The 144,179-nt window shown below is 41.5% G+C and overlaps 1 protein-coding gene across 1 annotated transcript; it reads right to left on the bottom strand.

The window, feature by feature from the left end:
* Nucleotides 1-73,217: 73,217 nt before the first annotated feature.
* On the bottom strand, nt 73,218-137,117 carry SYT10 (synaptotagmin 10). The gene is made up of 7 exons (XM_058191503.1): nt 136,731-137,117; nt 119,571-119,931; nt 96,269-96,833; nt 81,898-82,018; nt 81,196-81,367; nt 75,074-75,203; nt 73,218-73,349 (listed from the first exon to the last, which is right to left on the bottom strand). The coding sequence occupies exons 1-7, from the start codon at nt 136,879-136,881 to the stop codon at nt 73,278-73,280; spliced, it is 1,572 nt and encodes a 523-aa protein (XP_058047486.1). The 5' UTR covers nt 136,882-137,117; the 3' UTR covers nt 73,218-73,277.
* Nucleotides 137,118-144,179: the final 7,062 nt, after the last annotated feature.

Raw genomic sequence — 144,179 nt, 5'->3', positions numbered from 1 at the left:
CATTTTTTACCATAGTTAAGCCAAACGTGCAGTTGTTAAGCAAATTCAGCTTGCTCAATTGGTGGCTTTTGTCAGAACCTGTGGTGGGGAAGATTGCAAACCATGATCACCCGAACGTACGGCTGCAATTGGCCATAAATGTGAACTGGTTTACCGAGCACCCAAATTGTGATCAGGTAACTACAGAGGTGGTGCGACGGTCGTAAGTGCAAGGACTGGTAGTAAATTTACTTCTCCCGTTGTAACTTTGAACCATCATTACACAAGCCACTGTAAGTTGAGCGCTACCTGCATGTAATTTATTTCTCTATTGTTGCATTTGTGTTATGTTTTCTAACCTTGTTAGCAGCCCAGGCTTTGCAAGTGGGTGGCCACATAAACTCAATGAATAAAAAGCCTCAACAGAAAGGGCACTGAGCATAAAGAAAGCATATGCCTGCACAGAAATTCATAAAGCAGAGATTTGAAAGCTTGTTGAGATTATTTGGTTATAAACAGGAAAAGGAAAACAAGTGTTATTGTCTTGGGAGCTTATTGTAAACTACTTAGAATGTACAGACAGAAGTTATGGAGGAAGGCCTCCTCTATTAGATGATCAATTCTTCAAAGAGGCATGTGACACGGACAATGGGAAATTCAACTAGATTGACTTCTGATAGAAATGTAAATCTGCCAGTAGTCAAAGATCTAAGAAATTCAGTAACTGGAACAAGGAACAAAAGGAACAAAAGGCCACTCTTATCCTGCATTTAAATTTTTCAGTCTGTGGGTTTCTTTTAATTTTTTTGAAAGACTATTGTAACGTTTATTTTATGTTACACCCCAAGGTTCTGAAGGAACTGGCAGACGTGATCTCAGAACCACTGAACTATATCTTTCAAAGATCCTGGAGCACAGGGGAGCTGCCAGAGGACTGGAAAAGAGCTGATGTAGTTCCCATCTTCAAAAAAGGAAAAAAAACAGATCCAGGAAACTACAGACCTATCAGTCTGACCTCAATACCGGGGAAGATTCTGGAAAAGATAATCAAGCAACGAATCACCGAACACCTAGAAGCAAACAAAGTAATAACCAAAAGCCAACATGGGTTTCTCAGAAACAGATCATGCCAGACTAATCTTATCGCATTCTTTGACAAAATGACAAAATTAGTAGACCAGAGGAATGCTGTCGATATAATTTACTTGGACTTCAGTAAAGCATTTGATAAAGTAGACCATAACCTACTACTAGATAAAGTAGAAAAATGTGGGTTAGACAGCACCACCACCAGATGGATTCGTAACTGGCTGACCAACCGCACTCAACGTGTAGTCCTCAACGGAACTACATCCACATGGAGAGAAGTATGCAGTGGAGTACCCCAAGGCTCTGTTTTAGGCCCAGTACTCTTCAACATCTTCATCAATGACTTGGACGAGGGGATAGATGGGGAACTCATCAAATTTGCAGATGACACCAAGCTGGCAGGAATAGCCAACACTCCAGAAGATAGGCTCAAGTTACAGAAAGATCTTGACAGACTTGAACATTGGGCGCTATCTAACAAAATGAAATTCAACAGTGAAAAAGTAAGGTTCTACATTTAGGCCAAAAACAAAATGCACCAGTACCGTATATGTGGTACCTTGCTCAATAGTAGTACCTGTGAGAGGGATCTTGGAGTCCTAGTGGATAACCATTTAGATATGAGCCAGCAGTGTGCAGCAGCTGTTAAAAAAGCCAACACAGTTCTGGGCTGCATAAACAGAGGGATAGAATCAAGATCACGTGAAGTGTTAGTACCACTTTATAATGCCTTGGTAAGGCCACACTTGGAATATTGCATCCAGTTTTGGTCGCCACGATGTAAAAAAGATGTTGAGACTCTAGAAAGAGTGCAGAGAAGAGCAACAAAGATGATTAGGGGACTGGAGGATAAAACATATGAAGAACGGTTGCAGGAACTGGGTATGTCTAGTTTAACAAAAAGAAGGACTAGGGGAGACATGATAGCTGTGTTCCAATATCTTAGGGGCTGCCACAAAGAAGAGGGAGTCAGGCTGTTCACCAAAGCACCTGAGGGTAGAACAAGAAGCAATGGGTGGAAACTGGTCAAGGAGAGAAGCAACTTAGAACTAAGGAGAAATTTCCTGACAGTTAGAACAATTAATAAGTGGAACGACTTGCCTGCAGAAGTTGTGAATGCTCCAACACTGGAAATTTTTAAGAAAATGTTGGATAACCATCTGACTGAGATGGTGTAGGGTTTCCTGCCTGGGCAGGGGGTTGGACTAGAAGGCCTCCAAGGTCCCTTACAACTCTAATTTATGTTATGTTATGTTATGTTTGTTGCCATATTCAACTTGTATTTTTTACTTTTCACTTTTTTTTTAGCATCATGGACTTTAAAGTTGTGATAGGTAAGAACAAGCCTCAGTGTTTTACATAATTAAATTTTAGGGGGATTTTTTGGTCTATGATCTAGGAATGCCAATATTTTTATTTACAAAATTATATATTTTTATTTAAATGATGTAATTATTGTATCATAGAATATTAAAGAGCTGGGAGGTATATGTAAGAGAAGAAACTTTTCAAGTGTTTGAAGAAAAATTATCTCCTGAAAGAAACTCCACTTCTTGCTGGTGAAAAATATATTTTACTTAGAAAGAGGGTGGAAGCGATCTAAATGGAAATTCAAAAATGGCTTGAAGAATGAAGTATTAACAAAATGTTAAACTTCATAGAGGAGGAAGACGCTGTCAAAATAGCAATGTGCATGTTGATGCATATTATATAATTTTGGTGATTAATAGTGCCTATAATTGTCTGGCTTAGATAAATGTTTATGGTTTAACTAGTTATATTGTTTATAGTGGATTTGCAAATCTTTTTGATTTACAGGGGCACAAATTAATTGTAACTGGGGATTTTAATTCATTTTTGGATCTAATGAATGGAAATATCTATTACATATTTAAATATATGTCAACACACCTACTTATGCAGTCACCTATGTAGCAATAAAGCAGCAATGACAAATAAATAAATTGCCAGTTTGCAGGCAATAACAAAATATCAATCTCATCTTATGTCCAAAGAAACAATAAAACCATACTGGTAGTCCTTGGCTTACATCCTTAAAGGCACCTGCCCATGTCATGGACTCAATTTTGTGATCTTCTTTGTGGTGCTCTTTAAGCAAATCCCTGCAGCCATTAAGCAAACCCATTGTTAGCTATATTAGCATTTTTGGAACGCAAATGTCGGCTTTTAGCAAAAAACATAAATCATGATCACATGACCACAGGATGTGGAGAGAGACAGCTATTAGAACTTCAGAACTGAGTTGAAAATTCCTTGGGAGCTGGCAGTTTGGCATAGTAATAGCAATAGCAATAATAACAACACTTAGATCATATATGCCCCATAACGCTTTATAGTACTTTCTGGGCAGTTTATAATGTCAGTATATTGCCCACAACAGTCTGGGTCCTCATTTTACTGACTTTGGAAGACTGGAAGGCCGAGTCAACTTTGATCAAGCATCAGAATTGAACTGCTGGTTGTGGGCAGAGTCAGCCTGCAATTACTGCATTCTAACCACTATACCACAATTCGGTCATAACTTTGACTGGTTGCTAAAATCCTCCGACTCCCAACTACCTTTAAGGAGGCTCCCGCCAACCGGAGCTGCCCATTTTGTTCTTGTACCCAATTTTATCAAACAAATTTAAGTGAAAAATGAAACACATTGCGGCAACTGCTCCTCCACGTCTACGTTGATGAACGTAGCACTTCTACTGAACTGCAAGTGAAAGAGGCCTGCACAGACAGTAGCTTGTTTAACCTTGACAAAGACAAGTGTCTTAACAATTTAAAATATTCATACTTTTGGCATGATGTGAATACTTCTGTCAAATGTTTTGCACAATCTCCAAATGGATAGGCCTAACAATAAATTTTTTTTAAAAAGAGGCATGCTGATTGTGGAGGTGTCAGATGGTCCTGTTGAAGACTCTAAACATTTCAATTGTGGCAAGATGACAGAGTGAGAATTAAATATTTGGAATGTGGTTGAAGGATTCTAGACAGTATCTATAACGTTGCCGAACCCTGCAGAACATTTGAAAGAGGTCATTCTTTAAAATTAAATTATTCAGGTACACATTATACAACATTTATAGTGCTAGCAACTCTTCCTTTTTTTTTGCTTTGGTTAAAGGCATTCTATCTGAAATATTTGTTGCTAACATTTTTTAAGAGTGACGAAGTTGAAAGACTCCATTAATATGCACGGTTCCAAGGACATTGTAAATTGGTTGTATGTGAGAGTGAATTTCTAATCAACAAAATTCATCAAAATGATAGATATTCCCACATTTTCTCCTCCCTAATCTTTCAGTGACCCAGCATACACCGGTTTCTAATGAAGCTGGAGATAGCCAACTCTAAACATTTAGATGTAATTAAAAAAGAAGATATATTGGATAATTATTCAAGGTTTAGCCAACACACAGCCAATATAATCAAAATAAATTGATTTAACATTTTTCTTTTCAGGTTTTGCAGTACTTCAAGTAAAAAGTTCTACCCTAAGTTAGAAAAAATGATCAAGTTAAATATACGAGAATAAACATTGTCAGTATATTCATTATTCATTGTTTAGGGAAATTTTGAGTACGCATATTTTCTTCAGCAACACTGGTGTACATTTAGTATTGAGTCTAGGTATAAATTCTTGGGATTATATGTTGTATTCAGAAAGGATTAACTTTCAATGTGAATATTTTTTGGAGGCACCATTTCTGTTTATCAAACCTTCTGCTATTGTATGCTATTCTGCAACATATCCAGTCAGCAAATGGACAGCTGTTTTTTCTACTAAAGACCTTCAGCCAGCAAATGGTCAGCTAACGGACAGCTGTAGTTTCCAAACAGCCTTCAAGATCAGCCCCATATATCAGCATTTCCCAATTTAGCAAGTTTAAGATGTGTGGGCTTTAATTCCCATACTTCTCCAACCAGCAGAAACATTGCCATATATGTCACTGCAAATTTCAGATAATAAAGGCTCTGGATCACTTTTGTAAAATCTTATGGCCAGAAAAGATCATAATTCACAGTGGCACACCAACCAATGCTTCCACCTTTGAAAAAGGTCATAGTCTTCCTCTCTTTAAGAGGTCAGTCCCTTGACCCAGTCCCAGACCTTATGGACAACTTTTGGTTGTCTTCTTCCTCACCTTTCAGCTCAAAAATTCCTTTGGGGATGATAAAGTCATGTTTAGTTAGAATAACTATATTATATAGGGAGCTCACATCCATTTATATGGTGCTAATGTGTCAGAAAATGAAAATTGGATTTCAGGAGTGGATTGAGTGTCTTGACCTAGAAATAAACAATGCTAATTTATTCCCGTTATACTACAGGTTTGTAACATTTTTAGTCACTCTTCATTACTAAATGAGGTTTCATCTTTGTTCTGAAATTATCAAATGGTATTTCAAATTTAAGTCATTATTAGTGGAAACTGAGAAATATTTTATTTCTTTAAGTTCTTGTTGAATCTTGGAGATAATATTTTCTTTCTAATATATTGTTGTTGGTGCTACTGGTATTATGACCTTTTTTTTTTTTTAAATGGCTCTTAATTATACATTTATGTACTTCTGTAAATAAATAAGTAAATAAATAAACTGATTACAGATAAAGAAATTTGTAATTTCTGTACAACTTTAATAGCTATATCCTTTCCTGTTTTTTTTCCTCCCTCTCTCCATTTTTCATTTCTCTTTAATTTGATCTTTATTAAAGATGATCCCCTTTTTAAAAAAGCACAAAGAAACCTTCTTTCCATTTCCTTCATGCTGGAATTAGATGGAGAACCTATTTTTAATAATTAAAGCACTTTAATGCAACTAACTCAGTAGTCATGCTCTAGATCTAGATGAAATAAACCCAGATCAGGTTTTTTTCCCATCACTGAAATTATATTATTAGGTTCGTGATACTTTGCTGATTACATGTGTGAATTTAATCCAGCGGTGAAATGCTACTGGTTCCCTCTAGTTTGGGAGAACTGGTAGTGATAAAAATTACCGGTTCAGGTGAACCGGTAGTTAAAAAAAGCTACCGGTTCCTCCAAACTGATATTCCCGACGATCAGCTGTGCTGTGCGGTTTAGCTTTGCTAGAAAGCAGGAAATTCTGCTTTCTAGTGAAGCTAAATCACACGGTATAGCTGATCCCCCTCTCGCTGTTCTACTTACCTTCCCAGGCCTCCTTTTGGTGCTTACTGTGCATGCGCCTGCACATGTAGTGCACATTTGGTGCGCAGCGAGCATGCGCAGCCAGCGAACCGGTAGCAGACCAGTTCAGATTTCACCACTGATTTAATCCTATAAATTTAATTTAAAGTAATCCTTCTATTTAGCCTATTGTCAATCCTCCTCAGTGCAAACATTTCTTATATAGAAATTTCTTTTAGCTAGATTATATCCTGATTTTCTCATTCGCTGGTTTCTAAGTGGTATAGCTGCTGTTATAATTTCTGATCATGCTCATGGAAGTTTATTAATGTGTATGTGATGAAAACTGACAATAGATTTTTAAGTGGTTCCAGAATGCTAAAGGTTTAGTTCAATAGGAAATGTTACAGCTTTTGTTAGTATTAACAGGGGCTCATCATTTTCTTTAATAGGGGACATCATAAAAGCATTTATTTGAGTGCTTGTTAATATTTTCTCAACTGGCTAAAGTTAAATTTTAGAGGAGATAATTAAAATCAGTATTATTGTATGCACCCTATCTGTCTATGAACTGACAGACATCTTCAGTTATCAATAAAGGAGAATGTTTGTAGCTCAAGGTTGAAATGATGGATCCTTGGTACTCTCTGAGCTGGGCTGTTTTCTTGCAGACATTTTGTAACCAAACTAGGTAACATCTGCAGTGCTAGTAAGGAGTGAGGTTTGCTGTCAGTTTATATTGTGTTCTTACTAACACTGATGATGTTATCTAATTAGGGTAATAAAACGTCTGCACAAAAACAAGCAAGCTCAGAGAACACCAAGGACTCTCATCTTTAGTTATTTCTAAATTCAGACTCAACATCCCTTATTCTTCCCAAAAGAATTTTTACTGCATGGGACAAGATAATTTTGAGGTGGGGGTAGGTGGAAATCTAATGTTATTGACTTATATACTTATGATTTATATACAGGTTAAGCTACATCATATTGTACCACCTTTTAAAAATGACTCAAAGAACAATAACAATTTGACAAGTGGTGTGAGCTCTCTTTATTTTGTGACAGGGCTACTATAGCGATTTATTGTTAGACCTTCTCTGTGAAGTCCTTTCTCCATTGAACTGGGTCCACAACTATGCACTTTGCACAAGAACCTTCTCTGGTTCTCCTACAATGATGATGCTCACTTAATGACAACTCATTCAGTGACTATTCAAATTGTGACAGCGCTGAATGAATGGTACTGATAACCAGTTCTGAAAGTTTTGGCTGTTCTAATGCCCTTGCAGTCACATGATAATGATTTGAAATGTCATCTCCAGCTTCCACAAACAAAGTCAATGATGAAGCTGTCAGGAAGCCAGAAGTTGCAGTCACAACTTGAAGTCCTCCCTTAGTGACCCACTGTGATTCAATTAATGATGGACTACAACTCAAAGAAGTAGTGCAAAATTGGAAGACATGAAGAGATGTGGCCCAAAGAATTGCCAACAGTTGGACACAACTGATTGGATAATGTCATCAACAAGAGGGGACTGCAGAAACTGCTGTCACTGAGCAGCATAATCATGTGATAACACACTATACAATGGCAGCACTTAGGGCAGGGGTAGTCAACCTTTTTATACCTACCACCCACTTTTGTATCTCTGTTAGTAGTAAAATTTTCTAACCGCCCACTGGTTCCACAGTATTGCGCCGTGTATCATCGTCTGCACATGCCTCTTGCGCATCGTGGATTGGATTTGGGGGGGGGGCCGCCGGCTACCAGCTCTGCTTGCCTGTTACAGCTAGGTGGTGCGGGGGGAGATGTGCGAGCTATTCTGGGACGAGTCTCTTTTGTTTGTGGTCACACTATAGCACCATTTAGTTTCACTTACGTAACGTGGACTAAACTTATGCGCGGGCAGTACAAATAGTATATTTTCAGAAATTTAAATTTTCACAGGGAATTTTCTGAAAACCTAATGAAAATGTTTTTAAATAATGCTATGAAATTTTTTTAAAAAGTCAATTAAATAAAAAAAAAGAAAGTGCTTCAATATCAGACAAAATCCCTACCACCCACCATGAAAGCTGGAACGCCCACTAGTGGGCGGTAGGGACCAGATTGACTACCACTGATTTAGGGTATTCCAATCCCAATGATCATAATTAAGGAAGGGCTATCTGTACAGTAGCTCCATTCACTGAAGGACCCTTCATTTCTTCCACATAAGAAAAAGGGTCTTACACAAACATTTGAGTTTGGTCTTTAGAGCTTTATGGGACAATACTCCAGCTTTTGTTTCTTCTCTTATTTCTTGCATATACATCCTGGGTGATTCATACAGCCTTATTTTAAATTTGTTGTTTTTCCCATCAGCTTTTTTCCAGTTAAGTACTTTTCAGGATCTGTCTCCTGAAGTCCAGCATCAATATTAGGATCACACCCAATTTAAAAGGGCAAAGAAAGGGTTAGCAAACATATTTATTTCAGTTGTAGTTGACTATGGCTTGTGCGATACTGCAAAACCTGATCCTTTTACCAGTTAGGTACCACACTGATATTTATATTTTATTATTTATGGATTTTTTTATTTAGTTGATTTTTTAAAAAAACTGATAATTTTGGTAGGTATAATACTACATATTTAATTGGTTTTGTAGTTTTATTGATTGTGGACTTAGTTGTCTTTATTATGTTTTATAACATCATTGTGTAAAGATCTATATTTACTGCATGTCTTTGACATTTTGATGTTTTTATTATTTTGAATTGATTGGTTTTATGTGCCGTATGGAAAGCCAAATTGTAAATTAATATTTATACGTTGTGGATTGAAAACTTAATTAGAAGTGATTGAGGGATCTGGATATGTTTATCTTTTAGAAAAGATATCTGAAAGGAGATTTGATAGAACATTACAAGGTCTAGATCATTTCTTTATTGAGTCAGAATTCAGAAATCGGATGAGTCCAACTTCTTGCCACTGGTTTGTACTCAAACCTGCTTTTTGGAGAATCAGATATGATTAGTTTCAATTTTATGGAAGTTAATTGTATAAAGACTGTACGGCATGGGGGCCTAGAGATGGAGCTCTCACCCCATAATCAGGAGGTCCTGAGTTCAATCCTAGGTAGCGGTAGATATTTCTCTCTCTGGGCACAAAGAAAAAATATCTACTATGCCTCCACATAGGCATCAGGAAGAGCATCCGGCCAGTAAATGCTCAGCCCCATTCAGTCACTGTGACTCCGCTCTGATGCAAGGGATTATAGGATTGTTAAAGGAAAAAAAAATGTATAAAGACTTAATGCCTCATAAGAATGTTCTCAAATTCAATTCTATAACAAGAAATGGATATTTGAAGTTCTTCGTGGACCAGAAATCATTATATACTTACTAGCCTGAATCAGGGGAAGTTCAGCCATAGTTAGAACAGATTTGAACCTACAACTTCAAGGAGTTTGTTCAAACCAAAAGCCATTATGAAAGGCTTTTATTTCAAAGTGTGTATTGTGGAAGGCAGTGAAAAAAGTACTTTTCAGCAGGGGGATGTCTTCATGAGCACATGCTCACAATTCAACAAAGAAGACTGTTGCTATATAATTAAAATGAGTGAACAGCTCATTTTATTCATTGCAAATGCACTTACCCCAGATATTATGGGCTGGAATGTACACAGTTACAATAAAAGTAGGTCAAGAAACAATGCTTTGAATTCTATCCAATGGAGTGGGGAACAAATTGTACTGGCCTTCTTTTATAATTACTTATCTTGCTAGTGAGAATTATTTGTTCATTTTAACCAACTTCTTGTAAGCTAAGTTATCGTTTGAAAAATGCCATGGATAACAGTATATATAAAAAAAGCAAGACAGAATCCAGATTCACCAAAGGAGTGGACAAAGAGAAGAGTTTAAATAATAATTATTGAATAACAGAGCTGGAAGGGACCTTGTAGGTCATGTAGTCCAACCCCCTGCCCAAGCAGGAGACCCTACACCATTTCTGACAGATGGCTGTCCAGTCTCTTCTTGAAAGCTTCCAGTGATGAAGCTCCTACAACTTCTGAAGGCAAGCACTACCAGTGATTGTTCTCACTGTCAGAAAATCTCTCCTTCTTTTTAGGTTGAATCTCTCTTTGATCAGTTTCCATCCATGATTCCTCATCTGGCCTTCGGGTGCTTTGGAAAATAGGTTGACCCCCTCCGCTCTGAGACAGCCCCTCAAATATTGAATTCTCTTCACTAGACTAGCCATGTCCAGTTCCTGCAACTGTTCTTCATAGGTTTTAGCCTCCAATCCCCTAATCATCTTTGTTGCTCTTCTCTGCACTTTTTCTAGAGTTTCAATATCTTTTTTATAGTGTGGTGACTAAAACCGGATGCAGTATTCTAGGTGTAGTCTTACTAAGGCTTTATAGAGTGGTATAGAATCACATAAAATAGGGGACAAATTAAGTAGAGTCAGAAGAAACTAAATGGAAGTGTCTTGAAACAAAGTGAGATCTTGTGATAGATTTTATAAAGCCATAAAGGGGGTTACAAAGAATTTAATGATCTTTATACGATGAAAATGATATGAAAATGGAAATAGAACTGGTTAACCACCATAAGTAGTGATTTTGCATTAAGCTGAAGTGAAGGGTTGAGTGAGATACTCAGGGTTCTCACTCGGCCCAGTGTTGTTCATTATTTATAAATGTCTTGGGTGAGGACGTATAAAAGAGGATTATCAGATGTCCATATGATACAAAGGAGGCTTGGGATGGATGGAAGGCAGAAAATAATTTCAACAAAAACGAATGCAAAGTCATACACTCGGATAGGCCAAAAATCAAAGCTGCTGTTACTGGGATGATGGTTACAAATTGAGGTAGGCCACAGAGGCAATTCTTTTGGAACTTAAATTCTCTAAGTTATAAAGTCAGACTTATGTATTCAAGAAGTACAAAAATGAAACTCTAAATAATACCCGATCAATACGATTTGTTAACTTGTTATTTGAGATGAATATGTATGGATTACCAATTAATAAGCATCTGACAATTTATGAGGAACAAATATATAGCACAAATAGCGCAAATATTGAAAGCTTCTATTTAAATTGAGGTAAGAAAAATCTGCTCCCTCAAGCATAGATAGATAGATAGATAGAAAGAAAGAAAGAAAGAAAGAAAGAAAGAAAGAAAGAAAGAAAGAAAGACGATCCTAGGAAGGAATGATGGCAGATAATGCATAAGGATTAAAGTATTTGTCTGGCTCATGAAAACCCATTTTCAAGTTCAGACATGTAGTTTTCAACGTACAACTGCTCATTCAGCGACCATTCAAAATTGCAGTGGTGTGGAATGATTTATTGCTGGTTTGCAAAGTTGTACCCCTTGCAGTGTCCTTGTGGTCATGTGATCGTCATTTGCAACCTTCCCTGCTGTCTTCCTACAAGTCAAATCAACGGGGAAACAAATTCAGGCAAAGTTGCAAATTGCTCCTATGAGTCACCCCTGCTGCTGTTTTTTCTCCTGAGGATCCCCACTCGGCAGCACTCCTTGCCCACCCACATTCCATAGGGAGTGCCCACCTGCAGCACTCTTCACTTTCCCACATTTCCTAGTTGTCCCAAAGATGCTTTTTCCAAAAGGCAACTGGACTTTCTTGATTTTTTTTTCTTTTGAAAACGTTTTGCTGCTTATCCAAAAAGTCTCTTTAGCTACATTCCATAGCAATAGCACTTAGACTTATATACTATTTCACAGTACTTTACAGCCCTTATATACCACTTCTTAACAGTGGTGAAATCTGAACTGGTTTGCTACCAATTTGCTGGCCGTGCATGCGCGCTGTGCGTCAAGCGTGCGCTGCATATGCATGTGCACTTTGCACCAAATGTACGCTGTGCGCGCATGCGCAGCACACACCAAAAAGAGGCTTGGGAAGGTAAGTAGAACAGCGGGGGGAGGGGAAATCAGCTGTGATGCGCGATCTTGGGAACCTCTTTTTTACCTTTTTTAAAGCATTTTTTTATTACCGGTTCAGGAGAATAGGTAGTAAAAAATGTGTTTAAAAAAAAAAAAGGCTCAGACGATCACAGCTGTGCCATGCGATCGTCCAAGCCTTTCTTTTTAAAACCTTTTTAAAGCATTTTTTTACTACCTATTTGCTTGACCTGATAATAAAAAATACTTAAAAAGTTAAAAAAAAAAAAGAAGTCCTGACATTTATTTATTTATTTATTTATTTAATCATATTTATATACCGCCCTATCTCCCGAACGACTCGGGGCGGTTAACAGGCACTTAAAAAAACATATAAATACATAAATACAACATAAAAACAATTAAAAAACTTATTCTAAAAGCCCGATAGTTAAAATTATGATTAAAAATATAAAACTAAAACCCAATTTAAAACCCATAAATTTAAAATCTAACTCAGTCCCGCGCAAATAAATAAGTGTGTTTTAAGCTCGCGGCGGAAGGTCCGAAGGTCTGGAAGCTGACGAAGTCCTGGGGGCAGTTCGTTCCAGAGGGTGGGAGCCCCCACAGAGAAGGCCCTTCCCCTGGGCGCCGCCAGACGACATTGCCTCGCTGACGGCACCCTGAGGAGTCACTCTCTATGAGAGCACACGGGTCGGTGAGAGGTATTCGGTCGCAGTAGGCTGAGGTCGCAATCAGCTGAGCGATGCCTGATCGTCAAAACTTTTTTTTTTTTACTTTTTTAGCATTTTTAACTTCCGGTTCTGGTATTACTGAGAACCGGTAGTAAAAAAAAAGCTTAAAAAGTTTTTTTAAAAAAAGTTCCAACGATCTTGTGTTTCTCAGCTGATCATCGGAACTTTTTTTTTTTACATTTTTAAACTACCAGTTCGGCGAACCAGTAGCATTTTTTACTACCAGTTCGGGCGAACCGGCCCAAACCAGTAGCATTTCACCCCTGCTTCATAGTACTCTACAGCTGTCTCTAAGTAGTTTACAAAGTCAGCATATTGCCCCCAACAATCTGGGTCTTCACTCATTGTACCAAGCTCAGAAGGATGGAAGGCTGAGTCAACTTTGAGCTGGTCGAGATCGGATTCTTAGCAGTGAGCTGATAGTTGGCATCCAATACTACACTCTAACCACTGTGCCACCACAGCTCCATAGTGTCTGCCTGCAACACTTATCACACTCCATGCCTGGGATTCTAGACTTTTCTTAATTAATGATCCAATCCTGGGGACTTTTGGGATTGTCATTGTAACCTAAGGACCACCTTTATTTGACTTGGACTTCACCATGTGACAATAAATTGAGGGAATTATCTTACCTAGGCAGTTTCCATTCAAGATCTATGATGTTTTTTAAAAATTATTATTTTGTTCCACAAGTCAACAGTGATGTTTTCCTCACACAAATGATAACGAATGTGCCTCTCTTGAAGAGTATTCCTCAAACAAAACAATTTTCAATGCATGTTTATTAACACCCCAACAGTGTCAACATATTTTAGAATTTTAGAATAGAATTTTATTGGCCAAGTGTGATTGGACACACAAGAAATTTGTCTTGGTGCATATGCTCTCAGTGTACATAAAAGAAAAGATACGTTCATCAAGGTACAACATTTACAACACAATTGATGGTCAATATATCAATATAAATCATAAGGATTGCCAGCAACAAGTTATAGTCATACAGTCATAAGTGGAAAGAGATTGGTGATGGGAACTATGAAACGATTAATAGTAGTGCAGATTCAGTAAACAGTCTGACAGTGTTGAGGGAATTATTTGTTTAGCAGAGTGATGGCCTTCGGGAAAAAACTGTTCTTGTGTCTAGTTGTTCTGGTGTGCAGTGCTCTATAGCATCGTTTTGAGGGTAGGAGTTGAAACAGTTTATGTCCAGGATGCGAGGGATCTGCAAATATTTTCACGGCCCTCTTCTTGATTCGTGCAGTATACAGGTCCTCAATGGAAGGCAGGTTGGTAGCAATTATTTTTTCTGCAGTATCAAGCACAAGTGATACCAAACAAATAAATAATTGCAGCTAGCCCAAACTGCAATAGCTGTTTCTATGGTGAAGCAACTTAATGGATTGTGAATTATTTTTGAAGCCAAAGACAAAATGCTCGGTGTTCAGTGTGGTATACACTGGCGCAATGTGGCATAAAGTCATTAGCAGGCAGCTTTAACAGGCTTTGCTATAGATGTACATTAGCTACTGTTTCTTTTTTTCTTGCCAAAGGTAATTACCTGCCTCCTGCTAATCATAATTAAGAAGGATGCTTGAAGTAATCTGTTTATTACTTACAACTTTTATTTCTATGTCCATGAGCTTGAATATTAACTTTTTAGAGTTAATTTAGAGCAGAAAAAACAATTGCTACCAACCTGCCTTTCATTGAGGACCTTTGAAAATATTTACAGACCCCTCACATCCTGGACATAAATTGTTTCAACTCCTACCCTCAAAACGACGCTATAGAGTATTGCACAGCAGAACAACTATACACAAGGACAGTTTTTTCCGGAACGCCATCACTCTGCTAAACAAATAATTCCCTCAACACTGTCAAACTATTCACTAAGTCTGCACTACTATTAATCTTCTCGTTCTTCCCACCACCCATCTCCTTCCACTTATGTCTGTATGTCTGTAACTTTGTTGCTTGTATCCTTATGATTTATATTGATATTGATTGTTTCCTGATTGCTTATTCGTACCCTATGACTATCAATAAATGGTGTACCTTAGGATTCTTGATGAACGTTCCTTTTATTTTATGTACACTAAGATCATATGCACCAAGGCAAATTCCTTGTGTGTCCAATCACACTTGGCCAATAAAAAAATTCTATTTTATTTTAAAAAAGAAGATGCATTCATGATTACTCTGGTAGAGCATCTTCAGCTGAGACTATGGAGATGGAGATGGGTAGAGTATCTTTTCCCTCTTCCCATTGCCAGCAGAACTCCTCCTGGGGCAAATGTCTACAGAGATTCTCAGTCATCCAGGGCATGGTTGTCCCAGAGGTGCTTTTTCCAAATGGCAACTGAACTTTCTTGATTTTTTTTTTCCTTTTGAAAACATTTTGCTACTCACCCAAGAAGCCTCTTTAGTTCCTGGGGCTTCTACATGTCCAGTGGCCATCACAGGAGTCTCTTCCAGATGGGAAAAAGTATCTGAAAATAAAATAGTTGGTCCGGTAATGGTTTTTCATCATGCTCATTCACTACATTGCCAGACAGTTGTGCCACCACTGCTGCACTTGATTTGATTGAGGAAGCAGTGGGTTTTGTATACTCAATATTACAGGGAGATGTTGCTAAATGGCAGCATTTGATGGTGTCCTGTTTAGAGAAAGCAGCAGCTGATAGTGTTCATGTGAAACATTACAGGAGTGAGAGAAGGACTTGGCAATGGAACGAAATGCTGCCCACTTTGTACAATCCATCTTCAACATTGGCCATCCAGGGCAAACCCTCTTAATATCATAAAGGAAGCAAAGAATTTCTGGTGGTCTGACCTGTTTTTATGGGTTTACAGGGTGATGGGTAGGATACATGGTGGCTCAGTGGTTAAGATGCTGAGCTTGTCAATCGAAAGGTCGGCAGTTCAACAGTTCGAATCCCTAGTGCTGCCGCGTAATGGGGTGAGCTCCCATTACTTGTCCCAGCTTCTGCCAACCTAGCAGTTCGAAAGCACATAAAAAAATGCAAGTAGAAAAATAGGGACCACCTTTGGTGGGAAGGTAACAGTGTTCCGTGTGCCTTTGGCGTTTAGTCATGCTTGCCACATGACCATGGAGACATCTTTGGACAGCGCTGGCTCTTGGGCTTTGAAACAGAGATGAGCACCGCCCCCTAGAGTCGGGAACAACTAGCAGATATGTGCGAGGGGAACCTTTATTTTTAGGGTGATGGGTAAGCAGGCATTGGCCTTGTGCTCTAACAACATGTTGGATTGTTTCTTCAGAACGTTATTAAGAACATTTCCTGCTGACTAGTCCAATTAGATTTTACACTCATGAGTGATATGAGAGGATCACCAATGGCTTGAAAATGAGAGCTGTGGACACCGGGTGTAGCCTGTGTGCCCTTCACACATTCCTGTGAATTAGAATTAGATAGAGAATTAGAAACAAAGTGAAAAGTAGGTGGGGGGGAAATAAAATATTATAAGAAATAGTAGAAAGGAGTAAATAGGATTCGAATAGATATGAAGGGAATATGTATGAAACTGGAGTGAGTGATTGAATGTACAAAAAAGTATATACGGAATAAGCATGATGTTATATTGTAATCTACACAAAAGAAAAAGTGTTAGAAATGTATGTACCAGACTAGTCGCACCATGTCTAATGTTTTTAAATTGTATATTTAATAAAACTTTAATTTAAAAAAAGAAAAGAAAAGAAAATGAGAGCTGTGGACACCAGGTGAAGCCTGTGTGCCCTTCACACATTCCTGGGACCAAAGTCTGTTCAATAAGGCTTCTGGGATTAATTTTCATGAAATCTCACCATGGAATGAGCGGCCAGTTTTAATTTCTATGCCTGGCCATTGAACTCTACCTTTCCTGTCAGATTTACTCCTAGCACGGGAGAGGACCAGGGGTAAAATCTATTCACCTTCCTTACTGGCTCAGAAGTGCGCGCTTGCACATGCGCCATCATCATATCCAATGTTAGACCCTCTGCGCATGCGCAAAGCCTTCTGTTAAAACCAGGAAGTAACGACATCCGGGCAGGCAGATGGAGCCTTGTGCTGCCACCGCTACTGCTTCACTGAACCACACGCCGCCGCTACCTGTTCGGCCAAACTGGAGCAAACCGGTAGCATTTCACCCCTGGAGAGGACCATCCTTAAACATATCAGCAAAAATGATGACCAATAGTGAAAATGACAGCAGATGGCAGTTTAGGAGTGGGGGCAACTATTTATGGGTCTTTTATGCAATCTTGCAATTTCGGTTGATCTTGTTGTGTCTTGCCTGCTCTCACCGCAGCCGGGATCTTCTTATCTGCTTCCGAACGCTGAGGAATGTCCTAGTTTGCCTCCCGGCCCCAGCCCTGGCTCCATGCCCAGACAGGCTGAGGAGGAGGGGGCACCTCCCGGCCCCAGACCTGGCTCCATGCCCAGACAGGCTGCGGAGGAGGGAGCACCTCCCGGCCCCAGCCCTGGCTCCATGCCCAGGCAAACAGAGCAATTAGACCCCTCCCCCTCCCCCACAGCATGTGAGCCTGAGGGAGGTCAATTACCAACAGCTGCCGATTGGAGTGACCCTCGCTTCAGAAGAATTGATAGGCGGCGGCGTCAGAAGGAAGGGAGGGGCAGGCCTGGATAAGTGCTGAGTCATGGAGCCACACCCCATGGCCTATATAAAGGATCTGCTTTCTGGCAGTCTCTGAGTCAGGCAAAGTCGAACATATCTTGCTGAAGTCACTTTCTGGTCTCCTGCCTGCCTTGAGGACTTTGCTAGGACTTTGGCAGAGCTGCAGAGGCACGCCTGATTCGGATTTCCCTGACCCGGCCGTCAGCGGAGGAGTGGGACACGACAGATCTGATAGGACTTTTGGCTTTGAAGAAGCCTTACCACAAATTGATTGGTGGTAATAGCTGACAATTTTAACATTCATGCATAGACATTACACTGTCACCATCACCTATGGAAGGTGCCAATCTTGATCATATGGATTATAGACAGGCATCTGCTGACACCATGGTTGGCTTCTTTTTTTGACAAACTCAGCCCCTTGACTCCTGAAAGCAGTAGAATGCAGAATTGAGGACACGTGCTGAGCATTCTATGGTGGATTAGAACCTTGGAAATGGATGTCCTGGGATCTTTCAAAATGCAGATGATATCCACTTGTGAGATGCAAGGATCACTCAAGTCCTCATCACATTTGCAGTCATGATAAGACTGTGGTGAGCATGGCGCCAAGGGCCACAGTGGTTTCATGGCAACTGTGGTTATGTATCAGGGGTGCTATTCAGTAGGTTCTGACAGGTTCTGGAGAACCGGTAGCGGAAATTTTGAGTAGTTTGGACAACCGGCAAATACCACCTCTGGCTGGCCCCAGAGTGGGATGGGAATGGAAATTTTACACTATCCTTCCCCCAGGAGTAGGGAAGGAATGGGGATTTTGCAGTATCCTTCCCCTGGCCACACCACACCCAGCAAGCTACGTCCACAGAACCAGTAGTAAAAAAAAAATTGAATTCTAGTGTCATGTAGGTTTATTTTTTATTGGTCCTATACTATAAGCAATCACCAACATCTCGTTCATCCTCAGGTTAGAGCCGACCAACTCTGTCTGATTTTATGTCATTCCCTCTATGAAATGACATTTTAATGCTTTTCTCATGCTGTTTGATGATATTGCATTATTGAGATCTCAGAAGTAGTAAGAAAAAAAGAATACCTGAGAAACATGGATGGAAACCAGGATTTTGAAAACTGATTTTTGAATCATTCTCCACTTTAAATAATAAGTATGACTTGTGCAGTATGGCGCAGTGGCAATATTTACAACCACAACATTTGTTGACATCCCAATTTGGACGTATGGCATTTTCAGCTTTGGAAATACCTAATTTACTACAGGTGATAATTAAATACTATGACAGCAAAACCTGCAATTACACTTTATAAACTGCTGCTGCTAATGAGTCAAGTTGATACATCAATTTTACAGGTTGAGTGCAATAAAAAATTAGAGATTCCTAATTTGCCTAGACAAGGGGAAAAAGAGTTAAAGCCAATTACAAGAACTTCAATAGATTCAAGATTGCATCTTATGCAATAAAAAAGGATATTTGTATTTAATGAACTCCTTTGCATGCTATTAGTTTTATAGACTGCTACCTTTCTATTTTTTCCCTTGATTTTATGGCCTATTTATTGTTATCTCTAGGTCACATTGCTTTATATGGCTTTTCTCAAGATTTTAATAAGAGTGTGAATGATTTAACTTTTTTAATATTCCATATAAATCACTGAGAATCAGTTGACTGTAGTGGGCTAAACATCCCTGAGAAATAAATAAATAGCATGTATACAGAAAAAGATTGAAGAAATCATGATGATGTTTGAGAGGCAGTGAGATTAATGTTCCTTTTAAATGATATTTGTAGAATCTCCTATAATCATTCTATCTGGGGGAGGAAGTTATTACATACATTGGCTCAACTTTGATAAGACTTAACATTCATATTCATTTGAACTATATTCCTCTTCCATGGAAATTGACACTTGATAGATTCTTCCTAAACTATTTGTAGCTACTCTACAGCAAAAGAAAAAATGCTTTTAAAAGGCTCTGATGATCCCAGCAGAGCCGCACGATCATCAGAGGCTTTTTTTTACTTTTAAAAGCATTTTTTCGGCTGAAGAAAAAATGGTTTTAAAAGTAAAAAACAAACAAATCTCTGATGATTGCACAGCTCAGCTGGGCATAGTGGGGAGGGCAGGGATTTTTGCTACCAGTTCTCCGAACCACCTGCCACCATCGCTACCAGATCGGGCAATCTGGTCCAAACCGGGAGCATTTCACCTCTGAATAGCACTTAGCCTTATATACCACTTCACAGTGCTTTACAGCCCTCTCTAAGTAGTTTACAGAGTCAGCATATTATCCCCAACAATCTGGGTCCTCATTTTACTGACCTTGGAAGGATGGAAGGCTGAGTCAACCTTAAACCTGGTGAGATTCAATCTGCCAAATTGCAGGCAGTCGGCAGTCAGCAGAAGTAGCCTGCAGTACTGCATTCTAACCACTGCGCCACCACAGAGATTAATATTTTTCTTCTGTAGTTCACTTCAGTTTTTTTATTTCTTCATCAAACCATTTTTTCCTATTGCTTGTATTCAATTATTAAAAGGGGAAAAAAAAAGATGTTTGGTCAAAACATATTGGGTTTTTTGGTAAAACAAAATACACCTTCCTGCTCCCTCATACAAAGTTTTCTTTCATTTTTTTTGCCTATTTGGTTGATGGTTTCATCTGTTTGGTTGATGTTGTTTTGTGGCTCCTATCTAGATCCAAAAAGAACTAGAGATTGTGCTACATAACACATGACAATAGCATTAGAAGACTTGAAGATCCAAAACCAACCTTCACTAAAATGGGCAGAGGAAGGGTGATTCAAAAATTTCCTCAAATTTGCCACCTTATGCCACCAAACTTGAAATCCTGGGTTTAGAAAATTTAGAACTCTGCCCCCTTTGACATGACCTGAGTTTAACTCATAGAATCATCTATTACAATGTCCTTCCTGTCAAAGACTACTTCAGCTTCAATTGCAACAATACATGAGCACACAATAGATTTAAGCTTAATGTGAACCGCTCCAATCTTGATTGCAGAAAATATGACTTCAGAAACAGAGTTGTTAATGCCTGGAATGCACTACCAGACTCTGTGATCTCTTTCCAAAATCCCCAAAGCTTTAACCAAAAACTATCTAGTATTGACCTCACCCCATTCCTAAGAGGTCTGTAAAGGGCGTGCATAAGAGCACAAACATGCCTACCGTTCCTGTCCTAATGTTCCCTTTGATTGTATACAATTTCATATAGTTATTACATACTTATGACTATATATATGCTTATATATCGTATAGTTATTTCATGCTTATGGTTATATATAATGTTGTGACAAACAAACAAACAAACAAACAAACAAATAAATAAATAAATAAAATATCTATGCTGTCCTGCACATACAGTTCCCTTATTCTCCTCATGTAATATGTATGCCTTACCTTGAAGGTGGAAGAACACACATGAGGAGGTGAAGGACTGAAAAAGTAGCCTGGCTGGCTGATGTTGGTTGGCATACATAGGCATATCCTAAGGCCCCAGGCACAGCAGGTGAAAATTCCTACTCAGCAATGCTGGGATTCGATGGTGATGAAGAAAAGAACTAAAGCATGAAGCAAAAGCAGAAGCTGCCAACCCAAATAATTTGGCTGGCAAATCAGCCAGCAGAGGTTAGTGAAATATCCAGTCAGAGAAAGTCTAGGCAGGCTTCGATCAGTGAGTCTACAGGTGGTGTTCTGGAGTTTGACCAACACAGTTGGCTGGCAGAGGAACAATCAGCAGGAGGAGCCAATGACTGAGTTAGCTGAGCTGGCAAGAGCCCTTCCGGGAACAGCTGAATACAAACGGGAAGCTGCAGAGGACATCGCCTTAGCTAACTGCTTGGAAAGACTCTGGCACAGCTTCAGCCAAGGGTAGCAGCAAAAGTTTATAAGGGTAAAGAAGGAACCTCAATCAGGGCAGAAGCCAAGTTACTTAGAGGCAGCAGAAACAAAATAATTGTGAAAATAAGGCAAAAGAGATCGTTCCATTAATTTATGTATCTATCAGATTCTATGGAGATAAAAGGATCTAACGGCAAAGAATATAATGATGAAACAGTTGAAGCAAACCTCTTTAACACATTCTTCGGCTCAGTATTTGTTAACAGTAATGGCTCATACCCATCATTCCCCAATCGTACCAACAATGAGTACAATGACCCAACACAAATAGATTTCACAGAAGATAATGTCGAAAAGGCCCTCCACAAACTGAAACCATCCCTATCTATTGGACCTGATGGACTATGTGCATACTTCTTAAAAAAGCTTTCTACTAACTTAGCAGAATCCCTAAGCATAATCTTTGAAAAAGCTTTCATGACCAACTCCCTTCCCAAACTTTGGTCACTAGCCACAGTCATCCCTGTCTTCAAAAAAGGAGACCTCAGCCTAGTTGAAAATTACAGACCAATCTCTCTATGCTGCGTTACCTGTAAAGTTATGGAATCAATCATCAACCAATCCATTACCCTCCACCTAGAAACAAACAACCTACTCTCTAATAAACAATTTGGTTTCAGAAAAAAAATATCCTGTAATTTACAACTTCTACACTGCAAAAACATATGGACTACAAATCTTGATCAGGGCAAAGCAATAGATGCAATTTACATAGACTTCTGTAAAGCTTTTGACTCTGTGGTACATGACAAACTTCTCCTTAAACTAAAATCCTATGGCATCTCTGGACCCCTCCACAATTGGATAACAGCATTCCTGTCAAACAGACAACAAGTGGTCAAAATAGGCAATGCCCTATCAAATCCTGTTCCTGTCAATAGCAGCGTTCCCCAAGGCAGCGTTCTTGGACCTACACTCTTAATATTATACATTAATGATCTCTGTGACCGTATTATAACAATTGTGTTCTCTTCGCTGCCAATGTTAAACTATTTAACAGCTACCCTTCAAAAAGACCTTGACTTTGTGTCGGAATGGTCAAAAACTTGGCAACTCCAAATCTCAACCAACAAATGCTCTCTGTCTTGCACGTTGGAAAAAAGAATCTGAACAGTAAATACATGCTTGATGGACACTACCTTATAGATGACCCCAACCCCGTTAAAGACCTTGGAGTTTTCATATCAAATGATCTAAGTGCCAAAGCCCACTGCAACTGCATAGCAAAAAAGGCTCTAAGAGTTGTAAACTTAATCTTGTGTAGCTTCTTCTCCAAAAACACTACACTACTAACCAGAGCATATAAAACATTTGCTAGACCAATTCTTGAATACAGCTTGCCTGTCTGGAACCCTCACCACATTTCTGACATCAATACAATTGAACATATCCAGAAACATTTTACAAGAAGAGTATCCACTCCTCTGAATACAACAAAATACCTTATGACACCAGACTTGAAATCCTGGGTTTAGAAAATTTAGAACTACACCGCCTTCGACATGACCTGAGTTTAACTCATAGAATCATCTATTACAATGTCCTTCCTGTCGAAGACTACTTCAGCTTCAATTGCAACAATACACAAGCACACAATAGATTTAAGCTTAATATTAACCGCTCCAATCTTGATTGCAGAAAATATGACTTCAGTAACAGAGTTGTTAATGCTTGGAATAAACTACCAGACTCTGTGGTCTCTTCCCAAAATCCTCAAAGCTTTAACCAAAAACTATCTACTATTGACCTCACCCCATTTCTAAGAGGTCTGTAAGGGGCATGCATAAGAGTACCAGCATACCTACCGTTCCTGTCCTAATTTGATTGTATCCAGTTTCATATAGTTATTACATATTTATGATTATATGTATGCTTATATATCGTATAGTTATTTCATGCTTATGCTTATATATACTGTAACAAATAAAAAAAAATAGATTCTCAATCATGCAGAATGATCATAGTTAACCCAAAGGTGCTTTTTCAACTGGACTTCCATTTGTTTTTTTTTTAAATGTTTGGAATCTTATCCAGAGGTGGGTTTCAGCAGGTTCTGACCAGTTCTGGAGAACCGGTAGCTGAAATTTTGAGTAGTTCGGAGAACCGGTCATAAAAATTCTGACTGGCCCGCCCCCATCTATTCTTTGCCTCCCAAGTCCCAGCTGATGGGGAGGAAATGTGGACTTTGCAGTAACCTTCCCCTGGAGTGGAGTGGGAATGGAGATTTTACAGTATCCTTTCCCTGCCATGCCCACCAAGGCACGCCCACCAAGCCATGCCACACCCACCATGCCACACCCACAGAACCGGTAGCAAAAATTTCTGAAACCCACCACTGATCTCATCCAAGAAGCTTTTTCAGTTCTCTGAAGAAGAGACATCAGAATATTTTGTTAAGTAATGTTTATGCTAATCCCTTTAAGGTTAATTTTTTGAAGTGGCTTGCAGGGGTGGTATTCACTTACCTTCACTACCAGTTTGCAAATGTGAGCACGCTCGCGCTCACTTTGCTCACATGCACCACCTCCGCACATGTGCAGAACCTTCTGCACTTGCGCAGAGGGTCAAAAATGGGATGTGATGATGTCCGGGTGTGTGGGTGGAGCCTCCCACAGCTGCCGCTACTGGTTCACCCGAATCAGATAGAACTGGCTGAATACCACCACTGGTGGCTTGGATCTGAAGGTATCCTGATGGATGAACAGATCTGGTTTAGATAGGTCCAGATAGATGGGTTTAGATCAGGCTCTTCAGATCACGCTCTGGTGCTGCAGCATTAGTAAAAACCCAACATCTGGCTTGCTCCTTGCTGCCACTTTTGTTGGTTTTAGGCTTGCATTTGGAACAGGCTCTAGAGCTAATCAATTGTGGGAACACCCCCCCCCCCCATCCTAGAAGATTGAAATATTTTGGGAAATATTAAAAAGACAGAATATTATATTTCCCCAAAGGGAGAAATGGAGAAACATAAAGAAAGAAAGCAGACTCAGTTTTTCTTAATAGCCCCCCCACCCAGCAGATATTTTGTGCCCATTAAGAAAGATTGGGCCAGCCTATCTACAAAACAAAAGACCTTCAGCTCCAGGGTGATGGGATTAAGAAGAACAGGACATGAGCCTTCAGGACATAATAGGATTAATCCACTACCATTTAGCAGAAGACAGGGAGCTCACTACATTGCACAATGTCTTAAGGGCATTTTCAGATATTGCACAACCCCCCTAGCAGCTTCTCTGAAACTGATAAAAATCCATGTGCTCATCAAACCAATTGTTCAGCTGACCCAGGACTGCTGTTGATTTTGTTCATTATTAAACTTTCTTTTCCATCAGCCTCCATGTTTCCAGTGTCTTTGTTCCAGATTGGAACTGAACAAGATGGATTTTTCTTCCTACATAGTGATACAAGTTCTTTGATCCAACCAAACACAGCCCGGCCCACCTGCCCAAAGACCTAGTCATGTCACTTACCAACTCCAAGAAGACAACAGTGTGGGTTGAATGTGTGTGGCTCCTAGGTGTGGATAGAAAGCAGGAGTGAAATCTAAAAAATTTCCCTACTGGTTCTGTGGGTGTGGCTTAATTGGTGGGCATGGCTTGATGATCAGATGACTGGATGGGCGTGGCCAATAGCAATAAATAATAAAAATAATTTAAAAAGTATAAAAAACAATAAGAGGTATCAAAAACCAACTTTCACATTTTACACACACACACAACACAACACAACTGACTCACACACAATATAAAAGCAGCTGCACTTCACACTTCACACAGCCACAAAAAGCTCAAAAACCAACTTTCATACTTTACACACACACAACTCACACACACACACGCACACACAATGCCACATACAGCTTTCTGAGATTTTGTGTGTTTGTGTAGTTAGAGTGAAACACTATAGAAACACACCAAATCTCAGAAAGCTGCACAAATATTTTATTTTATTATTTTATTTTATTTTATTTTATTTTATTTTATTTTATTTTATTTTATTTTATTTTATTTTATTTTATTTTATTTTATTTTATTGTGGACTTCAAATCCCAGAGTTCCTCAGCCAGCAAAGCAGGAAGTCAAAGCAAGGTGTTTTTTTCCTTCAGTAGCTGAAGAAAGCATGGCATTGCCAGCCCTAAAGAGCAGTAATTATAGGTAAATGAGGAGGGGGAATTGGCTGGGCATGGGTGGGGGCTCTTGTAAGTGGGGGCTGTTAAAAAGTGAGTTTAAAAGCCTGTGAGGATCAGGAAACTCCTCTGGGATCTCCAGAGGAGGCTTTTAAAACCTCGGCTTTTTTTCTTGTTTTTTTTCCCCTTCGGCTGAAGAGGGTTTTTTTAAAAAAACTTTTAAAGGTGCTTCATTCAAAGAATGAAGAAGGAATGGAGGCTTGACGGTTAGCAAAAATCCTTTATTAACAACAAACTAACAGCGAGTAAAAATAGGGCAATATTCCCGAACAAACCAACTTCACACACAGCTGCTACTTATATAGCAGCTATCACCTGTTGGCCAATGATGGCCACTCATTTATAAGCCAATAGGCAACGATTCTCTAGCCTCATACGCTGCACTCCTCCCCCCATGGATGGCACATGCATAATCCTGCAAGTATGCAGGGCGCCGACGCAATCGTCCCGATCGACGCAGTTCAGGGCTTCCAGCAGGTTGAACAGAAGGAGGTAGCTCTGGAACCGCAGGAACAACCGGGACCGATGAAGGAGATACCGCAGGAGGGCTGGAAGGCGGCACTGCAGGAGGACTGGAGGGCGGCACCCCAGAAGGGCTAGCCGACGGAGGTGTTGAACCATCCGATAAAGTAGCCATCGGAAACTTTGGTTGTAGTGAGACATCGAAATTGCTGACCGGCTGAAGAGTAGGAACCGAAAGTAATCCATCAGGAGTCCTGCCAGGCGAATCTTGGGGAATTGCAGGGGCAATAAATTTTTTTCCCCGAATCTGGTCCACATGACGCCGCCAAATCCGCCCATCCTCGAGCTCCACCCTATAAGAACGAGGCCCCGTCACTTGGACAATTCGGCCCGGCAACCACAAGGGATAACCCCCATGGTTCTGGACAAAAACCTGTTCCCCCTCAGTAAAGGTCCTGATACGGCTAGTCGAGGCCAATGGGGTATCAGAGACATAATTGGGATGTAATCTGTCTAGGGTCGTTCGCAGGCGCCGGCCCATAAGAAGCTCGGCTGGGCTGCGATTGGTCATCGGACATGGGGTAGTATGTTGCGCCAAGAGATATTTTGTTAATTTCTCCTGCCATGTTCCCGATCCAAACCGGGTCAGGGCATCCTTAACAGACCGGACAGCTTGTTCAGCCCGGCCATTACTGGCTGGATGGTAGGGCGCAACCTGGGCATGCCTAATGCCCAAACTAGCCATGAACATCTGAAAAACGGCCGAGGTGAACTGTGGCCCGTTATCTGAAACTACGACATCAGGCAAACCGTGGGTGGCAAACAATTTGCTCAGCGCCCGTTTGATAGCCTCAGACGTGGTTGATGCCATAAGAACTGCCTCCACCCAATTAGAGTATGCATCAACCACTATCAGAAAATTGTGCCCATGGACCGGGCCAGCCAGGTCGATATGAACCCGGGACCAAGGGCTTCCAGGGACCTCCCACCTCGTAGGCATGGCGCGGGCGGCACAGCCGGGACAGTTGGCAACTCCGGCAATTCTCTACCCATTCTGAGATGGCCTGATCCACTTTAGGCCACCAAACATAACTGCGGCCTAAAGCTTTCATCCTGGCAATGCCGGATGACCTTCGTGTAGGTATTGCAATACAGAGGTGCGTAAGGATGAGGACCACTAGCCGACTGCCCCACAGTAAACAGCCCCTCAAGACAGACAGCTCACATTGCCTAGTCTTGTAGGGTTGGAACTCCCCCGGCAGGCGGTCTTGTGGCCACCCCCGTCGTACCCAATCCAGAACCTGTGCCAGAATAGGGTCACGCTTGGAATGATATGCAATATCATCTGCAGTCATCAAGGCAGGAAGCTCATCCACAAAAAAAACGGACGAGGCAGGGGCTGGGTCCTCGACCCCCAAAGGGAGAGGACAACGGCTAAGGCCATCTGCATTGGAAAGCTCTTTCCCAGGGCGATAAATCAACCAATAATTGTACGCTGCCAAAAAAATAGACCACCTTAATAGGCGAGGAGACATGATCTGAGGGGTCTGTTTGTCACCAGCCAACAACCCCAAAAGAGGCTTATGATCAGTGATCAATTGAAAAAAACGGCCATAAATGTAATCATGAAACCGTTTAACGGCAGCTACAATGGCCAGAGCCTCCTTATCTAGTTGACTATAATTCCTCTCTGCCGACGACAGAGTCCGAGAAAAATAAGCAATTGGAGCCTCAGATCCATTTGGTAGTAGGTGGCTTAGAACAGCCCCTACGCCATATGGAGAGGCATCACAAGCTAAAGTAAGGGGGACACTGTCGCTATATTGGACCAACACGGCATCCGAGGTAAGGAGAGCCTTGACAGCAGCAAAAGCAGAGGCCTGGGCTTTGCCCCATGACCAAGGAGTCCTACCATCGAGTAACCTATGAAGAGGCTCCGCCACAGAAGCCTTATGGGGCAGGAACATGCTATAAAAGTTAAGGAGGCCCAAGAACGACTGCAAGTCTGCTTTGCAGGTAGGAGTAGGGGCATTTTTTATCGCCTCCACCTTTGACGGGGTTGGATGCAACCCATCAGCATCAATTAGGAACCCCAGGAACTCAACCCTAGGCACCCGAATGTACACTTAGACTTTTTAAGCTTAAGGCCGTCTGTTGGAAGCAGGTAAGAACCTGTCGAGGCGGCTAAGGAGGGCATCCTGGCTGGTGGCAGAGACCAACACATCATCAAAATATGGAGCGACTCCAGGTATGCCCTGCAAGAGCCGCTCCATAAGACTCTGAAACAACCCAGGGCCACACTAATCCCAAACTGCAGGCGGCGGCATTTAAAAGCGCCCTGTGAGTGACAATGGTTTGTGCAGCCGCCGTGGCATCATCCACAGGAAGCTGCTGATATGCTTGTGCCATATCTAACTTAGCAAAGATAGACCCTGGCCCAAAGAGTGGAGAAGGTGTTGGACTACAGGAACTGGATAAGGGTGTGCCTGCAAAGCACGGTTCAATGTGCATTTAAAATCACCACAGATGCGTGCGAACCATCCGGCTTAATGGGGTGACAACAGGAGTCTCCCACTTAGAGTGGTCGGTGGGCTCCAGCACCTGCGCAATCAACTTATCCAGTTCCTTGTCCACCTTTGGACGCAGCGCAAAGGCACCCGTCGAGGCTTAAGCCTAATAGGAGACACCTGGGGATCAAGGTTTAGAGATATAGGGTTGCCCTTATATTGACCCAGGGAATCAGCAAATACCTCAGCAAACTCAGACATCAGAGCCTCGAACCCATCTGTGGTGGTAGAATGAATGCCTGTGATGTTAAGGCCCAATGCTGAGAACCAATCCAACCCCAATAAGCTGGGTAGGTCACCCTTAACTACAAGCAATGGGAGGCGACCGGAGAAAACACCTTTCTCCACCCGAAGGCGGGCACCTCCAAGAATGGGAATATCGTTCCCCTGATAGTCCTTCAGTCTGGTGGTAAAGGCAGTCAACCGACTTTCAGTGAAGCTTGGAGCTATCTTCTGTAAGGTGTTCCAGGCAATAATAGATTTAGAAGAGCCTGTGTCCACCTCCATTTTACAGGGCACCCCCTCCAACTTGATAGTAAGAAAAATTTTCTTGTTGGAGCCAGTCGAAGCCTGGCTGATCGACACTGCAGGGTTGGTGTTTCCTCGGTTCACGGTGAAGCAATCATCTTGGGACACAGGAGGACCTCTCTGGAACCATCTAGCCGGACGAGGACCTGATGGAATATTGTCCAGTGGGGTAGAATGACAAATCCTAGCCAGATGTCCCCGTTTGCCACATTTGCAGCAAACTGCAGTTTTGAAACGACACAACGAGCGAGGGTGATTCTCTCCGCATCCCAGGCAAGGCGCTGTCTGTGGTTTCCGCTCTGTTGGCCGCTTGGCTCCCGGAGCTACTCGGAGGTGACCCACCTCGTCTTCCTCACCCTCGAATTCCTCGGAGAGAACATCGTCATGGTGAATGGAAGCAGAGTGGGCCACCGTATGCGTGGCCTAAACCCTATGCATCTCTGCCGATGACTTCTCTGACATTTCATAAGCACATGCCTCATCCAAGGCAGACTGGAGGGTAATGTCCATTCTAGATAAAAGATGGCGTTGCAATCTCAAACTCCTCACGCCGCACACCAGCTGCTCAAGAAGGGAGTCATCCAAGTTAGGGAACTCACACTCTATAGCAGCGGTCCGGAGAGAAGCCATATACAAGTTGATGGACTCCCCGTCCTTTTGGACCCTCTGGCGAAAGGCAAACCGTCTGGAAATGCGCGAAGGAGCTGGCGCATAATGAGCTCGCAATGTGCCCATCAAGGTGGCCCAAGGCACCGCAGAAACTGATTGAGGAGCCAACAGAGCTCTGGCCGTTGCAAACATTTGTGGGCCACAGGCATTCAGGAAATGGGCGCGTTTCCTATCTCCTGAGAGCTCGGTGAAATCGTTGGCTAGGAGATAACAGTCAAAACGCTCAACATACGCATCCCACGTCTCGTAGGCCGGGTCATAGGGAGCGAAAGAGATCTTAGCCGCCATGGAGCAATGTGGATTGACAAGGATAGAGGATAAATAAACTCCCCTACCGTAACCAGTACTCAACCGTCGCCTCAGGGATCCCACCTTCGTCGCCAGTGCTTCATTCAAAGAATGAAGAAGGAATGGAGGCTTGACGGTTAGCAAAAATCCTTTATTAACAACAAACTAACAGCGAGTAAAAATAGGGCAATATTCCCGAACAAACCAACTTCACACACAGCTGCTACTTATATAGCAGCTATCACCTGTTGGCCAATGATGGCCACTCATTTATAAGCCAATAGGCAACGATTTTCTAGCCTCATACGCTGCAAAAGGGTTTTGATGTTCTCTGCTCAGCCCTGCGATCATCTGAGGGTTTTTTTTTTTACTTTTCAAGGCATGTTTTGGCTGAAGAAAAACTTTTAAAAGTAAAAAAACCAAACCTCTGCTGATGGTGCGGTTCAGCAGAGGCGGGTGGGGGGAGCGGGGCCAGGGATTTTTGCTACCGGTCCTCCGAACCAGCAGCTGCCATCGCTATCTAATTGGGTGAGTTGGTGCGAACCGGGAGCATTTCACCCCTGATAGAAAGACACCCCCCTGGGTTATAGGCCATAAGGCCATATCAAATCCAGCCCCAGACCATCAGCAAGGCAAGGGACTTAAGGATCAAAGTTTGTTTTCTGTATTAGGAAAAGTCAAACCAGATCTCTTGTGATGCCCAGGAAAGATGTAGCATTACAGACCCCCACAAACCAGTTCCCTATCCAACCTATGGTCACTAGCCACAGTCATCCCTATCTTCAAAAAAGGAGACCCCAGCCTAGTTGAAAATTAAAAAACAATCTATGCTGTGTCACGTGCAAAATAATGGAATCAATCATTAACCAATCCATTACCCTCCACCTAATAAACAATTTGGTTTCAGAAAAAAATTATCCTGTAATCTACAACTTCTATACTGCAAAAACAAATTTTTTTTACTACTGGTTCTGTGGGTGTGGCTTGGTGGGCGTAGCAGGGGAAGGATACTGCAAAATCCCTATTCCTATTCCACTCTGGGACCAGCCAGATGTGGTATTTGCTAGTTCTCCGAACTACTAAAAATTTCCGCTACGGGTTCGCCGAACTGCTCAAAGTTTCTGCTGCTGGTTCTCCAGAACCTGTCAGAACCTGCTGTATTTCACCCCAACTGAGACTCTAGAAAGAGTGCAGACAACAGAAACAAAGATAATTAGGGGATTGGAGGCTAAAACATATGAAGAATAGTTGCAGAAATTGGTTATGCCTAGTTTATTTTTTTTTATTTTTTTTTTGTCACAACAATATATATAAGTATCATACAAAAAAGATTATATAGTATATAAACATATATATGAGTAAATATTAGGAGGAATAAGCATATATATATATAAGAAGAAGAAAAAGAAAAACAATAGGACAGGAACGGTAGGCACGTTTGTGCTCTTATGCACACCCCTTATGGTCCTCTTAGGAATGGGGTGAGGTCAATATTAGAAAGTTTTTGGTTAAAGCTTTTGGGATTATGGGAAGAGACCACAGAGTCAGGTAAAGTATTCCAAGCACTGATGATTCTGTTACAGAAGTAATATTTTCTGCAATCTAGATTAAAGTGGTTAACATTAAGTTTAAATCTATTGGTTGCTCTTGTATTATTGCAATTAAAGCTGAAGTAGTCTTTAACAGGAAGGACATTACAATAGATGATTCTATGAGTTAAACTTAGGTCTTGTTGAAAGCGACTGAGTTCCAAGTTTTCTATGCCTAGGATTTCAAGTCTGGTTGCATAAGGTATTTTGTTGTTTCCAGAGGAATGAAGAACTCTTCTTGTAAAATATTTCTGGATATGTTTAATTGTATTGATGTCAGAAATGTGGTGAGGGTTCCAGACAGGCGAGCTGTATTGGTCTAGCAAATGTTTTATATGCTCTGGTTAGTAGTGTAGTGTTTTTGGAAAAGAAGCTACGCAGGATTAGGTTTACAACTCTTAGAGCCTTTTTTGCTATATAGTTGCAGTGGGCTTTGGCACTTAGATCATTTGATATGAAAACTCCAAGGTCTTTAACAGGGTGGAGGTCATCTGTAAGGTAGTGTCCATCAAGTATGTACTTAGTGTTTGGGTTCTTTTTTTCAATATGTAAGACTGATCATTTGCTGGTTGAGATTTGGAGTTGCCAAGTTTTAGACCAAGCGGTTAGATGATCAAGGTCTTTTTGAATGGTAGATGTATTGTCTGTGGTGTTCAATAGTTTGACATCGTCAGCAAAGAGAACACAATTACTTGAGATATGGTCACAAAGATCATTTATGTATAGTAAGAAGAGTGTTGGTCCAAGAACGCTGCCTTGAGGAACGCCACTCTTGACAGGAACAGGATTTGATAGAGCATTGCCAATTTTGACTATTTGTTGTCTGTTAGACAGAAAAGCAGATATCCATTTGTGAAGGGGTCCTGAAATGCCATAGAATTTTAGTTTTAGGAGAAGTTTATCCTGTACTACTGAGTCAAAAGCTTTGCAGAAGTCTATGTAGATTGCATCTATTGTTTTGCCTTGATCAAGATTTGTAGTCCATATGTTTTTACAGTGGAGAAGTTGTAAGTTGCATGATAATTTTTTCTGAAACCAAATTGTTTATTAGAGAGTAGGTTGTTTGTTTCTAAGTGTGAGGTAATGGATTGGTTGATGATTGATTCCATGACTTTGCAGGTGATGCAGCACAGAGAGATTGGTCTGTAATTTTCAACTAAGCTGGGATCTCCTTTTTTGAAGATTGGGATGCCTGTGGCTAGTGACCAAAGGAAGGGAACTGATAGTGAAAGCTTTATCAAAGATTATGCTTAGGGGTTCTGCTATATTAGTGGAAAGTTTTTTTAAGAACTATGCACATAGTCCATCAGGTCCAATAGATAGCGATGGTTTCAAGTTATGAAGAGCTTTTCCAACATTATTTTCTGTGAGATCTATATGTGTTAAGTCGTCATACTCATTGCTGGTATGTTTTGGGAATGTCGGATATGAATCATCGCTGTTAACAAAAACTGAGCCAAAGAATATGTTGAAGAGGTTGGCTTTATCTGTTTCGTCATTGCATTCTTTGCTGTTAGAATGTTTTAGTGGTGGGATGGATCTTGAGTCTTTAAGTTTATTGTTAAAAAAATTATAAAAGGCACGATTGGAATTTGTTTGCAGAAGGTCCTCTTCTTGCTTGGTGTGGTAATTTGTGCATTCAGTTTTTATTTGGTTGCATATATTCCTGTAGCGGTTTTTGAAATTTGTTTTATTTTTATTTATTTATTTATTTATTTTGTCACAACAATATATGTAAGTATCATACAAAAAGATTATATAGTATATAAACATATATATGAGTAAATATTAGGAGGTATAAGCATATATATATATATATATATATATATATATATATATATATATATATATATATATATATATATATGAAGAAGAAAAGAAAAACAATAGGACAGGAACGGTAGGCACGTTTGTGCGCTTATGCATGCCCCTTATGGTCCTCTTAGGAATGGGGTGAGGTCAATAGTAGAAAGTTTTTGGTTAAAGTTTTTAGGATTATGGGAAGAGACCACAGAGTCAGGTAAAGTATTCCAAGCACTGATGATTCTGTTACAGAAGTCATATTTTCTGCAATCTAGATTAAAGCGGTTAACATTAAGTTTAAATCTATTGGTTGCTCTTGTATTATTACAATTAAAGCTGAAGTAGTCTTTAACAGGAAGGACATTACAACTTGGAACTCAGTCGCCTTCGACAAGACCTAAGTCATAGAATAATTCTATGAGTTAAACTTAGGTCTTGTCAAGGGCGACGGAGTTCCAAGTTTTCTAAGCCTAGGATTTCAAGTCTGGTTGGATAAGGTATTTTGTTGTTTTCAGAGGAATGGAGAACTCTTCTTGTAAAATATTTCTGGACACATTCAATTGTATTGATGTCAGAGATGTGGTGAGGGTTCCAAACAGGCAAGCTGTATTCTAGAATTGGTATTTGCTACATAGTATTTGCTACATAGCCTTTTTTGTTTCTTCTCTAGAGGGATTTTTTTTTTGATTGAAGCTTTTTTATTGATATGGGTAGTTTGCTTTTCCTGATCTTGGTGAAAAAAAGGACTACGGGTGTCATGATAGTAATTATCATGAAAGTAATCTTCCAATATCTAAGGGGCTGCCACAAAAAAGAAGGGGTCAAGCTATCTCAAAGCACCTGAAGACAGGACAAGAAGCAATGGATAGAATCAACCAGCCTAGAACTAAGGAGAAATTTCCTGACAGTTAGAACAATTAATCAATGGAACAATTTGCCTTCAGAAGCTGTGGGGGCTCCAACACTGGAGGTTTTTAAGAAAAAATTGGTCAACCATTTGTTTGAAATGGTTTGGGTTTCCTGCTGGGGGTGGTGGTGGTTGGACTATAAGATCTCTAAGGTCCCTTCCAACTGTTATTCTGTGATAATTTCAAGAAAAAGTTTTGTCTGTGTTTCTTCAGAGGTTGTCTGTCAACTATGCTTACACTTACTTATAGAACTCATAAGACAACAAATGGGGATAACATTTAGATGAGGAAAATAAGTCAAGTTGGTAAACTCCATAAATATTCTAACCACTATTCTCTAAATATTTGGAACCAAAGTTTTTTCTTACAGCTTTCTAATAATTTGAGATGGAGTTTAAAATGGCCTTCATGCAAAGTTCATTTTTATATTTGGTATAAGCCTAGCTAAATAAAAGCAGTTTCATTTAAATGTATGCAATAGAGTTCTCATCTTACACACCCATATTTATTTATTACATATCAACATTTTCTTTTTTCCATTTTACTTAGCATTCTATATTGTTAAAGTATTCAAAGAAACCCCTAACCTTGTCTACTTCTGTGACCTAGTTAACCAACATTAATCTCTTTCCTCAAGTAGTCTGGCTTGGTAAAACCATAAATTTGATCTCGACATGTCTGCCAATGGAGATGAAGTCATCTGTTCTTTTTATAAACACTTGTTTTCTCTTTTAGAGTTTACTGTCCCAAAAAATGCAGCTGTTTCCTAGGTAACTAGTCATTACATTCTCCCATTCCCTGAAACCATCTGAAATTTAGGAAAAAGACCTTATAGTATTCAGACTATTGCATCTAGAAAAACACCTAACCACGAGGGCTTGCTAAAGACTCTAAATAGAAGATTATGCCTTTTTTCTTTATAAAAAAGAATTTAAGACCCTAAAAGGTTCTCTTTTCTCATATCAAACTCTTGGCAGGCTAACCTCTCTCTGTTCATTACAGCCCAAAAGCTAACTGAAGAAATAGAAAGAAATAGAAAACTGTCAAGCAGACCTCACTGCCTTGAATCAAATCAACAATTATCTAACATCCTCTACAACTTTCATAAGCTAGTCTCCTGAAATGCTCTTTAGAAGAGCCATCACCTTGCTCTGTCTTTTTGGTTTTGTAATGCCCATCCCTTCCTCCTTGGTTTGATGAAAATTTTGCAGTGCATCTGCCTTTTAAAAACTGAGTTGTTCTGTAGCCTCTTGCCTTCAGCAGGCATCCAAACAGTTTCTTATGTTTTATCGTTATGAAAGAATGGAAGGCCAACCAACTCAGGCTTATGTTGTAGAGGCTAGGAGGAAGGTAGAAGAGAGAAGTCATTACAGGGGTGAAATCCAGCAGGTTCGGACAGGTTCTGGAGAACTGGTAGCGGAACTTTTGAGTAGTTTGGAGAACCAGCAAATGCCACCTCTGGCTGGCCCCAGAGTGGGGTGGGAATGGAGTTTTTGCAATATCCTTTCCCCAGGAGTGGGGTGGGAATGGGGATTTTGCAGTATCCTTCCCTTGGAGTGGGGTAGGAATGGGGATTTTGCAGTATCCTTCCCCTGCCACACCCACCAAGCCACACCACGCCCACCAAGCCACACCCACAGAACAGGTAGTATAAAAATTTGGATTTCACCACTGAGTTATCATTATAATGCTTTATACTTCTGCATGTTTTACATGCATAGCCACATGTAAGACTAACTAAATTCAAACCTATTTAATGGGATTTCTTTCAGAGGTCATGGACCGGTGACTCCCAAAATTCCACAGCCTGAGGAAGATCAGCCTAATTCATGAAAGATATGGAATAACTTCCTGATAATTTAATAAACCAAGCTTTCTCTTGATGCATTTTATTTTTTCCAATCTAAAGGCTTATTGTGGCAAGCTTCTCTTAGAATAACAGAGTTGGAAGGGACCTTGGAGGTCTTCTAGTCCAACCCCCTGCCCAGGCAGGAAATGCTACACCACATCAGACAAATGTTTATCCAACATCTTCTTAAAAACTTCCAGTGTTGGAGCATTCACAACTTCTAGAGGCAAGTTGTTCCACTGATTAATTGTTCTGTCAGGAAATGTCTCCTTAGTTCTAAGTTGCTACTCTCCTTGATTAGTTTCCACCCATTGCTTCTTGTTCTACCCTCATGTGCTTTGGAGAATAGCTTGACTCCCTCTTCCTTGGAACACTGTTATCATGTCTCCACTAGTCCTTCTTTTCATTAAACTAGACATTCCCAGTTCCTGCAAATGTTCTTCATATGTTTTAGCACCTGTCCGCTAATCATCTTTGTTGTTCTTCTCTGCACTCTTTCTAGAGTCTCCACATCTTTTTTACATCGTTGTGACCAAAACTGGATGCAGTACTCCAAGTGTGGTCTTACCAAGGCATTATAAAGTGGTATTAACTCTTCATGTGATCTTGATTCTATGCCTCTGTTTATGCAGCCTAGAACTGTGTTGGCTTTTTTGGCAGCTGCAGCACACTGCTGGCTCATATTTAAATGATTTTCCACTTGGATTCCAAGAGCCCTCTCACAGTCATGTGATTAAGCAATTATGGAATTAAGCAATTATGGAAAGGGGCTTGGTTCACTCACCAGCCTGACAATAACACATAATTTACATTGACAAAACACTAATATCACACGTGTGATATTAGTGTGATATTGTTTCCTGCCATTTGTCTCCTTATATGCCAAGAAGAGGACAAAATGAAGAAATGTGCATTCTGATATCATACACAAGAATGCAAATCACAGGGTTGGCATCATGATGTTACGATGCAAGTTTTGTCACGTGTCTGATCTCCCCACTGCTGCTTCTGATATTCCCTTCAAGGAACACATTGTGGCCCATTAGGTTATTCTTCAGTGATATGGTGTTCATAGCAATCCTGTAAGATGAATATACAACTGGACCCTTCTCCTGCTCAGTTTTATGGATGAGGTACAGCTGTCCATTAAAAGGAAGTTCTATCTTCCTTTTCTTTCTAGATTTTATCATTTTGGAAATGATAATATGAAATTTATTACCTCATTTCTCAAATGTTCCATAATAACAAAGAATATCCGTTATTAATAACCTTGACTATCCTCTTCCAAATGGTGCCCCATGATGTAACCCTGCCCGTGAAACCCTCTATCCTTCCACTGCAAGCATACAGTCCTGCTTCTCATATCCATATATTGTAACTCCTCCCTTGATGCTCTTTCCAATGCTAAAAAGCTGGAGAAGCTTCTTGGATGAGAAGTGAAATATCTTCAAAGAAAACCAGAAAGTCCAGTTGCCTCTTGAAAAAGCACCTTCGGGCAACCATGACCTGGATGACTGAGAATCTCCATAGACATTCATGCCATTGGTTCAGCTTTGACAGGATAGTGGGGAATGGAAGGATTTATATTCCTTGCAGACAGCTGGTCATTTGCATCCTTTAAAAGGTCCAGTTGCCTCCTGAAAAAGCACGTTTGGGGCAACCATGACCTGGATGACTATGGAGAATATCCATAGACATTCACACTAAGAACTTACAGAAGTCTGTCCAATATATTTTGTGCAATAGCTTTTGTTTTCTCTGATTTCTGAGGTCATGCTCCTGTTGACTCATGGGTTTGCTTGGCAACCCTAGGCAAAGTATTGTCCTTTGCTGCATGACTTTCTCCTCTGTTTAACACATATAATAATGCCCTATCTCCCTGGATGCTGTATTAATCAGAGATAATGATGCTAAATTGCTGTATACACCAAATAACTATTTTATTAGAGTCCCGATTGGAACATTTCTAGGCAATTGTTTGTTCTTGGAAGGCAGTAAATGTTGCTAGGCAGAGGCAGAGTTACTTTAGGACATGGAGGTGAGACCAAGTAGCAGGGTAGAGATGATATAGCTTCAGGCACCCAATAAGTTGGAGGGACATGGAGAGCTTATCCGATCTGCAGATGACACCAAACTGGATAGATAGCTTATGTTCTAAAAAACATAAACAACAGTCAAAAGGATTCTGATAAGGTAGAGAAGTAGATGGAAAGTAACAGAATGACATTTAGGAGAATGCAAAATTATGCAAAATAACAACAATCAAAGGCAAAGGTGAAGGATGGGGTGGTGGTGGTAGAAATGCCTGGCTTAACAATAATATGTATGAAAAGGCTCTTGGAATTGTAGCTAGTTAGAAACTAAATAGAAGCCAGCAGAATTGCTAAGTGTTCTCACTCTGTAATAATCTGTAAATAAAGTCTGCCCTTCCCAGAGGTGGTATTCAGCAGGTTCTGACCAGTTCTGGAGAACCGGTAGTGGCAATTTTGAGTAGTTCGGAGAACTGGAAAATATCTCCTCTGATTGGCCCCACACCCATCTATTCTCTGCCTCCTGAGTCCCAGATGATTGGGAAGAAATGGGGATTTTGCAGTATCCTTCCCCTGGAGGGGGGAGGGAATGAAGATTTTACAGTATCCTTCCCCTGCCATGCCTACCAAGCCATGCCCACTAAGCCATTTAATAAATAATAATTGAGCCCAGTTTCTTAAAATAGTAACAATGGTTTAGGGTTTAATGAAGTGTATGAACCAATCCAATTATGGTTTATCCATTTAACTCTTATTTAGCATGGTGTGCAGTCCTGGTCTAAGAGCTTCTTGAATTTCAGGCCTAGAGGAAAATAGGTTATCATTGGAAGAATAACCAAATTATAATTATCAATCAGCTATATATTTGGTGAGATGATTGGACAATAGTGCATTGCCTACATCAAATTAATTCTAGCTTATATGACAAACCATGCACATATAATAAAGGCGATGTATCTGTCAAGTCTATAGGTTCTGCCTCTAAGAAACTGTAAAATATTTTGTGTATGAAATACCAATGTACTGACAGATATTTATGGCATTTTCCCTCTTACCTAGATTGAAGCATATATCGGAAAGGTTAGGGATGGGAAACTGAATTGTTTTTAAAACAAATGAAGTTCAGTTTCTTCTGCTTATAAGTAATAATATAATGGATGCTAATGCAAAAATGAGGGAATCTTCAAAACTATGGTTTCAATGTGGCATTTGATATATGGTATAACTTTTTCAGATGTCATGGGATAGAATGAACGTGTAACAATGAGTCAGGACAGCAAAGACCTTAGTTGCCTTATTTATTCACAAAAGTGTTCATTAGTCAGATAAATTTAGATACAAATCAGTATGCAATTATTCACAACTTCCTGAAGCGCTGGAGTGCCAGGCCATTGCTATGCCATGCACTTTTTTCATTTTCTGTTGCCTTTATTTTAAGCAAGATTGGTAGGAGTGAGGTGGGGGACAACCCATACATGTCCCTTCACTTAGCAACACTTCATCTAGGCTCCTCAACTGAGATCCATAGATAGCGGTTATGAGTCCCACTATGCAGAGTGTGGCGGCTTTGTGCAAGGTGGCCATGTAAGCACTGATTGGCTCTCCCTTTCGCTACAATCTCTGCCGGAACTCATACCGCTGAACAAATTTGGAGGGAACCGGGGCGTAATATGCCGTAGTGTGGTCTGCAAGACCTGCCATGGCAGCAATTGCACTGGAATCGGCTCTGATAGCGACTCAGCCACGTCAAAGACTTCAGAGCCACAATGGCTCAGGAAGTAGACTCTCTTCCGATTATCAGATAGGCCTTGAAGATCATTAGCTTCGAGGAAGCATTCAAACCGCGCCATGTACAATCCCCACTTTTCTTTCGATGGATCGAATGGAACTGGTGGCGTGTAGGCGGACATCCTGCCTGTCCTACTAGGCTTTTTCTGCTCTGTCCTACTGGCTGGATTCAAAGGTTGTCAGCTCTTTTTGGTCTACCTGCCTACCTTGATCCCATCCTCGTCACCAGTGTTATGTTGGGCAATTGAGGAGACAGGAGACAGGTCTATGTGAACAACAGCTCTTTATTGTACAGTGAGAATCCAGCAAAATATACAGTGGTGCAGCTCTCTTTATATAGTTTCTTGGCCAGGATGTCAGCCAATGATCTTTCAGCTTTTTCCCACTCAATTTTCCCTCCAAAATTAGATACATAACAGAATCTTAGCTAGAGGTTCTCCCAAACCCCTGCAAACCCCCAGCAACCCACCCCTGAACATAATCCTGTGTGACAATAATCCAGCCATGTAAGGTTAGAAAACCTGTGATACAGTGATCTCATAAACCACAGCAAGTCTCAGGATGGTCTGTGTCTTGATGGGAGCCATGTACCAGTTGTCCTGATGAAAGATGAGATGCATTCTTTGACAAAGTGACAAAATTAGTGGACCAGAGGAATGCTGTTGATATAATTTACTTGGACTTCAGTAAAGCATTTGATAAAGTAGACCATAACCTACTACTAGATAAAGTAGAAAAATGTGGGTTAGACAGCACCACCACCAGATGGATTCGTAACTGGCTGACCAACCGCACTCAACGTGTAGTCCTCAATGGAACTACATCCACATGGAGGGAAGTATGCAGTGGAGTACCCCAAGGCTTTGTTTTAGGCCCAGTACTCTTCAACATCTTCATCATATATACTAGGACTTACCTAGTGGCATTGAGGGAAGCGAGGCGTAGCTACGCCTCCTCCCTCATTGCATCGGCAGATAACCGCCCAGCCGCCCTGTTTCGGGTGGCTACGCCTCCTCCCTCATTGCATCGGCAGATAACCGCCCAGCCGCCCTGTTTCGGGTGACTCGCTCCCTCCTACACCAGGGGGAGCGGGACGACCCGTTGCAGGGACGTGCTGAGGAGTTTAACGGTTATCTATACGATAAAATCGTTCAGCTTCGGGATGGTCTGGACCAAGATTGCGGTGATGCGGGTGAGATGCTCGAGGGCGGTCTTGGTGACATTGTTTGGGATGAGTTTGACCCTGTGGCTCCCGAGGACATGGACAGGTTGTTGGGTAGGTTGAATGCCACCACGTGTTTACTGGACCCGTGCCCCTCTTGGCTGGTGCTGGCCACTCGAGAGGTGACACGAGGCTGGCTCCAGGCGATTACGACCGCTTCTTTGGTGGAGGGTGTCTTCCCGCCTGCCTTGAAAGAGGCGGTGGTGAGGCCCTCCTCAAGAAGCCTTCCCTGGACCCGGCTGTTTTAGGTAATTATCGTCCGGTCTCCAACCCGCGCGGCGAAGGTTGTAGAGAGTATGGTGGCATATCAATTTCCCTTGCACCTGGATGAAACTGTCTATCTAGACCCGTTCCAGTCCGGTTTTCGCCCGGCTACAGCACGGAGACGGCTTTGGTCGCGTTGGTGGATGATCTCTGGAGGGCCAGGGATAGGGTTGTTCCTCTGCCCTGGTCCTATTAGACCTCTCAGCGGCTTTCGATACCATCGACCATGGTATCCTGCTGCGCGGTTGGAGGGATTGGGAGTGGGAGGCACCGTTTATCGGTGGTTCTCCTCCTATCTCTCCGACCGGTCGCAGTCGGTGTTGACGGGGGCAGAGGTCGGCCCCGAGGCGCCTCACTTGTGGGTGCCGCCTCGCCCCTCCTGTTCAACATCTACATGAAGCCGCTGGGTGAGATCATCAGTGGTTTCGGTGTGAAGTACCAGCTGTATGCGGATGACACCCAGCTGTACTTTTTCACACCGGACCACCCCAACGGCTTTCAGTGCTGTCCCGGTGCCTGGAGGCCGTGCGGGTCTGGATGGGGAGAAATAGGCTCAAGCTCAATCCCTCCAAGACAGAGTGGCTGTGGATGCGGCATCCCGGTACAGTCAGCTAAATCACGGCTGACCATCGGTGGCGAGTCATTGGCCCCGATGGAAAGGGTCCGCAACTTAGGCGCCCTCCTGGATGAGCGGCTGTCTCTAGAAGATCATTTGACGGCCGTCTCCAGGGGAGCGTTCTACCAGGTTCGCCTGGTACGCCAGTTGCGCCTTTCTGGACCGGGATGCCCTATGCACGGTCACTCACGCACTCGTGACGCTCGCCTGGATTACTGCAATGCTCTCTACATGGGGCTCCCTTGAAGGGCATCCGGAGGCTGCAGTTAGTCAGAATGCGGCTGCGCGGGTGATAGATGGAGCCCCCCGTGGCTCCCGTATAACACCCATCCTGCGCAGGCTGCACTGGCTACCTGTGGCTTTCCGGGTGCGCTTCAAGGTGTTGGTGACCACCTTTAAAGCGCTCCATGGCATTGGGCCGGGTTACTTACGGGACCGCCTACTGCTACCGAATATCTCTCACCGACCCGTGCGCTCTCACAGAGAGGGTCTCCTCAGGGTGCCGTCAGCGCGGCAATGTCGTCTGGCGACGCCCAGGGGAAGGGCCTTCTCTGTGGGGGCCCCCACCCTCTGGAATGAACTACCCCCCGGTCTTCGTCAGCTTTCGGACCTCCGGACCTTCCGCCGCGGGCTTAAAACACATTTATTTAATTGTGCAGGGCTGAGCTAAATTTTAAATTTTAAATTACTGGTTTTTAAATTGGCTTTTATTTTATATTTTTAATTTTAAATTAATAGGCGTTTAGAATAAGTTTTTTAACTGTTTTTATATTTCTTACATTGTATTTATGTGTTTTAAATGCCTGTACACCGCCCTGAGTCCTTCGGGAGATAGGGCGGTATATAAATTTGATAAATAAATAAATAAATAAAATAATCAATGACTTGGACGAGGGGATAGATGGGGAACTCATCAAATTTGCAGATGACACCAAGCTGGCAGGAATAGCCAACACTCCAGAAGATAGGCTCAAGATACAGAAGGATCTTGACAGACTTGAACATTGGGCGCTATCTAACAAAATGAAATTCAACAGTGAAAAAAGTAAGGTTCTACATTTAGGCAAAAAAACCAAGATGCACAGGTACCGTATATGTGGTACCTTGCTCAATAGTAGTACCTGTGAGAGGGATCTTGGAGTCCTAGTGGACAACCATTTAGATATGAGCCAGCAGTGTGCAGCAGCTGCCAAAAAAGCCAACACAATTCTGGGCTGCATAAACAGAGGGATAGAATCAAGATCACGTGAAGTGTTAATACCACTTTATAATGCCTTGGTAAGGCCACAGTTGGAATATTGCATTCAGTTTTGGTCGCCACGATGTAAAAAGGATGTTGAGACTCTAGAAAGAGTGCAGAGAAGAGCAACGAAGATGATTAGGGGACTGGAGGCTAAAACATATGAAGAACGGTTGCAGGAACTCGGTATGCCTAATTTAATGAAAAGAAGGACTAGGGGAGACATGATAGCAGTGTTCCAATATCTCAAGGGTTGCCACAAAGAAGAGGGAGTCAAACTATTCTCCAAAGCACCTGAGGGAAGAACAAGAAGCAATGGGTGGAAACTAATCAAGGAGAGAAGCAACCTAGAACTAAGGAGAAATTTCCTGACAGTTAGAACAATTAATCAGTGGAACAACTTGCCTGCAGAAGTTGTAAATGCTCCAACAATGGAAATTTTTAAGAAAATGTTGGATAGCCATTTGTCTGAAATGGTGTAGGGTTTCCTGCCTTGGCAGGGGGTTGGACTAGAAGACCTCCAAGGTCCCTTCCAACTCTGATATTATTATTATTATTATTATTATTGTTGTTGTTGTTGTTGTTGTTGTTGTTGTTGTTGTTACAATATTGCCCATTAGTATAACAGAATAAATGAATTGCCATGACACCAATATTTCTATTCAGATAGTGCTTTAAAAACAGTTGTGCTTCTGTAAATAAACTCTGTATGCACTTTCATTAGTGTGCAGGGCTGCTGAGGCCATCTGTCCCTTGTGCCTACAATATATTATTTTCAATCTGAAAAGTCAATATTGTAGCATTCTGATTTAGTGGTATTGATCTTATTGCACTGCCCATCATTCTTGGGGTCAGGAAATATAAATGTTTGTAAGGTGATTGTCAATTTCATAAGCAGAAAGCTCAGTGAGAATTTTTCATTTTATCTGTGTGCATAGAAAGAGTTGGTGTTCACATTTTCTATTAAACCATGGTTTGTTTTCACTATCATTTAGTTTGGCTAAAGCAAAACCCAAACAAATAGCTGGGCATGTGGCTGTTCTAATTTTTATGATCTTAGTGACCCACAGTGGACTGTCATGTTTGATTAAATCAAGCGGTCTCCAAAATGTAAACCTCATGTGGTGGTACAAATTCTCATGAGGAATAAGTTGAACGTTGCTTAGTTGTAAACCAATGACAGCTCTCATAAGTTGTGCTTATATAACATTTCACTGAAGAATGCACTGGGTATCTGCAGAGGATAGTCAAAAACAAAAGTCAAGATAGTAGAATAGAATAGAATAGAATAGAATAGAATAGAATAGAATAGAATAGAATAGAATAGAATAGAATAGAATTCTTTATTGGCCAAGTGTGATTAGACAGACAAGGAATTTGTTTCTGGTGCGTAAGCTCTCAATGTACATAGAACAATTTTGATATCATTAACATAGTCATTGTAAAATACACTCCTCATAAAACACTAGATACAACACTTAGTGATAGTCATGGATATTAAATAAGCAATCAACATAAATCATACTAGGATACTAAGTAAACAATATAAATCGTAAGATACAAGCAATGAAGTTATAGTCATAAGAAGGTAAGGTGATAGGTAATACGGAAGATGAGACTAATGATGGTATAACTGCCTTTCTAGATAGTTTGACAGTGTTGTGTTTAGCAGAGTGATGGAATGTGGAAAAAACTGTCCTTGTGTTTTGTTGTTCTGACATGCAGTGCCCTATAGCCTCGTTTTGAGGGTAGAAGTTGAAATTTTTTATGTCCAGGATGTGAGGGATCTATAGATATTTTCACAGCTCTCTTCTTGGCTCATGCAGAATACAGGTCCTTAATGGAAGGCAGATTGATAGTTACAATGTTGGGATCAATCCTAAAAATCAATTGGACCATCAGTTGCCATCTTGATTTTTATGAGCAGACAAGATTCTCTCTTGACATTTTTGACCATCCTCCCTTGGAGCCATTATTACATTAATTCTGGGTCCACACATACAGTCACATAAAACCATATTTTTTCAGCCACAAATCTTCTATGGCTTGGTTCATACTGTATTCCGGGAAGAGGACAACTTGCCACAGCCAACTTTGTCAGAGTATATTCATCAACTGGAATAGGACACGGTAACAAGGTCAGTCAATGTATAGGCATAGCAACTAAGTCAGCCAATGAGGGCTGTTTAGGAGCTGAGACAGACTGGAGCCAGGGCATGTCTTAGTCTGTAGCTTCTGAGTCTCTGCAGAGAAACTGAAACTAGTTGTGGTGACCCAGGCCCAAGTAAGTAGTAGGAAATTCAGTCCATGAAAAAAAACCACAAACTTTATTCAAACAGATGAGAATTACTTCATTCCCAGCATAGTTCAACTAAATTAAAACAAATTCCTCCCAACACAAATTCCTCAGTCCTATTGCAAACCTTGGTCCAATTAGGCAAACTGCCAAAGGCCTTTCTTGGCAAATGATCAGAAGTCACAAAAATAAATGCAAGACATAGTCGAAGCAGAAGACGCAGCTACCAACGTTGTTTTCTGGCAAAACCCAAAATCCAGCTGGTCTGTTTTAAGCCTTATGGGAGAGGCCAATCATCTGTTGACCCTACTCCTGAGTTGTCCTTTTTGCTTGAACTGCTCTTCCTTCTGGCAGCTCTTCTCATGCGTGCATTAGGAACAGGCTCCTCTTGTTCCTCTGCCTCACTACTACCAGGCTCTGGAGCCTCTGGCGACTGCACCTCACTCCCCAATGGCTCTGGCCTCACATCAGCCTCATTGCTGTCCGACTCCATTGCCAGCTCTGCAGGCTGCTGGCGGGCCACAACACTAGTCTGCTCTGCTGAAATGAAACTAACTGTTCTCTCCTGCCTTGTGTTCTGCCTGTAACTTTTACCACGTTGAAGAATCTACTATATTGGCATTGTACATTTACCTTCATCTGTTATTATGTATATAAAGAAGTTTATGAATCCTGCTGAATCAGTCTGCCTGTGTGTGCTTTCTGGATTTGGTTTTCCCTTCTTTACAGATGGATTTAAAGATGGTGTTTCCTCCCAAAACTCTGCTGCTTATGGTATGTTTGCATCTGTTTAAATCCTTGGGAGTCCAACTTGCCATGAGACAACTTGCTGCAGGACAATTTAATAATTCTATTAATTTAATTTAATTTAATTTAATAAAATAAAAAAAATTATTTTAATTTTTGCCATTCACATTTCACTTTGTCCCTCCTTTTGCATCTTTTGTTTAATGATTCTGTTCCACCTTTTCTTTGATATTAGTGTAACTCTTGTCCCGCACCGAGTTGTCCTGTGGTGAGATGGCTGTGGCGAGTTGTCTTGCAGCAAGTTGGTGGTGGTAAGTTGACTGTGGCAAGTTACCCATGGAGAGTTGGCCATGGTGAGTTGGCTGTGGCGAATTGTCATGTATTCTGTATCCTGTATTCCACACTAAGTCACAAATCATGCTTTATACTGGCATGTGATTTGTAAGCAGACCTTCATATTTTGATTTGGTAAGCTAAATCCAGTCTTTGTAGTTTAATATTATATGTACACTAGAATGGTAAAGCATGTTCAACAAATCAAGGGCATTCCAGGAGGATGCAGCTGAAGTTGGGGAAATTAGAAAAAAATGGTGGAAACAGGTCAAGATTTGCCATGGGAAGCAAAGACAACCTGGTTGCTAGGAATCTGGATGCTCAGGGCTTGTAATTAGCTGGAGGCGAAGAAACAGAGTGTAAAGGTAAACAAGGGGAATAGGTAACCTGATTACAGGATCAAATAAATAAGTTCTCACAAGGCAGTAGGGAGTCTGCAATAAATTTAAATTGGAGCTTTCTGATGGGAGGGGGGAGATCACTTCAATTGCTGAGAAGACGAAACAAGACATAGAAGATGGAAAAGATACAACGGGGCACAGTTTGATATACAGGGACTGCTAACAACCGATGGGCAAATTATTCATGCTATAATTATAATTCTACTTCAGAATGTGAATGTCATCTTAGTCTTGTGGCCAATGAAAAATTCTGAGTCATGGTAATGAGGGAAAATAAACTTGTGAACTTTTCATGTTAGGAGAGCGAATGGCAAGGATTATTCTGCATTGGGTACTTTGGGTATTAAGGTAATTTCAGAAAAACTAAAACAAATATAACTGAAATTTCGTTAAGCCTTATCAAACTCAACACTGGGCTCTTTTGAGCTTACAAAATTTATTAGAGCAATTCCAGAGTTCCTGATGCATTTTGAGTGAATTGCTTCTCTTCTGGGAAACAGCTAATAAAACTGAGCTCAGAAGAAAAAAACCCAAACCATTATAAACACATATTCTTTGCAAAGCTAAGCCTGTTACAAACAAATGAACCAAAAGAGAATCTTCATTCATTCTCGTGATTCAATATGAATGCTAAACTGCTACTCATCCTAGGAAGTATCTTGATTTTCTCTGAATTTTTCCTGAAACAACATCATCTTCCCGTATAGTGGAAGCACTATTGCCATAAAAGTTGTGAGATTTTTGTTGAAGAGTGAAATGTGTCCTTGAGCTCCTGATAATGCCATTATTCAGGTCTAAATGAAAAGCTACAGACCTCATCCATAATATCAAATATTTCAAACAACCTGCTTTTTCAAAGACTGAACACTTTTTAAAACAATATTGTTTAAACTATAGTGTTTGCAAGAAGAATCTCTAGATAACACCAACCTCTTCCAAAGGTAAATAAATATATAAACTACAGGATTTACACGTGTGGCTTCAGCAGTGTTAAGTAGATTTATTGGATTGATCAGCAAATGTCTGAATTTCTACAAGCATCTTCATATGACTATGGCTAATATACTTATTTTTTAGGCAACAAATCAATATTCTCAAATAAATAGAGTGGAGTGAAAAGTGAATTCAATACGAAAAAGAATTCTTTCCATTGCAAAATAGGTTTATATCTCACAACTGGCTTGAATTATTTTTACATCACTGAAATTTACTATAATCCTAACACACACTATATATTAAAATCTGTGTTTAAATTTTAGGGAAAAGTTTTGGATATTTGCAAGTTGTATGCCAGGGTTAGCATTAAGCCATAATGTGGTTTGATTGATTTGGTTTAGATTTTAATCTCTGTGTGAGAGAGAGACCTTTGGTGTAATAGTTAAATATCTAGGGCTAGTCATTAGGAGTCTGTAAGTTCTAGTTGTCTCAAAGGTGCTTTTTTTCCAAGAGGCAATTGAACTTTTTGGTTTTTCCTTGAAGACATTAAGCGTCTCATCCAAGAAACTTCTTCAGCTCTGACTGGATGGTGGGGAATGAAAGGATTCTATCCCTTGCAGACAGCTAGTCATTTACCTTCTTTTAGCAGGTTTTTAAGGTCACACTATTTTTATGATGTGAACAACATTTTAAGCTTATTGCAATCAATCAGTAAACTTAAAAAATAATCAAGACACCTGGCTTTCTTTGCTTCCATCCATATTCTTTATTCTCCCTAGATTTAAGGGGCTGCATTTAGTCTATAAAGTTTTAGCCTTGTGCTGTTTCTGTTACTCTTCTCTCCTCCCTTCTTGTTGCCTGTCTCTCAGCACCCTTCTTTCATTCCCCATTTTCTGTTATTTATAGTGGCTGTCATAAAGGTATATTAATCCACAGTAGAAAGTAGCTTTAGATTTGGAGGGAGAGGCTTAAACTGGGTTGCTTTGTTTACACAGTGTTTTATTTTATTTTATTTATTTATTTGTCGAGTATGTATTAGACAATATATATAAGTATAAGCATGAATTGAATACATAAAATGAATACAATTAAAGGAAACATTAGGACAGGGATGGTAGGCACACTGGTGCTCTTATGCACACCCCTTACAGTCATAAAGTCATATAGTCATACATACTGTCATACACTCATCACATCAATCATTTAATTCTGGCTTCAAACATGAACACTTAGCTTTTATTTGGCAAGCAGTGGCTAAAACAAGACAAGCATTGTTTAACACAATGTGTGAACTCCGTTTATTGCAACAAAAAGCAGGGAATGGCAGGAAAGAACATTTTTTAAATTTATTTTTATTTATTTATTTATTTTGTCACAACTATATATAAGCATAAGCATGAAGAAACTATATAATATATAAGCATATATATGAGTATAAGTATGAAATAACTATATAAATTGGATATAATGAAAGGAAACAGTAGGACAGGAACGGTAGGCACGTTTGTGCTCTTATGCACGCCCCTTAAAGACCTCTTAGGAATGGGGTGAGGTCAACAGTAGACAGTTTTTGGTTAAAGTTTTGGGGATTTTGAGTAGATACCACAGAGTCAGGTAGTGTGTTCCAAGCATTATAACTCTTTTACTGAAGTCATATTTTCTGCAATCAAGATTGTAGCGGTTAACATTAAGTTTAAATCTATTTTTTGCTCTTGTATTGTTGTTATTGAAGCTGAAGTAATCCTCAACAGGAAGGACATTGCAGTAGATGATTCTATGAGTTAAACATAGATCCTGTCGAAGGCGGCAGAGTTCTAAGTTTTCTAAACCCAAGATTTCAAGTCTGGTGGTATAAGGTATTTTGTTATATTCAGAGGCGTGGAGAACTCTTCTTTTAAAATATTTCTGGACATGTTCAATTGCATTGATGTCTGAAATGTGGTATGGGTTCCAGACAGGCAAGCTGTATTCAAATATTGGTCTATCAAATGTTTTATAAGCTCTGGTTAGTAGTGTAGTGTTAACAACTCTTAATGCCTTTTTTGCGATGTAGTTGCAGTGGGCTTTGGTACTTAGGTCATTGGATATGAAGACTCCAAGGTCTTTGACTATATCTATATCTATATGGATATGGATATATGTATGTATGTATCTATCTATCTATCTATCTATCTATCTATCTATCTATCTATCTATCTATCTATCTATCTATCTATCTATCTATCTTAAATATATATCTATATATCTATATATATATGTATATGGAGAAGTAATGCACCCCTTCTAATAGTCCTTACTGGCTTCTAGGTTTTGAAAATTTATTTGATCCTTCTTTTGAAAATGAGTTCAAAACTCCAAACTTAATACACATAAGCCTCCCATTCCGTACAAGTCTTAAATGTTTATTTCTAATTGGGTACCAATAAAAACCCGGTGAAGACATTAAACAATCCAGAAGCACATTGTAAAACACGGCATCCCCAGGGAATTACAAAACAACTCAAGAATTGCAAATTTTTCTACCACTGCTATGAAATGGAGATATTGTTACTTACAAAATAAAGTTGCATTATGTGTAGCTAGTTAGTGTACAGATGCTTTTTTGGGTGGGGGGGGTAGCACTCCTGTGTTGGATAGGGCATACAACCCATTAAAGCAAAGAATATCAGGGACTGGTTAAGAAGACTTTTAAAGGATTTTTTAAAAGGCTCTGGAACCAGGATTTGACTAGAATAGAACGTGTAATCCACAGAGATGGGTTTCAGCAGGTTCTGACCAGTTCTGGAGAAACAGTAGCAGAAATTTTGAGTAGTTCAGAGAACTGGTAGTAAAAATTCTGACTGGCCCCGCCCCCATCTATTCTCTGCCTCCCAAATTCAAGCTGATTTGGAGGAAATGGGGATTTTGCAGTAACCTTCCCCTGGATTGGGGAGGGAATGTGGATTTTACAGTATCCTTCCCCTGAAGTGGGTGGGGATGGAGATTTTACAGTATCCTTCCCCTGCCATGCCCACCAAGCCATGCCCACCATGCTCACTAAGCCACACGCACAGAACCGGTAGTAAAATTTTTTGAAACCCACCACTGGCATAATCCTTGTGTGCTCAAGTAGTATTCCTTGGATAGCTAAATCAGCCACCATCTATTTCATTTCTCAAACATACCTGAAAGTGAAACCAGTTTCAGTAGGGGAATGCGTTTTCCTGTTCTGTTTAAAATCTGCACATGGTTTGTTTTTTTTTAATCATAGCCATCCAAATCTGTGGGTTTGAGTTTTCATCAACCCTAAATAGTAAGTGGCGTCCATGAAGGAGGCCATTATCCCACGTTCAGTGCAGGAGTACCAATTAAAGCATCACTGTGGAATACTGTTTAGCATCTGCTTCAACACATCCAGCAAAGGAGTGTGACATCTGTCTGCTCCAGCTGCTCTCACTGTAAGGGAGGTTCCCCCCCCTCACATTGGCTTAGAATCTGCTTAATTATAGCATATTTCCACCATTCTGTGCCCTGCACTCTAGCATGATAGGCAAACAGAAGAATAATAAATAAGAGGATGTGGTTTCTTTCTGTGTACAGTATTTTCAGGTATTTGAAGAGTATGTCTCATCTTTCCTCAGACTTCTTCTCTCAAGGCTAAATGTGTCCTCCTCACCATATATCATTTGGGTGTTTTGTTTTGTTTTTGTTCATAGGATTTGTCTTATTGCTCTTCTCTGAAACTTCGTTTCTATGAATTACAAAGTGCAATGCCTAGAAATACACAACGTATTTGAGATGAGGCTTCAGGTGAGATGTAGTAGTTGTAATTGAAGTTTTCTGGAGGATTATCGCATTCACTAGACATGTAATAGTTATTTGTCAGAACAATGTCAAACCTTTTTTTAATTCATACCCAGGTGGGCTGCTAGGGGTTCGCAGGGGTTCGGGAGAACTTCTAGCTAAGATTATGTCCAATTTGGAGCAGTGGTGAAATCTGAACCAGTTTGCTGCCGGTTCGCTGGTCATGCATCCATGCTGCATGCCAAATGCACGCTACGTGCGTGCGCACACACATGTGCAATATGCAGCAAAAGTAGGTTTGGGAAGGTAAGTAGAAGTGGGGGGGGGATCAGCTGTGGTGCATGATTTAGCTTCACTAGAAAGCAGGATTTCCTGCTTTCTAGCAAAGCTAAACCTTGCTGCACAGCTGATCATTGGAAACACCAGTTTGGAAGAACTGGTAGCTTTTTTAAACTGCTGGTTCAACCAAACCGGTAGCTTTTTAACTACTGGTTTACCTGAACTGGTAGCTTTTTTTTTTTTTACTACTGGTTTGCCTGAATCGGTAATTTTTATCACTACTGATTCACCAGAACTGGAGCGACCTGGTAGCATTTCACCCCTGATTTGGAGAACCCCCAAATCCCACTTCTAGCTGGTCTCTCCCCCCCTCCCAGGAATCCCCATGCAGCCCGTTTTGGATGTAGGTAAGTGCAGGGTGCGCCTGGAGGCTCAGGGAGGGGGAAAAATGGCTTATCGGAAGTTCAGGAAGGCTGGAAACGGGCCCATTTCCGGCCTCCAGAGGGCCTCCGGAGCCTGGGGAGGCTGTTTTTGCCCTCCCGAAGGCTCAAGGGAAGCCTCCAGAGCCATAGGAGGGCAAAAATGCCCCCCCTCACCATAGTGTAGGAGCTAAATAGGCCATGCCCACCATGGCCACACCCAGCCAGCAACCAGGCAGAGAACCCGTTGGTAAAATTTTTGAAGCCCACCGCTGTTCATACCCATTTAGTTCTTCAAGTGCTTCCTTTCCCTTTCCTTTAAAGCTTGGATTTCCAGGTTTCCTCAATGTTTAACCATTCACGGTTGCCCAAATTTTTAATACTTTGCACAACTATTTTAGCATTTCCAGCAGGGACGTTGAGAAAGAACCAGCTCATGTTATCTGTGATTCATCTGACAGTCATACAATTAAACTGCCAGAAAACAAACGCAACAATAACTAAAAGGCTCCATCTAAACATCTCTCATTTTGTTGGTTTCACAAATGGCTTTAAACAGAGTGCATTCTGCACAGCATATCCCAGGAAATAATGATTATAACTGGCTTTATAACTGTCTATTAAAATTGAAAGCAGATTACTTGTCAATATGCAAATGAAATTGCAAATTGCAAAAATATGATATTTTGTCATTCCCAAGGCCTCCTTTGTAGAAAATTGTTGAACAAACATCCCATCGTAAATATTTTTATCTGTATGTAAGAAAAAAATACTTCCTGTTGACCCTCATAGTTGGGAAAATGGAAGGAACCATTCGTACTTAAAGAAATAATAACTTCTAACAACCTCACATGCTATGACATCCTGCTTGGTTATCCTTCCATATTTTAAACTTTCCAATTGCCTAGAAAACTTCCCTAAGAAGGTTGCACATAAAATTAAAAATAAAATAAAACTAAATAGGAAACTCAAAACTAGAGGCAGATAATATTTTTAAACTTAGCAATGAGAGATGTAACTTCTAAAATACTTTTTTATTTGTTGAATTAATTTTATAACATAATTGTGAACATATTGAACGTATTTGTGACATTATATTAAGCTACAGGCTTCATATGTACATTTGACTAAGCCATGGTATGGTTTATTTCTAGTTAAAACAATATCTGAACTCAACCATCATGGTTCATTTTATAAACCATGAATGCAAGTTCAGTTGTTCCATCTTATAAAATAGGGGTCTCCAACCTTGGTCTTCAACTCTGGGAGTTGGTCTTCAACTCTGGGAGTTGAAGACTTGTGGACTTCAACTCCCAGAGTCCCTCAGCCGACAAAGCTCTGGGAGTTGAAATCCACAAGTCCTAAAGGGTCCAAGGTTGGAGACCCCTGTTATAAACCATGTTTTTAGAAAGAAACCTCTAATAAGAACCAAAATAATACCCTACAAATGTAGACAGTAAAAGAGACTGGATTTCATTGTGTTTACTATTTATAAACAAGAAGGAATGGTAAACATCAAATTAACATAATTCATGAAGATTCGTATACGTAGAATAATCCTTTCTTTTACATTCTAGAGACATCAGAAGAGAAAAGCCTATATTTTAAAAGCAGTGATGCTTTATGATATTTAAATAGCATGTGACCCAGATTGTTGAAGAAAATCATCCTGATGGCTGCAGTTACCCAGTATTGCTGTTGATGAATGAGAAAACTCATTGAATTTTCTTCTGCCTTGGTAGAGCAGCTGGCAGAAAATGTATCTGTGCTTTTGCATTCCACGGGACTCCTGATTTATGTCATCCTCAGCCAGCCTCTTGTTGTAAAAGCGTTCGGAGAAATGCCTCCTTCTTTTGATGAGTTGAATTTTGAAATACTGGGATGGATATGAACGGAGCAACGTCATTTAAAAGAAGATAAAACTTTCCCCTAGTCCAGTTGTGTCTGATTCTAGGGTATGGTGCACATCTCAATTTTTTAGCCAAGGGAGCCAACATTGTCTGAAGACTTTTCTATGATCATGTGATCAGGCATGATTATACACGGAGGCACATGGAATGCTGTTACCTTCCCGCTGAAGTGGTACCTGTTTATCTACTTGCATTTGCATGCTTTTGAACTACTAGGTGGGCAAGACCTGGCGTAGGAGTGGAAGCTCACCCCTGTTGTGGCCCGCCAGCTGCAGGGGTGGGCTCCAATTATTTGGTGGGTGTGGCTTATTTGGTGGGCGTGGCTTGGTGGTCACGTGACCGAGTGGACGTGACCAACTTGAAGTCACTCAGGGCAAGGTGGGGTGGCACCTTGCTGTGAGTGACATCAAGTTGGCTACGCCCACTCAGTCACATGACCAATGCTGCAGAGACAGGGCGATTTCTCAGAGGAGCTGCCTCCAAGTCCTTGCGAAGGGACACACACATCACAACACAACACAACACAATAGACTCACACATAATGTAAAAGCAGCTGCACTTCACCCAAAATGACCCCTGCAACAAGCAGGAACCTCACACAGCCACAGTGGAGCTGGCAACAAACTTGGACAATGAGGAAGTTGGGGAGAAACTTGGGCCAGTGCTGGAGTCTGGGAAAGCTCTGATGGTTGTTCTGCATCAGAAGCAGAGAAAGAGCTAAGGCTGTCCGACATTTCCCAGCCACTGGAGAAACAGCTGCCTTTGGAGGCTGATATAAGTGAGGAGGAAGAACATCTGGGGCCTGTTCCAGATGCATGTATGTACAGAGCAGTTAGGAGAGGTGAACAACGGAGGACAGGGAGTTGACTCAGGAAGCAAAGCACACTTGGATGTTGAATGGCCCCTCCCTGGTTGGGGAATAAATAGAAGGAAAGGGGAGTGGTTGTCGTAGGAGACAACAGTTCGTATTTCTGAAAATTTTGCTCATTGCATTTAATGCCACAAAGATGGCTTGCCAGAACTTAATTTGCAGCCTTTCAGCTGGGAGCTCACGGACTTGCAATTATCACAAGAACTGATAAGGTCTCTTACTGTAGTTAACTCCTTGAAGGATTATTGCCAGGACTTTTCAGTGGGTGAATGCCATTAATTCACAAGAGGTAAATAAAGAGGGGTTTTTCGTGACAAGGAGTGTGTTTCTTGTTTCTGCTAAGGCTGGGTCAGAGCAACCCCATTGAGCGGTGCTCAGATCTCAAACCTGGGCTATCAGATTTCCATCTGACAAGCTCCAGCTTCGTTAACTGCTGAGCCACTGTGCCCTGATCAAAAACATAAGACCAATTCTGTCAGATTAGGCTAAAGGCCCACCCTACATTTTTGGGTGGTACTTCCTGAAGAAAGTAACAGTCACTGTTAGTTCCAAACCAGGTTTTTCTTTATTAAAAGAGCCCAAGCTGAGTGAGTAAGAAAGTTTGGACAACAGAGATACATAACTACTATCAAATACTCCTTTATGCTTTACTTGGTATGTATTTAGCATGCACATAACACTGGGCACGAGGTTGCTTAAGAATGTCTTTGCCTACTTTTTGGCTGATTACAGTACTTGTTTCTTTATCTTACATCCATGTGTTCCTCTTGCATTGTTCAAATGGTGTTTCTCCTCCTTCTGTTCTAAAACGACATTATTTTTGCTAACATCGCACACTCCCACAGAACAAACCAGCCATTTGGAGAATATAAGATGAAATCAAAAGAGCAACTGACTGAGGGAGGTTTTGCTTTCCAGTGGTTCTGACAGATACGGTTACGAGAAAGAGTTAAAGAAGATAAAAAAGGCATTTGGAATTGAACAATAAAAGACAAAACGTGAAATTGAATTATGTGCATATGAACAGGTAATTTCTAAAACGTGTAAGCATCTGCTGAATTTTTGGAAGCCTGGCACTCCAAAAAAGAAGCCGCGGTAACTCAGGCACTGCCTGATCTTTTGTGAAAGAAATGGGGGACAATTTCATTTTGCCTTCTGATACCTTGGAATCTTAAGCTTCATTATTAACATTTTAAAAAGGTGATATTAGCATTTAAGCATGGCAGTCTGCCTCCCTTTTTTAGGAGATCTGTTTTTTTCCTCTGAGCCAAGGCCATTCCTTTTGAAGGGCAAAGAACTAACTAGCTTTTTCAAAAGCTAGACAATGGGAATGTATTCTGAAGTCCTTGAATACATTTGCAGGTTTTAAAAAAAGAGCTCAAGAATCCTGATGAGAAAGGGAGTGATGTAACCTATACATTTGCCCCTTGTAGAAAGTTATCTAGTACCAACATCTTCTATTGTTTTGATTCATTGCTTACATGATGCATCTAACAAAAATATCAAATGTATATCGTTTGATATATACATTAGCATCCTTTAATAAATACTTTTCACTGCCTGAAATACTTTTGGTTTATATATTGTACGTGGAGAGGAGAGGGGAATTTTGCAAAGATATTGATTCTCTCTCAAATTCAGAGACTATGTTCTTGTCAGCTCCTTGCCACTTGGTGCCTGAGTTTCAAGGCAAGACTTGATTCGCTTGAACTACTAAGGTAGTGGAGCTGCCATACCAGCCTTCCCTTATAGGACTGACCAGCTCTAATAGCTGCAGCAGTGGTGGGCTGCAACTGGTTTAACAAATGGTTCTTTGTTTGGGCTGCCATTACAAACAGGTAGTAAAGGTAAGTAGAACCCACCTCTGGGTGGAGTGCCTTGGGACAAAGTGATCAACCAGTTACAAATTTGGACAGGAGGGTAAAGAGGCTCTTTACCTTACAAGATGCACTGAAGATGTGCTTTCAATGGTTATAGAAATAGCTAGCCAGGCTAGTAATCCAAGGACACTGCTACACCACTAGAGTTTCCACCCCACAATAACTCACAAAGCAGTTTGAAACCAACCCATATTCATCTACAGACATAGATTATGAACCATACAGAAGATTATGAACCATTAGAGAATAATTAGTGGTTTTGGGTGATTGTATCCTAAACGAGGGGTCTCCAACTATGGCAACTTTTAAGACTTGTGGACTTCAACTCCCATAATTCCTCAGCCAGATTTGCTGGCTGAGGAATTCTGGGAGTTGAAGTCCACAAGTCTTAAAAGTTGCCAAGGTTAGAGACCCCTGTCCTAAACAGAGAAACAGAATGACCATGAGTGGGCAAAAAAACAATGTGAGTGCTGGGTGAGTGGGAGCAGCATCTGATTTCGTGCCAACTTCCCTGTTAACTTTCCTTGTCAGAAGCTGGCAGGGAGCATTGGAAGTGTCAACCATGTGATTGCAGCAATACAGTAGCACAGAAGCAGCCTCAGGTTTGCAAATTTCAACCCCATGGGAGTCATGGGATCTTGGATTTTGGACACATTCTCTAAGTTAGCCCATTTCAGATACATTGATTAAAAAGTGGTTGCCCTATGAATGCATCATTTCAATTTTGGTAATATATAGATTCAGTGCTCATTATTATTCCCACCTTCTCCAAGAGGAAAGTGTGAACAGCATTACTTTATCAGCATTCTCTCTTATAAGTTACTATTGTTCCTGAAATAACAAAAATCCTTTCAGCCCTCTACTCCATAAAGAAAGGAAATAATTGTAATTAACCTGCCAGCTGTTCCTTGCAGTAAATGTATTTAAGTACATTTATTTGTTGAAAAATAAGGCTGCTTTGATGGGAAGCTTTGCAGGGAAAGCTGATTGTAAAATCATCATCACCATCACCACTTAAAACACTGCAATCCTACTAAAATTTCATTTTGAAATCTATGTGAGTTCAAATCTATTTCACTGGGGCATATCAACCCATGGAGTTGACTATTCACACAGCCAAAAATAAATAGCCTGATACCAGATTTTTCTTTTATAAAAATATAAGATAGATAGAAACTGACCATCCCACCTCAAACTTGAACCCTGTTACAACATTCAGACCGAAGAATGAGGCATAATCTCTTGGTATAGTTTACCTCGGAGATGTAATTGTCACTGGATGTCTGTGGTAATGGCTTCATAGCTTTTTCTCCAATAAACCTAATTATCTAAGCTTTTGTGTCCTTGGAAATCTATTCTTGAAGACTTTTGTGCTGCCAGCTGAAGGAAGCTTGACAGTGATTCTTTTATTTTCTGGAAGGGCAATTGTGATGAGGAGGAAACTGTATAGAAGTTGTATCTTCCCCTCCAATGAACTCCTGTCTCCAATAATTGCAAGCACTGAAGAAGGCAACAGTTTACAATTCAACAATTGCACAAGTTTATTGACTCAAAGCTTGGATACATTTCTCAGGTCTACCCAACTAATGGGAGGTATGCCTTGTTGATCAATACAATTTTCTCAAATCATGTAAGGAGATAGACTTTTTGTTTAGAGAGATGTTAATAATCAAATAGTTACCAAAGGTTGTTTTGTAGCTCCTTGATTCCAGAAAGATTTCCCAATGTGAAAAGGTAGTAAGAGAAGTGTCAGGCAAAAGAAAACAAAAGGTAACAACAACAACAGCAGCAAAGCAACAGGTGACAACAACAACAGCAAAACCAAAGTATGAAATGGAGAAACACAATGAATACAAGTTGTCTCAGTGTCAAAGTTCTTTTTTTTCTCACAGCCCAATTTACTTCATGGGGTTCTTGTCATGGGGAAAATGGGAAAGAAAGCACTAAAGTTGTGAAAGAGAACATAGAATAATAGAGTTGGATGGGACTTTGGAGGTATTTTAGTCTGGGGGTCTCCAACCTTGGTCCCTTTAAGACTTGTGGACTTCAACTCCCAGGGTCCCTCAGCCAGCAAAGCTGGCTGCGGAACTCTGGGAGTTGTAGTCCACAAGTCTTAAAGGGATTAAGGTTGGAGACCCCTGTATCTAGTCCCTACTCAAGTAGGAGACTCCAATTATTCTGGACAAATAACTATCTAGTCCTATTTTGAAAAGCTCCAGTGATGGAGCAGCCACAACTCCTGAAGGCAAGCCATTCCATTGATTAATTGCTCTCACTGTCAGGAAATTTCTCCCTTAGTTCTAAGTAGGATCTCTCTTTAATGATCTTCCATGCTACTTCTTGCCCTGCCCACAGGTAATTTACATCTATTAAATTTAACTTGATATCTCTGATATTCTATACCCCTATCATCTTAATTTCCATCCCAATCACAGCCCCAGGTGTGACTGTCCTTGTTTTGTGGAAATTCTTTAGCTCATGTTTCTAATGAGCTAAAATGTGTAAAACAACAACAACAACAACAACAACAACAACAATAGAAAGCTCACTAAACCCAAAAACTAGGGTGGGGGGGAAGCATACTACTTGTTACTGGGAGGTTATTATTGAATTTGCTTATTTTTCCAACTTTCTGCAAATTGATAACCTCCTGAGGACTGGAAGATGTGAATAGATGCCATTCCAGCACATCTGAAGGGCAACCTATTGGGCTGGAAAAAGATTGCAATGAGAAAGTAATAAGATCATTTTCTCTCTTGTGAGTAAATTAGTTTTTAGCTTCCTTGGAGCTGATTTCTTTTAGTAGATCTGTCCATTTGAAGCTATTTTTCATGAAAGCCCTTTCTGAACTTTTAAGAGATTACAGTAGATGAAATTAAGAAGGAAAAGGGATCTTTGCTTCAGAGGAGTACAATCTTCTTTAACAGGGCTTCTCTTCTCTTCTAGAGAAAAAGAAGAAGTATTTACTCCTTCTGGGTCTGCTACTTTCTCTAGATATATCAAACTATTTTTCAGAAAAACAAACAAACAGATATCTGATAAGTTTAGCAGAACCAAAGGTAGGTATATTGAACATTAATGATGGCTGCTGACATTAGTAAGAGCTATCAGAAGTTGCATTTCCGGAGATCTAGTATTGTGCCTCGCCCGCCCTTCTCTCCTCAGCCGGGCCCCTCCCATCTCCTGCTATCTGAGCCAGAGACTGATAGTGAAGAAGAATGGCCTGGCATGCCTCCAGCCCCCAGCCCTGGCACCATGCCCGGACAGACTGAGCAAACAAACCTCCCTACAGCGTGTGAGCACGAAGCCAGCCACGAGCTAGAATTGCCAGCAGCTGAGGACGAAAAGACACAGTGGACAGATCCCTGCTTCCGGAGAATGGAGAGGCAACGTCAGCAAAAGGAAGGGAGGGGCAGGCCTGGATAAGTGCTGAGTCATGGAGCCACACCCCATGGCCTATATAAAGGATCTGCTTTTTGGCATTCCTTGAGTCAGGCAAAGTCTCATCTGGTTGCTGAAGTCACACCTTGGATTCCTGCCTGCCCTGAGAACTCTGACAGGAATTTGGCAAAGCTGCAGAGGCTTCGTGGCCATGCTTGATACAGACTTCCCAGACCTGGCCGTCAGAGGAGGAGTGGGACACGACATCTACACTGTTCGGCATAAGATGAGAAATTCGGGCTTGCTAGTGGATCAGACCAAAGTTATCTAGACTAGCATCCTCTTGCTGATAGGAATGCTTATACGGTAGTGGTCAAAATTGTGGACACCTTTTGGGAAAAGTGTATTTTCTAAAACTAGCTAAGCTGGCTGAGGAATTCTGGGAGTTGAAGTCCACAAGTCTTAAAGTTTCCAAGGTTGGAGACCCCTGTTCCAGACTATCCGAAGTTAGTGTCCTATTCTAGGCTTCAAGAGAGCTGGCTTCAATAGCCACAGGGGAAAAGTAAGGAGGATTGCCTGGATGGTAATCCTAAAGGGAGATAAAACATTTCAGAAAGGCTAAGACATTCTCTTATATTTCATATTTGCTTGATTATCTTTACTTCGGCTTGTGTAGAAGAACATCGCCACATGTGGTATGTGTGAATTACAGGCATTCAGAAAGAATTCAGACCTCCCCCACCTTTACTTTTGTCGATTTTGTCATGCTGCAGCTGATTCTGCAGTTGTTGAAATTCATTTCAGCCCCTCCAGTTCCGGTGGTTCAGTGGTTCCAATCAGAGTTTATGGGGTAAAGGAGTTCAAATCTGGCCACTCCAGTGTGGGGTGCTGGGGGTTTAGCCCTCTCCGCCATCTTATTTAACATTTACACGAAGCAATTGGAGGAAGTTGCCTATTTGTTTGGGGTTTGTCATTACCAATTCATTTCAACAACTTTGGAAGTTATGGGTGCTTCATCACCGGAGATTTTTCAAGAGAGACTGGACAGTCACTTGTCTGAAATGGTATAGGATCTCCTGCTTGAGCTGGGGGTTGAACTAGAAGACATTCTTGCTCTATTCTGATTGATTCTGATTGATTTTTTTCTTCTACACTCAGTACCCCATAATGACAAAGTAAAAACAGAAGTTTAGGAATGTCTGTAAATTTATTAAAAATACTTTCCGAATGCACTGTGTGTGTGTGAATGATGAAATATTTTGATACATTATAGGTAGTTCTCATTCGGGGACCACTTGTTCAGTCACTCTTAGAAGATATGAGAATGCTGAATGAGAAGGACTTACCACCATTCCTCACAGTTGGTGCCTCTGTACTGCAGGGTCCTCAAGGTCATGTGATTGAGATTTGAGTGCTTGGCAACTGGCTCACAATTGTGACGGTTGCAGTGTCCTGCAGTTATGTGATGATGGTTTCCAACCTTTGCTGCCATCTTCTGACAAGCAAAGGCAATGGGTAAGCCAAAAGAAGTTACAAATGGTGATTATGAGGCTAAGGGATGCTGTGAATGCATGGGTTTCATCTGACAGCAGCAGTTGGGATTGCCAAAACTGCCCCTGTAAGCTGGTGCAGTCACATAACATTGTGCTTTAGACAGATGCTGCTTAGTGACAGAGTTCTGGTCCCAATTATCATCATTAGCAATAGCAATTAGACTTATATACCACTTCATAGTACTTTACTGCTCTCTCTAAGTGGTTTACAGAATCAGAATATTGCCCCCAACAATCTGGGTCCTCATTTTACCAACCTCAGAAGGATGGAAAGCTGAATCAACCTTGAGCCGCTCAGAATCGAACTCCTGGAGTGAGCAGTACATTAGTCTGAAGTACTGCATTCTAACCATTGCACAAGCATGTCATTACAATAAACACAATGAATCTGATCCTAAAGCATACTGATCGTGGTTTGTTCAATTGTGTTTTGTGAAAAAGCTGCAATTGGCTAGCTTCATGCAATGTACAAAGTTGAAATTGTGTTACAGCTTAGCACTTGGATTGCAACCAGTGTCTCCTCATTATCCTGGAATGTTGTCCTAAACCTTTCAGCAAAAAGAATCATTGGTTTCTCCAAGGCAGGATGAATGTCTGCAATAGATCTTTGAAACAAATTGTGTATTGTTTCTTAAGTGGGCAGTTTGGTGGGAGCAGATTAATGTTGGTGCCATTGGAGATTAGAGGCATGATTAGTATAGAAATCCAAACTAATGTCTCTCAGTTCTCTTGATTTAACCATTGAATGAGCACACCGTGGGACAACTTGTTACTTGCTTAAATCAAATATACACAAATGATGCATGTTGGTGTTGGTGGTGTTGGTTTGGCCCAAAGAAAACTGAGTGGCAGTAAATCAGGGCTCATTTCAGCTGGCTAAAACTGAAACCTTACAGATTGGTAGGGCATTTTCCTTGGAATTTTTTTTCCTCACTTATTATTTTCATTCCACTTGGCCATTTTGTATTATCACCCTGCAAAGGAGTTGACGTTTGAAATATTTATCTGAAAATAAATGACAATCAGAGAGGCTCTGTGGTGGAGGGGCAAGGGGGTGGGATCAAAAGGGGATGGGGAGCATGGAATCAAAAATTCAAGATGGCAGGTTTTTTTTAATTTGCATTTATATCCCGCCCTTCTCCGAAGACTCAGGGCGGCTTACACTGTGTTAAGCAATAGTCTTCATCCATTTGTATATTATCTACAAAGTCAACTTTTATTGCCCCCAACAATCTGGGTCCTCATTTTACCTACCTTATAAAGGATGGAAGGCTGAGTCAACCTTGGGCCTGGTGGGACTTGAACTTGCAGTAATTGCAAGCAGCTGTGTTGATAACAGACAGACTTAGTCTGCTGAGCCACCAGAGGCCCCTGCAGTTGCAACTTCAGTGTGATTGAAATCCTGACACCTTTACGTATGACACAATAGAAGGGGTGGGACCTGGAACTCATGACCAGGGATGCCATCTTCATATTTATTTACTTATTTATTTATTTATTTTGTCACAACATCATACAAAAAGATTATATAGTATATACACATATAAACATATATAGGAAGAAGAAAAGAAAAACAATAGGACAGGAACGGTAGGCACGTTTGTGCGCTTATGCACGCCCCTTATGGTCCTCTTAGAAATGGGGTGAGGTCAATAGTAGAAAGTTTTTGGTTAAAGCTTTTAGGATTATGGGAAGAGACCACAGAGTCAGGTAAAGTATTCCAAGCACTGATGATTCTGTTGCAGAAGTCATATTTTCTGCAATCTAGATTAAAGCGGTTTACATTAAGTTTAAATCTATTGGTTGCCCTTGTATTATTGCAATTAAAGCTGAAGTAGTCTTTGACAGGAAGGACATTACAATAGATATTTTGATTTCTCCCCAATAGATGCTTCCACTCTCACAACTGTGGCTCTGATAGGTGTGCTGTTTGCCTCCCCATTGCGACAGAGGCCTTGTACCTGCCCTTTGCAATACAGGAAAGTTTATTTATGCAAACAAAAGGTATTTTTTCCTCCAATGGGAATGGAAATATATCCCATTTCTGGATTAGGATTACCAAAGAGGAAGCAAAGAATGAAGTGTCTATCCCTGGTTCTCAATTTGGAATATCTACTACTTGCTTACCAAATACAAATGATTCTTGTATCTCTTTAAACTGAGTGCCATGCAATGGGATGAGCTCTTGTTCTCATCCCAGCTACAGCCAACCTAGCAGTTCGAAACCATGCAAATGCGAGTAGATAAATAGGTACCACTTCAGTGGGAAGATAACAGCGCTCTGTAATGTCATGCTGGTCACATGCAATGGTGGGATTCAGCCAGTTTGCACCACTTCGGGAGAACCGGTTGTTAACTTTCTGAGCAGTTTGGTGAACTGGTTGTTGGAAGAAATCATTAGGGCAGAGAACTGGTTGTTAAATTATTTGAATTCCACCACTGGTCACATGGCTGAAGAAAACTATTCAGACAGGATTGGCTCAATGGCCTTGAAACAGAGATGAGCACGACAAAGGAATCCAATCCCATTTTACTGGTAGGTGGACATAAATGGCTATAATCCTTTGCTTGGAGATCTGTAGTGTTTTAAATTATTCTTAGACACTGTAGGAAGTCAGTCATGTTTGTACAGGTGATAGCTAGAAATCAGAATAAGTATGGCAGCTTCTTTTCATTTTAGTAGAAAACATAATGTTTCTGATGTTTAATAATTCTTATTAATTTATATTCTGCTAATTTTCCATGATCTAGATCTTTGCAGCTGCATTAATAAAATAATCTTAAATGATTTAAAGCAATACAAATAAGATGTTTGATCACTTTATTTCTTGTTCAAAATACATATGAAACAAATAGAATAAAATTATATCAAATGTTTCTTGTTTTTGTCTTTTTCAATATAAAATTATCACAAACTGTACATTTTCATGACATACATTTGAGGTGCTCTTACATATCTTGATATTTCTCTCTACCGACAAATAGATTTGTGTACTTTTTGAGACAGCTGATTGTAAAAGTACAGAAACGTACATTTCGTAAGAGCTAGTGCAAAAAAAAAAACCAACAACCCCTAAATAAAAGAAAAACAGTTACTATATTAGTAATAACAATCATATATTTTTAGATTTCCACAAACGGCTGGTTAGCACATACAAAAAGCTCAGAACATGTTTTTAGGGAGAAAAATGTGCTTTTAAAAACTGTCTGTTAAATACAGAAGCCCGAGATACCAATGTGAACAATGGCTAAGGGCCAAATCACAAACTGGCTTGAAAAAGGCACATACTTAACACGGCAGGAAAAAGTACAAAACAAAACCCCATTCAGCTGACATCAAATAGCGAAGACTACACTATTGTATTCCATAGGCTATACACTGACTTGGCCTTATGACTTACATGACTACAGACAGGCAGTTAACTTGAATTTGGACTGCTGAGGCACATTCACACGCAAAACTAGCAGCGTGGTTGTTTTACCGTGGGTAAGCAAGACTGAACCTTGTCCAAACCTCTTACAAGCTATGGGAAAGCTGTCAGGACTCTTCTGTTTTCCATAACCAGTTTTAAATGGATGGTCTTTCTGTGTATAAATATCAATGCTGGGAAATGTCAGTACATTTTTTTTACCATAGCATTAGCAATAGCATTTAGACTTATATACCGCTTCACAGAACTTCACAGCACTTCACAGCCCAGTGCTTTACAGCCCTCTCTAAGCGGTTTACAGAGTTAGCATATTGCCCCCCAACAATCTGGGTCTTCATTTTACCCACCTTGTAAAGATGGAAGACTGAGTCAACCTTGAGCCTGGTGAGATTCGAACTGCCAAATTGCAGGCAGTTGGCAGGCAGCAGAAGTAGCCTGCAGTACTGCACTCTAACCATTGTGCAACTGCGGCTTTTACAAGGTTCCTTATAATCATTGTTGGTAGTACTAGAAGGAAAATAGAAATCCAAATGCCTACTGAAGCATTGGAAGGATGCTTACAAATATTAACAGCATTTGCAATTTATCTCAACAGCAGGTGCAAGAATCCTGGTGCTTTCCAGAGGTTTTGGACTGTAATTGCCCCTTCTGATTTGGGCTGATGGGAAATGCAGTCCAAGAAAGTATCAGGCTACCTATCTGGTGCTCTACACTCTGAAGTCACACCCACCTTTATTTTAAAATTTTCAGATTTAATAATGAATTTTATTTTTTTAAAAAATAGCGCACTATTCCCAATTAGTAGAATCCCATTGCTTGATATCATTATTATTTAAACAATTTAATTTTCATACAATGAACTTGTATTGTTTTACAAACCAAAAAAAATATTTATTCTATATCTCTCTGTTTATATGCAAAAGGCTCTGGTGATTAAAGTATCAAAAGTCAGATTCTGTCCACCTCATTCCCATGGGGTAGATTTCCTGAATATAACAGTAAAAATAGAAAATAATGTTTATTATTATTCTTAAGAACCTGTAAATCTTTCCTTATCACCTGTACTTATTGCCCTTTTTCACTGCATCCGTACGAAAATAATTTATCTGGTTTGGAAATGTATATTTCAGATCAGATATGTTCATGCAAATGAATGAACCTTGCATGTGTATTTAATGTTGGAACATGACAATGAATGCATTCATGTACTACTCATACTTGATGAACAACAAGCATTTTTGTGTTCTGTGGTTCAGAACAAGGGAAACAAAATAGAATGAGACAATTAAAAATAGACAGTCCCTGCATGAACATTTTATTTCTCTTCCCTGAATTTTATCTACCAACTCCGTAGATCAGTCCAGAAAATATGAGGGATATTATATTACTGCTCATTTAGTGTCATCACTAAAAGAAGATGTTGCTAAGCATAAAATAAAAAGAAAGTTCATTGGCTGTAGATGATAATGGAAAACTGGACCATGCAGTCAAGGCCACTGTATTGTATGATGTGATCCGTGGCTAGTTCTGGTAGCATGGACTTTTCTGAAGTGGACAAAATATGGCCAGCAATTTAGAACAAAATACAATAATTTGTTTTGTAGGAAATATATATATATAGTTTTTATATATGTATATTAAATTGATAAATAATTTCATTCTCATCATTATCAAAAGTAAACTATATTTCTTCAACCTTCATACAAATATATAAATATATCATGTGCAAGGGGGCAATATAAGTGCTCAGAAATACACATCTTTTAATGCAAACGAGAAATGCATAATGTTTAATGCAAACAAGTTGCCCTACCACCTGTACAACTTGTAGGAAATTGCCAAAAAGCATTCATAACATAATTTCTCAATCTGGCTGCACCTGAGTGGTCTAATCGTATCATTTCCATCTTAGAACAACCCAGATGAGCCTGTACCTTACAAGTTGTGATGAATGCATATATGGATATATGGTACATGGATCTCATAACAGATCATAGAAAAGCTATGTACACAAGTGGATCAAAAATCACACTTAATAATATAAACAGCTTCCTAATATTTCATGTACCTCATCCTCTTGACTCATTTTTCTTCAAATATTTCAAAATGGGGGAAGAATCAGGAATATTATTATTATTATTTTTTTGATCTACTGTTTCAATTCAAATAGTCCTGTCTCATCACGTCATTGTGCAACAGAGAAGCAATAACTAGCATTCTCAAGACCTCCAAGGTGGTGCTACCATAGCATCGTTTTGCCTGTAAAAGCAGGGGTGAAATCCAGCAGGTTCTGACAGGTTCTGAAGAACCAGTAGCAGACATTTTGAGTAGTTCAGAGAACCGGCAAATACCACCTCTGCCTGGCCCCAGACTGGGGTGGGAATGGAGATTTTGCAATATCCTTCCCCTGCCACGCCCACCAAGCCACACCATGCCCACCAAGCCACGTCCACAGAACCAGTAGTAAAAAAAATTGGATTTCACCACTGTGTAAAAGCATTTCATTCATACCCATGAAGGCATCCGCTTGATTGGGCCCTTTCATTGGGTACACAAGAAGGTCTCGCTTCAGTAATATGAATGGTTAGCATCAATATGGAAGCAAGCATTGGAAGAATAATCTACTGTGAACTGCTAACCAAGCCTCTTTCATATCAGCAATGCGCACACAAATGTTTCCCCCCTCCTAACTCTACTAAATGAACAAGTGCTGCATAGGAACAGATTTTACAAAGTTAAATATAAATATTAACAACACATTATCAGAGACATTCCTTAATTCATGACACGTTTCTTAGGTATATAAAAGCAGTTGTAACTCTGTGTCTGAGAGTTCACATAGTGCAGGAAGCTATGGTTTGCTTAACCATGCTTGATTTAATCAGTCAAAATTGGCTGGGTTAACCCAACATGCTAAGCTACAATTCATGGTTTACAAAACATAATGCCAAGATTCATATAATATATTCAACTAAAACCAGAGGAACTGTGTTTTTGACTTATCATGGTATGAATGCAGCCTCTTGTGACTGCCTTCTCAGAAAAACATTCTTGCAAAGCTTAGAAGTATTGGGCTATGTTACACTTTTCAACACAAAAACTCTTAGAAATTTAAAAACTGATAAATGTCCATTGTTTGGCCATACACAATGTGCCCATTTTTGCCTGAAACAAGAAACAGTATATTAAGTAATCTATTATATCTAAACATTTTTTAAAGGATCTCATTGTTATCTACTACAAGTACAATTAGTACAAATAAGAGAAAACACACAAGCAAAGAGACTTTAAATTCCAGCATTTCAAAAGCAATCTTACAGTTTTTACATATTGGAAATATGTTCCAGATTGTAATAGTTCTGTGCCAATGCAAAATATTGACATGTATATTCAAACATCCAAAAATATGTTTTCAAAAGTAAAACAGAAGTGTTTTGTACTAAGATAATCACAAGAACATTTATTTCTGTGGTTTATTGGGGCCAAATGTATTTTCATGATGCTTTTGTCCAGAAAAATTCAGAAATTGTTAGCAAAGATTGAACATGGAAGCATTTTCAATGAGCTCCCCACCCCAATCTTGAATTATGTCATTGTGACTTTCTGTGCAACTCTTTTATATGGAGCAGAAGAAGAAAAAAATCCTCAGTCTTTCTCTTCAAATAGTTGATTGAAAAATATTTGGATGGGTATTTAAAGCCGAACTCCTAGTGCGTGAGTTTATATGCATGAATGGAGAATGAGTGAATAAATAAATAATAAATAAATAAAAATAAATAAATAAATAAATAAATAAATAAATAAATAAATAAATAAATAAATAAATAAATAAAGTTGCTTGGTTGGTTGGTGGTACAGTCAACCAGATATTTAGGCTGCATTTGACATCTTTATCTACCTATTTAGGCATTCTCAAGGGATAGCCAGATGGTGATTTATGGTTTTGGAGGTATCGCTGCAGGCTATAAATTGTTCCAAGTAAATGTCTATGGAGATTCTCAATCATCCAGGTCATGGTTGTCCCAAATGTGCTTTTTCAAGAGGCAACTGGACTTTCTGATTTTTCTTTGAAGACGTTTTTCAAAGCTTCTTTGTATTTTTTGATTTTATTATGTGTGGGTAATCTAGGGTTAGATTTGCACTAACCAAAGACCTAAGAATTATTAAGGTAGCATCATTAAAAGTTAGAGACTGTGACATTACTAGAACCAGTTCGGGTTGGTAGGTAGACATTTTTCAAATTCCCAGAAAGAGAGTGACTGGCCCAACATTGCCCAAATGGCTTCAGTGCTGAAAGAGAGAACCTGGATCTCTCCTCATTCCTAGTCCAGCACCCTAACCACTAAACCACATTGACTCTTTTCATATGTACATACCTTCCTATATGTATATGTAAATGTAAACAAGCAACTTTTCAAATGCATGTGTGGGTTTTAGTGCATTTTCTGTCATGTATTTCCAGAACTTAAACTATGATAAATATTTTTATTGGAATAGGACAACGATATTTAGTGAATAAGAAGCCTTATGTGAACAGGCTAGGTCAATGATCGCTAACCTTTTCCAGACCAAGTGCCCAAAGCACGCATGCGTGAACCCCCCAAATGCAATGCACACGTGGCCCCCATGCATGCATCCACTTGCACATGTGTATGCACCCCCGCATGTGTCCTGCCCCTGCACATGTGCCCCACATGCGCCTGGCGCTCGGCGCATGTGCCCTGCCTGTGTGCATGCACTCCCCACATGCGCGCTGCCCCCTGCACATGCACACATCCCCCGCATGTGCCCCGGCCCTTGCGCATGCACGGCAGAGACCTGAAGACCAGGTGGCCAGTGGGAGGCGCGCACGCATGCGCGGCAGACCTGAGCTGGGATGACAGCTTGCATGCCCACAAAGAGGGCTCTGCGTGCCACCTCTGACACGCAAATCATAGGTTCGCCACCACTGGGCTAGGTGTATCTAGCATCTCTGATCACAGAATAAGTGATCCTTCGGGAGAGTCCTTTGGGAGAAGGGCGGTATACAAATTAAAATATTATTAATATTATTATTTAATATTTTAAATTATTATTATTATTATTATTATTATTATTATTATTATTATTATTATTATTATTATTATTATTATTATTATTATTAAGTATTAAGTATTAAGTATTCATCCATGTAACACAGTTTAAATGCATGAGGATATACTGAACCAGAATGTCAAAGTTTGACCTAAATATATATTTGATTTATATATTGCATTATACCTTGATTTGATTAACAATCTGCAATTGACTAGGCTCTTATCACATAAAGACTTATTTCACCCATTGTCCAAAGCCATTAGAGAGGTGGGGGAAATGATTGGTTTTAGGTTACTTCTGTTGTTTAAATTCAAATTGACTTGAAAAAGAGTATATCACATAAAGACATATTCTTTTTCGAGCCATTTCGACCCCTAGGCTAACCCAACATCCTGTTGTGGTCCGCCAGCAACCTGCGGAGCTGGCCACGGAGTCAGACAGCAATGAGGCCGAGGAAGAACATGGGCCAGTCCTGGAGGCTGGGGAAGGCCTGGATGAGGGCTCTGTGTCAGAGGCAGAGGTGGGGCCAGGGCCATCGGGGAGTGAGGTGCTGACTCCAGAGCCTCCAGAGGCTGACAGTAGTGAGGCAGAGGAACAGGGGGAACCTGTTCCTAATGCACGCATGAGAAGAGCTGCCAGAAGGCAAGAGCAGCTCAAGGAAAGAGGACGACTTGGGAATAGGGCCAAGAGATGATTGGCCCCTCCTATAAGGCTTAAAAAACTAGCAACGGCGTTTGGGCTTTGCTGGAAAACAACATTGATAGCTTCATCTACTTGCATTTATTTTTGTATCGGTGTCTTCTGAACTTTTGCCAAGAAAGGCCTTTGGCAGTTTGCCTAATTGGGCCAAGGTTGGTGATAGGACTGAGGAATTGTGTTGGGAGGAATTTGCTTTAATTTATTATTATTATTATTATTATTATTAATTTGATTTTTATACCGCCCTTCTACCGAAGGACTCAGGGCGGTGTACAGGCAAAAATAAAACAGATAATACAATATACAATTTAAAAAGCAGATTAAAAAACTTATTTTAAAATTAGCCTGATAGGTTAAAATATACAAGACTAAAAACCCCATTTAAAATTAATTAATAAAAATTTAAAATTTAAAATTAATAAAATTCAATTCAAGCCAGCCCCGCGCGAATGAAAAGATTTAATTGAACTACGCTGAGAATGAATTAATTATCAGCTGTTCTAATAAACTTTGTTTGTTTTTACACTGACTGAGTTTCCTCTTACCTATTTGGGCCTGGGTCACAACACGCCCACCACCTACGAACTACAGTTTTCAAAGTGATTATGTTCTTCAAGAGTTGCCATTCAAAGGAGCAAGCGCACGCACGCCCCTGAGCGAACCGGTAGTAACGGATTTTGAAACCTGCTCCTGGAATTAAAGATATTTGATCCTGGACAGATGAAGGACAATGATTTTGGTGACTTATGGTAGATCAGAAGTCGTTGAGAACTTTCTGTGAGTGAAATACAATTGATAGATTCTTAACTGAGGGTTTTGAAGTTTTATTTAGCTGTTGGTTTTACCTGTTAACTATGTTTATATATAGCAGAAATATATCAGGCTTAGTTGGTTGGGTAAGCACTGTTATAGAAATGGGTGCCTGCTTTGCAAAGGGGGGGAGGAGAAACTATTATCATTATCTGTATTCAGCTAAAGGGGACAATTCATATATGTCCTTTTTGTTTTTTTGTTTTTCTGCACTATTTTGTGTAGTCTTGTCTAATTTTGTTTTATTTTGTTTTTGTATTTTTTCCTTTTTTTGAAGTTTGTATTTTGATATTTTGAATAAAAATTAAAAATTAAAAAAAAAGTTTTATGAAGAAAGCAATTACAGTACCTATTAAAAACGAACAAAAAACCCCAAAAGGAAAAGAAATAAACCATGTTTGCTCCTGGTCCTGAAATTCCATTTAATATGAGATTTATGCCTATGACTCTGGCAAGTAAAAAAATATTCCTATGAATATCAGGACTTTGATTTAATACGGCATTCTAAGGCTTCCTTCCTTTACTTTTTTGCAATATTAGCGAGGGATCGCATTTCCTTTGTCTACTGAGTTTGCTTATTTATTTAAATATTCCAAGTAAACCAGTTAATATTTTAAAACTTTAGTATCTACAGACATCAGGAAACTGGTTCCTTTCTACATATCAAGGATTCACTGGCAACCTACCTTGGCCTTTGTGGTATGTAAACATTGTCAGAATTGAAATACATTTTTAAAAGGAAGTATCAAATTGGTTTAATTTGGGGTATCATGAAATGAATCTCCGAACTTTATAAATGTGCCTTAACCCATACATAAAGAGAAGACAGAATCCTGTCTGCCAGTGCAACACAAGTGGAAGTAAAGAATAAGAAATAGTGGCATGATACTGTAGAGGCACAGCAGATAATAACAATAATGATGCAGGTCATGACTTAGACCCAAACCTCCAGCTGTACATGGTTATGTTGCGAATGTTACACCGCTGTTCAGTCTAGGGTGTAAGTGGTGGTTTTGGTGACGAACAGGATCCTTGGCTGTCAAAGCTGGTTGCTCGGCCTGGCAACTGGAACAGATGATATATTTTAAGAAGATAAGAAAAGACCTACTGAATCAAGGTCCGCGAAGTCCCGCATCCTGCTTCTCACTTTGGCCAATTTGATGCCTCCAGGAAGCCTACAAGCAGAATACCAATGGCAATGACCCTCACCCACTCATTGCACCACTTCCACTACACCCTGAATAAACCGGGTATAGTGGATTTTTAGACATCGATCGTTCCAATTCTCTGCCCGGATAGTATATTCAGAAAGCCATTTAATGTGTAGAAAGAGATTGGGTACCTGTATTGGTGCATAAAGGATTTAAAAATAGTTCTGTCCCGGTGCTGTAATTGCTTAGTTTTCTTAAAAATAAATAAATGAAACATTGGGTGTGATACTCATTGGACATCTGTTATCAGTCATTTGCTGACTGTTGCTCATGGAAGAGGTATCTGTTCTCCTAATTAGTCTTAGATATTTGAAAAATTATTTTCAAATCTCTCCTGCAGCTGATTTTCTACTTAGAAGCAGGGCAGTCTTAACAGCATTATGGGCCCGGGCAAAGCAGTGTACTGGGAGCCCTATGACAACTACTCACAGTAATAAAAGTGTAAATGGTTGCTAAAGTTAAACATGAATTTATTTTATTGGCAGGTCCAACAAAATAGGTGTTGAAACATTAAAACAATTAATCAATATGATAAACATTTGAACAATATATGAGGCTTGAAAAACACAATAGTACTCAGTAATCCATACAGTTGCTGTATTTATATGATACAAGGTGCATTGAAGGGTTAACATCCACAGATTAGGATGGGGCCCCTATGCTCGTGGGGCCCATGGGCAAGTGCCCCTCAGGCCCATGCGTTAAGACAGCCCTGCGAGAAGTAGTAGTGTGGTTAATTTTCATTACAGGTAGTCCTCCCTCCCTCACTGACCACAATTAGACTGGTAAGTCCATTACTAAGAAACATGGTTGTAAAATGAAAAAATCATGAGATTGCATCTGATTTACAATGGAAGTTAGCTGGTTCTGGCTGCAGTCATTAAGTGAATCTCCATAGGCCACATGACCGTGACTTGCAACTACCTGCTGTCTCCCCCATTAACTTTGTGGGAAGTCAGCTGTGAAGGTTACAAATTGCAACCGTGTGACTTCGACTGGGATAATCATAAATGTGTGCTAGTTGCCAAGTATCCAAATTGTGATCTCGAAGCTGCTTTGATGGCCACAACTTCAAGGATCAGTCATAAGAACAAGTGTCCTTGTTCAGCACTGTTGTGATGTTGAATGGTTGCTGAAGCAATGGTTGGTAGGCAAGGACTATCATTCTGTATGTTTTCCTGTATATGTTTTCTGAAGTTACCCTGGTGGTCCACAGGGCACTTCTCAAATTAAAAAAAGGTCTATGGAGAGCGACCCCATCACCCCAATATCTCTTGAGAGATAACGAGCGCAGGGATAATGAGTGCAGAGAGGCAAGGAGGAGGCAGAACACAAGAAAGTGTGGTACATGGAAATGCATGATATTCATGCACATCTGTTGGCATTTTACCACTAAATAAGTACAAGAACATATTCCAGCTGAACTTCTCTTCTTTAAAAGATATTGTCAAAGAAATTGTTCTCTTATCAGACTGGAGGAGAAATAAAGGAGAAAAAATTGCAGGAGAATCTATATGGGGAGAGGGTGGGATAAGAGCATGGGAGTTATCTACTTTATGGAAATGTTTTTATCCTTACCTCTACTAATGGATGCCAGTGGGTTATTGGTTTGCGTGGATATGCCAGCATTTCGTTCCAGTGGTCTCTTCCGAGTCCTTCTGCATCAAGTCCGGTCCTACATACCCCGATCACTTCGTTGTGCCCTACTCTAGGATTTAAGAGAGGGAAAATTGGTCCACAGAACTGTATATACTTGTGATGGATTCTATTTTTATTTATTTTTATATATTATGCTGCCCTTCTCTCTACCAAGTGGCTCTAATGAAGTGGGCGGAGGTGGAGGCAAGACAAAAAAAAACACAACATAACCAGGGTTAGAAAGGAGACAGAAGAAAAGAATTAGAATAGTTACCCCTTAGAATCTCCCAGGTTATATCCATTAGGATACAAGTTTAGTCTGGCAAGATTCTGGCTAGTGGTGTGAACAAAAAATAGCTGAATTTTGTCTAGATTGTTCTAGTCCCATGATGGCGAAACTATGGCATACGTGCCTCAGGTGGCACACAAAATCTTCTCTGCGGGCACGCCAGCCGTCGCCCCAGCCCAGCTCCACCGCACATGGGCCTGTGCCTCCCGACGGCCAGTTGGTCTTCGGGTCTCTGCTGCGTATGCTCTGTTTTGGGCTTGGAAAGCCTCCTGCACCAACCTGGAAGCCAAAATGGGGCTGGGGATGTGCACGCATGCGCAGGGATGCACATGCACGGGGTGTGTGGTCGCATTGCATTTTGGGGGTTCTGGCACACAAATGTGCATTCACGCATGCACATGCGTGCTTTGGGCACTCAGCACCAAAAAGGTTAACCATCATTGTTCTAGTCATTCTTGGGCTGGGCTTGACAATGCTCTGACGTAAAACAGTAAGAGGTGCAAATGGAATAATTATCTTTTTTTTAAAATCAAGAATAACTAGAATTTGTGAGTTGCATGAATTGTACAAATTAAGAAAAATGCAATTTCCTTGTTTTATATATATTTTTTTCTCTTCTACAGTGACTGGAGAAGGTCAAATAGATATAGGACATTGCCTCGCCTGCTGACATCTGGAAATGTTATTCATGGAATTCTTTCAGGTTCTGAGATTTCATCAAATCTCTCTCGGCTTTTTAGATGTGAGAATACTAATGCTTCAGAAGATAAGAGTGGCTTTATAAAGTCTAGAAAGGTTTTTTAAAAACTGCAATAAAAGAGCTGAAGTTATTGCAGCTTGTTTTTTTCCCTCTTCAGCTGCAGTCTTCATATCTCTATGTATCTACTACAGCAGTGCATTGTGAAGGGTTTACTGTGGCATCTGCTTTTAGGGACCATTTCAGACATGTCCTTTGAATGTTTATCAAATAATCTATTAACCATGAGAACTAGACCTATTTTGGACCTGGTGATAGAAGCTAAAGTTGTTTCTAAGGGCCAGAATCTGGGGCTTGCAATCTATGGCTTTATGTTTGTTTGTTTTTATTTGAAAACTAAACTTTAATTATAGTAATAACAATTCTATAAGCCATAAAGATCTCCAAAATTACGAGCATGCTAAAATATTTTCCTTTCCTTTCTGCTGCAACAAAAAGTTTCCTACAAGTACTCTGTGCCATATTCTTAAATCATGCAGTTTCTTCCATTTTATTTTGCATATTTCTATATTTGCTCACTGAGGTTTATTAAGCCAATCGTCATGAAGTAATGTATTGTAAAGCTAAGACAGCTGAGGCCTATTCAATAAATCATGATTAAAAATTTTATACCGTGTTTCTCCGAAAAGACGACCCAACCTTGAAAAGAAGCCCTATAATGTTTTTGAGCGCATTCGATCAAATTAAGCCCCACCAGAGGTGGGTTTCAGCAGGTTCTGACCAGTTCTGGAGAACCGGTAGTAAAAATTCTGACTGGCTCCACTCCCATCTATTCTCTTCCTCCTGAGTCCCAGCTGATTGGGAGGAAATGGGGATTTTGCAGTATCCTTCCCCTTGAGTGGGGTGGGAATGGAGATTTTACAGTATCCTTTCCCTGCCATGCCCACCAAGCCATGCCCACAGAACTGGTAGTAAATTTTTTTGAAACCCACCACTGAGCCTCACCCACAAAATTAGCCCTAAATGAGACCCCATCCACCCCTTGATGCAAGGCTTTATGTTATCTGAAAGTTATGAAAACCAACATTTATTTTCATGATAGGATATCTACCTATAAATCATAAATGGCCAAAACAGCAGTAATGATGTTGATCAAATAATACATCTTTTTTTCCCCTTTAAAGCTGTCGTTTGTTTTCCCATAGTCTGTCTGACTCCTGAAATTATCATTGGATGTCATGTTCTGGGTGATCCCACAGACCGTTCCTGGTGGAGAACTTGATGGTAGGAAGATTGCTGCAGACTGTCGCAGTTACCAGCTAAGTTCTTGCTCGTGTACTAATTTTATTGCCATCATATATGCAAATTACAACCCTCAAATGGTGCTTAGACATATGAGGAAACTGAGTTTTGAGCAGGGGTGAAATCTAAGGGGTGAAAGCTAAGAACTCGCACTAAAACTCCTCTGCCTTCAATTTTCCTAACAAATATACGCTCACTTGCAAATAAGATGGATGAAATACTCCTCTTAAACAAATACTATTCTGATTTTCGCAATTCAGCAGTCCTATGCTTCTCTGAAACCTGGTTAAATGAATCAATTGAAAATAGCAGCCTGAACATTCCAGGATTTCAAATTGAACGATCAGACAGGATTCCAGAAACATCTGGTAAAAAGAAAGGAGGAGGCTTATGCCTATATATTAATTCAACCTGGTGTCAAGATTTTAACATAATTTACAAATTCTGTGACAACAATTTAGAGACTCTAATTATCAACTGCAAACCTTACTATTCGCCTCGTGAATTTTCCTCATTTCTTCTAATTGCTGTTTATGTCCCACCACAAGCCTGTGTAAACGAGGCATTACGAACTCTAGCTGACCAAATCATGGAGGCTGAAGCCAAACACCCTGATTCACTGGCCATTGTTTTGGGAGATCTAAACAAGGCAAACTTAAGGAAAGAACTACCAAAATACTTTCAGCATGTCAATTGTCCCACCAGAGGCAAGAATACTCTAGACCACTGCTACACAACACTAAAAGATGCCTATCGGTCTTTACCACGTGCAGCTGTAGGACACTCTGATCATTGCATGATTCACCTTGTACCTGCTTACAGGCAAAGACTTAAAGCCATAAAACCAATAATTAAATCAGTGAAAACCTGGACGGAGGAATCAGAATTAAAGCTACAGGCATGTTTTGACTGCACTGATTGGAATATTTTAAAGATACCTCTGCAGACCTGGATGAACTCACAGATACTGTAACATCATATGTCAGCTTCTGTGAAGACCTATGTGTACCTACAAGGAACTTGCGAATACACAGTAATAACAAACCTTGGTTTACACCTAAACTTAAGCAGCTACGACATTCCAAAGAGGAAGCCTACAGAAAAGGTGATAAAATGCTGTACAATCAGGCCAGAAATGCACTAACAAGGAGATAAGAGCAGCAAAAGAAGCTACTCTGAAAAGCTAAAGAATCAATTTTCAGCAAATGAACCAGCAAACATGTGGAAAACTCTTAAAAATATCACCGCTATGGCAAACCTCCTTCCCAGGCTGAAGGTAATCAACAACTGGCAGATGACCTGAATGAGTTTTACTGCAGGTTTGAAAGGAAACTACAGCCACCTATCTCCACAACCCCATCTCAGACACACCAACCACAGCCAAGCCTCCTACAACTGACCCCATTTCATTGGGTTCACAACCCCTAGTGATCACAGAAAAGGAAGTGCAGGACCTATTTCACAGACAAAAGCCAGGAAAAGCTCCAGGCCCAGACAAGATAACTCCTTCTTGCTTAAAAGTCTGTGCTGGCCAATTGGCCCCCATCTTCACCCATATTTTCAATAAATCACTAGAGATGTGCTATGTTCCTTCTTGCTTCAAACGCTCTACCATCATCCCAGTGCCGAAGAAGCCCACCATCAAGGAACTGAATGACTACAGACCAGTTGCTCTAACATCTGTAGTCATGAAAACCTTTGAAAGGCTAGTGCTTTCCTACCTGAAAACCATCACGAATCCGCTGTTAGACCCTTGCAATTTGCATACCGAGCAAATAGATCAACAGATGATGCTGTTAATATGGCTCTGCACTACATCCTACAACATCTTGAGTCTCCAAAGACCTATGCAAGGGTCCTTTTTGTAGACTTTAGTTCAGCATTCAATACCATCATTCCAGACATTCTTCTAACTAAGCTAAACCAGCTACAGGTACCGGAACAGACTTGTAAGTGGATCACAAGCTTCCTAACAAACAGGAAGCAGCAGGTGAAGCTAAGCAAGATCACATCAAATACCTGTACAATTAGCACAGGGGCCCCCCAAGGCTGTGTGCTCTCCCCACTTCTCTTCTCTCTGTATACCAATGACTGCATCTCCAATGATCCATTTGTTAAGCTACTGAAGTTCGCAGATGACACAACAGTGATTGGTCTCATTCGAGACAATGACAAATCCGCATATAGACGAGAGGTCGAATGACTAGCCTTGTGGTGCAACCAAAACAATCTGGAACTGACCACACTCAAAACCGTAGAAATGCTGGTAGACTTTAGGAAAAACCCCTCCATACTTCCACCTCTCACAATACTTGACAACACAGTATCAACAGTAGAAACCTTCAAATTTCTGGGTTCTATCATATCGCAAGATCTCAAATGGACAGCTAACATCAAAAACATCATTAAAAAAGGACAACAAAGAATGTTCTTTCTGCGCCAACTCAGTAAGCTCAAACTGCCCAAGGAGCTGCTGATCCAATTCTACAGAGGAATTATTGAGTCTGTCATTTGCACCTCTATAACTGTCTGGTTCGGTTCTGCAACCCAACAAGAAAAACACAGACTTCAGAGGATAATTAGAACTGCAGAAAAAATAATTGCTACCAACTTGCCTTCCATTGAGGACCTGTATACTGCACGAATCAAGAAGAGGGCCGTGAAAATATTTGCAGATCCCTCGCATCCTGGACATAAACTGTTTCAACTCCTACCCTCAAAACGACGCTATAGAGCACTGCACACCAGAACAACTAGACACAAGAACAGTTTTTCCCAAGGCCATCACTCTGCTAAACAAATAATTCCCTCAACACTGTCAGACTATTTACTGAATCTGCACTACTATTAATCGTTTCATAGTTCCCATCACCAATCTCTTTCCACTTATGACTGTATGACTATAACTTGTTGCTGGCAATCCTTATGATTTATATTGATATATTGATCATCAATTGTGTTGTAAATGTTGTACCTTGATGAACGTATCTTTTCTTTTATGTACACTGAGAGCATATGCACCAAGACAAATTCCTTGTGTGTCCAATCACACTTGGCCAATAAAATTCTAATCTATTCTATTCTATTCTATTCTATTCTATTCTATTCTATTCTATTCTATTCTATTCTATTCTACTTATCTTCCTTATTGGTTCGGAAGTGCACGCGCCCCACACATGCATCACATGCACACACAGACCTTCTGCACATGGGCAAAACCTTCTGATTAACAGATAATGACACCCGGGTGGGTGGGCGGAGCTTCGCTCCAACATTGCTACCGGATTGCCGAACCACTGGCCACAATCGCTACCGGATTGCACAATCCGGTCCGAACCGAGAGCATTTCACCCCTGGTTTTGAGGGAAGGAAAGAAAGGGCAAAATATCTTTTGGCTTGTGTGGAGACATGCAGGTAGCACCATTCATTCAGCAGCTGTGAAGGACAGCTATACAAACCCAGGAAAAAGATACAGATGCTTTAAAGGTAGAAGCAACATGCCCAGCCCTGTGTGCTCCAAATCATATTTTGCCCCCTGAATTTGGATCTTTCACAGTCTAAAATAATCAAATGAAGAGAGGTTATGATAAGTAAGGGAGGAATGATAAGTATTTTGATAAAAGGCATGGTAGAAGATCAGACAGAGTAGTAAATAGGAGTCCAGGCAAAGATCTTAATCTGTAGGTCCCATGCTAATATATTTGAACACATTATACGCATTCCCAAGATATATTTATTCATTTCTTTGGAAAGAGGAAAATGCAACATTACTACCGGTCATAGTCCATGACGGCAATGGACAGGCTGACTTGATCCACGTTTTCAGGAGGAATGTCAAAAACTATAGCTTCACTGTATACTGGGTTGAGAGTGTTCTTCTTAGTGGTTGTTTTCCTCTTTTTCAGGCGTCGACCATCACACATCAGAGATACCTTGACATAAGGATCTGAGATAACAGGAAGGGAACTAAACAAATAAAAGTGCACAGACAACTTTGCCAGCAGACAAAAATTAAAATAAGCAGCCAATTCCATCTAGGTACCACAATGGTGGCTGTAACTAGTGGTGGGCTGCAACTAGTTTAACTGGTTCTGTGAGCGCGCGGATGCACTTGCACAGGGTATTAAAAATACAGCAATTTGAAGCTCAGCTGCTTACTTTCTAAGGCAGCCCTGGTCAGTAGAACAGCGGAGGCGCGGGAATCAACTGTGCCGCATGAATCAGCTGAGCCAGAAAGAAGGAACTATAGGACAGGATAGGGTGGGGGCAGATGGGCAGGCAGGGCCAGCTGATGGTTGGAACTACCGGTTCGCTAGAACCAGTCTGAACCAGCAGCAGCCCACCACTGGCTGTAACGTCTTTGATCATGCTTGAATAACCCTTTTAGAAACTCAGCACCAGGTCTTAAAATCCTGATAAGGCTCTATTTCCCAATCAACTCCACCCAGGTGGGCTAAGTGAAAGGCACCTGCTCACCTGACGAACCAGTGATATCCATTGCTTTGAGATTTCGGCATTTGATGACTGTGAGGGTCATCCTCCCTGCAGTAGGCAAGTAGCAAAGGGAAAACATGATTTCCCCCAGATCAACGCTTTCCTGTAAAAGGAAGAGTAGATACAGATTAATAGAGTTGGAAGGGACCTTGTAGGTCAACTAGTCCAACCCCTCACCCAAGCAGGAGACCCTACACTATTTCTGACAAATGGCAGTCCAGTCTCTTCTTGAAAGCCTCCAGTGATGAAGCTCCCACAACTTCTGAAGACAAGCTGTTCCATTGGTTGATTATTTTCACTGTCAGAAAGTTCCTCCTCATTTCCAGGTTGAATCTCTCCTTGTTCAGTTTCCATCCATTATTCCTTGTCTAGCCTTCAGGTACTTTGGAAAATAGCTTGAGTCCCTCCTCTCTGTGGTAGATAGCTCTGGAACACTGCTATCATGTCTCCTCTGGTCCATCTCTTCACTAGACTAGCCATGCCCACTTCCTGCAACCGTTCATTGTATGTTTCAGCCTCCAGTCCCCTAATCATCTTGGTTGCTCTTGCTTATCAATCCTGTTCTAGAAATGAAACATGGTTTTAAAAACTTATTCCAGAATAATACACTTGTTCAAATACATATACAGGTTCTTACTTTTATCTCACCGTGTTCTTGCTGGGAATCTTCCCTAAACTGATATTATTTGAATTTTGGTACGTAGTACGGAAATGGGAAATCTGTAGCCTTTCCATATATAGAGTGGCTGGATAGCATTGTGGTTAGACTGCCTTTTTTAAGGAAGAGCAGGGTTCAAATTCAGGCTGGTATCTCCCTAATTAGTTGGGGTCCTTGAGCAAAGACCTCTCAATGCTTCACCTTCATTCAAATGTGAGAATGACACTAACCAGAAGAGTCATGCCAGCTAAGATGTTGCCCAGATTAACAAGGTCCATGTCAGATGTTGAGGCACTAACACAATCTGATGATAAGTAGGAAACTAGAACAAACCTTGCATGATGGAGACAAGAAAATGCTACTACAACAATAGATCTAATGAGAGGAGATCTGGGAGAGTAGCTCCAACCAATCCTAGGAACAACACCAGAGCTTTCTGTCCAAAAGAGAGCAAAGCTAAGATATTGTGCAGAACATACAAACTGTCAGGCCTCTGGTAGAGGACCTAAGTTTGAGGAAGAAATATAACAACAATTTGGGTGAGAAGGGAATAGATAGATAAGTAGATAGATAGATAGATGTAGATGATATAGATATGTAGAGATATGTAGATATAGATATATAGATATAGATGAGATGTGTGGGCACACTTGTGTGTGCATGTTTATTTATTAAATAAAATTTAAAAGAATAAAAACAATGCACATTTTGAAAGAGAAAAGCATGAAAAATTTAAAAAAAGTAATAAGCGGAGAAAAAAAGTACAAAGAAAGAATTACAGAAGAGAAAGAAAAAAAGGAAAAGCAAAGACAAAATTATAACAAGGAATAATTGCATTTATTAGTGACTAATGAACCTTTTGCTAAAAAAAAGAAAAAAAATGAACATATGATTGATGGGATTGATGGTTAGAAAAAGGGTAGATTTATGGAAAAAAGGAAATAACCTTAAAGAGAGAGGAAAAAAAATAAATGAATTTATTTTCATAAATTCTATGGAATGGAATAAGTTTTTTACTTGTTATTTTAGTTTGTATTTATGTGTATTTTTAAGTGCCTGTGAACCGCCCTGAGTCCCTAGGGAGATAGGGCGGTATATAAATGTGAACAATAAATAAATAAATAAATAAATGAATGAATGAATTTGTAAGTGCTGTGAAGCAGATCGTAAGCTTAGGAAATCTGTAGCTCTTCCAATATTATTTGCTTTCCATAGCTGTCAGCACTACTGAAGGTCAGATATTATGGGAATTATATGGCAATATTCAGTGGGCTATAGTTTTGTCTGAATAAATTAATTGGGACGTTCATTTTTAAAAAAATCATAATTTAAAAGGTAACCTTATTTCAACCTTTCCCTCCATTGTATTAGACTTCTGTCTTTCATAAACTGAGACGATAAGGATAAAAATCTCCATAATTTTTTTTTAAAGAGACTCTGCTTTGGTCTGAAAGTGTAGTTTCATTTTAGAAATAAGAGACTACTTGATCTATTCGTATAAACATTTTTACAGAAGCGCCATCAATTTTGATGGGAGTTAATCCCAGTTAAATTACAGTTATACCCTGACATTTGTGTGTGACAAACTAATTCTGCTTTTTAATAAAGGGCATCTGAATAGCTTTGGATATAATTCTTGAGGAAAACTTGTTCGAAAGATAGGGTGTCCATGTGGAGAAGGTTAAAAAAAAAAGTCAAGATGGCACAACTGAAGCCTTGCTTTTTTTTGCATATGTAACATATATAGAACATATGTCAAGGTGAAGGGCTCTGATCATGCAGTTTTCTTTAACTCACCCACCTCCCGCTATGGAGAGGGCACTAAGAGTTGTGGTCAGTGCTGGGATTCAATAGTTTTTAACTATTGGTTCTGTGGGCGTGGCATGGCTTGGTAGGCGTGGTTTAGTGGGCATGGCAGGGGAAGGATACTGCAAAATCTCCATTCCCACCCCATTCCAGGGGAAGGATACTGCAAAATCCCCATTTCCTCCCCACTCCTGAAGGAAGGATATTGCAAAATCTCCATTCCCACCCCACTCTAGGGCCAGCCAGAAGTGGCATTTGACGGTTCTCTGAACTACTCAAAATTTCTGCTACCGGTTCTCCAGAACCTGTCAGAACTTGCTGAATAGCACCCCTGGTTGTGGTTAATGTTGGCTATATTTCTACGATGCCAGTAATAGTCTTCCTCATTTTAAGTATTAAATGCATTCATCCATTTTATACCTGGTACAAAAATGCATTGATGAGTGATGTTTTTACCTAATTTCCCCCCCTCTTTTCTGATCCTGTAATCCCTTAAATCAGGGTAGAATCACAGTAACTGGATGGAGCTCAGCTTTTATTGGCCAGATGCCTTTTCTGATGCCTATGTGGAGTTGGCAGTACATATTCTGAATTTGCGACCTAAAAGAGAAACATCTCCCGCTAGTTAGGATTGAACTCTCAACCTTCTGAGTGGGAGGCAAGTGTCTTCACCACTAAGTCACTACACTGTTCTACCTAAGAAATTAAAATATTAATATGAATAAATAATGTGCTCGTGGCTGTGTGGCTATGAGCAGCACATGATGCCATTGGCATTTTCAGGAACGTTTAGGTTTTGTTGCATCAGATTCATGTGAAAGGCAAACAGACATGGGAAAGAAAACTATTTACTCTGAATTTGGCAGTAAAACAACTTGAAAACTGGGAGACTGCTGAGATCTGATGAACGCATCCAGCAAGGGGCTGTAAGATTTAATTGCATCTTCATTCCAGTAAGTAGCACAACGATTTTTGCAAACACACCAGGATACAGAACAAGATGAGTCAGAAAGAGAACTATTTCTTTGGAATAACATCCATTTAGTTGTTGGAGACTCAACTGGTAGCTACACTGATCATCCATTAACATGTTAGATAGAAGTTCCTGAGTCTGATTCTGCTATATATTACTGTGAACAACGTCAGCATAAAATTGGGCTTAAAGCAGATGTTTCTCAAGCTTGACAACTTGAAGATTTAACAGATTAACAGAGTTGAAAGGGACCTAATAGGTCATCTAGTCCAACCCACTGCTCAAGCAGGAGACCCTATACCATTTCTGACAAATGGCAATCCAATCTTTTCTTGAAAGTCTCAGGTGATGAAGCTCCCACAGTTTCTGAAGGCAACTTCTCTTCCATTGGTTGATTGTTCTCACTGTCTGTTGAATATGTCAAAATACTGTACTAGGCTTATGCAGACATCATTTAACATTCTTCACAATTGAATCCTAGGCGTTAGAAGTAGCCACATCAACCTCACATTTGCTAAGTGATAGCCCATTCTCATGAGCTATCCTGGTGCAGTGGTTAGAATGCAATATTGCAGGGTAATTCAGCCACTGCTAGGGGTTTGATCCTGACTGGCTCAAGGTTGACTCAGCCTTCCATCCTTCTGAGGTCGGTAACATGAGGACCCAATATTCTGTCTCTGTAAACTGCTTAGAGACCACTGTGAAATGGTATATAAGTCTAAGTGCTATTGCTATTGCTATTCTTTTTCAAGTTATTAAACTCTCTGACAAAACACCCCACTCTCAGATTATCTAGCATAAGAAAAATAAACACCAAAAGGATTACATATTTTCCCCTCCTATGAGACAGGTGAAATGAATAAACTGAATAATGTAATGAAGGCAAAAAGAATTAAAAATTAAAAATGGTGTAACTGAACAATTATTGGGCTTAAACTAAATAAAACATCACATGTAATACATGAGTTGTAGTAAGAAAGAAGGAAGGCAAAGGTGAGAATAACAAAAATAGAATGGGAAGGAAAGTTAGAGTAGAAAGAAAAAACTGATGGAGTATTTATAAGAATAGGCCAAGTGAGAATGGAAATGAGAACAATTTAACGAACAAATCAATTGGCTATATTTGAAGGGGTTTTTCAAGAGAGCGCACTATTATACAAAAACTCAAGATGAGAATCTAAAGCAGGGCTATCAAACTCACGGCCTGCGAGCCAGATGCATCACGGGCTGGCCATGTCCACATCCGGTATAGCGAAGGGGAAAAAAGTCCCAATATGTCATGTGACAACACTATGACAAGGTGAGTTTGACATCCCTAGTCTAAAGCACTAGTTTGATTTTTTGCTAAGCCAAATCTCCATCTTTAACAACAGAATAACAGAGTTGGAAGGGACCTTAGAGGTCTTCTAGTCCAATTCCCTGCTCAAGCAGGAAACCCTATACCATTTCAGACAATGTCTGTCCAATTTCTTCTTATTTATTATTTATTTATTTATTTATTTGATTTTTATACCGCCCTTCTCCCGAAGGACTCAGGGCAGTGTACAGGCAAAAATAAAACAGATAATACAATGTACAATTTAAAATGTAATTTAAAAACTTATTTTAAAATTAATTTTAAAGTTAAAATTAGAAAATCTCTTAAAAAATCTCCAGTGTTGGAGCACCCACAACCTCTGGAGGCAAGGGATTCCATTGATTCATTTCTAATTAAGGAAATTACAAATTAATTCTAGGTTGCTTCTCTCCTTGATTAGTTTCCCTCCATTGCTTCTTGTCCTACCCTCAGGTGTTTTGGAGAATATGTTGACTCTCCCTTCTTTGTGTCAGCCCCTTGGATATAGGAAGACTGCTATCATGTCACCCCTAGTCCTCCTTTTCATTAAACTAGATATACCCAATATGCACGCCTTCCTTTTGGTCAATGCCTCAGGTTTCTCCCATTATCACCAGCCATCCTAAAGGCTGTCATTGGAAAGAATTTATGCTGGTCTAATTGCAAAGGGTCACTCTGATCGGAAGGTAAACCTATCAATCACATATCCAATACTCTAAACCAGGGGTGTCAAACTTGATTTCATTGAGGGCTGCATCAGGGTTGTATTTGACCTCAGGGGGCCATGGTGGGGCATAGCCAAGGTGGCTGTGGCCATCTCAACATCACTCAATTCGGGTGTGCCCGAGTGCTTTGCCAGTGTGAAAGCACCCAAGCTCCGTTTTCAGCTGCAGCGGCTTCCTGCAACCCTCTGCCAGTGAAAATGGAGCTTGGGAGGGCCGTCTGCAGCCCTGCCAAGCTCCATTTTCGCTGGCAGAGGTACTATGGGCCGGTCCTTCGATGTTTCCAGGGTGGTCCCACAGGCCAGATCTAAGCAGCCTGTGCTTAGATCCCCGGCCCTTGAGTTTGACACCCCTGCTCTAAACCAACACCCCTGGTTCTTATCTTCCCAAATGGTAACAGATTTTTTTATATCTCTCCCATTACTTAATTCTGTACTGCTCTATGCAATGTGGCAGATCTCCCAAACCTTGTATCAGATACAATCTGTCAGAAGTTTCTGAATGTGATCAGACCAGCCAAAAAAGCCTGTTCTACCTTGAATGAATTATAAGTATTGGCCCACCACTTCACACCGCATGCAGGCTTTACCAGATCTTAGTGTACAGGGACACCCAAAGGGGCTTTCCCCAAAAGCAACTGGACTTCCTTGGTTTTTTTCCCCCCCTTGACAATATTTCACTTCTCACCCAAGAAGCTTCTGCAGTTCAGAACTGAAGAAGCTTCTTGGATGAGAAGTAAAACGTTTTCAAGGAAAAAAACCTAAGAAAGTCCAGACGCCTTTTGGAAAAGCACCTTTGGGACAACCATAGCTTGGATAATTAATAAAGTTAATAAATCACATATGTGATAGTTGTTCCCGACTCTAGGGGGCAGTGCTGATCTCCGTTTCAAAGCCGAAGAGGCAGTGCTGTCCGAAGATGTCTCCATGGTCATGTGGCTGGCATGACTAAACGCTAAAGGCACATGTAACGTTGTTACCTTCCCACCAAAGGTGGTCCCTATTTTTCTACTTGCATTTTTTACGTGCTTTCGAACTGCTAGGTTGGCAGAAGCTGGGACAAATAACGGGGGCTCACCCTGTTACATGGCACTAGGGATTCAAACCGCTGAACTGCCGACCTTTCGATCGACAAACTCAGCATCTTAGCCACTGAGCCACCACATCCCAATGTAATTTTGGGATGATCTTTGTAACTCTGCGCATGCGCAAGATGGCTGCATAACCGGGAGATCGGGAGGACGACGATCTGGTGAAGTGGGGGATGGCGACGCCCAGGCGGTCTGCCGAGCAGCCTGCGCCCCCCGGTTAGGTGTAGCACCATCTGAGCAGCCGTGAGAGGGGTCTTGGGACCTCCTTGGACCCACGGCTGCCGGACCGCCGGAAGGGCGGGCTGAACGGCGGCCATTTTATTATTCGGCCGGGCGGGAGCCGAGGAAGGAAACAGCGAGGCCTGGAGGAAGGACGCCGGTACCCAGAGGGCCTGCCGAGCGGTTTCGCCCCAGATCCGGTATGTCATCTCTCGGGCAGCCGGGGGAGAGGTCTGGGAGCCTCTTTGGACCCCCGGCTGCCGGGAACGAGGCCGGGGGATGGGCGAGCCGCGGATGGCGGCCTCTGGGCTACGGACGAGGCTGCGGCTTGGATTTGGTGGTTGGGGAAGCCGCAGCTGGGTTTCCCCCCCCGTTTCATCGTTTCATCGTTTCATCGCTTCTCTGGCATCTGGCGTCTTCGGATGTTTTCTGGGCTCTCCAGCTCTTCTTGATTTCCCCTGACCCCCCTTTGGACTTGGCGGAGGGGCCTAGGGTCTAGGGCCTAGGGTGAAGGGCTGTGATAGATCCTCTTGTGGCCCCACGGAGGTGTCCCGCCCCAGTTTGGCCTGGTTAGGCCTAGCGGGGCCTGCTTCTTCTCGGACTGGGAGTTGCATTGTCATCTGCAATCATGGGCCAGCTGCATTTGTCACCTTGCACCTTATATGGCTGGCTGATGGCCATTTTGGGACTGTCCGGGAAGGTGATTGGAGACCGAATGGGTATTGGGGCCCTACTCTGCAACATCTTATGAGGAAACATCCACTCTGGAAATATCGGTGACGCCACGAACGGGGGAGATGAATACCACCCCTATTAGGACGGATTTTAGGACTGAGCTTTTCGCAGAGCCACAATAACTTTTTACTACCAGACTGCATCTGCGACTTATACCATCTTGTATCAGCTTTAAGCCAGCCACCATCTGAAGACATTTGGCAGATGGGTATCCACTCGGACTTGGCATTACACCTTGCCACCCCAGACATTACTTTGCTACTTCACGTCGTCTGCTCTCTCCTGTGTATGCTTTTAACTTATTTATTTATGCGATATTCTGCCTTGGAACTCTTGCGCCTGCGAGGTGCCCCCGCCTCGCAGGAATGGCCCGCCGCATTATCAAGGGCCGGCCTCAATGACGGGTCTTGGGACCCACAGAGGTGGCATGCGAAAAAAAAGAGCCTGTGGGGGTTTTTAGATAGGGCTTTTTTAAGGGGTGGGAGGGTTAAGGCGGGCGTTGGGGGTAGCCCGTCGGGAGGGAGCCAGTCCTTGCGCTTGCTCGTGACGGTTTTTTAATAGGTTCGGAGGTTAGGGGGGGAGATTGCGTTCCTGTTGGTGAGGGCGGCCTGATTCCCACGGTAAGTGAGAGGGGCAGATATGGCGGAAGGGGAGGATCATATCGTTTTGGGGGGGCGCGCACCCGATGTTTGCAAGCGGTCGCGCGCCCCGATCCCCCGTCCTTTTCCCGTTCCCCGGATGGTCAAGACCCCCAGAGCCTGGGCCTTGGCTGATGTTATGCAACGACGGTCCGTAGTTAATAAGGCCCCCCTAGTATACGACCTTATTCAGGGGGGCGCTGCGGACCTTATAGGCGTTACGGAAACCTGGCTGGGCACGGAAGGGGGTGTGCCCCTTGTTGAGATGTGCCCGCCGGGTTCCCGTGCATTCCATCAGCCGAGGGCCCAGGGTAGGGGTGGGGGTGGCGGTTGTGATTAGAAAGTCTAGAGCCGAGGAGACCACTGTACCTCAGATTGCCGGGTGCGAATCCTCTTGTGAGATGGGGCCATAGGTGCCAGATGGGTTTGCTGATCACGTACCTGGCTCCTTGCTGCGTGACAGCTGCCCTGCCCGAGCTCCTGGAGGTGCTGGCGGGGTGGCAGTTGAGACCCCAGACTTTTAGTCATGGGGACTTTAACTGCCATCGTCCGGCTCGTCATCGACGGCAGCTCGGGAGTTCATGGCTTCCATGACGGCCTTGGACCTGACCCAAGTAATTGATGGCCCTACTCACATTGGGGTGGCACCCTGGACCTGATTTTTGTCTCTGGTCAGTGGTTGAGAGATCTGGACTTAAAGGAAATAGTCATTGAACCTTTGTCATGGTCAGATCACTCTTCTTCGCCTGGACTTTCTGACCGCCATTCACCGCCGCGGGAGACGGAGCCGACACGTTGGTTCCGTCCCAGGCGCCTGATGGACCCGGAGGGGTTCGGACGGAGCTTGGGCCATTTCCTGAGGGTCTGGCTCACGGCTCGGCTGAGGAACTTGTTGCGGCCTGGGAACGGGCGGCGGGGCCTTAGACCGGTCGTGCCTTTGCCCTCTGACCCGGCGCAGGTCCCAACCGGCTCCTTGGTTCTCTGAGGAGCTGAGAGGCATGAAGCGCCGGAGAAGACGCCTAGAGAGTTCCTGGAGGTCTAGCCGTTCAGAAGCTGATCGGACACTAGTGAAGTCCTATACTAGGGCTTACCTAGTGGCAATGAGGGAGGCGAGGCGTAGCTACGCCTCCTCCCTCATTGCATCGGCAGATAACCGCCCAGCCGCCCTGTTTCGGGTGACCCGCTCCCTCCTACACCAGGGGGGGCGGGGTGGCCCGTTACAGGGACGGGCTGGGGGGTTTAACGGTTATCTATACGATAAAATCGTTCAACCGGGATGGTTTGGACCAAGATTGCGGTGATACGGGTGAGACGGCTGAGGGTGGTCTTGGTGACATTTTATGGGATGAGTTTGACCCTGTCGCTCCCGAGGACATGGACAGGTTGTTGGGGAGGCTGAATGCCACCACGTGTTTACTGGACCCGTGCCCCTCCTGGTTGGTGCTGGCCACGCAGGAGGTGACACGAGGCTGGCTCCAGGCGATTACGAGCGCTTCTTTGGTGGAGGGTGTCTTTCCGGCCGCCTTGAAAGAGGCGGTGGTGAGGCCCCTCCACAAGAAGCCTTCCCTGGACCCGGCTGTTTTAGGTAATTATCGTCGGTCTCCAACCTTCGCTTCACGGCGAAGGTTGTAGAAAATATGGTGGCATATCAGTTTCCTTGCACCTGGATGAAACTGTCTATCTAGACCCGTTCCAGTCCGGTTTCCGACCGGTTACAGCACGGAGACGGCTTTGGTCGCGTTGGTGGATGATCTCTGGAGGGCCAGGGATAGGGGTTGTTCCTCTGCCCTGGTCCTATTAGACCTCTCAGCGGCTTTCGATACCATCGACCATGGTATCCTGCTGCGCCGATTGGAGGATTGGGAGTGGGAGGCACCGTTTATCGGTGGTTCTCCTCCTATCTCTCCGACCGGTCGCAGTCGGTGTTGACAGGGGCAGAGGTCGGCCCGGGCGCCTCACTTGTGGGGTGCCGCGGATCGATCCTCTCGCCCTTCTGTTCAACATCTATATGAAGCCGCTGGGTGAGATCATCAGTGGGTTCGGTGTGAGGTACCAGCTGTACGCGGATGACACCCAGCTGTACTTTTCACACGGACCACCCCAACGAAGCCATCAAGTGCTGTCCCGGTGTCTGGAGGCCGTCGGGTCTGGATGGGGAGAAACAGGCTCAAGCTCAATCCCTCCAAGACAGAGTGGCTGTGGATGCGGCGTCCCGGTACAGTCAGCTAAATCCGCGGCTGACCATCGGTGGCGAGTCATTGGCCCCGATGGAGAGGGTGCGCAACTCCTGGATGAACGGCTGTCTCTAGAAGATCATTTGACAGCCGTCTCCAGGAGAGCGTTCTACCAGGTTCGCCTGGTGCGCCAGTTGCGCCCCTTTCTGGACCGGGAGGCCCTATGCACGGTCACTCACGCCCTCGTGACGTCTCGCCTGGATTACTGCAACGCTCTCTACATGGGGCTCCCCTTGAAGGGCATCCGGAGGCTACAGTTAGTCCAGAACGCGGCTGCGCGGGTGATAGATGGAGCCCCTCGTGGCTCCCGTATAACACCTATCCTGCGCAGTCTGCACTGGCTACCTGTGGCTTTCCGGGTGCGCTTCAAGGTTTTGGTGACCACCTTTAAAGCGCTCCATGGCATAGGGCCGGGTTATCTACGGGACCGCCTACTGCGACCAGATACCTCTCACCGACCCGTGCGCTCTCACAGAGAGGGACTCCTCAGGGTGCCGTCAGCTAGGCAGTGTCGTCTGGCGACGCCCAGGGGAAGGGCCTTCTCTGTGGGGGCTCCCGCCCTCTGGAACGAACTCCCCCCAGGACTCCGTCAACTTCCGGACCTTCGAACCTTCCGTCGCGAGCTCAAGACACATTTATTCATCTGTGCAGGACTGGCTTAGTTTTTTAGATTTTAAATTTAGAGGGGTTTTTTAAATTGATTTTAATATCTATATTTTTATTTTTAATTAATTGGGCAGTAGAATAAGTTTTTTAATGATTGTTTTAATTTGTATATTGATGTTTTTATATGCCTGTGAACCGCCCTGAGTCCTTTGGGAGATAGGGCGGTATATAAATTCAAACAATAAATAAATAAATAAATAAATAAATAAATAAATAAATAAATAAATAAATAAATAAATAAATAAATAAATAATTCACTCATTATATTACACCAAATCTAAATTCCATTGTCTTTAGCCTGATTCGTGGGCCAAGTTTATGTTTCTAAAGCTTTCATTTAAAGTTTAGCTCGCTGCATTCGGGAGCTTCACAGCTGGATTGTGGATCTCCCAATGCAAGACCTACACTCTCTCACTTCACTCTTGTGAAGTGTAGAAAGCTTGTAATTTAGAATTCTAATAAAAAAAGAAAAGAAAAAAGAAAGCCTTGTTCATTAGCACCACATCAGGAAACAGGAAACACTAAGCCGGACAATATAATTGGCTTTGTGTGTTTCAGAGAGCTGAAAGGGTTCTTGTTAAAGTCAGACTGTTATCCTGTATATATATTAGGAAATCTTACTCATATTAAAAGTCATTTGAAAGAACCAGTCATAAGCACCAAATCTCTATGGCCATGCTGAGTTTTAAAAGTGAAAAATCTTGCTTCTTTTCTCTGGGTAACAGTGAACTATGATAATATATTTAAAAAGCCATCTCCCTTTAAATGCTAACTAATTGCATGCTGCAGGAGCTATTTATATCTTGATCACTAAAGGTTACACTTAGTCTAAGCAGAGCCAAGGGTATAATAGAATTTATCTCCCCCATTGGCTCATTTCTTCTACAACCATTCCCCCCCACCATCCGTGATCAATGTTGGAGAAATTTGATGACAAATAAGTTATACAACTAGCTCAGTAGTTCTTAGGATGGTGTCTAGAAGTCTTGATATCTCTAGAACCGTGTTTCTAAACCTTAGCAACTTTAAGAAGTTTGGACTTCAACTCAGGGGTGAAATCCAGCAGGTTCTGACAGGTTCTGGAGAACCGGTAGCGGAAATTTTGAGTAGTTCGGAGAATCGGCAAATACTACTTCTGGCTGGCCCCAGAGTGGGGTGGGAATGGGGATTTTGCAGTATCCTTCTTCTGGAGTGGGGTGGGAATGGGGATTTTGCAGTATCCTTCTTCTGGAGTGGGGTGGGAATGGGGATTTTGCAGTATCCTTCCCCTGCCACGCCCACCAAGCCACGCCCACCAAGCCACACCATGCCCACCAAGCCACACCCACAGAACCGGTAGTAAAAAAAATTTCACCACTGCTTCGACTCCTAGAATTCCCGAGCATGGCGGCTGACATTCAATGAAGACAAAGTCTTCTTGTATGTGTCTTCGGAACTTAACTCCAATCATTCTGCATGTTTCCAGCTCTGTCTTGAAAAGCTTCCTTTTCAAAGCTAACTTTGACTGCTTCCACATGCGACCATAAGAATTTGCAGTTTCTGAATTTTACAGCATGATCATCCGTGGGTGCTTTTTAAAATTAAATCCAAGGGACTAGAATGGATTGTGTAATGCCCCTTTCCATGTGTAATGCCTTTGACACTAATAAAGGAGAATATTTGTAGCTCAGGGTTGAAATGAGGGGTTCTTTGAGCTTGGCTGTTTTCTTGTTGACGTTTCATTACCCAAACTAGGTAACATCATCAATGCTAGTCTAGACTTTGACACTTTGGTTCCTGTAAGCTTTCAGGTTTTTTTTTTTAAAGGAGCAATTTCTTGTTAAATCAGGGGTCTCCAACCTTGGCAACTTTAAGCCTGGTGGACTTCAACTTCCAGAATGCCCCAGCCAGCAAAACTGGCTGGGGAATTCTGGGAGTTGAAGTCCACTAGACTTAAAGTTACCAAAGTTGGAGACCCTTGTGTTAAATAAAACCTAAACATGGTCATTGCAAACACAATCTATTTCTGAATTTGCCGAGAGCTTCTGTTTTCTACAGCCTCAGAAGTGATTTTTCCACAACTCTGACTGTTCCATATGAACAAGGATAAGATTTATCATCATTAATAGATTGACCTAAGAATGAACACTAGTCCATATTTCCACTTGCTGAAATGGATAAAGACATCCTAAAACTCAACTCTGTGACACCCCAGACTTATCCCAGATTTAATGTAAGCAGCATTACCTAATATTAGTAAGTTATTGGTTCAGTTATGAGTTGATTTCGTATGGATCTTACTTACACTTAATTATAATTCCATCATTAAGTTCTTAATTTTGTTAATATTAGCCATTTTCAACACCTGGTCTGACATAAAGGAAGTGAGAATAATAAATCTTAATAATAAGGGAACTGAGGTGTATTTCAATGAAATGTAGACTACAGGAAACTGAAAAGGTTAATTGGATGCAGGATTAATGTCTTCCTAAGAATCTATACCCAAAACTTTATTTTTCTCTCTTTAGAAAAAAGTAAAGTTCACATACAGATCTGAAAAAATGGAGCCCAGTACTTGGAAGGCTATCAGTTAATATGTTCATAAAAATCGTGAAAGGATGTGGGTGAAAAACCCATTGTTATCATACAACAGGGGTAGTCAACCTTTTTATACCTACCGTCCACTTTTGAATCTCTGTTAGTAGCTAAATTTTCTAACCACCCACCGGTTCCACAGTAATGTGCCATGTATCGTCGTCTGCGCATGCCTCTCGTGCATCGTGGATTGGGTTTGGGGGGGCGCTGGCTACCAGCTTTGCTTGTCTGTTACAACTGGGTGGTGTGTGGAGGGAGATGCGCGAGCTATTTTGGGATGAGGCTCTTTTGTTTGCAGTTGCACTATAGCGCCATTTTGTTTCACTTATGTAACGTGAACTAAACTTATGCGCGGGCGATACAAATAGTATATTTTCAGAAATTTAAATTGTCACAGGGAATTTTATGAAAACCTAATGAAAATGTTTTTAAATAATGCTATGAAATTTTTTAAGAAAGTCAATTAAATTAAAAAAGAGGAAAGAGCTTCAGTATTGGACAAAACCCCTACCGCCCACTATGAAAGCTGGAACGCCCACTAGAGGGCGGTAGGGACCAGGTTGACTACCACTGTCATACAGTGTTACATGTGATAGCTACAGAAAGAACAGAAATCAGCTGGAGGAGTTTTAGTATGAAGGTACAATACTTACTTATTTTGAAATCTCTTAAAACCTTTTCTTTTAAAGACAGGGTACTTACTGTAGTGGCACAATGGATGTCTTTCCATACCGTAGCCTCTCTAGATAGATCAGAAACTTCAAAAAAGTTATCAAGAATAACTTCCCCAATCATATCATGTCTAGAAAACCTGTCAAAATCGTACATGCTGAAATGTAGCTTCCTGTTGCAAAGTTGATCGTAGGCCACAGGAAACTGAAAAGTTTCATTAAAGACAGGGTTTAAAGTCTTCCTATGAACTCTTGTCTGAAACTTTTTTTTCCTGTCTGGAAGAAGGTAGATTTTCACATATGGGTCTGAGGTTCCCGTAAAGTCTTTAGCTGGTAACTCCAAAGCTTTAACGATGGTGACCAAAAGCAGTTCATTTTCATAATCATATTTGAGGGTAAAGTTGAGTTTTCCACAGGTTTTCACATCCTCTTTCTTGCCTTCGGAATCCACAGACTTTTGCTTGTAAAGCTCAGGTTTGATCCGTCCAATGCTGGTTGTGGTCTCCCCTCTTTGTAAAACTGGTTCTGGACCCATGTTAAAATCGATGCTAGATACCTGCATTTGCCTTGGCAAATGTCTCCTGAAAGAATTGTGCCTGCATTTAGAAACAGAAAGAAATTTAGCTTAGATTATCTTGAAGGGAAAGAAAAATAACTTGGATACCATTAAAAACGAAAGAAGTCAATCAGCATTTCACATTTAACAAGTTTTCAATGTTATTGTTACAACTCTCATGAGGGAACAGTTATTAACAACGCTAGATAACCCAGGAAGATAATTCAATAATTCAGTTCAAGAAGAATAATGATCATTCAGAAAACAGGAAATGGAGAGTTAGGTAGATCAGAGGAGAAGGAGGGGTGGGGAAGGCAGAAATGGAAAATAAGTAAATCAGGGAGAGGTAAGAAAATGTGACAATAGCGTAAACTTACAAGAAATGGAAACGAGAGAGGAAAACCCATCTCCCAGTTCCACCCCAGTAGTCATCATTCAAGCAGAAGTCCTTGACATACAACCACAACTGAGCCCAACGTTCAGTGAAGTTTGCGCATTTTACAACCTTTCTTGCCACAACTGTTAAGTGAATCACTGTAGCTGTTAAATTAGTAATAACTAAGTTGATAAGGAAGGACTCACTGGAGAAGAACCTAATGCTGGGAAAGATTGAGGGCAAAAGGAGAAGGGGATGTCAGAGAACGAGGTGGATGGATGGAGTTACTGAAGTAGTAGGCGTGAGCTTAAATGGACTCCAGAGGATGGTAGAGGACAGGAAGGCCTGGAGGAATGTTGTCCATAGGGTCACGATGGGTCGGACATAACTTTGCAACTAACAACAACAACAAGTTGATAAGTGAATCTGGCTTTCCCATTGACTTTGTATGTCAGAGGTGATCACATGACCCTGGGACAATAAAACTATCATAAATATGAACCAATGGCCAAGCAGCTGAATTCTGATCATGTGATCATGGGGATGCTGCAAAGGTCATAAGTGTGAAAAATGGTCGTAAGTCACTTTTTTCAGTGCCGTTGTAACTTTGAACAGTCAGTAGAGAATTGTTTTAAGTCAAGGACTATCTGTAATGCTGATTTGTAGAAGAGCATGATCTTGCAAAAGTACACTAGGAAATTAAAATAAAATAAAATGAACGAATTAACCCTCCAATCCCTCCTTTTTTTCTGGAAGAAGATAGTAGCCATTCTGTATTGCTGCCATGGGCCATAAAGATACTGGAAGCCATGCTGAATATAAGAAGTTTTTATTTTTCCTTTTTCTATTTCACGAGAAGCTTCCCTACATTCCCTGTTTGCCCTTCACCAAAACGGGACAACCATCACTTCTGGAGGACACAAATAAATGGCATCATCCTCTATTACAGGAGTCTCCAACCTTGGTCCCTTTCAGACTTGTGGACTTCAACTCCCAGAGTTCCTTAGCCAGCTTTGCTGGCTGAGGGACTCTGGGAGTTGAAGTCCACAAGTCTGAAAGGGACCAAGGTTGGAGACCCCTGCTCTATTAAGCCCGTACATGATGTCAGAGACAGTTTGATGTGCTTTTTTTTTTCTGCCCTCCCAAGTATACTTTTCTATATTATTTTGCCTTGAGGATCTTTGACCATAGAGCAGTTGGGGCAAGGATGGGCTTCAAAAATTTTAGCAAGCGGTTCTCTGCCCAGTTGCTGCATGGGTGTCGCCACGGTGAGCATGGCCTAGTTGGACTCCTGCACCATGGGGAGGGGTGTTTTGCCCTCCCTGGGCTCTGGAGGCTTTCCACAAGCCTCCAGGAGGGCGAAAACAGCCTCCCCAGGCTCTAGAGGCCCTTGGGAGGCTGGAAATAGGCCTTCCTGAACTTCCGGTAGGCCTGTTTTTTACCCTCCCTGAGCCTCCATGCATGCCCTGCACTTACCTGCATCCAAAACGGGCCACTTGGGAACTCCTAGGAGGGGCGGGTGGGGTAGGTGGGGCTAGCCAAGAGTGGGATTTGGGCAGGGGTGAAATCTACTTATCTTCCTTACCCGTTCAGAAGTGCAGGCTCTGCACGCATCACATGCATGCACAGACCTTTTGCGAATGCACAAAACTTTCTGCACATGTGCAGAAGGTAAAAAACACATTACTTCCTGGTTAAAACCAGAAAAACCAAAGCTCTGCCCAGGCGGGTAGGCAGAGCTTTGCTCCACCATCGCTACCAGATTGCCGAACTACTGGCCACGATCGCTACCGGATCAAGCGATCTGGACCAATCTGGGAGCATTTCACCCCTGGATTTGGGGGGTTCTCTGAACTGTACAGAATCCTAGCTAGAGGCTCTCCCGAACCCCTGCGAACCCCTGGCAGCCCATCCCTGAGTTGGGGTTGTTGTTGGCTAAATGCTGTATTTCATTGCTACTTCATCAAGGCAGGAGTGCACCATCAACTGAATCAGTGTCTATTCTGCTTTTTAACACAATTACAGCTCATTTCATCATGAACGCGGCGATAGAGCAATGGTCATACTACTTGTCTCGTAAACAGAAGACGGTTGGATCAAACACGGGACAGATTTTCTTTTCTTTTTTTTTTCTTTTTTTTTTGAGAATTACTATTTCTCTCCAGACTTCCAACTTTTTATTTATTTATTTATTTATTTATTATTCGAATTTATATACCGCCCTATCTCCCAAAGGACTCAGGGCAGTTCACAGGCATATAAAACATCAATATCAATATACAAATTAAAATAATCCTTAAAAAACTTATTCTAGCGCCCGAATTATTAAAAATAGAAATATAAATATCAAATATAAATATTAAAATCAATTTAAAACCCCTCTAAATTTAAAAATCTAAGCCAGTCCTGCACAGATGAATAAATGTGTCTTGAGCTCGCGACGGAAGGTTCGAAGGTCAGGAAGTTGACGGAGTCCTGGGGGGAGTTCGTTCCAGAGGGTGGGAGCCCCACAGAAGGCCCTTCCTGGGCGTCGCCAGCGACACTGCCTAGCTGGCGGCACCTGAGGAGTCCCTCTCTGTGAGGCGCAGGTCGGTGAGAGGTATCTGGTCGCAGTAGGCGGTCCCGTAGATAACCCGGCCCTATGCCATGGGCGCTTTAAAGGTGGTCACCAAAACCTTGAAGCGCACCGGAAGGCCACAGGTAGCCAGTGCAGCCTGCGCAGGATGGGTGTTATCACGGGAGCCACGAGGGCTCCCTCTATCACCAGCAGCCGCATTCTGAACTAACTGCAGCCTCGGATGCCCTTCAAGGAAGCCCCATGTAGAGGCGTTGCAGTAATCCAGGCGAGGCGTCACAAGGCGTGGTGACCGTGCATAGGGCCTCCCGGTCCAGAAAGGCGCAACTGGCGCACCAAGCGAACCTGGTGAACGCTCTCCTGGAGCGGCCGTCAAATGATCTTCTAGAGACAGCCGTTCATCCAGGAGGGCGCCTAAGTTGCGCACCCTCTCCGCCGGGGCCAATGACTCGCCACCGATGGTCAGCCGCGGTTAGCTGACTGTACCGGGATGCGGCATCCACAGCCACTCTGTCTTGGAGGATTGAGCTTGAGCCTGTTTCTCCCCATCCAGACCCGTCGGCCTCAGGCACCGGGACAGCACTTGATAACCGTTGGGGTGGTCGGTGTGGAAAAATACAGCTGGGTGTCATCCGCGTACAGCTGGTACCTCACACGAACCACTGATGATCTCACCCAGCGGCTTCATGTAGATGTTGAACAGAAGGCGAGAGGATCGATCCTGCGGCACCCACAAGTGAGGGGCCTCGGGGCCGACCTCTGCCCCTGTCAACACCGACTGCGACCGGTCGGAGAGATAGGAGGAGAACCACCGATAAGCGGTGCCTCCCACTCCCAATCCCTCCAACCGGCGCAGCAGGATACCATGGTCGATGGTATCGAAAGCCGCTGAGAGGTCTAATAGGACCAGGGCAGAGGAACAACCCCTATCCCTGGCCCTCAGAGATCATCCACCAGCGACCAAAGCCGTCTCCGTGCTGTAACCGGGCGGAAACCGGACTGGAGCAGGTCTAGATAGACAGTTTCATCCAGGTGTAAGGAAACTGATATGCCACCATACTCTCAACAACCTTCGCGGCGGGTTGGAGACGACGATAATTACCTAAAACAGCGGGTCAGGAAGGCTTCTTGAGGAGGGCCTCACCACCGCCTCTTTCAAGGCGGCGGAAGACACCCTCCACCAAAGAAGCGCTCGTAATCGCCTGGAGCCAGCCTCGTGTCACCTCCTGCGTGGCCAGCACCAACCAGGAGGGGCACGGGTCCAGTAAACATGTGGTGGTATTCAGCCTCCCCAACAACCTGTCCATGTCCTCGGAGCAACAGGGTCAAACTCATCCCATAAAATGTCACCAAGACCACCCTCAGCCGTCTCACCCGTATCACGCAATCTTGGTCCAAACCATCCCGAAGCTGAGCGATTTTATCGTATAGATAACCGTTAAACTCCTCAGCACGTCCTGCAGCGGGTCATCCCGCTCCCCTGGTGTAGGAGGAGGCGGGTCACCCAAACAGGGCGGCTGGGTGGTTATCTGCCGATGCAATGAGGGAGGAGGCGTAGCTCGCCTCGCTTCCCTCAATGCCACTAGGTAAGTCCTAGTATAGGACTTCACTAGTGTCGATCAGCTTCTGAGCGGCTAGACCTCCAGGAACTCTCTGGCGTCTTCTCCGGCGCTTCATCCTCTCAGCTCCTCGGAGAACCAAGGGCGGTTGGGACCTGCGCGGGTCAGAGGCCGCAAAGGCACGACCGGTCTAAGGCCCCGCGCGGCCCGTTCCCAGGCGCAACAAGTTCCTCAACCGAGCCGTGAGCCAGACTCTCAGGAAATGGCCCAAGCTCCGTCCGGAACCCCTCCGGGTCCATCAGGCGCCTGGGGCGGAACCAGCGTGTCGGCTCCGTCTCCCTGCGGTGGTGAATGGCGGTCAGAAAGTCCAGGCGAAGAAGAGTGATCTGACCATGACAAAGGTTCAGTGACTATTTCCTTTAAGTCCAGATCTCTCAACCACTGACCAGAGACAAAATCAGGTCCAGAGTGCCACCCCAATGTGAGTAGGGCCATCAACTACTTGGGTCAGGTCCAAGGCCGTCATGGAAGCCATGAACTCCCGAGCTGCTGTCGATGGCGAGCGGACGATGGCAAGTTAAAGTCCCCATGACTAAAAGTCTGGGGTCTCACTGCCACCCGGCCAGCACCTCCAGGAGCTCGGGCAGGGCAGCTGTCACGCAGCAAGGAGCCAGGTACGTGATCAGCAAACCCATCTGGCACCTATGACCCCATCTCACAAGAGGATTCGCACCCGGCAATCTGAGGTACAGTGGTCTCCCTCGGCTCTAGGCTCTCTCTAATCACAACCGCCACCCCCACCCCTACCCTGGGCCTCGGCTGATGAAATGCACTGAAACCCGGTGGGCACATCTCAACAAGGCACACCTTCCGTGCCCAGCCAGGTTTCCGTGCGCCTATAAGGTCCATGGCGCCCCCTGGATAAGGTCGTATATTAGGGGGGCCTTATTAACTATGGACCGTGCGTTGCATAACATCAGCCGAAGGCCCAGGCTCTGGGGGTCTTGACCATCCGGGGAACGGGAAAAGGACGGGGGATCGGGGCGCGCGACCGCTTGCACACATCGGGCGCGTGCCCCCCCAGAACGATATGGTCCCCCCCTTTCGCCATATCTGCCCCTCCCACTTACCGTGGAAATCAGGCCACCCTCACCAACAGGAACGCAATCTCCCCCCCTAACCTCCGAACCTGTTAAAAAACCGTCACGAGCACGCGCAAGGACTGGCTCCCCTCCCAACGGGCTACCCCCAACGCCCGCCTCAACCTCCACCCCTCCCGGCGGGTTCTCTCCCCACCCGCCAAATCCTCCCCCACCCTCCCTTAAAATTCCCATTAAAATTCCCCTTAAAAAAATCTATTAAAACAATTAATTAAAAAACCCCTGAGTCTCCTATTTTTGGCATGCCAAAAATTTTTGCCTCTTGAACAAAAATGCCAGTCTGAAAGTGAAGAGGACGAACGAAGCATTGGCCTGTTCTGTCTGCCCCATTTCCTGGTTACATCGCCTTTGAACACTGAAGCAAAATATCTTTCTGTGCAGCTGCCCGGCAGCCTCCTTTTGAAGCACCACATGTGGTTGCTTAATAATGCAAAAAGAGGTGCTTCATGGGGTGTGCCATGCATTCTGAAGCATCGTTCAAAAGATTTGTACAGTTCTACCCTCTGGTTCTGCTATTTCCTAATCTGAAGGAGCCCCTAGTTTTGTCTTCTTTTGGAACCTAATAGAAGCTTGGAAGCTTGGGAAGCTGTTGATAGCGAGCAGATGATTGTATCATGTACTATGGACCTTCACAGACATCCACAGGTGTCCTTATTACTAAACGAATTTTAATGAAATTCTTCTCTTATTTGGAAAAGAAAATCTTCAAACAAATGTCATTTCATTAAACGGACCGAGAAAAAAAAAATGAATACGCAGAATTCTTCTGCGCAGCTCTATTTAAAACACCTGTATCGAATACATAACATTGTTCCCTTGGCTTCTATTGCTAGCAACTTCAAAGCTTGCCTAGGTTGGATGCTACAGAGAAAGTTATTCCCCAGATGATATAATATCATCACATTCAATGATATTTGTGCTTGAGGAAGCCAATGCTCTAATGACATAGTGGCTTGCGTCAGTTTCAGGGAGACAGCTGATTGATGTGTTAATTATTCAAATGTGTTTTGTTCCCATAGCAACGGTGGAAATGCTTTTCTGAACCAAAGAAACTATGGGAGTTTATATGACTACCCTACAAAGGGGTCAGGAGCTCAGCTAATTAGAAAGTGCACACAGCTCACATCTGCTACGCTGTTCCTCCCACTGCCATGTCCCTGCACTTTGATTTGTTGCTCTGCCTGGAACTCATCTTTGTTCTTTGGAGCCTTGAAGGCAAGCCAAAAATGGTCCTCCACGTCCTAGAGAATTTAAATAGGCAATTCTCAGTAGGATCTTGTCAGATCAGTAGCCACCGATCCACCGAAATTGGCCAGCGGGAATGTGTGCCCCAGGGAACGATAGCAGCTGAAAGTTGCCCAATGAACATATCCCACATTCCCAAATTGTACAAGCAATGAGCATGACAACACTATCGAACACTATCGAAGTGCTGTCCCGGTGTCTGGAAGCCGTACGGGTCTGGATGGGGAGAAACAGGCTCAAGCTCAATCCCTCCAAGACAGAGTGGCTGTGGATGCGGCATCCCGGTACAGTCAGCTGAGTCCACGGCTGACTGTTGGGGGTGAGTCATTGGCCCCGATGGAGAGGGTGCGCAACTTGGGCGTCCTCCTGGATGAACGGCTGTCTTTTGAAGATCATTTGACGGCCGTCTCCAGGAGAGCTTTCTACCAGGTTCGCCTGGTGCGCCAGTTGCGCCCCTTTCTAGACCGGGATGCCCTATGCACGGTCACTCACGCCCTCATGACGTCTCGTCTGGATTACTGCAATGCTCTCTACATGGGGCTCCCCTTGAAGGGCATCCGGAGGCTCCAGTTAGTCCAGAATGCGGCTGCGCGGGTGATAGAGGGAGCCCCTCGTGGCTCCCGTGTGACACCTATCCTGCGCAGACTGCACTGGCTACCTGTGGCCTTCCGGGTGCGCTTCAAGGTTTTGGTAACCACCTTTAAAGCGCTCCATGGCATAGGGCCGGGTTACTTACGGGACCGCCTACTGCTACCGAATACCTCTCACCGACCCGTGCGCTCTCACAGAGAGGGACTCCTCAGGGTGCCGTCAGCTAGGCAGTGTCGTCTGGCGACACCCAGGGGAAGGGCCTTCTCTGTGGGGGCTCCCACCCTCTGGAACGAACTCCCCCCAGGACTCCGTCAACTTCCGGACCTCCAAACCTTCCGTCGCGAGCTTAAAACACATTTATTCATCTGCGCAGGACTGGATTAGATTTTAAATTTATATTGGTTTTTAATGGGTTTTATTATTTATACTGCTTTTAATAATTCGGCCTTTTAGAATAAGTTTTTTAATTGTTATTTTAATTTGTATTTATATGTTTTTACTTGCCTGTGAACCGCCCTGAGTCCTTCGGGAGATAGGGCGGTATATAAATGTGAATAATAATAATAATAATAATAATAATAATAATAATAATAATAATAATAATAATAATAATAATAATAATAATAATAATAACTTAACAAATATTGATTTTACAGAAGAAAATGTTGGTAAAGCTCTTTGTAACTTGAAACCATCTCTATCCATTGGACCTGATGGACTTTGTGCTTACTTTTAAAAAAAACTCTCTAGTAATCTAGCAGAACCCCTAAGTATAATCTTTAATATAACTTTTACTACCCTTCCCAATCTCTGGTCACTAGCCACAGTCATTCCAATTTTCAAAAAAGGCGACCCCAGCTTAGTTGATAATTATAGACCAATCTTCCTATGTTGCGTCGCCTGCAAGGTTATGGAATCCATCCATCATCATGAATTGCTCTTGCAGATTTAATGGAACCCCAGTTTTTAAAATTAAAATGGCATTAACTGGATGCATTTAATGCCTCTCCTTGCATGGAGTGGGACACTTCAAAATATCAGAAGTCCATGCCTCTTTCAGACAAGAACAGCCAAATGCAGAGGATAGAGTAAATCAATTTGGTAAGGCCACACTTGGAATATTGCATTCAGTTTTGGTCACCACGATGTAAAAAAGATGTTGAGACTCTAGAAAGAGTGCAGAGAAGAGCAACAAAGATGATTAGGGGACTGGAGGCTAAAACATATGAAGAACGGTTGCAGGAACTGGGTATGTCTTGTTTAATGAAAAGAAGGACTAGTGGAGATATGATAGCAGTGTTCCAATATCTCAGAGGTTGCCACAAAGAAGAGGGAGTCAAGCTCTTCTCCAAAGCACCTGAGGGTAGAACAAGAAGCAATGGGTGGAAACTAATCAAGGAGAGAAGCAACTTAGAACTAAGGAGAAATTTCCTGACAGTTAGAACAATTAATAAGTGGAACAACTTGCCTCCAAAAATTGTGAATGCTCCAACACTTGAAATTTTTAAGAAAATGTTGGATAGCCATTTGTCTGAAATGGTATAGATTTTCCTGCCTGGGCAGGGGGTTGGACTAGAAGACCTCCAAGGTCCCTTCCAAATCTTTTATTATGTTATGTTATGGGGCCCTTGGTGGAAGACTCATGGAACAACCATGGAATTTACTGAAATAATTTATCTTTCAGACCAACTCTTACGGTCACCTGGCATGGCTCCAGTTTTGCTTGAGGGTCTGGGCTGTTAGCTTTTCCTATTCAAGAATTGCCACCTGTGCTCTCATCCTACAGAGGATCCTACTTTCGTCCTACTCTCATCCTACTTTCTTCTGATCCAAGACTTTCCTGTCCTATCTACTTCCATCACCTCCTTCTTCCCTAGATGTCCTCTTTAAGACCTCTGCTCTACTCTCTGCTTGCCAGGCCACTCTCTAGCATCAGGCTCCTTGCCTGGTTATGCACAATATTCCAGATCCAGTATCAGAGGAAAACAAAATCGGAACAACACCAACGCAATGTTTTTGCCGCTGGCTCAGTTTCATGCATTTAGCTACAAGTCAAACTTTTCAACCAACTAATGAGACATCAATTGATAAACAGATGAGTCTTAATCTTAACTTAGATGCTGGTTTCTTTCATTCATTTAGTGACAGTTGAAACCAAGATGCTATGGGGACCTTGGGCCACAAGATTAGGATTGCCTTTGCCAGAGACCAAGGATAGAAGAACACTCAAATTCCACAGAAATTATTTAGTAGGTTTTGAATAAGTAACACAATACATGTTACCACCTAAATGGTAGATTAGGCAGGATCCCCTTAAGATCATAAAGTAACTCATGAAGAGAGCAACCATTCAGGTTTGTTTCCAGGAATGGAGCTCATAACTAGACTTTGTAGTATCATGTAAGAAGGTATATCAGTGACATTTTTGATAACTATACAGTAACTTCTGAAATAAGCCCATTTGATAAAGAATAGCATTGAAAGAAAGCTAGTGCTCTTGTTTCCATGTTTCTGAGTCCTGTAATTTAGAACGTTGGACTAGATCAAAGATGGTTAACCTTTTTGGTGCCGAGTGCCAAAGTGCGTGTGTGTGCATGTGAATGCATGCATGCGTGCCCGAACCCCCAAAATGCAATGAGAGCACCCCTGTGCATGCGCCCCACCCATGCATGTGCGTGCATCCCCCACGCATGAGCCCCCCATTTTAGCTTCCAGGTTGGTGCAGGTGGCCTTCCAGGCTCAAAACGGGGTGCAGGGGGCACATGCGTGAGAACCCCCAAAATGCAATGTGTGCGCCCCCATGCATGAGTCCTGCCTCCTGTGCATGCACCCCTCCCCTCCGTGCATGCGCACACATGTCCCCCGCATGCCACCTGCGCATGTACGGCAGAGACTCGAAGATTAGCTGGTTGGCGGGAGGCGCATGCACATGCGCAGTGAAGCTGAGCCGGGGCGACGGCTGGCGTGCCCACAGAGGGGGCTCTGCGTGTGCCATAGGTTCGCCATCATGGGACTAGATGATCCACTGGCAAATTGGAACTTACATTAAAAATTCACTAGGTGATTATGCTGAAAGCAAGTTTAACTTATGGTTTTGAGCTAACCATTGATTGTGGTGACCAATGGAGACGCTATCCATATTTAAATAAATGTCTTATTTTGCATTTATTCAACTATTTACAAGACAACCGTTCAATGAAGCCTTAAGAGCAGAGACTATGTCTTGCTGAAAGAACTAAGATGTATATCACTTACAAAGTTTTTTCTTCAGGCAAGTCATACATGGCTGGTAGATTCATGTGAACTTAGAAGGGAACTTGGAGATCTATACACATTTGCCTGTCCAGTGCAGGAACCTATGACATTCATTCAATATCTGTGCCACAAATTGCAATTATCTTGATAGGGCTGAATGTGCAATTTACTAACACCTCAGTGCTGATCTGGGAAATTATCTGAGGTCTACATCCTAACCCAATAGTTAGATTCTAATACTTGAAAAACAAGACTTATAAGTGAATTTGCTTCACTTTATTCCTATTCTTGAATTCACATTCTCGCAATTAGTTTTACTGCAGATACTCGGTTTCATATATCCTGAACCAATATAATGAAACGTTACATTCCACTGTAATGTTTGGGGGGTTTCTGTGCAGCAACAACAGCAGATGCTTCCAAAGAGCTATAAATTAAAGGGGAATAAACACAATCATGAGTGTTTTGATGAATGTAACAACAAAAAGGCTTTACATTAAGGAAAATTCTTTTAATAATAAGTGTTGGGAAAAGCATAGAGGAAAATTTGAGTAAGTAATTGTGCGCACATTTAAAAAAGTATTTAAAATTGAATGGCAAAAACCATTACGATTGGAAAAATGAGAAAATGAATTAAAACAAAGTACTTATTAGACAGATTTATTCATCTCTACTTGCCAGGCAGTGTCCCTGGATAGGATACTAAAAAGCTGCCTCATGTTCAGTGTGATGTGTTGACCAAGTTCAAGAATCTAAATTCTACCAGGAGATGCCAGGAGTTGAACCTTCTATTTTATGGCTACAAACAATGTAGTTTATGAGTGGTGCGATGGCCTAAAGGTGGAGCTCTCACCTCACAATCAGGAGGCTGTGAGTTCAATCCTAGGTAGAGGCAGATATTTCTTTCTCTGGGCACAATGAGAATGTATCTGCTGAACAAAGCCCCACATTGGCAACAGGAAGGGCATCCGGCCAGTAAACACTCAGCTCCATTCAGTTGCCCAGACTCCACCCCGCAAGGGATTATGGGGTCATTAAAAGAAAAAAGAGGAAACAATATAGTTTATCTTTATTCAATTACAAGGTTGGGTATAGTGGCTTAGAACCTATACCCAGCCTAAATGATTTTTTTATGTCCCTGCATAGTAAGAACATTCAATTTATAAGAAAACATTATTGCAACCTTGAATAAAGAAGGAAACCAGCAGGGGAAAATGGACAGGTTGTAAGGAATTTACTACATGTTTCCTTTCCTTTAATCTCTGAAACCTTCATTATGAGCATGAATCCCTCAGGTACAAAGATCATATTGTTAAGTTCAGCCTTGCCATCTTCTAGCTGGGGAAAAGAAAGGAATTGAATCTAATCTTAGTGGCATGTTTTCTGTAATTAAAAGCAAAAGAAAAAAAAAAGAAAATCAATTATCTTGTTGTGTCCAGATATAAAAGCTGTAGTCCCAGATTTTTTTCTCATTACTTGCTAAAAGGTTACATTTTGAAAGAAGCCAACTTCTCTTCCAATCGATAATAACGAAAGTCTAAAAATGCACACCAAAAAAAAAAAATATATCTACAAGATACTGAAAATGAATGTAGCGAATGTGAGAATTTTTTTTACAGTGTTCCTAGAGGTCAGCAAAATCGCAACGAAGTGTGACAAAGTCTACTTTTTTAAAATTAAATTTGAATTACAATTAGTGAATGAAGACTATATTTCATTATCTACTTTGGAATCATGAACTAAAATCTACATTCAAAGTCTTATTCCCAATTTCCCAAATTTGAGGTAGTGAAATGATCAGACTAAACAGCGCCATAAGCTTTTTTCATTCGTAAAAGTATTTGTAGGAATTGGGTTTTTTTCCCTCTTTCCCATCAACAAGAATGCTTTTCATGAGCTTCCAAGTGAAGTGAAATTGCACTCTGGAGGTAAACAGACAGTAACACAAAACTGCTTCTTCACATGTCATTTATTGTTGCTGGGAATCAAGACATAAAAACCCTTTTTATACGCAGGTCTCTTATAAAAGAGTACAAAATAGAAGAATGCAAAATATTTAATTGCGGTTCATTGCATTGCTTTCCATTCCTATGCAATGAGTCTTCAGATTCAAGGTTATCTTAGATCAGAGGTCTTCAAACTTGGCAGCTTTAAGACTTGTGGACTTCAACTCCCAGAATTCTCCAGCCAGCATAGCTGGTTGACCTTGCCTTAGATCGTTTTCCTTTCAGTAGAATCATTTGAACTCTGATAGTTTTATTGTTAATGCATAGAAATGGAAAACTCTTTATTAATAGCAACAAGGAAGAGGATATAGGTCAAAGGACTTGATGTATAAAGCATTGATGTATATTCACATGCCTGACACAGAACCATAAGATTTAGGGAATCCAGACAGGGCTGAGCTTCAATGGATGGGTGGGACAATGGTGGGTGTGGCCTAGTCAGCCTCCTGCACCACAGCAGGGGGGCCGTTTTTGCCCTCCCTGGGCTCTGGAGGCTTTCCTCGAGCCTCTGGGAGGGCGAAAATGGTGTCCCCAGGCTCAAGAGGCCCTCTTCCAGTAGTGCCACTTTTTTGTGAAAAGAGACTGTCAAAAATGAAGGAAGAGAAGAAAGGAAATGAGTGTCAGAGCAAACCATGGAAATTGCCAAGAAAAAAGAAAATAAAGCCAAGAAAGACAAAAAATGTTAGAAAGAAACTTAACCAAGAGTTTCAGGCAATTGTGAGAAGAGACAAGAAGCAGTATAACAACAATTGTAGAGACAGTATGGATGGAAACAGACATAGAGAAACAAGGAAAGTCTTCCAAAAGATCTCTGATCTTAGAAGGAGGTGCCAGCCTTGAATTGGTATGCTAAAGGACACCAATGAACAGAGAGTAACCAATTCAAAGGAGATGAAAGAATATAATAGAAGTATACAGAAAAATATAGTAGAGATGTCAACATCCAAGATTCTTAGAAGGTATCAAGATCACGTGAAGTGTTAATGCCACTTTATAATGCCTTGATAAGGCCACACTTGGAATATTGTATCCAGTTTTGGTTGCCACGATGTAAAAAAGATGTTGAGACTCTGGAAAGAGTGCAGAGAAGAGCAACAAAGCAACAAAGATGAGAATAGCAACAAAGGGGACTGGAGGCTCAAACATATGAAGAACGGTTGCTGGAACTGGATACATCTGTTCTGATGAAAAGAAGGACTAGGGGTGACATGATAGCAGTGTTCCAATATCTCAGGGGTTGCCACAAAGAAGAGGGAGTCAAACTATTCTGCAAAGCACCTGAGGTAGAACAAGAAGCAATGGGTGGAAACTAATCAAGGAGAAAAGCAACTTAGAACTAAGGAGAAAATTCCAGACAGAACAATTAATCAGTGGAACAACTTGCCTCCAGAAGTTGCGAATGCTCCAACACTGGAAGTTTTTAAGAAGAAGTTGGATAACCATTTGTCTGAAGTGGTGTAGGGTTTCCTGCCTAAGCAGGTGGTTGGACTAGAAGACCTCCAAGGTCCCTTCCAACTATATTATTATATTATATTATATTATATTGTATTGTATTGTATTGTATTGTTTTCTATTCTATTCTATTCTATTCTATTCTATTCTATTCTATTCTATTCTATTCTATTCTATTCTATTCTATTCTATTCTATATTTCTTAGTTACAAGAGCGAGGAAATTAGATCAACATTCAGGTTCATTACCAAGTTGGAAAGTAGTGATGGACTACCCACTGAAAATATGGTAAGCAACAGAAAAAAAATCAGTCAAGATTCTAACCAAGCTATGCCAACAAATGGCCAACCAATTGGAAGATGTCGAATGTTACATTCCAGTACAAAATCAATGAGATTTAACAGGGTCTGCAAATTATCAGAGAATATAGTTAATTTCACATGATAACAAAATAATGGTTATGATCATCTGATGCAGATTAGAACCCTACAGGGAAAAAGGAACATTATACATTATTGCTGATGCACACTGGATAGTTGAGAAAGCCAAAGAATACCAAAAAGAAGTCAGAATGGGCTTCATCGATTATAGAAAAGAGTCTGATTTTGTCAATCTTGTCAAGCAAGGGAAAATGATAAGAAAAAGTGGGATCCCATTGTCCTCATGAGAAACTTATATACAGGTCAGGAAGTCATGGTATGGCCAGAACTTAGCAGAACAGTCTGAAACATCAATAACATATACTACATTGATAACATTACTTTGATAGCTGAAAATACAAAGGTTCTTCAATCCCACTACTAAAAGTCAAATGAGAAAAATGATACTAAAATTAAATTCCATGTGGTCCACTTTGGGAGGAAAAGTTGAGTGGTGCAGTGACCTAGAGGTGGAGCTCTTGCTTCACAATCAGGAGGCTGTGAGTTCGATCCTAGGTAGAGGCAGATATTTCTCTCTCTGGGCACAATGAGAATGCTTTGAACTCTGAAGTGGTGACAGGCAGGGCATCCAGCCAGTAAATGCTCAGCTCCATTTAGTTGCCCCAACTCCACCCTGATGCAAGGTATTATGGGGTCATTAAAAGACTCTTTGGGATGAAAAGTTGGTTTTTAAAGAAGTAGGATAGGAAGCATATTGACACCTTTGAACTTGGGTGTCAGAGAAGACTACTGTGAACATCAAGGTCAGCCAAGAAAACAAAGTGACGGATCATTGAACAAATCTTACTTGAGGCACAAATGACCTAGCTGAAATTATCCTATTTCAAACTTGTTATGCTCAGCTCTCTGGAAAAGGTTGTAATGCTGAGAAAGATAGAAGGAAAGAGAAGAGAATGATCAACAGCAAAATGGATAAATTCAGTTAAGGGTTACCAAGTGCACTGTTGGAAGATTTGAAAGTACAGATTAAGGGTAGTTTTTTGTAGAGAAGATTTACCTCTGTGGTTGCTAGGTGTCAAAAATGACTTGATGGCACATAATGAATCAGTCAATCAACATTGCATACACGCAACACTGGCCATAATTTGCAAAACAAGACACTCATAAGTTTTCTAATTTTTTGTCCAGAATTTTCTATTCAAGGAAGTATTCTTTCAATTACTTCAGATGTATTTAGCCCTTCATGTGTCTTAGTGCATTAAAATTAGATGCATTTAATCACCATTTTCTTAAATCATTTCTCAGTTGATGTGACAGCCAAGTGCTAAGTATTAGCATATTGTTCTCAGTTATGTCCTGATAGAATTCTGATTGTTGGATAAGGATAGACGTGAACTATTAATGTTAAACAATAAATTGCTTTTTTTTCTAATTAAAAAAATATTTAATAGCATAAGATGCTGAGCTTGTTGATCGAAAGGTCGGCAGTTCAGCGGTTTGAGTCCCTAGTGCCGCATAACGGGGTGAGCTCCTGTTAGTTGTCCCAGCTTTTGTCAACCTAGCAGTTTGAAAGCATGTAAAAAATGCAAGTAGAAAAATAGGGACCATCTTTGGTGGGAAGGTAACAGCATTCTGTGCACCTCTGGCATTTAGTCATGCCAGCCACATGACCATGGAGATGTGTTCGGACAGCACTGGCTCTTCGGCTTTGAAACGGAGATGAGCACCACCCCCTAGAGTCGGGAACAACTAGCACATATGTGCAAGGGGTACCTTTACCTTTACATTTTGAAGTTGCTTTGTGCTATTTCTTACTTTAACTTATTGTGTGCCTCAGCTATTATAATCACAGAGACACCCCCATACTCATCCCAACCCTCGTGTTTTCTGTTCGTATATAGTTACTTCTCAATTTATAACTATTCATTTAGTGTCTGTTCAAAGTTGCAACAGCACTGTGACTTATGACCATATTTCATACTCATGACCATTGCAGCATCCTCATGGTCATGTGATCAAAATTCTGATACTTGGCAACTGGCGTGTATCGATGATGGTTGTAGTATGATCCTCTTTTGAGACCTTTTGACATGCAAAGTCAATAGGGAAGTAGCTTCACTAAACGAAAGTGTTACTAGCTTAACAAGTGCCATGATTCACATAACAACTGTGGCAAGAAAGGTCGTAAAATTTAGGGAATCCAGACAGGGCTGAGCTTCAATGGATGGGTGGGACAATGGTGGGTGTGGCCTAGTCAGCCTCCTGCACCACAGCAGGGGGGCCGTTTTTGCCCTCCCTGGGCTCTGGAGGCTTTCCTCGAGCCTCTGGGAGGGCGAAAATGGTGTCCCCAGGCTCAAGAGGCCCTCTTCCAGTAGTGCCACTTTTTTGTGAAAAGAGACTGTCAAAAATGAAGGAAGAGAAGAAAGGAAATGAGTGTCAGAGCAAACCATGGAAATTGCCAAGAAAAAAGAAAATAAAGCCAAGAAAGACAAAAAATGTTAGAAAGAAACTTAACCAGGCAATTGTGAGAAGAGACAAGAAGCAGTATAACAACAATTGTAGAGACAGTATAGATGGAAACAGACATAGAAAAACAAGGAAAGTCTTCCAAAAGATCTCTGATCTTAGAAGGAGGTGCCAGCCTTGAATTGGTATGCTAAAGGACACCAATGAACAGAGAGTAACCAATTCAAAGGAGATGAAAGAATATAATAGAAGTATACAGAAAAATATAGTAGAGATGTCAACATCCAAGATTCTTAGAAGGTATCAAGATCACGTGAAGTGTTAATACCACTTTATAATGCCTTGATAAGGCCACATTTGGAATATTGTATCCAGTTTTGGTTGCCACGATGTAAAAAAGATGTTGAGACTCTGGAAAGAGTGCAGAGAAGAGCAACAAAGCAACAAAGATGAGAATAGCAACAAAGGGGACTGGAGGCTAAAACATATGAAGAACGGTTGCTGGAACTGGATACATCTGTTCTGATGAAAAGAAGGACTAGGGGTGACATGATAGCAGTGTTCCAATATCTCAGAGGCTGCCACAAAGAAGAGGGAGTCAAACTATTCTCCAAAGCACCTGAGGGTAGAACAAGAAGCAATGGGTGGAAACTAATCAAGGAGAGAAGCAACTTAGAACTAAGGAGAAATTTCCTGATAGAACAATTAATCAGTGGAACAACTTGCCTCCAGAAGTTGTGAATGCTCCAACACTGGAAGTTTTTAAGAAGATGTTAGATAAACATTTGTCTGAAGTGGTGTAGGGTTTCCTGCCTGGGCAGGGGGTTGGACTAGAAGACCTCCAAGGTCCCTTCCAACTCTGTTATTGTATTGTATTGTATTGTATTGTATTGTATTGTATTGTATTGTATTGTATTGTATTGTTTTCTATTCTATTCTATTCTATTCTATTCTATTCTATTCTATTCTATTCTATTCTATTCTATTCTATTCTATATTTCTTAGTTACAAGAGCGAGGAAATTAGATCAACATTCAGGTTCATTACCAAGTTGGAAAGTAGTGATGGACTACCCACTGAAAATATGGTAAGCAACAGAAAAAAAATCAGTCAAGATTCTAACCAAGCTATGCCAACAAATCTGGAGAATGACACAATGGCCAACCAACTGGAAGATGTCGAATGTTACATTCCAGTACAAAATCAATGAGATTTAACAGGGTCTGCAAATTATCAGAGAATATAGTTAATTTCACATGATAACAAAATAAGGGTTATGATCATCTGATGCAGATTAGAGCCCTACAGGGAAAAAGGAACATTATACATTATTGCTGATGCACACTGGATAGTTGAGAAAGCCAAAGAATACCAAAAAGAAGTCAGAATGGGCTTCATCGATTATAGAAAAGAGTCTGATTTTGTCAATCTTGTCAAGCAAGGGAAAATGATAAGAAAAAGTGGGATCCCATTGTCCTCATGAGAAACTTATATACAGGTCAGGAAGTCATGGTATGGCCAGAACTTAGCAGAACAGTCTGAAACATCAATAACATATACTACATTGATAACATTACTTTGATAGCTGAAAATACAAAGGTTCTTCAATCCCACTACTAAAAGTCAAATGAGAAAAATGATACTAAAATTAAATTCCATGTGGTCCACTTTGGGAGGAAAAGTTGAGTGGTGCAGTGACCTAGAGGTGGAGCTCTTGCTTCACAATCAGGAGGCTGTGAGTTCGATCCTAGGTAGAGGCAGATATTTCTCTCTGGGCACAATGAGAATGCTTTGAACTCTGAAGTGGTGACAGGCAGGGCATCCAGCCAGTAAATGCTCAGCTCCATTTAGTTGCCCCAACTCCACCCTGATGCAAGGTATTATGGGGTCATTAAAAGACTCTTTGGGATGAAAAGTTGGTTTTTAAAGAAGTAGGATAGGAAGCATATTGACACCTTTGAACTTGGGTGTCAGAGAAGACTACTGTGAACATCAAGGTCAGCCAAGAAAACAAAGTGACGGATCATTGAACAAATCTTACTTGAGGCACAAATGACCTAGCTGAAATTATCCTATTTCAAACTTGTTATGCTCAGCTCTCTGGAAAAGGTTGTAATGCTGGGAAAGATAGAAGGAAAGAGAAGAGAATGATCAACAGCAAAATGGATAAATTCAGTTAAGGGTTACCAAGTGCACTGTTGGAAGATTTGAAAGTACAGATTAAGGGTAGTTTTTTGTAGAGAAGATTTACCTCTGTGGTTGCTAGGTGTCAAAAATGACTTGATGGCACATAATGAATCAGTCAATCAACATTGCATACACGCAACACTGGCCATAATTTGCAAAACAAGACACTCATAAGTTTTCTAATTTTTTGTCCAGAATTTTCTATTCAAGGAAGTATTCTTTCAATTACTTCAGATGTATTTAGCCCTTCATGTGTCTTAGTGCATTAAAATTAGATGCATTTAATCACCATTTTCTTAAATCATTTCTCAGTTGATGTGACAGCCAAGTGCTAAGTATTAGCATATTGTTCTCAGTTATGTCCTGGTAGAATTCTGATTGTTGGATAAGGACAGACGTGAACTATTAATGTTAAACAATAAATTGCTTTTTTTTTCTAATTAAAAAAATATTTAATAGCATAAGACGCTGAGCTTGTTGATCGAAAGGTCGGCAGTTCAGCGGTTTGAGTCCCTAGTGCCGCATAACGGGGTGAGCTCCTGTTAGTTGTCCCAGCTTCTGTCAACCTAGCAGTTTGAAAGCATGTAAAAAATGCAAGTAGAAAAATAGGGACCATCTTTGGTGGGAAGGTAACAGCATTCTGTGCACCTCTGGCATTTAGTCATGCCAGCCACATGACCATGGAGATGTGTTCGGACAGCACTGGCTCTTCGGCTTTGAAACGGAGATGAGCACCACCCCCTAGAGTCGGGAACAACTAGCACATATGTGCAAGGGGTACCTTTACCTTTACATTTTGAAGTTGCTTTGTGCTATTTCTTACTTTAACTTATTGTGTGCCTCAGCTATTATAATCACAGAGACACCCCCATACTCATCCCAACCCTCGTGTTTTCTGTTCGTATATAGTTACTTCTCAATTTATAACTATTCATTTAGTGTCTGTTCAAAGTTGCAACAGCACTGTGACTTATGACCATATTTCATACTCATGACCATTGCAGCATCCTCATGGTCATGTGATCAAAATTCTGATACTTGGCAACTGGCGTGTATCGATGATGGTTGTAGTATGATCCTCTTTTGAGACCTTTTCACATGCAAAGTCAATAGGGAAGTAGCTTCACTAAACGAAAGTGTTACTAGCTTAACAAGTGCCATGATTCACATAACAACTGTGGCAAGAAAGGTCATAAAATGGGGTAAAACTCACTTGACAACTGTCTTGCTAATCAATGGAATTTTTTGACTCAGTTTTGGTTGTCAGTTGAGGACTGACTACCTGTGCTATTCATATTCTGGTATCATAAAAAGGCCCCCTGTAGGTTGCTTTTGAGATATTCTGAAGGGTTTTCATCAATTCTGGACTTCTGTGACCTGTTCCTACTTTAATTCTCCTTGGCTACACTGAGTTGCCTGAAGTCATTTAGAATTAGTGTCTTTAATTTAATTTTAATTAAATAAACTTTAGATTATTTTCCTTTAATTTAATCAATCAAACAAATGGCAGAAATAATTATTTTGCATCCTCACTGGAATGCTCCTGGTACAGAAAGGGTTTCATTTCATGGAGTATAACTGTTACGCCAGCCGTGTGCATTGTTCTACCTTATTTGTACCCTATGACTATCATTAAGTGTAGTATCATTAAGTGTTAAATTTGTACCCTATGACTATCATTAAGTGTTGTAAGTGTAGTACCTTGATGAAGGTATCTTTTCTTTTAAGTACACTGAGAGGGTATACACCAAGACAAATTCCTTGTGTGTCCAATCACACTTGGCCAATAAAAAAAAAAATCTATTCTATTCTATTCTTAAAGGGACCAAACTTTTCACTGCTTTTGTAGTCTCTTTAAACTGTTAGATCAAATGTTGAAAAACTTAGCAGGAAAATATAGAAGCCTCATTTACCTTGTGGTCAGATGTTGTGTACACTGTTGTGATTTATCACTTGCTACATAAATACTCATTCATATTTGAGTCTGAGAATAAAATACAGATTGGAGTGTAGATCTAGATCAGTCCTTTTAAGCAGCTTTTCTCGCTGCTAAATTTCTTCCCTTAATTTATTTATTTTATTTTAGGAGAATTATATTGCCGCCTATTCACACATGGTGACTCAAGGCGTCTTACAGAATATAAACCTCATATAAAAACAATAAAACTAATAAAATAATATATAAATTGATATAATAAAATCACCCCCCCTCCCCGCCCCGGCAACAGCACCTCACACAAGCCATTTTATGGGCTCCATCCCAATCTGCGTTTCCCAAGCCCTCTGACAGAACCAGGTCTTCAGCACCTTCTGGAAGATTGCTAGAGTGGGGGCCATTCTAATCTGTGGGGGAATGATGTTCCAGAGAGAGGGAGCCACCACGGAGAAGGCCGTTCTTCTGGGTCCCACCAGGTGTATCTCCCTAGGGAATGGGACCCACAACATTCCTTGCCTCCCTGCCCTGGTCAGGTAGATGTGACTGGCAAGAGATGGTCCCTCAGATAACCAAAATATACTCTATATGGAGATCCACAGAATAGTGCATTTAACCCTGGATTTAAATGTAATTTAAAGCAATCATAGAAAGATGTACATAACATATATTAATGTTGAATTGAATATCTTTGATTGAAACCAGTGCTTAACTTTATACTGTTGAATTTATTACTGTACAGCAGTGGTCCTCAACTTTGGTTACCACACCATTAAAAAAAGATGTTTTGACTCTAGAAAGAGTACAGAGAAGAACAACCAAGATGATTAGGGGACTGGAGGCTAAAACATATGAAAAATGGCTGCAGGAACTGGGCATGGCTGGTCTAGTGAAGAGAAAGACCAGGGGAGACATGATAGCAGTGTTCCAATATTTGAGGGGCTGCCACAGAGAGAAGGGGGTCAAGCTATTTTCCAAAGCACCTGAAGACCAGACAAGGAATAATGGATGGAAACTGACCAAGGAGAGATTCAACCTAGAAATAAGAAGAAATTTTCTGACAGTGAAACCAATCAATCAGTGGAACAGCTTGCCTTGGGAAGTTGTTGGAGCTTCATCACTGGAAGCTTTCAACTAGAGACTGGACTCCCATCTGTCAGAAATAGTGTAGGGTCTCCTGCTTGAGCGGGAGGTTGGATTAGATGACCTACAAGGTCCCTTCCAACTCTGTTATTCTATTCTATTCTATTCTATTCTATTCTATTCTATTCTATTCTATTCTATTCTATTCTATTCTATTCTATTCTATTCTATTCTATTCTTCACCACCAACCTCCTTTAAATACCTTTTGTGACAAAGGACCATGGCCACGAACATCCAAGACTTAATTCAAGACTTAAATCATAATATTTCTTCAAGTCTTTATGGACCCCCTGTGACATCACAATTCCCCAGGAGCCCGTGGACCACAGGTTTAGAACCAATGCTGTCCAGCTTTTGTTTAAGAATCACACAGGATTGTTTTTGATCCTCAACTAAGTGGTCTATTTTGTGTGAAGTTCCTGTAAAAGTTCGTTTAGCTTTCTCTTACCTGGACGAAGATGTAGGCTCTGTAATCTGCCTTTGCATTCGTGCATGTTTGATGAGATGTTCTTTTAAAGCATTTTGGACTTCTGCTGGAATGTCCGGGGAAGTGTGGCTGATTTTCATCGCTGCTTCCAGGATATTTTTTTGGGGCTTCCCGTTTTCTTTAAGGCTTTCTTTTTTCTCGTTGGTTTCCAAAAACTCAGGGGGAACGGGGATGGTGCTCTGAGGGATGCTTGTTGTGTCTGAAGCGGTGGGTTTGCTTCGCCACCATGGCCAACACAACTTCCAGAAGACGAAGAGCGAGACCAGCAGCAAGGCGAGCCCACAGAAGCTGACGACAACCGCGAGCAGGCTGACAGAGATGTCTGCAAACAAGGGAGGAAAGACATTATTTGAGTGGCTTTAATTAATTTGAATTGGTAGATTAATTCAAAATGAAATTGGGTCAATTAGTAGATTAGTCATGTTATAAGGCAATCTGAGTGCTGATTTAATCAGCTGCAAGTTGAGCTGTGTGTGTCTGTGTGCATGCGAGCCCGCCTCTCGCATGGCCTGGTTGTGAATAGGCCATGGCCTGGTAATGGGTCGCAGTTGTGTGTTATTGGGGACCCCTGATTTAGCTGATTGAAGCCATGGTGTTGCAACGCAAGCGCTTCCTTTTTTTTCTACATGCATCACATCACCCACACCTCCCTTCTTGACCACATCACAATGACACTATTCGACAACATTTTAATGTGGCGCCAATTACAGAGAAGATGAGACAAGGCCGGCTCCGCTGGTATGGACATGTCCGGGGAGCAGCACTTACTTTTTTTTCTTTTTTTTCTTTTGTCACAACAGTATACACAAACAATTGTCATAGATAAAACAACATGTATTGAAGAAAATATATAAGTAAAAATATGCATCAATAATATTAATTTGATATAATGAAGGGAACAATAGGACAGGAACGGTAGGCACTATTGTGCTCTTATGCACGCCCCTTATAGTCCTCTTAGGAATGGGGTGAGGTCAATAGTAGACAGTTTTTGGTTGAAGATTTTGGGATTTTGAGTAGAGACTATGGAGTCAGGTAGTGAGTTCCAAGCATTAACAACTCTGTTACAGAAGTCATATTTTCTGCAATCAAGTTTGAAGCGGTTGACGTTTAGCTTGAATCTATTTTTTGCTCTTGTAATATTGCGATTGAAGCTGAAGTAGTCTTTTATAGGAAGGATATCGCTATAGATGATTTTGTGTGTTAAACACAGGTCATGTCGGAGTCGACGGAGTTGTAAATTTTCTAATCCCAGGATTTCAAGTCTTTTGGTATAAGGTATTTTGTTGTTTTCGGAGGAGTGAAGGACTCTTCTAGTGAAATATTTCTGGACTCGTTCTATTGTATTTATGTCAGAGATGAGGTATGGGTTCCAGACGGATGAGCTGATTTCAAGAATAGGTCTGGCAAATGTTTTGTATGCTCTGGTTAGTAGTAGACAGCCTACCAACTAGAAGTCAACAGCCGGCGACCTCGCAGGCGCCCAAAACAGAGATGGCAAGATACCATCAACAGAGATATGCAAGCTGCAGGCCTGCACCCTGGAGACGCAGCTGACCATGCAAAGTGGTGTTCAATGATCCAAGAAGCAGGCCCTGCACTTTCGGGAATATGATAGGAAGAAGAAGAAGAATCAGATCATACATATTATGCATAAACACATTCACACTTTCATCGCAACATGACAACTGTTTTCACCTTTGTGATGAAAAGCAACAAGATCCTGATGATGTGCTGCTTAAACATATAACGTAATATTACACCAACTTTGAAGTGCAAGAAGAAAATATAGGGGTGAATTGTCCCCAGTCTTCTAGACCTTAAAAAAAAGGATCTGATCTAAAACTTTCTGCCCTTTTTAAAAAACCAGCAAATGCACCTCTGGTTGGTCCCAGAGTGGGGTGGAAATGGAGGTTTTGCAATATCCTTCCCCTGCCATGCCCACCAAGCCACACCCACCAAGCCACACCCACAGAACCAGTAGTAAAAAAAATTGAATTGCACCACTGGGATGGAGAACAGTCACAAGTCCCTTTTTTTTCAGTGCCATTGTAACTTTGAACAGTCATTAAATGAATGGTTATAAAATGAGACTTCCTTGTATATAATAACTATTGAAAAATAGTAAAAACTATAAAAACATTCTAAGAACATAGAATCATAGAGCTGGAAGGACCTCAGAGGTCTTCTACAGAAGACTTTACACCAGGGATGTCAAACTCAATTTCGCTGAGGGCCGAATCAGGGTTGTGTATGACCTTGGGGTGGACCAGGGTGAGCGTAGGCAGGGTGGGTGTGGTTAGATCAATGTCACTCACGTTGGAGGTACCTGTGGTGGCCTGCCAGTGAAAATGTGCTCACGAGCTCCGTTTTCGGCTGCAATGGCCTATAATCCTCTGCCAGAAAAAACAAAGCTCAGGAGGGCTGCAGGTGGCCCTCCCGAGCTCCGTTTTCACTGAGAGAGGCACCGTGGGCCGGTCTTTTGCATTTTTTCAGGGCGGCCCCGAGGGCCAGAGCTAAGGACCCCATGGAAGGGATCTGGACCCCGGGCCTTGAGTTCAACACCCCTGCTTTAAACCATTCTAGTCAAATGGTTGTCCAGTCTATTTTTGAAAACCTTCAGTGATGGCGCACCCATGACTACAGGAGACAAGCTATTCCATTGATTAATTATTGTCACTGTCAGAAAATTTCTCCTTCCTCTTCTGTTGGATCTCTCTTCATCAAGCTTCCACCCATTCTAAGATGTCTTTCATTTTAACTGGTGGAAAATCATGGGAGAAAATTGGCTTGAGGGCCAGAGATCTCAGGACCATCTCTTCTGGATGGGAAATACTAGTTTCGGTTATTCAGTTTAAAAGAGGATGGTTTAGAATTCCTTCCCTAATGTTTCTCAAATTAAGGGGAGGTCTGGAAGCCGAGTTCCGTGGTAACGTCCCTTGTCCAAATGGTCCCTCTCCTGCTGTGATTCAGAAAGTTGATAAAAACCCATTTTTAGGCCTTTGGGTACTAGTGGCTTACTTGCAACACTATTATCGAGGATGGAGTTGGTGGTTGGCATTTTTATGTCATTTTTATTGCTTTATGATAGTTTTACGATGTTACGATTTTATTTTTCTATTTTTACTGCTGTAAGTGGCTGAGCATTATTTTCAAGTTGGCAGTATACATTTCTGAAACTAATAAATAAACACAGTGATATTTGTGATTTCCCATTTTGCCTTGAAAGTAAGAGTGGAGGGTTTTTTTTTTATTATTACAGTGGAAATGTTGCTAAAATGCTGGCGCCCAGACCAGTATTTCAGTCAGAAAAGCAATTTTTGGCTTTTGAAAAAGTAGAATTACAAGATGTTGAAAAGGTTTCAACAGTGACAATTCTAACGGATGATTGCAGCGGCATAACAGGTTTTTCTGTCCTGCATATAACCTCTTAAAATAAAGAAGAGCGATGCAATCATACCAATGAAGTTTGTGCAGTTCTTTCGTTCTATCCAAAAACTCAAGAGATTTTCTTTAATAAGAAAAATGATGGCATGTAGAGTTACCATAGTTGGATCGAAAAATCCCCCATTAGATAGCCACAAAGTATCACAATTTTGAATTCTTCTTTGCTGCCATCTAATGATCATCCAGAACTAATGCAATTGGTCCTTGAGTTACAACAGTTCGCTTAGCAACTGTTCGAAGTTACAACGGCACTGAAAAATGTGGCTTATGACCATTTTTCACACTGATGATCGTTGCAGTATCCCTATGGTCACGTGATTTACATTCAGATGTTTGACAAGTGACTCACATTTATGATGGTTGCCATGTCCCGGGGTCATGTGATCCCCTTTTGCAACCTTCCCACAAACAAAGTCAATGGGGAAACTTGATTCACTTAACAACCATGCTACTAATTTAACAACTGCAGTGATTCAGTTAACAAATGTGGCAAGAAAAGTTGCAAAACAGGGCAAAACTCACTTAACAAATTTCTCACTTAGTCCCATATATGTTGGGCTCAACTGTGGTCATAAGTCAAAGTCTACCTGTAATTAATTATAAGTATAGATAGTCCTCGAATTATGACTGTAATGGAGCCTGCCTATCATAGTCATAAGTCATGATAGTCATAAAACTGGTTGATCACATGACTGACTTGATTTTACAACCTTTTTTACAGCAATTTATAAGCATTTATAAGCATTTATAAGCAAATGCTGTGGTCATAGAGCAGCACTGCGGTTGTTAAGCAAACCAGAGCTTTGCTGTGGGTCCAGTCCAAAACTGGAAGCACCAGTTTTCAGCAAAACTATCATAAAATGTCATAAAATGTGTTCATGTGACTGTGCCATGCTATAAATAGAGATTGTGGCTCTGTTATCAAGCACCTGAAGTTTGGTCACATGACTATGGGGGCAGCATTGGAACTTTAAATCCAAGTCATAATTCGCTCTAAGGTAGGTTTGTTGATTGGACAACCATTTGTCTGAAAAGGTATAGGGTCTCCTGCTTGACCAGCAGGTTGGACTAGAAGACCTCCAAGGTCCCTTCCAACTCTGTTAATCTTTTTTAAAATGTTGAATGGTTTCTAAGTGACCGTTGTATATTGAGGACTACCTGTAAGTGTCAGTGGCATAAAGACTTCTCTAAAATATGAGTGAATGAAGCACTAAGGTAGATAGATAAAAGGACAGATGGATAGACAGATAGACGGATAGATGGATAGAAGGATGATAGATAGCCAGATAGCTAGATAGCTAGATGATAGATGGATAGATAGATAGATAGATAGATAGATAGATAGATAGATAGACAGACAGACAGCTTCCCTGTCCTTTACAGCCCTCTCTAAGCATTTAACAGAGTCAGCATATTTCCCCCAACAATCTTGGTCCTCATTTTAGCAACCTCAGAAGGATAGAAGAACCTGGTGAGATTTGAACTGCCAAATTGCAGGCAGCCAGCAGTCAGCAGAAGTAGCCTGCAGTACTGCATTCTAACCACTGCGCCACTGTGGCTCATAACTTTATTGTCACTTTGAATGTACAGTAATCGGCATACATTACAATGAAATTTCATTGCATGCAGCTCTCAAAGGGTCACCCCCTCCAATGTACACTACATAAACATGACAAAATAAATAAATACAAAATTACGCGTATACCCACACATATTATATGACTCCAAAGTTCCAATGTGGAAGCAGCCATGGAGTCTTGTTTTTAAGTAATGTGTTGAGAATGTATAGAATCAATAGTCAATGCTTTCCTATAGTAGGGTGGTGATATAACCTGCCCCAGATGCTTCAGTTGCTTTCTTGCTTCTTTTACAGTTATATGAAGAGCTTAACCCAAGAAATGATGGCCATAAATCATGCGCTGCTTTATAGGGGAAAAGGTATCCTCGCTTCACAGGTCATTTCCTTCTAGCTGAGCACAACGGTCAGGAGTACAGAGCATCTGGTACACAACAGGAAACAACAGTTCATCCCTCCACATGATACCAAAGTGAATGATGATGCAATAATGGCACAAACTGTTTTCTAACAAAAAGTAAATCCTGTTTCATGCTCAGCAGAGGACAATAAAAGGAAGCCAAAGCCTAGTAAAAAAGTAATGGAAACAAAAAAAAGGGGGTGGGGAATTAAGGGGGGAATATTTATTTATTTATTTGTTTGTTTGTTTATTTATTTATTTATTTTGTCACAACAGTATATATAAGCATTGACATGTAACAACTATATAATATATAAGCATATATATGAGCATAAGTATGTAATGACTATATTAATTGGATATAACGAAAGGAAACAGTAGGACAGGAACAGTAGGCACGCTTGTGCTCTTATGCACGCCCCTTACAGACCTCTTAGGAATGGGGTGAGGTCAATAGTAGACAGTTTTTGGTTAAAGCTTTTGGGATTTTGAGAAGAGACCACAGAGTCAGGAAGTGAGTTCCAAGTGTTAATAACTCTGTTACAGAAGTCATATTTTCTGCAATCAAGATTGAAGCGGTTTACATTAAGTTTAAATCTATTGTTTGCTCTTGTATTGTTGCGATTGAAACTGAAGTAGTCTTCAACAGGAAGGACATTGCAATAAATGATTCTATGAGTTTAACACAGGTCCTGTCGGAGGTGGATGAGTTCTAAGTTTTCGAAACCCAGGATTTCAAGTCTGGTAGCATAAGGTATTTTGTTATATTCAGAGGAGCGGAGAACTCTTCTTGTAAAATATTTCTGGACACGTTCAATTGTATTGATGTCTGAAATGTGGTATGGGTTCCAGACAGGCGAGCTGTATTCAAGTATTGGTCTAGCAAATGTTTTATAAGCTCTGGTTAGTAGTGTAGTGTTTCTGGAGAAGAAGCTACGTAAGATTAGGTTAACAACTCTTAATGCCTTTTTTGCGATGTAGTTGCAGTGGGCTTTGGTACTTAGGTCATTGGATATGAAGACTCCAAGGTCTTTGACTATATCTATATTGGTCTAGCAAATGTTTTATAAGCTCTGGTTAGTAGTGTAGTGTTTTTGGAAAAGAAGCTATGCAAGATTAGGTTTATTATTATATTATAATATTATATTATATAATATTATATTATATTATATTTATATTATATTATTTTTATATTATATTATATTATATTATGCACTCAACTTTGGTGGGAAGTTTGGTGGGAAGGAGCACTGTCTTCCCACGTGGACATCTGCTGTCAAAACTTGATGATCTCTGATAATAGTTGCACTAACATACTGTGGAATCATGCCTTCCACTGTTCTCCTTTATAGGACAGTAGAAGAATTGATTATCCAATCAACAAGTAAGGGTGTAAATATTTACCTACTTTCTTTTAGGTTGCTTGTTAATAAAGCTATTTTAGGTGATGTTTGTCAAAGTTTGAAATGCTGTCTAGTGGTTTTGGATAACTCTGTACAGAACTAACTCTGTACAGAAAGGATATTGTCATTCTTTCTAGGACTCCTATAACAGGGGTCTCCAACCTTGTCAACTTTAAGACTTGTGGACTTCAACTCCCAGAATTCCTCAGTCAGCAAAGCTGGCTGAAGAATTCTGGGAGTTCAAGTCCACAAGTCTTACACAAGTCTGGGAGTTGAACTCCACAAATCTTAAAGTTACCAAGGTTGGAGACCCCTGTCCTATAGGATTTATAAAAGCAATGGAGGCTCTTGTTCAGTATTGCAAAGAGAATAAATAACCAGCACCATCCAAATTATACTTTTTAACCAGGAAACCAGAGCCAATTTGGTCTAGTGGTTAGGCCCAAATATGCTTTTTCAGGAGGCATCTGGAGGCAATCTCTACAGACCTTTAGCTATACAATTTGGGATGGACAGCCTTTGAATGGTGTGGGAGTAGGAATGGATTTACAGAAGAAAAATTGCAGACTACAGGAACCAGGAGCACTACTCAGGTGACCCTGAGGACAGAGATAAACCTCTAAGTGCTTCAACGACCCTCTAAGGTAAGGTTCCCCTTGCACATATGTGCTAATTGTTCCTGACTCTAGGGGGCGGTACTCATCTTCGTTTCAAAGCCGAAAAGCCAGCGCTGTCTGAAGACTTCTCCGTGGTCATGTGGCCGGCATGACTAAATGCCAAAGGTGCACAGAACGCTGTTACCTTCCCAACAAAGGTGGTCCCTATTTTTCTACTTGCATTTTTTACGTGCTTTTGAACTGCTAGGTTGGCAGAAGCTGGGATAGGTAATGGGAGCTCACCCCATTAAGCGGCAGTAGGGATTCGACCTTTTGATCGACAAGCTCAGCAACTTAGCCACTGAGCCACTGTGTTCCTTCCAACGACCTTCTAAAAGGATGCAAATGACCAGCTGTCTGCAAGGAATATAAATCCCTCCATTCCAGGTCCTGTCACACCTGAAGAAGCTTCTGGGATGAGAAATATCTTCAAAAGAAAAAACAAGAAAGTCCTGTTGTCTTCTGAAAAAGCATCTTTGGGACAACTATGACCTGGAGGACTGAGAATCTCTACAGACTTCTAGTGGTTAGGGTTTATACATCCAAAATACTTAAAGGGCAATGTATGTTCTCAGTGTGCCTGATTAATGCGTACTGAACTGGAGTAATTATAGAGTTTAGCCAGAAGGCATCCTTAACAATTAGAGTACATTTATATCTCTCTTGTCCTGAAACTACAATTAGGCTTTTCTCATCTTGATGGTTATAAAGCTTCTAAGGTCATGAAACCTAAGCATCAACAGATCCTAATGAATGCAGGAGAAATTATAAATATATCAAGAAAGTAAATCAGAATCAAACTCTTGTAGATCAGAAGGTCTTCCCATTCATGAAAACATTCTTTTTTTTTACAAATCTGTTCCATAGCTTGCTGACTGACATAGAACCTTGCTATATGAGAACAAGAGAGGTTACTTTAAGACAATTCCTCCCCCAGACAAAGAAGCTAGACAGAAAATTATTTAAACCAACAACCAATAGTTCCATATATTGCCCAGTTTCCCTACTTTGTCAGTTAGGGTTGATGACTCTCATGTAAACTATTCCTGGATATGTTTTCTCCTCTAACAAACATGGATGGGTGACCCAGTGGTGGGTTTCAAATTTTTTTACTACCGGTTCTGTGGGTGTGGCTTGGTGGGCATGGCATGGCTTGGTGGGCGTGGCTTGGTGGGTGTGGTAGTGGAAGGTTACTGTAAAATCCCCATTTCCTCCCCATCAGCTGGGACTTGGGAGGCAGAGAATAGATGGAGGTGGGGCCAGTCAGAATTTTTACTACCGGTTCTCCGAACTACTCAAAATTTCCGTTACCAGTTCTCCAGAACTGGTCAGAACCTGCTGAAACCCACCTCTGGTGTGACCCATTTTTATATGTGGGCATAAATGTGTGAATAGCTGTATGCTGATATTGGCAGAAGACTTTCATTTAGGAAGTAATCCTGGTGGAAGTGCTTTCTGAATGGGCCTGCATTCAGATGCATGGAGAGGTCCTTGGTTATGCTGAGTCTTTGAGAAATAAGATGCTGGGGTTGTGCGCGTCAAGGGATGCTTTGAAGCAGTTTTCCCAACAATCCATCTGCATGGACTTTAGGCTACACTACAACTATAACTACAAGATAATTATTTGGGGGAGGAGAATTGTTTTAACTTTCTTTTATGTACATATATCCTATTCCATTGTTTGGGGATGTTGAGGATAAGAATAATAACAAATAAATGTTGATATATTGTTTTAGAATGATTAAAGGACTGCACAAACATTTTCCCCTCTAACTCTGAAAGGTATAATAAAGCAGAAGTGGCATTTTAATTAAAGCCACATAATAACAAAATAAAGCTGCCTTTTGTTTGCATCAGATCATAAACGTTATCTATCTATTCCAGGATTAACTGTGTAAACAATTGGCAATGCTTCATATCTCCGAGTGGTGTCTGTTTGCTGTATGATAATGAAACAATGTTGAAAATATCAGAATTTGTGGGGGGTTTCGTGAATTTTTTTTGCAATCTCATGGATGATCCTGGATAGTCTGGGAAAAAAGCCATTGTACCAAATCACATAAGAGGCCAGAAAAAGTAATAAAGTATATTTTGGCTTGCAATTAATCTCCAGAGTTTTAGCCCAACAGTCCTTCAAGACAAGTAAACAAATGTTGGACATGCCAGGAAGAGAACAAGATATGTTTGCATCAAAGCTGAGCTATGATTCCACCCCAAACATAATGAATTTAAAGAAGAGATACATGATTTTGAAACAGGATTACCTGGAACACACTTTGGTTTCTTAGCAACTACAATATATTAATGGGAAAAGATGGTGAGTGGAAATATTGTGCCAAACCTATCAAAATACTTGTATTTTGATCACATAGTACTTTTGGGCTATTTTTGTGTCTTTACAACTTAAATGGTACTCTTCTATCTGTAACTTTACTGACACATGGACAGCTAGTGATTGCAAATATTAAACACATTAGCCACCATCCTTTTCCCAGGAAAAAGGAGCATACTAATTGAATATTAATCTTTAGAAAATGCAGAGATCGTCTGCAATCGGGATTGCTTTTAGTTAGATGCTTCTTGTATAACTGTGCTTATATTTCATCTTTTCTTTGGGAGCTCAAGGTAGTTAGACAGTAAGCTTCCTTTTTTTTCCCCGTTTCATTTTTTCCAGAGAAATAAAATTTTGAGAGGTAGATGGGTTGATGTTCCAATGCCACCCAGTGAACTCCACAGTGAAAGCCAACTTAAACCTCTTGTTTACTTATTCCCAATCTACCATTGTAACTGCTACAATAATAAGTTTTTTCCAAGGCAGAGTCATGGAGGATTGTACATTATTTCTCTTAAAGCTTTGTGAACACAGTTTGGACTACAGCTAGAGGATTTTGGTCAATCTCCATTTTCCAAATCACTTATCAGAATTTCAGGGCTGATAGGGAGGACGCTAATATTTAAACATTCTCATTCATGTCAAAATAGCCCCTAAATCATGTGGAGCAATTAATATGTTTAAGTCGACAGTGACAATATGTGTGTCTCATGTGTTACCTCAAATGTGACAGAAAATTGCCTGGACTTTGTCCTAAATGCTGAAAGATGGATCTACTTGTAGGTTATCCTGTGGTAATAATGATCGGGATATAAGCTCTTACAGAAGTGAGGTGGGAATAATGATCGGAGGCAGGGGGGAATGGAAAGTAACATTTATTTCTGACTCTGTACAATGACAGCCCCCAAAGTTATGCTGACAGAACCTTGACAGGAAGTTGTTGTCAAGATCAGTAATTCAGCAGCTGGAAACTTCAAGTAAAAATTGTTTCTACCTGGATCACAGTAGACTTTTGTACAAGCCAATCTAGCTACCTGACTGAAACAGACTTGTAAATCAAGGCAGGAACTTGCAAATTGAATCATATGGTTTCAAATTGCTCTGTAGTTTTTGAAGCTGTGTGAGGGTTCTGGAGTCCTTCTGGGAAGGTTTACAGATACAATACTGCACAACTTTACTTTCATGTATGGAAGACCCTGAGGGAAAAGCAGAGAATGTGATAGGTTCTCTGACACCAACAAGCAGGTGTCAGAGGGGGTGGGCTGCTGGGGGTACGCAGGGATTTGGGAAAACCTCTAGCTAAGATTCTGTGCAGTTCAGAGAACCACCCAATCCCACTCCTGGCTGGCCCCACCCACCCACCCTGCCCCTCCCCTCCCCTCCCAGGAGTCCCCACGTGGCCCGTTTTGGATGCAGGTAAGCGCAGGGCACATGCGGAGGCTCAGAGAGGGCGAAAAAAGGGCCTACCGGAAGTTTGGGAAGGGCAGTAATGGGCCCGTTTCCAGCCTCCAGAGGGCCTCTGAAGCCTGGGGAAGCTGTTTTTGCCCTCCTGGGGGCTCGAGAAAATCCTCCGGAGCCCGGGGAGGGCAAAAATGCTCCCCCCTGCCATGGTGCAGGAGGCCAAATAGACCATGCCCACCCTGACCACGCCCACCCAGCACCCCGGCAGAGAACTCCTTGCTAAAATTTTTGAAGCCAACAAGTATTCTGAAGAAGCTTCTTAGATGAGAAGTGAAATGTTTTCAAAGGAAAAAAAAAACCCAGGAAAGTCCATTTGCCTTTTGAAAAGCACCTTTGGGACAACCATGACCTGGATGATTGAGAATTTGAGTCACATCTTTTGAGAATCCAGCACTGCTTTAGGCTTCATTTGGTTTCTTAGCTGTCAGCTTCAGCATGATCAACCACAAGCCCCACTGATGCCTCTGCTAATTAATTAACATAGGTTTTTGTCAAATCCCATACCAGGGGAGGAAGTCCTTTTAGGAAGAAATTTTCTGATAAATTATATTATATTGCGGTCATTTTCCAGTGATCACATGCAACAAAGTTATTATACTATCCCATAGGGAAAGTGAGTGGTCTTTCTTACTTTTGCCCAAAATACATCAAACGTTACAAATGCACACTTTTGTCAGGTTAACTCGATCTCTAAGGAAAAGAAGGCAAGCTAATTGACCAATATTCCTATCTTTTGGACCAGAAAACCTAGTGATGAGAGGCAGCAAACAAAGCTGCCTTTTTAAGGATAATTGATCATATTTAACAGAATAACAGAGCAGAATAACAAAGTTGGAAGGAATCTTGGAGGTCTTCTAGTCCATCCCCCTCCTCAGGCAGGAAACCCTGGCCTATACCATTTCAGGCAAATGGTTGTCCAATCTCTTATTAAAAACTTCCAGTGTTGGAGTATTCACAACTTCTGGAGCAAGTTGTACCACTGATTAATTGTTCTCACTGTCAGGAAATTTATCCTTAGTTCTAGGTTGCTTCTTTCCTTGTTTAGTTTCCGTCCATTGCTTCTTGTCCTACCCTTAGGTGTTTGGAGGATATCTTGACTCCCTCTTCTTTGTGGCAACCCCTGAGATATTGGAACACTGCTATCATGTCACCCCTAGTCCTTCTTTCCATCAGACTAGACATACCCAATTCCAGCAACCATTCTTTATGTGTTTTAACCTCCGGTCCCCTAATCACCTTTCTCTGCACCCTTTCTAGAGTCAATTAGAAAAGTATTTTAAAGTGTTTCTTTTTAAAATGAGTCTGAATACTTCATTTATTTACTTATTTATATCCCACCTTTAATATTTTTACAAATAACTCAAGGTGGCAAACAAACACCACACTGCTCCTTCCTCCTATTTCCCCCACAACAACAACTCTGTGAAGTAGAATAGGTTGAGCATGATTGGCCCAAAGTCACTGAGCTGGCTTTCATAGCTAAGGTGGGACTTGAACTCATTCTCCTGATTTCTAGACTGTTCTTTAACCACTAGACCAAACTGACTTTTCTTATTTTCTTTTGTATTGGGTTAGTACAACTTCGGATAACTTATCTTTGGACAATTTGCAGATTGCTCTCCAGTTCTTTTTTTGCATTTCTGCTATCTCTGCATTAAAAGAATGGGCAGAGGTGGTTGTTTTAAAAATCGTTGTGGTGAAGCTCTTGAAATTATTCACTTAAACCAAACCCAGGTTAATAACTTCTAAGGGAGCTATCATTCCTGCTGTTTTTTAGCTTCATGCAAAATTGAGCATATACATATGTTTTGATGCTTCCCTACTATAGCCTAGGAATGAAACTTTTTCAATCTTGGATTTACAAATTCTTTGAATCTTGAAATTCCAGATAAGATTGATTCATTCATACTGGCCTATCATTGTTATTTTTTTCATTTTGAACATTTTTCTGGATGTTACAAAAGATAAAATGAAGGTTTGGAGGATTGTGGCCTTTTTTTTTTTTTTAAAGAACTGGATTCATCAGATAGCAATAGCAATAGCACTTAGACTTACATACCACTTCATAATGCTTTACAGAACTCTCTAAGATCCTTGTCTAATGAGTTATGATGAATTATGAATTTACTAATGGTTAGTGAAGTCTGACAGAACTTAGATTAAAATATGAATTTTGGAAGCGGTTACTATATAATTAAGGATGGAATAGTTTTAACAGACTTTTTCCTTGAAGAATCCATCAGTGAATTACCACCCATATTCAAATATATTACTTCTGCATGAAACGGTGGATTGAATAGTATCCAACTGAATGATAGAGTCATAAAGTCACCATCAAAACAGCTTTTTTCCCCATATCCACAAAACTGACTATTTTTCAATCAACATATAACAAAGACCTGATTTATTGAGAATTAATAAATAAACGTTAGAACTGAACTTTAACAGTTTTTAAAGAGCAAATCCAAATTTTAAATTGGGCCTGGAAATAAACTGGCAAACAATATAGCAGCAACAATAGCTCATGTTATCCTAGGCCAGTATTTCCCAACTCTAACAAGTATGAGCTTCGATGCTGGCTAGGGAATTCTGAAAATTGAAGTCCAGACATTTTAGAGTTGAGAAACACTGTGCTAGACCTTAGCCAGTTGCTCTTTGCACTTCATTCATGGCAGCTCAACATAAAGGATTTTCACTTTTCTAGTCTTCTTTTATCGAGAGCCTGTTTGCTGTAGAGTTTTAAGGCACCATGCGAAAAACTGAGAGATTGTGAGTTTTAGTTTTGTTTTAGGTAAGCTGGGTGACTCTGTGAGAACCCTAGGAAGAAGGCTTTTGGAAAAAACCACTTCCAAAAAGTGAAAAAAGTAAGTCTTGATTTTTTGAAAGCAGTGTTCTTCAACCTTGATAACTCTTAAGATGTGTGGGCTTCAATTTCCAAAATTCCCCAGGCAGCACTTCTGGGAACTGAAGTCCACACATATTAGAAAGTTGAGAAGCACTGCTCTAGAAAATAGAAATAGCGAAAGAAATTTAAGACAAGTCTGCATCACTGGTAGAGTTTAACCTGACCAAAGTGTTCTGAGCTTCCCCAGTTTATTCAGAAAGGAGACCACCAATGCCTTTTACTGGAATGTGTGACTATTTGAAGCTGGGAAGAGTTATAAAGTTAAATCTCTAATTTGGAAAATGTTACATCTTCTGTAGCCATGTCCAGCAGTTTGGCTGTTGCCACACTGAATAGCAAATCTGAAGAGTTCCACTTACTTTCACCCTGTGGAACGAACTTCCCCTCGGACTTCGACTACTACCTGACCTTAGGACCTTTCGCCGCGAACTTAAAACCTATTTATTTCGTATGGCTGGACTAGCTTGATTTTTTATCTTTAGATTTTAATTGAATTCGATGGGTCTTTTAAATTTTTATAATTTTATAGGGGTGTAAGTTATTTTAATATTTGGGCTAATTTAATCAGTTTTTTAAGGGTTGTTTTAATTATTGTGTATATTTGTATTTTACCTGCCTGTTCACCGCCCTGAGTCCTTCGGGAGAAGGGCGGTATACAAATTAAAATATTATTATCATCATCATCATCATCATCATCATCATCATCATCATCATCATCATCATCATCATCATCATTATTATTATTATTATTATTATTATTATTATTATTATTATTATTATTATTATTATTATATACATGTAAGCAGTACTCTTGGACACAAGTTTGATCCCGGATAATGCATGAATAGAGTTCCTAAGAACTCCATAAGCCATAGGGTAACTTTCAGAGGAAATTCAAACTTATCTACAACTGTCCCAAAGGTGTTTTTTTTTTTTTCAACAGGCAACTAGACTTTCGGTTTTTACTTTGAAGACATTTTGCTTCTTGGATGAGAAGCAAAACATCTTCAACTCTGAAGAGCTGAAGAAACTTCTTGGATGATAAGCAAAATGTCTTCAAAGAAAAACCAGAAAGTCCAGTTGCCTCTTGAAAAAAAGCACCTTTGGGACAACCATGACCTGGATGACTGAGAGTCTCCATAGACATTTTTTCTACAACTGGAAATCCACCTAGAGCAGTTGACTGTTTAACTATAACATCTCTGTCTTATTAGCTCCAGATTTAGCTCATATGCTCCCCTCCTACCCCAAAATTACCTATAACTCACTTGTATGTATACCTATTAGCAACAAACAGAGACAGGCCCTTTCCTAGCTCTTTTTTAAAAAGCAAGCTACCGGAACTGGAATATTCTACGTGCAAAGCATGTGTCCTGCCTCTGATCTATGCCCTCCCTGTTCTAGATTGGGGAGGCATCTGGCTGGCCACTGCTGGAAGCAACATACTGGACAAGATAGATTGCTGCCTGATTAATCAATGCTATTATTCTGACCTTATGAGATGCAATGGAAAACAAAAGGAAATACCCCTCCCTCTTTGGAGAGGAGGGCAAGGACACACAAATCCTATCTCCACAGACCAATGGTCTCTTTCTCTCAGTATCTGTCTGTCTGGCTGTCTGTCTGGCTGTCTATCTGTCTCTCCCTATCCCACAGGACATTTTTCTCCCAATAACACATCAGAAGCATTCCTGCTGGTTTCTGCCACCTGTTGCCTTGCATCTAAGTTTGGGCAGCCCTGCTCAGAAGATCTCAGGAGGAGCAAAGGAGCAGGGAGACTAAATGCATAGGAACATCCCCATCCCTATATATAGGTCTTTCTAACCTACGTGGAATGTTCCTTTCAATAACAACAACAACAACAACAACAAATCTGACAGCAGAAATTTCATTTAGAAGCAATCTCTTATCCTTTGCAATAAAAACATGAAGTCCACCCCTTTTTGATCCTCAATTGTTTGAAACCAAGAGGGAAAGATAACCACAAAAATGTGTCGGTCTATAAACACACAACCCCCCAAAAGTAATTTCTTTCAGAGCTGGTTAGCAAGAGGCAGAGCCAGGGATAAAGAAAATGTAAGGTAGAAGACGCAGGTTTAACCCAAGTGGCTACCTTGCCCAAGGCTTGTTGTCTGGCGAATGAGCGATTGTTATCACCGCGGAGAAAGAAAAGCCAAGGTTTATTCTTAGAATTGGCCCAAAGCAACCCTAAACAATCTTTCTGGGCACATAAAACGTGCTTCCAAGACAGCCAAAGACACTAGAAATGGACTAACTAGTGGAGGATAAAAAAACCGAGCGTAACGTCCGCAGCCCCCAAACTTCACCAAGTCTTTCCCCCTTGTTTCTCCCCGCGATCGTTAGAGAAGTGGTGTACGGTTTCCTGCCTAAGCAGAGGGTTGGACTAGAAGACCTCTAAGGTTCCTTCCAACTTTGTTTATTCTGTTCTGTTCTGTTCTGTTCCGTTCCGCTCCGCTCCGCTCCACTCCACTTCCATTCCAAGTCGATCGCATCTTTCCCCCGACTCTCGGGTGACTTGGGAAGTGAAGACCTCTCGCCGGCCAACATGCTTCGGGCTGAATCCGGGGTTTCCTGGTCCCTGCCCATGATCCAAATCCATCCGCGAGCCCAAACGTTGGAGGCGCTTCGCCCTTTGCCTTTTCCCTCTCCAGGGAGAAGAAGAAGGCAGGAAAGAGGCGAAAACTTCAACCTTTTTCCCCAACGCCCACACAACCCCGATGCCATTAGTTGAGGAAACCTGTCTCTCTCTCCCTCTCTCTCTCCCCCCACGCCTCTCTGCGAGTCCTCCTGCCTTTTGTCAGCAAACCGCGAAGCGCTCGCCCAGAAGGCGGACGAGAGGAGACGAGAGCAAGCGGGAAGGAGGAGGAGGAGGAGGAGGAGAAGAAGCTGGGACGAGCGAGCAAGGGAGCTGCTACTCTACCTGTGCGGCTTATACCTTGGTTGGAGGTCTCCAGAGGAAAAATGCCCGAACATTTCTCCAGTTCCACTTGGCCACCCAAGCACAGCTCGGAGATGATCTGCAGCGCTTTGTGGCACAAGCCGCTCACCCCGTCTTCCTTGGGGAAACTCATCTTCTCCAGCGCTCTTCCACTCTCCCTCTCTTTTTCTTTTCTTTTCTTTTTTTAAGCCTTCTCTTTCCTCCTCTCGATCTGAGCCATGCTTCTCCCGACGGACAAAGGACGGCTTCCCCTCCACCTTCCTGCTCTTGGATGGTTACCGGGGGTAGGACTGGAAAGAGGCATCTCTCACCTCCCCACCCCGTGAAACCCGGAGAGTTCCAGCTTTCAAGTCATCAGTGCGAAAGGAGCGGGAGGAGGAGGAGGAGGAGGAGGAGGAGGAGGAGGGACGAGGAGCAGAGAGATGTGCTTAGCAGCAGCAGCAGCGGAGGAAAGAACAGTCCGATCCGCACGTTGCAAAGTGAGTCGAGATTCCCCTCCGAAGAACAAGGACGCCTAACTGGGGTGGAAAAGGCTTTTAAAAAAAAAAGCCACGGGGACCAAAAAATAATAATAATCTCACGGCACTTAGCAACGCCTTTTGTGCCTCGAGGGCATGGGTAGGCAGTTGGTCCAATGGCAGCAGAGCGCGGCTGCTTGGGAGGAGTACAGGTGATGAGCGCGGCGCCCGGTCCAGGGAAGCCCGTCGAACGGGATCCGCTCGCGCTTGGGGGAGATGGAGAACCGGGGAGGGAGGGGGAGCCATGCAATGCCTGGAGGGTGTGGGGAGGGGTGAGAATTGATGAACCCCATCGCGTGGAGGCGAGCGGGTGGTTCAGCTTATCCTCTCGAGACGGTCCGGCTCTGGAAAAGCTTGAGATGCAACTCGTGGCGCAGTGATGGACACGGGCAGTGGGGAATTACGGGGGTGGGGGGCTGGCAGAAAGGCAGCACCTTATATCAGTGTTTGCGTGGGTGGAAGAGAGAGACGAGAGAGAGAAAAGAGAGAAGAGAGAAGGAGAGAGGGAGAAAGAAAGAGAAGGGGAGGGAGAGAGGAAAAGAGGAGACAAGAGAGAGGGAGAAGAGAGAGAAGGAGGGAGAGGGAGAGGGAGAAAAGGAGAGAGAGAGAGAGAGAGAGGGAGAGAAGGTGGAGAGAGAGAAGGAGAGGGAGAGAGGAAGGAAAGAGAAGAAAAAGAAGAAGAAGAAGAGAGAGATGAAGCCCACAACTCTCCCCAACCTGGTATTTTCCAGAGCTAAAATGGATACGGTGGGATTTGGAGACCTGGATCCCTGTGGAATGCAAGGTTGGGAAAGCAACGTTTGGTTCAGGAGGAGCTGTGGGCAAGGAACATATTCAACAGATGTTTTTCCCCCCCCCTTCCTTTGCTGCCTCTAATGCCCAGGGAAGGCTAAAGTCCATGGACAACACTGTCATTCTTTCCCTTGTTGTATTTATTACACATTTCCATTTTGAAAGAGAGTCAACAGTTTGGGGAGAGTTTGCCCCATTAAATGATGCAGCTAAATCTAAGGGTGGAGATTCAGCTGCTCATCTGGACTCAGATACTCTGCATTTGACTGAGATTTAATCAGAGCTTTTTTTTTTAAGAAAAAGTTTTTTTTTTAAATAAAGGAGAATATCCATAGCTCTGGCCCACACTGGCGGCCCTTGGTGCTCTCTGAGCTTGCTTGTTTTCTTACAGATGTTTCATTACCCAAATTGGGTAACGTCATTGGTACTAGTCAGCTTTTATATCTATATCTATGTTGTTAGTTGCGAAGTCGTGACCCCATGGACAACGTTCCTCAAGGTCTTCCTGTCCTCTACCATCCTCTGGAGTCCATTTAAGCTCACGCCTACTGCTTCAGTGACTCCGTCCAGCCACCTCATTCTCTGTCATCTCCTTCTTCTTTTGCCCTCAATCTTTCCCAGCATTAGGCTCTTCTCCAGTGAGTCCTTCTCATTAGGTGGCCAAAGTATTTCAGTTTCATCTTCAGGATCTGGCCTTCTAAGGAGCAGTCAGAGTTGATTTCCTCTAGGACTGACTTGTCATCTACAGTATATCTCTATCTCTATCTCTATACCATCTCTTTCTCCCTCCCTCCCTCCCTCCCCTCCTCTCTCTCCAGATAGATATGGATATATATACATAAATATCTTACTGGTTCCACCCCTTTCCCCTGCCACAAGACTGAAACTGTTGAATAAAGATATAAACCGCAAAACTAAACAATCTGAAATGCCATTAAATATCTTGGAATATAATCTCCAGAGTCCCTTGTAATTAATTGTACTTTAGTCCGAAGCTTCTGAAGGGCACCATGCAACCTTGATTTGGTAGGACTTTATAAGGACATTCAGGATGGATAAAAACACTTATATATAGCTGTTGTTCTCAAGACAGTCCTTTAAAAAAAAGTTGTCCTAGATGGGAGGATAGGAACTGAAATTCACGTACCTCAGAGACATCGTTAGAGAAGACTAGATGAACGTGGATAATTCACAACATGGATAATTCACAGTCTGATTTTTCTTATAAACTGATTGAACAGATACAACTGTGTGAAATTATAAGAGCACTCTCAGAGCAAAGCCCCCAGGTTGCGTTTGTGACCACTTGGGCCTAAATGTGAGAAGTTTTAAATATCTCCAAGGGAAAGAATATGCATTTTAATAATCACAGGTATGATCTTTGGGTAGTTTAAGTATGAATTCTGCCACTTTGGCTTATTGAACAACATGGTTAAGAAAACCACAGTTGAATGTGATGTGTGGACCAAGGTCTAGGAGGCAGTAAAATACAGCATATGAACAGGACATGGATGTAATACTTCTGTGCCTTATTGTTTGCTCCTACTTATATTAAATTTCATACTTGCTATGAACATAGGTTTTCCAAGTTGCGCTGTGAATTATCAGTTGTAAGAAGGTGTATCTTCTTTGTCTTCCTTGTACTAACAGCTTCACTGAATGATCTCCAACTTTATTCAGTGGTTTAGTTAGCAAATCACTTTAAATCAGGGGTCTCCAACTTTGGCAACTTTAAGCCTTTAAGCTTTACTGGCTGGGGGATTCTGGGAGTTGAAGTCCACCAGGCTTAAAGTTGCCAAGGTTGGAGACCCCTGATTTAAATCACATGTTTCAAACATGACTAGGCCCACCCTGTCCTCTGAATTAATGCCATTTAACTCATTATTTCATTATTTTTTGAACAAGTTTCAGTTGCCTGGGCTATTACCACTAAATCATGATTTGAAAGGCACCAAAGATACTTGTCTTCCCCAACCTGGGTGTCCTTTAGATGGATGAGCTTCAGTGTTTAGAGTTCCATAGTCACAATTGTTGAGAATTCTTGACATTGAAGTTTACCCATCTGAGGAAGCTCTAGGAGACGGAAAGCCAGGCTAAACCTAAGAAATTCTATGTTATGGCCTCATATAATATATGAATCCAGGCAATGACTGATTATAAACACACATATGCCTTTGAATTATTTTTGAGACTTAGCAACTACTTGGGCAATTCTCCACAGTTTTCTTGGAAAGAGTTTACAAGTAGTTTACCATTGCTTCCTTTCTAGGGCTAAGGGACAAGGACTGGCCCAAGTCACCCACCTGGCTTGCTGTCAAAGGCTGGAACAGGACTCACATTTTCCCAGTTTCTATCCTGGTAGCTTAACCATTGCACCAAACTAGGTCACACATTTTGAAGGATATTCTAAATTAACTTTCTTTAGCCCTAAGGTTTCATAAGATTTGTAAAAAAAAAACCATGGCTGAACATAGGTTCAGACTTCTGTTTAGAATGTCTTTGTTAGTTATTGCTTTGTCGTTTTATTTTGATAAAGCTAGTGGTTCAGCTTAGAGAACATGTACGTATCTAATTCATCACATTGTGATTATTAGAAGAGAGGTTTATTACTGTCACCCCCTGCAATACAGAGTGAAATACTAAGCCCTGATTAACATATATTGCATAACTGTTTAATTATCATGTACTCAGTACATTGCAAGTGCCTGGATTATAGATTATTAATTTTTTTATTGATATCTTGCCTTTTTGCCCAAAGAGGTCCTGGAAGACATACCCCATGAGGCAGGGGTGGACTGCTGGGGGTTCTCAGGGGTTTGGGAGAACCTCTAGCTAAGATTCTGTGCAGAGAACCCCCAAATCCCACTCCTGGCTGGCCCCACCCACCCCTCCCCTCCCAGCAGTCCTTGTGTGGCCCATTTTGGATGCAGGTAAGTGCAGGGCACGCCTGGAGGGTCAGGGAAGGCAAAAAACGGGCCTACCGGAAGATCGGGAGGGCCTCTGGAGCCTGTGGAGGCCATTTTCGCCTCCCGGAGGCTCAAGGAAAACTTTCAGAGTCTGGGGAAGGCAAAAACACCCCCCCTCCCCGCTGTGGTGCAGGAGGCCTACTAGGCCACACCCACCATGGCCATGTGCACCCAGCAACCGGGCAGAGACCCCCATGCTAAAATTTTTGAAGCCAGCCCCTGCCATGAGGACAAACAGGAGAAATGTGGGATCTTCAGCTTGGAGAAAAGAAGCCTTGTAGCTTAGTATGATGTGTGAACTTGGATGGTTTTGAACAGACTTGAACTGTGTCCTCACTTTTTAATTTCATGGACCATCCCTGTGTTTAACACAACATAAAACAACAATTTATCAAGTGAATCATGACAAATATCTCTAAGGGGACTCTTACGCATAATGGTATACCACCGAGATCATCTGTCAATTTCTTTTACTTAGTAGTAATTTGCATCCCTGCTGAAAAGAGGATTTGGAACTGCTGGAATGGAAACATTCCAAAAATACCAGAGAACACAAGAAGACGTTGTGAGGTTCTGCATTCAGTGACACTAAAAATTACCGTGAGGAGAAGGCAGGGCCTGGTAAGGAACATAAGCCTAGCTGACCACTGTTTGCAACATCTCTGCAGATCATTTCACAAGGTTGTCTGAGTCCTACTATTAAAAATATTTTATTGTAAAGACAAGCAATATTTTTGAGTTATGGACCAAAAAGTGATTGGAGGTCCTCATTCTCTCCCTCCCCCCCTCAAATGATATGAACAGTATGAAAAGTACTGTTAAATGAAAGTAAATGCAATTGTATCTGTGGAGATTCTCAGTCACCTAGGTCAGGGGTCTCCAACCTTGGCAATTTTAAGCCTGGTGGACATCAACTCCCAGAATCCCCCAGCCAGCTTTGCTGGGAGTTGAAGTCCACCAGGCTTAAAATTGCCAAGGTTGGAGACCCCTGACCTAGGTCATGGTTGTCTCAAAGGTGCTTTTTCAAAAGGCAACTGGACTGTTATTTTTCTTTGAGGAAGACATTTTGCTTCTCATCCAAGAAGCTTTATCGGTTTTGCCTCCTCACATCCTGTCAGAACTGACGAAGCTTCTTGAATGAGAAGCGAAATGTCTTCCTCAAGGAATAACAGTTGAGTTGCATTTACAGTACAGTTGTATTCCCCTACACTGATATTAAAAAATATTAAATATTACAGTGGTATTAAAAATTATCATTAGGTTGCAATGTTTGAAGGTGCTCTGGAGACTGTCAACATGACTTTCAATGTTGGTTGGTACAACCAGTTTTAATTGCAAGATGACTGAGACTTAGAATGTATGCCTGCAAACTACTGGAACCAGCAAATAAAGATTTCGGTGCCCCTGTCTTCTGTGGCTGGAAAATCAAGTGATCATGGAACTTTTGGCAGATTGCAGAATTTGTTTTGTAATAAATAAATGTCATGAGATGAATTAGATTAGATTCGATTAGATTAGATTAGGAAAGAATATATAATGCTACATTGTACTGAGTCAGATTCATAATTAGTTTACCTAAGTTACTTTTACCTATGGTACAGTAGCTCTTCAGATGTTCCTTAATTATACTACTTAACACCTTTCACCATTGGTAATGCTAACATGGATTGCCAGGAGTTGTAGTTTTCCAATATTAGAGACTTGTAGTTCCTCATTTTGAAGGAATCTCTGACTAGTTCCATCTTTTCAGGATTTCGCCTTCTTTGGTATGGTGAGGGTGTGGAGTGTTATCAATTGGTTAAAAAGTGAGTTTTACACCCTGCCGAAAGTTTCCTGATGAGCTTATTGATTCTCCAGTTGCAGATGACAGGAGAGGGCAGTAGGCTATCAAAATCTGTATTGACTGTTTCCTCAAAAAGAAGACACCAGAGGTGGGTTTCACCAGGTTCTGACCAGTTCTGGAGAACCGGTAGCGGAAATTTTGAGTAATTCAGAGAACCGGTAAATACCACCTCTGACTGGCCCCGCTCCATCTATTCTCTGCCTCCTGAGTCCCAGCTGATCGGGAAGAAATGGAAATTTTATAGTATCCTTCCCTTGCCACGCTCACCAAGCCCCACCCACAAAGCCATGCCACGCTCACAAAGCCACACCCACAGAACTGGTAGTAAAAAAATTTGAATCCCACCACTGGAAGACATCGCTTTTTCTCTGTCCGTTTTCGGAGGTTTTTCTGGACCCAAGTTAGCTGACAAAGGCATGAGGGATTAATGCTACTAGGCAACACTGTCTAAGCCTACTTTCTGTAAGGCAGTATTTTTCAATCTTGGCAGTTTGAAGATGGGTGGGCTTCAATCTGCAGAATTCATAGCTGGCTAGGGGATTCTGGGAGTTGAAGTCTACACATCTTCAAACTGCCAAGGAGAAGCACTGCTCTAGGACAGAGGTCTCCAACCTTGGCAACTTTAAGCCTGGTGGACTTCAACTCCCAGAATTCCCCAGCCAGCAAAGCTGGCTGAGGAATTCTGGGAGTTGAAGTCCTCCAAGCTTAAAGTTGCCAAGGTTGGAGACCCCTGCTCTAGGACACAGATGTCAAACTCACCCTGTCACATGATGTATTGCGATGTTTTTTTCCCTTCGCGGAGGTGGGGTGGGCATTGCCTGCAACATGATGTATCTGGCCCATGGGCCACCAGTTTGACACCCCTTCACTAGGGTCTTCCTCAAGTGCTCTTCTACCTAACTTCCCCTTCTCAGGATTGAGCTACAGCCTTTCATGGGGCATCAGAGATGGGTTTCTACCGGTTCAGGTGAACCGGTACTGGCGGCGGGAGGCTCCGCCAACCCACCCAGATGTCATCATGGATCTCTGTGCCTGCGCAGAAGTGCCGCACGTGAGCGAAGCAACCGCGCATGCAGGTGCGTTCACAGTTCCGAACCAGTAGCAAAGGTAAGTGAAACCCACTACTGGTCTGCATTAATTCTTTTACTGCTTTAGGCATAACCAGGCCAGGATAAATAGATTTTTTCCCCCTCCATATTCTTCGCCATGTTGTCTTGCCCTTAAGTTTTCAACAAGGAGCTGAAATAATTATCTAAATTTTAGCAAGGGGATTATACGAGCTGATTTGCAGCATGCTTTTGGATTCTTACCC

Source organism: Ahaetulla prasina, chromosome 7, assembly GCF_028640845.1.
Source record: "Ahaetulla prasina isolate Xishuangbanna chromosome 7, ASM2864084v1, whole genome shotgun sequence".
Taxonomy (NCBI): Eukaryota; Metazoa; Chordata; class Lepidosauria; order Squamata; family Colubridae; genus Ahaetulla; species Ahaetulla prasina.
The sequence above is the reverse complement of the archived record's forward strand: the minus strand, read 5'-3'. Positions and strand labels throughout refer to the sequence as shown.

Excerpts from the sequence above, each read along its gene's own strand:
- SYT10 (XM_058191503.1), bottom strand. The coding sequence starts at position 136,881 with ATGAGTTTCCCCAAGGAAGACGGGGTGAGCGGCTTGTGCCACAAAGCG. Across the intron at positions 119,932-136,730 it reads CCAAGGTATAAGCCGCACAG|ACATCTCTGTCAGCCTGCTC; the intron begins GTAGAGTAGCAG and ends CCTTGTTTGCAG. Across the intron at positions 73,350-75,073 it reads ACTGGCATCCATTAGTAGAG|TTGCCAGGCCGAGCAACCAG; the intron begins GTAAGGATAAAA and ends CATCTGTTCCAG.